The 144,179-nt window shown below is 44.8% G+C and overlaps 1 pseudogene; it reads left to right on the forward strand.

Annotated features, from left to right (window-relative positions):
* Window positions 1–7,743: 7,743 nt before the first annotated feature.
* On the forward strand, window positions 7,744–8,809 carry LOC138275436 (transmembrane 6 superfamily member 2 pseudogene; annotated as a pseudogene).
* Window positions 8,810–144,179: the final 135,370 nt, after the last annotated feature.

Consider the following 144,179-nt stretch of genomic DNA (forward strand, 5'->3'; position numbering starts at 1 on the left):
TGGTTTGGAAGGAAGCAAGGTGTATCGACTAAAATTGGGTTTTGTGTTTTTTTTTTTCCTTTCAAGGTTGCAAATTGGAGAGATGATGTGTCCCAAAGGCCAAAATGACTTTCCCGGAATCTCGGAGCTTGCTGAAGGAAGTTTGAATATGTTCTCAGCGTTCCAGTGATAGTGGGAATGAAGTAGATTTTGTGCTTGCACAGCTTATCCATATCGCAGGTGAATTGTGAAGTGTGTGAGGATTTTAGGCCAGATGATGATGTTTTAGTAGGAGTGGGCGTACTCTGCAGTATCAGAGTAGGGAAGTCGGCGAACTTCATGCGAGTGTGGCGCTTGGTGTTTAAAAAATTGTCCACATGGTTGTTGATGATGTACGGACCCTGCGTGGTCTAAGACTCTGGAGTATACTGATAAGTGTATGAGACACTTGGTTTATGTTGTAATTTGTGCGGTTTAATAGGTCGATAGTGAAGTCGACAAGTCGAGTATGAGTCAAGGTGAGTGAATGAAAACTTCGATGGAGATTTGGTGAGTTCTAAAGTGCACTAGAACAATAATACATTGACAAGTCGATAGTAAAATTTACGGGCAAATTTTGCTTGCGAGTACGGGATCTGAGAAGGAGAGAGTAGCGGCCGAGGCTAAACGAAATTTCTGTAAAGTTCTGAAGCGATTGTGTTACCCTTTCCTGTAGTAAACCTGCAAATTTAAGTTTTATTTGGTTGGTGCTCGCAATATATAGCATTAGTTTGTGTGAATCGAGAGTGGGGATACAAGCCGCAAGACTTTGTCAGCTGCAGTGTGTGTAAGTGTGACGTCATTGGAGCCGTGCTGGGATAGGTTGGTTAGTGAGAAGGGTCGCACACGGATTGGCAGCCGTCCGTGAGAGGCAATTGGTTGAGAAGGTAGGGAAAGAGAGTTCTGGGAATTAAAGTCACTTCCTGATTTGATTGTGAACAAAAAAAAGACGTAAAAATGATATTTTTCAAGGCTGTAAAGAGTGCTTTGAGGGAGGACGTATATATTACTGCGAGTGTAGGGGAGGTTACACCGCCAGAGGATACACCGGCTTATACTGTAATGGAGGAAAAGGGTGTTCCACCATGTCTTTGGCTAAAGCAAGGGTGCAAAGCTACAGAGAAAGAAGGGTGCTTAGCATTTCCGTAGCACGGAACGTTCAATTTGAGGATTTTTGAAAATTTGCGGAGGGTGCTAAATGAGTTAAAGCCACCTCCAAGGCCAGCACAGTTTGAGGCATTAGCAATTTGGGAACTGATGGCAATACGACAGCAGCAACAGAAATTTTAGAGGAGAATGAGGAAAGCAGAAAAGACACTAGCGGAGGCTAGGTGGGATAGTGCACAGAGAGTTTGGAGAAGAGAAACAATAGATGGAGTCAGGCTGTTTCCAGCAATAGCTCAAGAAGGTGAAAGCAAAGGGGGAAAAGCCACTTGTAAGACTGACAAAAGTCCTTCCAAAGACAGAGGCTAAGAAGCCCTGGTCAGAGGTAGATGACTCAGACGATGATGATTTCCTTAATCAGTTACTGAATGATCGACCTCCGCCATATGCGATAGATGACAATAGACCGAGTACTAGTACATGTCCTGCAGGTTCAACCCAAGAGAAGGTGACAACGAATCCGATACAGGAATCCGATACAGGTTAGTCCTGTCTCGACACCAGTCCCGATGCAGAGTAGTTTTAGCGTGTCCACTGCCCATGGTATGCAATCTCAGCTGCAACCACCACAGGTTCAGAGAATTTACCCCAATGTCCCAATTTTAGAGACTACCACAAATCTGATGATGCCGACAGAGCAAATATATGGAAGACCAAAGTTGATTCAGACTGAGCCTACTCCACCTTTACTGCCCCAGGTGCAACAGCATATGATTCCGAATTATATTTTGGTCACGGGCCGCAATCAACCATGGCACCAGTGTTGAACCAGAATATGGGAGTTAGTCCTCCACAGGTTTTGGGGAACAGGCAGACGCCAGACGCCATAACTTTGCCTATTACAGTTGGTCCACCAGTACCAACTGTAATAGGCAAAGCCTAGTGTATGCGTTCAAGGGGTAATGACTCAAGAGGTGACAAGAGGAGGGTTTGTAAGAAGCTCCCAAGGAACAACTCCAGTGGAACCAACATTTGAAAGATCTAGATCCCTGTTAGACTTCAGTCCGATTGGGGCTCCTCCAGAGGCTATGAGACACACAGGTTCGAGACTGTTAACTCCGCAGATCTCGAGTGTGAATATACCACAGACACCTTTAGCGCAGGCTGGGAATATCTCATTACAGGGTTTAACAGCACAACAGCTGACCAACTGGCTAGACAAGCTTAATACTCCACAGACTGCTCCTGTAGCCACAGGGAGAACAGAAGGAGAAGAACACCTGAACTTTGTGAGGTTGGGCATGGAGGCAAATGAACTTGTTGAAGGGAGCATAGGAATGAACAGGTTAGAGTCATACACGGAAGCAGAATTTAGATACTTGTGTCCAAAGATAACTAGAGAAGTGAGCAGGGTGCACCAGAGGTTGGCAAATTTGGAAGATAAGTGCGGCATAGATTTAGAAAATACCAAACATCTGAAGAGGAGTTATAGGTTAGATTTGGAGCCTACGGATTTTGAACACATGAGGTCTACTGGGATGAAGGCTCACCGCAAGGAGATACCGCAGAGTGCACAAGTTTGGGGAGCCTTAGAAAAGTGGGAAGGCAGATGGGCAAAGAAAATAGACAAGAGGAAGAGTGACTGCATGGAGCAGCCAGCAAAAGCGTTACTGGACACCGGTACAGTAAAAATGTTACAAATGAGAGAGACTGCCAGAGGGGTTCTCGTCCATGTACCGTGGACTAGGGGTGATATTCTATCATTTACAAATGATTTCCCCAGGCTGAGGGAGAAGCCAATAGAGTGGTATCAGCAGATGGACAGGTTTGTGAAACTTGTGAAATGCCTTTGGGAAGACCTGAATACTCTCTTTGAGATCATAGTCCCAGCTGATTTGGGGCTTGAGTGCAAGGGGAGCATGGATTGGCCGACAGAGGAACCAGCAAGGGACAGAATCACAAGAGCACTGTCTCCTGAGTTGATGAAGTATTACTATAAGGTGATTTTGTTTCTGAAATCGAGAGTTTCGCCGAAGAATATTGATTGGCAAAGGATTGATCGAACGGCTCAGGAAGCCAAGGAGTCGATACATGCCTACTATGAGAGGTTGTTGAAGGCGTTCAAGCACTACAGTGGTACAGCAGTTGTTGAGGCGAAGGATATGAATCACCTTGTGTTTAGATTTGTTGAAGGGTTGAGACCTGAGATTAGCCAGATGATTAAGAGTCACTTGATTTGCTGGCAAGCAAAGCCTATTGACGAGGTGTTGCAGTATGCGAAGTACTGTAGTGACGAAATTGAGTTAAAGCAGAGAAAGTTGAAGGTGATGCAAATTAAGGCAGCACAGTCAGGAATGCAGGGAGGCTGTCTGCAGCAGATGGTGCAACAGCCGCAAGGCAATGGGATGTTTCAGGCGCAAGTGAGAGGTAGAGGTCGAGGAGGTTTTGTGAACAGAAGCCCAGATTTGAACAGAACACTGTAGTGGTTCAAAACGATGTATAGGGAATAAAGAAGATGTTACCTTGTCATGCTTGTGGGGTTGTTGGACATTGGAAGCAGGAGTGCCCGATGATGGTGCAGGAGGGTGTTGTTCAACAAAGCAATGACGTCAGTTCATTCCAAAATGTGAAAGGATTGAGATTGAGGGGTCCGAATCCAAAATTTCCAGAATAATGTAAATCAAACGCAAGGGTTTCAATCCATGCAGCAGGTGCAGATGCTGCATATACAGCCGATGTAGTTCCAGCAAATGCAACAGCAGGTTCCCATGGTACCTAGACAGCAAATGCAAGTGCCTTTAGCGCCAATGAAATAGCAACCGGTGATGTTTCCTCAACAGGTCACAGGTCAAAGAATGAGTCAAAATAACACAGTGCAACAGTATCCATTGCGTGGTGAGAATGGAATAAACGATGAATGGTCGGATGAGAGTTCAGATAGTGAAGAGTGCAGGCTTGCAGCGTCCTTAGAGGTAGATCAGAAAGGACCCTATGTTCAGGGGGAGGTAATGGGTCACAAGGATTCATTCTTGGTTGACACAGGAGCTACACACTCTACAGTCAGAAGTGCAGAAGTTCCGAAAGTACCCCTTTCGGGACGGACAGTTAAGGTAGTGGGAGTAGCAAACCAACTCCTGACTAACCCGATCACAGATCTGGTTCAGGATGAGCTTGGCACTTTCCAAGGATTGCACAGATTTGTGGTTTGCGATTCAAGTCTCGTGTCCTTACTGGGAAGAGACTTACTGTGCATGACGAGGTGTTCCATCACGTGTTCCAATGAGGGAATTGAGGTCCAGACAAACAGTGATGATGAAGGGGAGGAACAGGCTTCAGAGCCTGAAACTGAGACCACAGACGAGGAGTATCCTCTGATTAATTTCCTCCCGATGTTCACAGTGGCTCATCTCCCGGCAGACCTGCTGGGAACAGTCAAAGGGAAGGTGTGGGACTTGACAGGGAAACAAGTAGGACTGATAAAAGGAGTAGAGCCAATTAAAGTCAGTGCGAAGCCAAATGCTGCATTCCCCCAGATACCGCAATATCATAAGGCACAAGACGTCCTTATAAAGGTTGCACAATTAATTGCAGACTTTGTTAAACAGGGAGTCTTGAAAGAAGTGATGAGCAGCCCATGTAATTCACCAATAATGGGACTGAGAAAGCCTTCTGGGAAGGTTCAGATTGTCCAAGATTTGAGGAAGGTCAATGACATAGGCGGTCATTCTGACTGCGGCGGTCGGCGGTCGCCGCTCGCCAAGCGGTTCCCGCCGAAAGACCGCTCCGCGATCAAAAGACCGCGGCGGCCATTCCGGCTTTCCCGCTGGGCCGGTGGGTGACCGCCAGAAGACCGCCGGCCGGCCCAGCGGGACAGCCCCTTCAACAATGAAGCCGGCTCGGAATGGAGCCGGCGGAGTTGAAGGGGTGCGACGAGTGCAGTGGCACCCGTCGCGATTTTCACTGTCTGCACAGCAGACAGTGAAAATCTTTGTGGGGCCCTGTTCGGGGGCCCCTGCACTGCCCATGCCAGTGGCGTGGGCAGTTCCGGGGCCCCCAGGGGCCCCACGGCACCCATTCCCACCATCCTGGTTCTGGCGGTGGACACCGCCAGAAACAGGCTGGCGGGAAGGGGGTCGGAATCCCCATGGCGGTGCTGCAAGCAGCACCGCCATGGCGGGTTCCCTGGGCCAGCGGGAAACCAGCGGGAAACCGCCGGCTCCCCTTTTCCGACCGCGGCTTTACCGCCGCGGTCAGAATCGCCCAGGAAGCACCGCCAGCCTGTTGGCGGTGCTTCCGCCGCACTCCGCCATGGCGGTCATGGACCGCCAAGGTCAGAATGACCCCCATAGTGATGAAATGCTGCCCAGAGGTGCCAAATCCAGCTGTGATTATGTTTCAGATTACATGCAATGCAGAATGGTTTATAGTTATTGATCTGTTCCAAGCGTTCTTTTCTGTGCCTCTTCATGAGGACAGCCAATTTCTCTTCAGTTTTAAATTCCTGGACAAGGTTTACAGTTGGTGTGGAATTCCTCAAGGGTTTTCGGAATCACGTTCCATATTCAATCAGATACTGAAGAAGGATTTGGAGTCATTGGAGCTGCCTTTCCAATCATTTCTAGTTCAGTACATTGATGATTTGTTGATCGCATCCAAAACAAGGGATGAGTGCAAGTATGATTTGATTGCCTTACTGAATCACTTGGGAAAGAACGGGCACAAGGTGTCCCCAAAGAAATTGCAATATTGCCAGAAAGAGGTGAAGTACTTGAGTCATCAAATTAAGAAAGGGTCGAGGAAGTTATCCAGGGAAAGAGTAACAGCACTATTACAGATGAATCCCCCAACAACACAGAGAGATGTTGGGATGTTTTTAGGAATGGTGGGTTACTGTCGTCACTGGATCCCAAACTTCTCAGTCATCTCCAAGCCATTGGTGAGACTGACGGTCAAAGAGGGGCCGGATGTGATAGTGTTGGGAGAGAAGGAAATGAAAGCGTTTACCGAGTTAAGGGAAAGCATGTGCTGGGCTCCAGCTTTAGATATGCCTGTTTACACGAAGCCTTTTGTTCTGTTTTGTCATGAACGTGATGCATGTTCTTTGTCTGTCTTGATACAGGTCCATGGAGGTGTAAACCGACCAGTAGCATATTTTTCAGCTACTTTGGACCCAGTTGCAGAAGCCTTACCGGGTTGTCTGCGTGCAGTAGCAGCAGTTGGACAAAGCCTCACACAGTGTGAAGGTATAGTGATGGTACATCCTATAACAGTCATGGTCCCTCACTCAGTTGAAATCCTGTTGACCTGTACGAAAACGCAGAACATGACAAATGCAAGATTGACTAAATATGAAATGATTATATTGGGGTCACCAAATGTAACATTGAAAAGATGTACAGTATTGAGCCCGGCAACTTTGTTTCCAAGTGAAAATACAGAAGTTGAAAATGTAGAAGATGTAGAACATGATTGTCTTGAGGTAACAGAAATGTGCACCAAACCGAGGCCTGATATTAAAGACACCCAATTGGAAGAAAATGACTAAATTATCTTTGTTGATGGCTCATGGTTGAGAGACTCAGTTGGAGTGCTGAGAGCCGGATATGCTGTATGCACGATTTCTGGTATCCTGGAAGCATTTTGGATTCAAGGAGTGTATTCTGCTCAAGTAGCTGAACTGGTTGCTCTTACTAGAGCTTGCCAGGCCTCTACCCTAGAGAGTGACTATCTATACTGGGAGTTGATACGTATTCAGAATTGTTCATGATTGTGGCCAATTGTGGGCACAGAGGGGTTATTTTACTTCTTCTGGTTTGCCAGTGAAAAATGGTGAGAGAATTAAGGAGTTGTTACATGCGATTCAGTTACCTCATGAAGTTGCTGTGGTGAAATGCAGCGCACACCTGAAGTCACAAGACTTTGTTTCAATGGGTAATGGATATGCGGATCAAGTCGCAAGGTTTTGCGCATTGAACTGCATATCGTTTAAGGATCAGTGGGAATTGTTCCTGAAAAAGAAAATTAGGTATGCACAGGTTACACCTTAAGGGTGATTGATACGTTGTTGCAGGGTTGTGCCAGCAAGGATGAGAAGCGTTCTTTGCACCAGAGCACAGAGATTCAGGAGAGGTTGACACATAGATGAAAGTAGGGGACAACCAAACACTTTACCAGATCTGCTGAATTTAGCCAAGCGATCAATGGGGGAATTAAGGATGTCACAACCAGATTCCCTCACATACCTGGTATCAGGTGCCCAGGTGTCGACACATGGCCCTCGGCAACCTTTGCATTGCCAGGCAGAGGCAGGGGCAGAATGGACGGACCGACCACCGGCTGGAACTTTTAAACTTTTTAAAGAGTTTCCCGGGACTACGTCATCTAAAAAAGAACTTAGCCATTTACTTGAGACAAAACTGGGCAAACCTGTCCCTCCAGGTCCCTGGAGCGGATAGTATTCATTGAAATATCCTGTTCGAAAGTCCAGCGGAGGAGGCGCTCTTCAACGTCTGAGATTCAAGCCGCTTGGTGGAGGCTTCAAGGCGCAGCAGAGATGGCGCCCTCTGGTCCGCTGCCCACTGGGGTCTTCCTCCTCTCCCTCACTGCCTTCCTGATCTGCTGCAGGGTCAACAGCATGGTGTCGCTCTCTGACCCCAGCGCCATCGCCCTGACGGGGGTAGCGGTCCTCCTAGGCCTGTTTGCAGCTGCATATGTCCAGTCACAGGGAACCGCCTCCCATGACCCCCTCTACTACGGCTTTGCTGTCTTCGCCTTCACCGGTGTGGTTGATCTGATCATCTGGTTGGAGCAGGACGGGTACATCTGCGGGTTCATGGAGTTCTACATGCGGGAGGGGGAGCCCTACCTTCGGACATCATACGGGATCATAGTCTGCCTCTGGGACGGCACTGTGCACTACCTACTGTACCTGGCAATAGCGTCCGCCATCATCGGGAGGAGGAGTTACCGAAGCCTGGACCTGTACTGGCTGGGGTGTCTCATGATGACCCTGCTGGTGCTGCTGCCAGGGAACGTCATAGGTAAATTCGGCACTGAGCTCCGTCTGTCGTTCCTGCTGAATGTTGCGTGTGTTCTGCTTCCGATCTGGGCTGGCATGAGGATGTTTAGGGAGCCGAGGACCACTGTATACAACTCTGCTGAAAAGGCGGCGGAGGAGCAGAGGCGTGGCCTCCTACTGCACCCTCTGGATTTGGCACTAATGTTGTACCTGGTGATCGCTGTGGGATTCCCACTTTTCAGAGGACTGGTGGTCTTGGACTGTCCCTCCGACTGCGGCTTTGACTACATTTACCAGTACGAGTCCTACCTGAAGGATCCTGTTGTGTATCCCAAAATGCAGATGTTGGTCTCCATGTTCTATGCACTCCCCGTCTTCTGTCTCTGCATGTACGGACTGGTCCAGCCCAGCTGCACCTGGATGCTCGACTGGACACTGGTCCTCACTGGGGCTATCGCGCAGGCCCAATTTTCGCATGTTGGCGCTTCTTTACATCGACGCACCCCCTACACTTACGGTGTCCCTGCTGAGAACTGGTGGCTGTTCCTCGTCGCCAATGTCCTGTATGCACTCGGCCCACATCTCCTGGCCTACCGCTGTCTCCGCCGTACAGGGTTCTTCGTCAGCACTGCGCCAGGGGTGCAGGACAGTGACAAAAAACAAAAATAAAACTGAGAGAAGGATGAGAAGCGTTCTTGAGTTAGGATGCAATGTGTACAAAGACCAGATGATTTCTGGGTCTCAGATGAAGGGAAAATGGTCTTGCTGAACAGTCTTTTGTAACAATTTGCAAGGTTTTACCATGGTCAAGCACATAATGGGAGGGATGCCATGATCTGGTTGTTCAAAATTGACTGGTTTAACCCCTTCGCTGCCAGGCCTTTTCCCCCTCCTGTGCCGAGCCTTTTTTTGGCTATTTGGAGCAGTTCGCGCTTAGGCCCTCATAACTTTTTGTTCACATAAACTACCCACGCCAAATTTGCGTCCTTTTTTTCAACCTCCAAGGGATTCTAGAGGTACCCAGACTTTGTGGGTTCCCCAGAAGGAGGCCAAGAAATTAGCTAAAATACAGTGAATATTTTGTTTTTTTCAAAAAACTCGGAAAAAGGGGCTGCAGAAGAAGGCTTGTGTTTTTTTCCCTGAAAAGGGCATCAAAAAAGGGTTTGCGGTGCTATAATCACCAGCTTCCCAGCTTTCAGGAACAGGCAGACTTGAATCAGAAAACCCAATTTTTCAACACAATTTTGGCATTTTACTGGAACATACCCAATTTTTACGATTTTTTGTGTTTTCAGCCTCCTTCCAGTCAGTGACAGAAATGGGCATGAAACCAATGCTGGATCCCAGAAACCGCAACATTTCTGAAAAGTAGACAAAATTCTGAATTCAGCAAGGGGTAATTTGTGTAGATCCTACAAGGTTTTCCTACAGAAAACAACAACTGAAAAAGAAAAATATTGAAATTGAGGTGAAAAAAACAGCAAATTTTCTCTACGTTTTACTCTGTAATTTTTTCCTGCAATGTCAGATTTTTGAAAGCAATATACCGTTACGTCTGCTGGACTCCTCTGGTTGCGGGGATATATAGGACTTGTAGGTTCATCAAGAACCCTAGGTACCCAGAGCCAATAAATGAGCTGCACCCTGCAGTGCGTTTTCATTCTATACAGGGTATACAGCAATTCATTTGCTGAAATGTAAAGAGTGAAAAAGAGCTATCAAGAAAACCTTTGTATTTCCGAAATGGGCACAAGATAAGATGTTGAGGAGCAGAGTTTATTTGCACATCTCTGAATTTCGGGGTGACCATACTAGCATGTGAATTACAGGGCATTTCTCAAATTGATGTCTTTTTTACACACTCTCTTATATTTGGAAGGAAAAAAATGTAGAGAAAGACATGGGGCAATAACACTTGTTTCGCTAATCTATGTTCCCCCAAGTCTCCCGATAAAAATGATACCTCACTTGTGTGGGTAGGCCTAGCGCCCGCGACAGGAAACGCCCTAAAACGCAACGTGGACACATCCCATTTTTTAAAAGAAAACAGAGGTGTTTTTTGCAAAGTGCCTACCTGTAGATTTTGGCCTCTAGCTCAGCCGGCACCTAGGGAAACCTACCAAACCTGTGCATTTTTTTAAACTAGAGACCTAGGGTAATCCAAGATGGGGTGACTTGTGGGGCTCTGACCAGGTTCTGTTACCCAGAATTCTTTGCAAACCTCCAAATTTGGCTAAATAAAACACATTTTCCTCACATTTCGGTGACAGAAAGTTCTGGAATCTGAGAGGAGCCACAAATTTCCTTCCACCCAGCGTCCCCCCAAGTCTCCCGATAAAAATTATACCTCACTTGTGTGGGTAGGCCTAGAGCCCGCGACAGGTAACGCCCCAAAACACAACAAGGACACATCCCATTTTTTGAAAGAAAACAGAGCTGTTTTTTGCAAAATGCCTACCTGTAGATTTTGGCCTCTAGCGCAGCCGGCACCTAGGGAAACCTACCAAACCTGTGCATTTTTTAAAACTAGAGACCTAGGGTAATCCAGGATGGGGTGACTTGTGGGGCTCTGACCAGGTTCTGTTACCCAGAATTCTTTGCAAACCTCAAAATTTGGCTAAATAAAACACATTTTCCTCACATTTCGGTGACAGAAAGTTCTGGAATCTGAGAGGAGCCACAAATTTCATTCCACCCAGCGTTCCCCCAAGTCTCCCGATTCAAAATGATACCTCACTTGTGTGGGTAGGCCTAGCGCCCGCGACAGGAAACGCCCCAAAACACAACGTGGACACATCCCATTTTTTTTTAAAAACAGAGCTGTTTTTTGCAAAGTGCCTACCTGTAGATTTTGGCCTCTAGCTCAGCCGGCACCTAGGGAAACCTACCAAACCTGTGCATTTTTTAAAACTAGAGACCTAGGGGAATCCAAGATGGGGTGACTTGTGGGGCTCTGACCAAGTTCTGTTACCCAGAATCCTTTGCAAACCTCACAATTTGGCTAAAAAAATACATTTTCCTCACATTTCGGTGACAGAAAGTTCTGGAATCTGAGAGGAGCCACAAATTTCCTTCCACCCAACGTTCCCGCCAGTCTGCCGATAAAAATGATACCTCACTTGTGTGGGTAGGCCTAGCGCCCGCGACAGGAAACGCCCCAAAACACAATGCAGACACGTCCCATTTTTTGAAAGAAAACAGAGGTGTTTTTTGCAAAGTGCCTACCTGTAGATTTTGGCCTCTAGCTCAGCCGGCACCTAGGGAAACCTACCAAACCTGTGCATTTTTTTAAACTAGAGACCTAGGGTAATCCAAGATGGGGTGACTTGTGGGGCTCTGACCAGGTTCTGTTACCCAGAATTCTTTGCAAACCTCCAAATTTGGCTAAATAAAACACATTTTCCTCACATTTCGGTGACAGAAAGTTCTGGAATCTGAGAGGAGCCACAAATTTCCTTCCACCCAGCGTTCCCCCAAGTCTTCCGATAAAAATGGTACCTCACTTGTGTGGGTAGGCCTAGCGCCCGCAACAGGAAATGGCCTAAAACACAGCGTGGGCACATCACATTTTTTCAATGAAAACAGTGCCTACCTGTAGGTTTTGGGCTCTAGCTCAGCCGGCACCTAGGGAAACCTACCAAACCTTTGCATTTTTGAAAACTAGAGACCTAGGGGAATCCAAGATGGGGTGACTTGTGGGGCTCTGACCAAGTTCTGTTACCCAGAATCCTTTGCAAACCTCACAATTTGGCTAAAAAAATACATTTTCCTCACATTTCGGTGACAGAAAGTTCTGGAATCTGAGAGGAGCCACAAATTTCCTTCCACCCAACGTTCCCGCAAGTCTGCCGATAAAAATGATACCTCACTTGTGTGGGTAGGCCTAGCGCCCGCGACAGGAAACGCCCCAAAACACAATGCAGACACGTCCCATTTTTTGAAAGAAAACAGAGGTGTTTTTTGCAAAGTGCCTACCTGTAGATTTTGGCCTCTAGCTCAGCCGGCACCTAGGGAAACCTACCAAACCTGTGCATTTTTTTAAACTAGAGACCTAGGGTAATCCAAGATGGGGTGACTTGTGGGGCTCTGACCAGGTTCTGTTACCCAGAATTCTTTGCAAACCTCCAAATTTGGCTAAATAAAACACATTTTCCTCACATTTCGGTGACAGAAAGTTCTGGAATCTGAGAGGAGCCACAAATTTCCTTCCACCCAGCGTTCCCCCAAGTCTTACGATAAAAATGGTACCTCACTTGTGTGGGTAGGCCTAGCGCCCGCAACAGGAAATGGCCTAAAACACAGCGTGGGCACATCACATTTTTTCAATGAAAACAGTGCCTACCTGTAGGTTTTGGGCTCTAGCTCAGCCGGCACCTAGGGAAACCTACCAAACCTTTGCATTTTTGAAAACTAGAGACCTAGGGGAATCCAAGATGGGGTGACTTGTGGGGCTCTGACCAGGTTCTGTTACCCAGAATCCTTTGCAAACCTCAAAATTTGGCTAAAGAAACACGTTTTCCTCACATTTCGGTGACAGAAAGTTCTGGAATCTGAGAGGAGGGACAAATTTCCTTCCACCCAGCGTTCCCCCAAGTCTCCCGGTAAAAATGATACCCCACTTGTGTGGGTGGGCCAGGTGCCTGCAACAGAATAAGGCCCAAAACCTGTAGAGATAGAGGGGATAGCACAGCAAGTTTATAAGGACATATTCTTTCATACATCTTTAGACTGACTCTGCTTTGGGGACCCACATAAGTGAGGTGTCATTTTAGTTGGGAGACTGAGGGGAACACTGGGGAGTAGGAATTTTGTGCTGGAACGGTGATCCTACAAAGAAAAGTCTGGAAAATATGCTTTTTTAAGCAAATTTTGAGGTTTACAGAGGAGTCTGGGTAAGAAAATGTTGGGGGATCCACGCAAGCCACACCTCCCTGGACTCCCTGAGGTGTCTAGTTTTAAAAAATGTCTGGGTTTGGTAGGTTTCCCTAGATGAAGGCCGCACCCAGGACCAAAAACATAGGTGCCCCCTCACCCCAAACACAGGTAGTGTTGTAATATATCATTTTGATGTGTCCACATACGTCCGTGATGTGCCAAACACTAACATTGTGAAAAGAAACGCACTTAGGTTATGTGAAAAAGACCCCTCACCCACCAACCAAGTTGGTGGCATGCTTCATCATCGGGGTCCCACCTGAGGCACCTAGGGGAATATTTATACTACGTTTGCGCCGAATTTGCGTCGTTTTTTTCGACGCAAATTCGACGCAAAACGAACTCCATATTTATACTTTGGCGTTAGACGCGTCTAGCGCCAAAGTTCATGGAGTTAGCGTCATTTTTTTGCGTAAACACCTTCCTTGCGTTAATGATATGCAAGGTAGGCGTTCCCGTCTTAAAAAATGACTCCGATGCATATGCGTCGTATTTATACTCCCGGGCAAAAATGACGCCCGGGAGTGGGCGGGTCTAAAAAACCTGCATTAGCGCCGGATTTTAGCGCCTGGGTCAGGGCAGGCGTTAAGGGACCTGTGGGCTCAGAATGAGCCCAGAGGTGCCCTCCCCTGCCCCCAGGGACACCCCCTGCCACCCTTGCCCACCCCAGGAGGACACCCAAGGATGGAGGGACCCACCCCAGGGACATTAAGGTAAGTCCAGGTAAGTATTTTTTTAAAAAAAAATTTGTGGCATAGGGGGGCCTGATTTGTGCCCCCCTACATGCCACTATGCCCAATGACCATGCCCAGGGGACAGAAGTCCCCTGGGCATGGCCATTGGGCAAGGGGGCATGACTCCTGTCTTTGCTAAGACAGGAATCATTTCAATGGGGGATGGGCATCGTAAAAAATTGGTGCAAATCGGGTTGTGGCGATTTTTTTGCCTCAGCCTGACTTGCACCATTTGTGGACGCTCATACGCCATTTTCCCCCTACGCCGGCGCTGCCTGGTGTACGTCGTTTTTTTTTAACGCACACCAGACAGCGCCGGCGGCTAACGCTGGCTAACGTCATTGAATAAATACGGCGCCCGCATGGCGCTTCAGAATGGTGTTAGCCGGCGCTAATTTTTTTGGCGCAAAACTGCGTTAGCGCAGTTTTGCGTCAAAAAGTATAAATATGGCCCCTAGCGTTTCACAGGTGTGCTGCGACGCCTGATTACAGCGGAGCAGGTTTTGTCATTTTTACCACACATACTGGTTGGATTTGGCACAAGGGTGAGTGATGGTTCAGTGGATCAAATTTTATTAACAAGAGCTTTCACAAAAATGAAATGCACTGTTAATAACTGAAAGGCAAAAAACTGAACCAAGGACTCACAGCCCGTGAGCTGTAAAGCCGCGACAAGGCACCAACCGCTTTACAGTCCATTCACACAACTTTCATACATGACACGCACAAGACCATTCACACCGCCAGCCACGGGCCCAGCACATTACAACACTCACATCGACAGACAGCGCCACTCAAGGGCCCATCACTTACATACGCCCACATGCCTGATACAACAATCACACCAGCTGATGGGAGTGTGTGGACTGGTGTTTGGCTGGCAGTGTGTTGCAGTAGCCAACAGCAAGTCAATATGTACACTCTCAGCCAAGCCCCACTCCACACACAATGGCATCATTTTTTATTCATTTTTAAACAGAGGAACCCCTAACTAAGTAGAAAGAATTACAAAACTACAAACACAAAAGCTCTAACTAAGTACATGACAGAAATGCTAACCATGAAACTGAACACATGAAAATACAAAACAGACATGAGTTTACACTCATGGTTGTTCCCAGAAATTCTTCTGGGTTTGGTAATTCTTAAAACAACCACCCACACACAGCCCAGGCTTTGAAGGACAATCTGGGCAGTACATTTGAGTCTCTACATTTCTTAGCTGGAAAGTCTTTTTTGGGTGTGGGAGGAATGTGCTCAGCAAAGTGTTGATCTTTCAATCTAGCCACATCCTCCACCACTGCTTCTCTAGGAACTCTGGCCTGTTCCACCACAATAAGGCTCCTTATCACTGACTCCTGAAATTTCACAAATGTCATCTTTGACTCTGGAGACCTATCCCTAAACACAATAAAAGCATTGAAGGTTGCTAAGTGGAAGAGGTGAATTGCTAACTTCTTATACCAAATGTAAGTCTTACGAATAGCAGTATAAGGTTCCAACCTTTGATCAACTCTATCTACACCTCCCATGTGCTTATTATAATCTAAAATACACACAGGTTTGCGCATTTCAGCAACCTGGCCCCAAACAGTCATGGGGGAAGTACTCTCATCATGGATGGTACTTAGCATGTAGACATCCCTCTTGTCTGAAAATTTCAAAGCTAGCAGCTCATCATTCCGCAAAGCACAGCACTGTCCCCTCTTTGGTTTTTTACAAACAAGCTCCCTTGGATAACCTTTCCGGTGACAACGAATTGTGCCACAAGCAACAGTGTCCACTTTAAACAATTCCTTGAACAACTGCACTCCAGTGTAGAAGTTATCTACATACAAATGGTGACCTTTGTTGAACAGTCGTCTACCAAGATCCCACACAATTTTCTCAGTAACTCCAAAAGTGGGAGGACAACCAGGGTGGTCAATATTGGAATCCCTACCAGTGTAGACACGGAAACTATACACATATCCTGTACTACTTTCAGACGGCATACATAATTTAATTCCATATTGTGCCCTTTTGCTAGGAATGTACTGCCTAAAAACCAAACGACCCTTGAAGCTGACCAAAGACTCGTCCACACTTATCTCTTTGCCTGGAACATAGACCTCCGAAAACCGATCTACAAAATGATCAAGGACAGGCCTAATCTTGAAAAGACGGTCAGAATTTGGGTGATCTCGTGGCAAGGCTAATGCATTGTCAACAAAATGCAGCATCCTAAGAAGAAGCAAATACCGATTACGACTCATGGTCGCAGGAAATATAGGTGTTGCCATCAAGGGACTAGTAGACCAATAAGAAGCCAATGACGGCTTCCTTATCAACCCCATCAAAAAAGTCAAACCCAAAAACTTTTTTATCGCCTCCAAATTTGTGGGAATCCACTGGGCAGCTCTAGAGTGTGGCCTAAGTCTAGCAGCGTTGTCCCTCAAATGCTGCTCCGCATACAAATTAGTCTGCTCAACAATCTCTTCCAAAAACACATCGTCCATGATTAATTCAAAGAAATTGATAGGCAAAAAGTTCTCTGTATTGGCGTTACACCCCGGGAGACCAGTAAAGGCAGGAAACTCTGGTTGCTCCATGTTTGGGGCAACCCAGACATCAGGTCTTATAACGGGAAACCTTTCAGCCCCAGGTTGCTGCACTAATGGCACATCAGTGTCCTCCTCTAAAACAGGCCCTTCATCTGCACTGAGTGTGGCTTCATCATCAGAAGATTCCCCTCCAACAGAAACATCACTGCCAGAATCTCTCACTTCCTCCTCTGCCTCAGATGCAGAGTCCGTCTCATAATCATGATCTGACAATGACTCACAAAGCATACCAACCACCTGCTGAGCGGTCATCCTGCGGCTAGCCATGATCTTTCCTACTAAAATTAACTGGACAAATTCACCACCAAAAACCAGCACTGTGTAAGACAAGTAACAAAGTGTAGCTTTGTTAGTAAGAGTTATAAACTCAAAAACTATACTGCTCACTTGCCTGAAAAAGGTTGATTCACCAGCAACTACTCTGCACAGGCACAGCAATCACCAATGATATCCCATTAAAAAGAAAGAAAGAAAGGCAAATTAGAAATAAGACAAAACAAATATCATTGTGCACAAATCTAAGGACAATTTCACACACAATCCTGCATTTAGTACACCCCCTACAAACATGTCATTCATGCATGGCAACAATACTCCTTTGGAGTAAATTGTTTTTACTTACCTAAAACATGCAACTGTGCAAACTGCAGGTCAACCACCGCCAAAACCGCAGGGAGCCACAGCAAATAAAGCAAAAGCTTTGAACTAGAACAAAAAGGAGGAAAACATTTTTTATCACAAATGCAAATACTTCATCAGTTGACAAACACCCCACCATCAAACATTTAGAAATTGGTGCCTAAGTGGATTCTGCCATAGGGGCAGATGGGCCTACTAAAAAAATAGGCCTATCTGCCCCAAGGAGGCCAGAAAATACCTTTAGAAGTGTGTCCCCATGGGGAGCGACCCTGCCAAAGGGGACAGCCCCCAAACACAAAAAAACACACACAACACTATCCCTGGTGCCTAAGTGGCTTCTGCCCCCCTTGGGGGCAGATGGGCCTAAACAAATAGGCCCATCTGCCCCCAAGGGGGCAGAAATGGCCAACAGGTCAATGCCCCCCTTGGAGGGGCGCCCCGTGCCCAAGGGGACGCCCCCCACAAAAATAACCTAATTAAAAAAAATCCCTGGCATTCTAGTGGTTTCTGCCCCTCTTGGGGGCAGATCAGCCTAAAAATAATAGGCCGATCTGTCTCCAAGGGGTGCAGAAATGGCCTCAGTACATGTGCTCCCAAAGTGGGGGGCGACCCTTGCCCAAGGCCCCCCCCCATCCGCTAACACACACACACTATCCCTGGTGTCTAAGTGGCTTCTGCCCCCCATGGGCCTATAAAAAAATAGGCCCATCTGCCCCCAGGGGGGCGCCCTGTGACCAAGGGGCAGAAATAGCCCTAAAAGACATGCCCCCCAAAGGGGTGCGACCCTTGCCCAAGGGGCCACAACCCCATCCACTACACACACAATCCCTGGTGCCTAAGTGGCTTCTGCCCCCCTTGGGGGCAGATGGACCTAAAATAAATAGGCCGATCTGCCCCCAAGGGGGGCAGAAAAGACCAACAGTTCTATGCCCCCTGGGGCACCCCCCACATAAACACACATATAAAACGACATCCCTGGTGATCCAGTGGTTTCTGCCCCCCTTGGGGGCAGATCTGCCTAAAATAGTATGCCAATCTGCCCCCAAGGGGGGCAGAAATGGCTGTAATTAGTTGCCCCCAAAAGGGGAGCGACCCTTGCCCAAGGGGCCGCTCCCCGCAAGTCACGAACAGTAAAGAACTAAAAAAAAAAAAATAATCCCTGGTGTCTAGTGGGCAATCCTGCTGTCCGATCTCAATGCGATCGGGCAGCAGGAATGCTCAAAGAGACACCGGGGGAAAGGAAAACCCTTTCCTTTCCCCCGGTGCCTCTTTCTGCAAAGCCCCCCCCCACGGGAAGAGAATCTTACCTCTTCCAAGGTCGCCGCACAGGAAGCAAATGGCTTCCTGTGCGGCAAGAACCCGATAATGAAGTCAGCGTGCGATCACGCGCTGACGTCATTATGGGGGGCTGGGGGGGGTTGGGGGTGGAATCCCTGCCTTTGGGGGGCTGGGGGGAAGCACACAGAGGGAGCGAGAGTGCACCCTCTGGGCTGTGTGCCGAGGACGTAGTGGTTACGTCCTCGGAACAGCAGCACTGTGCCGAAGGAAGTAACCACTACGTCCTCGGCACAGAAGGGGTTAACCCAAAATTCAGACAAGCTGCAGAAGTGATTTGCCATAAGTGTGTCATCTGTCAACAGATGAATGCGGGGAAAGGGACAGTGGTGAATCTGAGCCTCATTGGGAGAGCTGTAGGTCCATTTAGCAGAATGCAATTGGATTTTATTGAGATGCCCGTGTGTGAAGGCTTGAGGTATATGCTCGTGATTGTGTGTATCTTTAGCCATTGGATTGAAGCGTACCCTACACGCAGGAATGACAGCCTCACAGTAGCGAAGCTACTGCTTAGAGAATTGATACCATGTTTCAGTTTTCCGATCTCTTTAGAATCAGATAGGGGAAGTCACTTCAACAACGAGGTGGTTAAGTTGCTGTGTGCAGCACTGAACATTGAGCAGAAGTTGCATTGTAGTTACCGCCCTGAAGCATCAGGACTAGTGGAACAGATAAATGGTACCCTGAAGTCGAGAATGGCGAAAATGTGTGCAGCCACGAATTTGAAATGGCCCAATGCATTACCTTTGGTGTTAATGTCAATGAGAAATACACCTAACAAGAAAAGAGGACTGTCCCCTCATGAGATTCTCATGGGTCGAGCAATGAGATTGCCCGCAGTGCCTGCAAATGCTCTTGTTAATATCACGGATGATGTGGTGTTGGACTACTACAAGGGTCTGGCTGATGTGGTCTGCTCTTTTTCTCACCAGGTGGAAGCTACCACCCTGCCACCGATAAATGATCCAGGATACAACCTGAGAGCTGATGATTGGGTTGTCATCAAGAAACATGTAAGGAAGACGTGTTTGGAGACACGTTGGAAGGGACTATGGGGGTGATTCTCACCCTGGTGGGCGGCGGAGGCCGCCCGCCAGAGTTCCCCCCTCCAAAATACCGCTCCGCGGTCGAAAGACCGCTGAGGGTATTTCGGGATTTGCACTGGGCTGGCGGGCGACCGCCAAAAGGCCGCCCGCCAGCCCAGTGCAAATCATCCTTCCCACGTGGACGCCGGCTCAGAATTGAGCCGGCGGAGTGGGAAGGTGCGACGGGTGCAGTGGCACCCGTCGCGTATTTCAGTGTCTGCAAGGCAGACACTGAAATACTAAGTGGGGCCCTCTTACGGGGGCCCCTGCAGTGCCCATGCCATTGGCCCCCAGCCCAGGGGCCCCACGACACCCCATACCGCCATCCTGTTCCTGGCGGGCAAACCGCCATGGGGGATTTCCAGGGCAGCGGAAAACCGGCGGGAGACCGCCGGTTTTCCCTTTCTGGCCGCGGCTGAACCGCCGCGGTCAGAATACCCTGTGGAGCACCACCAGCCTGTTGGCGGTGCTCCCTCCAACCCTGGCCCCGGCGGTCCATGACCGCCAGGGTCAGAATGACCCCCTATATCCAGTGATACTAATGACTACTACTGCTGTGAAGTGCGCAGAGATCCCGAACTGGATCCACACCAGTCATACGGAAAAGGTGACATGTCCGACTGATGAGGAAGTTGAGTTGTTGAAAGAACCAACAACAGAAAAGGAAGACTCGGGGCCGGAGAGTGATCGAAGGGGAACTGAGACAGAAGGAGAGCCTGTTGAGGACGGCTTGGTCACTTCAGTAAGAGACGAAGGAGAAGAGATCCAGAGGGGTTACGGTGAGCCTATCTCAACTGAGGCAGCAGGAGAGCCTAGTCAGAGGGAGGTTCTCCCAGAAGCAGACGGTTATGGAAATTAATTAGAGCATTAGACAGACCCAGAAGGCGAAGGAGTTGAGGTGGAAGAGAGTCAGAGTGTCCAAACTCCTCCTGAGCAGATTGCAGGTCCATCAAGAGAAAACACCGTAGAGCAAAGAGAGGGTGAAGGGTTGCCACATGAATGATCGAGGACCAGAGAGATTCTGAAAGGAGACAAGTGGCCAGAATTGCAAGTGAAAAGGGGAGAAGTGGTTGTCGAAGATGCTATGGAGGAAGAAGTTGAAACAACAAGGATAGAAGATCTAAGTGAAGGAGAGTTGCAAGATGATCGCAAGTTGAAAAGAAAAAGAGTAGCAAACAGAAGATACGTGGGTCCTGAATGGCCGAATGCAACAACAGCTGAATGGCAACAAGAGTTCTTGGCATTTTGCTTTGACCGAAAAATTACAGGTCAATACTTTGGCACGTGATCCTGGCTGAAGAGACTAAATTGGTGTAAAGATCGAATTAAAGTTAAAAAAAAAAAAAAAAATGAGAAAAGAGCCTGAGAATTTACCGGATGTGACTTTGAAAACCTGAATTGACATTGAAACCCGATTTTGACAAGCTTCTAACCTGAATTGACAAGGATCCTGGGAGTGAAACTGAAGGCTGTAAATAATTGCTGAAGGAAGACTTTCGCTTGTTTGACTTTGCTGTAAGAAAGAAGAAAAAAAAAAAGGAGAAAAAATAAATTCTAACTATCCTCTGTTGTTGTTTGAATTAACCATCCTTCACTTTCTGATTCTTTACAGATCATGGCTAACACCAGGCAGGATAATAGAGGGAGTAGGCGTTGTAAATATGTGGGTGCTGGTTTAGGTGTTGTGTGTGTGATATTCATTATGGTTGTGGTTGTGGGTATGACACTAATGGATAAGAGTGGGGCTAACAATGCTACAATTCCTGAGACTACCACTGCACTAACAGCTTGGGAGAGGTTTGAGCTAGATACAAGATATATGCATGAGGGAACTAATGCAAAAGGGGAACTTTCCACTAACATTTTCTATCACTTGCTGAGCGATTATGTTGACACAATGGATGCAAAGGATTGCTTTGTGTGCACACAGATTCCTGCTTCGGTACAAGAGGGGGTTACCTATCATAGTTTGCCATTAACCTATGGGATAAGTTGTAGTCTGTTACTAACAAGATTCTATAACCAGGAAGAGATTCAATATTTCTAATCGAATTATGAACTTGTGTTTTCTTATGTGCCTATAATAGAGGATTTGAGTGGGGTAGCTAGACACTATAGTATAAAGTTAGTTGAAGGATTCTTTGTATCGACATTGATGATTAGTACATCTTATGCACACTGTAATAATTTGACATGCTTGCTTACACCTGTAGAGAAGAGCTTTCTAGATCACACGGAAGATAGAAGAAGGGCATTAAAGGGCAAATTAGAAAAAGGACAGCAGCAGCGGGCTTTTGCTAGTAGTGAAGGGTATGGTGCAATTAGAAAACAAGGGAAGCTAGCTTTAGATGCATTACATGTAGGGAAGCTTTGCATATCTAGGCCAAAATCATATTATGACAATGTGTTTGTGGGAATGAGTGAATATAAGCATGTGTTTTTGTTTCAGAGTAAATGGACGTTCATGTTAAATGGACAGGATCCAGCAATCCCAGGGATCTTTTACATATGTGGACTCAATGCTTATTACCGTCTTCCAAAGGGATGGTATGGGACATGTTATTTGGGAATAGTTTTACCAAAGATATATCAACTTAATGATTTGAAAAGGTTTCCGAAATTGTCTGAATTACATCGTACAAGACAGAAGAGAGAAACTGCTACTGGTTTAGTAGGAGACATATTTGGGGCGATAATTCCCTCAGTGGGAGTTATCTTGAACTCCATAAAGATTCGAAAGTTGTCCACTATTGTGGACGACATGCTGACAAGCTTTTCAGGGGCTATACTCCTGATGGATGCTGAACATGCTGCGGAGAGGGCTATGACTCTTCAAAACAGGCTTGCTTTAGACATTCTTTTAGCGAAAAATGGCAGAGTCTGTAGAATGCTTAATGAGCGTTATTGTTGCGCATATATACCAGATAATAGTAATGAGATTAGAAGTATGCTTACTAATTTGACTAGGGATAGTACAGACTTGAAGGAATTGAAAGAACCAGGTGTCTGGGAGAAGGTTGGGAAAGGATGTGCTTCAGTGGGAAATTGACTTAGTAACATTTGGCATGGGATATTGTCTGAAATAGTACAGGGAATATTGATTGTTACAGCCTGCCTATTTGGATTGTGGCTGGCATGTAAAATTAGCAAAAGAATAAAATTGAAGATGGCGAAAAATAATAAGAGGAGGGAAAAAAAACAAAGGGAAAAATTGTATAGGGAAAAATCAAAGGGGAAGCCAATAAGGGAGGAAATAGAGTTGAAAGAATTTTAGCTGATGACATTTTTTGTCTGTTTGCCTTTTCTTTCTAGGTACCAACTGCTATTTTAATAGAGGCCATAGTTTAGATGTTTTCGAAATTCGTGTTTGCTAAAATGTCCAGAGACACCAAACTTAAAATATCTGTATTTCCCAATTGGAAATTAAACTTATAAAATGTACCATGGTGTCAGAAAATGAGTCATTAGTTGTGTAGCCTACACAAGTAATGGGTCCATGTTTGTTCTTCAAACCAAACACCCTATTGGACAGCTTTACTCTCACAGGGTAGTGAAGCAGAGCAGTCCAAGGCCTACTTGATGGAGGTAATTTGGGCTAGTAATTACCATTCACAAGTACACAATAATAAACTCACTAAATTATTGTACAATCTGTGCCTTTTCTTTTGAAAAAGGAAAAAGTACATTTATTATACACACACACCACTCAATACTAATACAAATATATACAAGCTGGTGGAATAGTTATGGATGATATTGTGTAATTACTCTTGTCTCTCCTAAAGGGAGCTTTAGACCAACTTACCACGTCAAAACATTCACTTTTTGTCAAGATGCAGTATCTGAGCATAACCCATAGTGACAGCGCTGAATACAGGCAAGAAAGCTATCTACTTTGATCACAAGTGGCTGTCACTCTCATTATGTAAATAAAGCATTGCCAAGAGTAAAGGTCTAAGCATGACTGGGTGAGCTGGATATTCATCATATATTAACGCAATTTAATCACAACCGCTTGAGTGCATCACAGTCATAATTACAACACTATCCAATTATACTCATTTACCCCTAGAGGGTGCTTGCAGCCTAACCTTGGAATAACATTCACCATAAAATTCTGCCTTTTTGACATAGTCCCCAAAGGACATCATTTTTGGAATTAAACAAATATGAAGTTACCACCTTTCACCTCTAGAGGATGTATGTCAACCTTGAACCCACCTGCACTTTAGCCAGGCTCTCTGCCCCTAGAGAATGCAGCATTTCCAGCTGTAGAGCAAAAGGTCCAACCAAAGGAATGCTTAAAAAATTCATAAAACCCTTGAGGAGTTATCTGTTAGGAGTCCCCTGAAATGGAGTCACTTTTGGTGGGAGGCTGCGTTCCTTCCGCAGCTCACCACGCACTTTGTTAGCATTTTGGTGCTGACCACATCCTCCTGGTACCACCACACAACAAAAACAAGTGATTTTGCTTAAGTATGCGGGACGACCCTGCAGAGCATTATGAGGCTGTGCGTATTAGATGAGCGGCTCTTTTTCGGGGAGAGCCAATGTGGTGGTTTCCTTGATTGTGTTCTTTTCAATTTCATTTTTTTGTGTTTGAACGGCCTTGTGATGCAGGGTTGGGCTGGGTTGTGCTTGTGGCCTCTCAATGCAATTATAGGTGTCTGGCATCACACCACACTTTCCTTTTGGGATGGCCGGTCCCACCTGGGCATCCTGTTCTCCTTCATCTCTGGTGAAGGACAGCCTGAGGAGCCCACCCCTTCTGTTCTCGCCAGCTACCCGAGCGACTGGCATGTCCTCATTCTGCCACGGGATCCGGAAATAGCATGCGGGCCATCCAGCTCCTGCGGACCAACACATTGATTGCTTCTCTCCTTCCTGCTTCCTCTAGACATATGGATCGGGAAGGCAGACCACAGAGGGGAGTGCAGTGGCACTCCCCCCTCCTTTAGAACAGCATTGGGCCCAGGGATGAGGTACTGGGCACCCTCCTATCTCTGCCGGGGAGCTCATTGCTGCTCCTTCCACCCTTTTTTTACAGGGCCCAGGGATGAGGTACTTGGCCCCTTTCTCTTTATTTGCAGGGGGCCCAACAACCCAGCCCTCCCCAGTAGCTTCCTGGGGCCCAGGGATGGGGTCCTGGGCCCCCTCACTTGGTCAGGTGGAAAGTGCAATAGCGCTTTCCCTTTACTTTTTAAATCTTGGTGACAGCTCCTGGGCCCTGGCCCTCCCCAGGTGCACAGGTGAGATGGCAACAGAGCCCCACGTGCTAGGTAAAAGGTTGCAGGACTTCTTTCAGGCTTAACTTAGGCCCTTTTGGGCCACTTTTAATCCTGGTGTAGTTTTGCTTCTGGTGGTGAGCTCTTGCGACCTGGAACACGTCCTTAAGGAAGGTCTCTCGGCCTCAAAGATGGCAAACATTGTAGACACAGGTTTCACTGGCTTCCTGCACCAGCCCTTCACCTTACATTCATCTGGGCCTCCCTTCCTTGCACAGAGTCCAGTCTTTCCTCCACCTGGTCCTGAGGTCAATCAAAAGCAGAAGCCTCGATCCAGTAGACAGTCAGGGGGTTCTTCATTCCAATTTACCATGGCGCCAGCCTCCAGTTCTAATGTTCAGCCAAAAAGCACAACCAAGGGAGAGCTCTCTCCCCTGTGAAGGGCCTTTTAAGTGGGTGTGGGAGTTTGCAGCAGGGCTGCGCCTCTGGCCTATTCTGATGTGCCACATCACCTCTTCGCCCCATCCCGTCCCCCAACTTTGGTGGGGGGGCTGTGTTTAAAAGTATCTATTGATTCCAAGGCATATTGTGCTTCCAGCAGTTTCCAGGCAACAATAAAAATGTTAATGTTACTGTTAATTTTAACTAGTGGCAGTTTTGACTCATTCTAAAGTAGCACAGAGAGTTAATGTGCCTGCTGAAAAGAATGTGTACCATGCAGATCACAGAAATGAGTTTGAGTAAATAATTAGCAGCACTTACAAAAAAATGAAATGCATGTCACAGAGAGGCTATGGAGAGATATGGTGCACCACTGCAAAGTGGTAGTGAGGGAAGTTATGAAGAAGGAGGTCATGGAGGAGTGCCAAAAATGACTGGTAGACCTGGCATCACCAGAGCAAAAGCCAGACCTGAAGGTCTGTTTCTGTGCAGAGATAGGGGACATTGGCAGGTATGAAAAGGTAGAAAGGCTTAACTGAAGAAACATCAAAAGGATGATGTTGAGGCAGACATCTTCTGCATAGCTTGCAAATGCTCTTCTGTTCTTTGCTGTTGCATTACCAAAACTGCTTTATGTTGTTCTTCCAGTGTATTATGCAATTTGAGTCCAATGCAGGTGCTGCACCTTGCGTTACTGATTTTCTGGTGAGTGAAGCTCTGGAACTCAATACTATCTGGCTGTAATTAACATATTGCTTTGACCTGTTTTAACTAGTTGACCTCTGACTGCCGGCCTTAAGAAATTCAGGAAAAGCTGAATAAATATAGGCATGCACTTCATTAGACCTGGAGAAAGGTTTAGAAATGTTAAAAAAGGTACACTTTGGGTAGCCTTGGCTTTCTATCTGTCCCCAAAAATAGTATAAATACTGCACTTCTGGAGTCTGAGCTATAATTCATCTGGCGTTTTGCAGCCACTGCATGCCAGCGTACACAAGACATGTGCCAGGATTTCTGAAGGTGGCCCTTTTTTCTTGGAGTGAGGACAAGGCCCTGGACCCTGGAGCACCTTTCCGCTGTTATCTGACCAGGGAAATCCCATATAAACAGCCAGCTGGGGAGAAGAAATACTCACTAGGCTGTTCAGACACCTGACTTGTCTGAAAGGCCATAAAGAGGCCAACCTGTCTGTACATTTTAATAGTAAAAAATTGGAGCACTATATGAATGAGTAAGTCCCCACCACAAATAATAATCAAAATCCTTGTCAGAGTGAACTGCTAGAGTCACTAAATACATCTGAGCTCAATCCCCTGGTGGCTGTGGTACACAGAAGACTGGTTTAACTTAGAGGCAATGTGTGAAGTATCAAAACAGCCATAAAGGTAAAATACAACAGAAGAAAAATCCCAAACCAATCTAGAAACATAGGGCAAAGGTGCCTGTGATGCAGGGATGATTGTTTATATGCAGGAAGGGGCACCTTCCTGCACATAAACAATCATTAATGGTGTTTTCCTCTTTGTATGTGTGCTATAGAATACAGCAGACATAGAAAGAGGAATAAACTGAGAGAAATATGTTATTTCTCCCCTATTGAACCACTTTAACACCACCCCTAGGGTGGCATAGGAATCTGATGCATTCCCAGACATTTAAATCTGGAAATATATCAAATTCCGTCAGATTCCATGGGTGTTTCATGGGAACACCCACAGCAACACCCATGGAATGCCCCTTTCATGCAGAGTTATGCGTGAAAGGGGCCCATATTTTCAAGCCCATGAAAACTCCCATGGTGTTGTGGTCATTGTTTTTTTTATTTTCGAAAACAAAGTCCCATTTTGGGATTTCATTTTTGGAAATAAATAAAAAGTTGAAAGTCTGACGTATGTTGATGCATTTACAGGAACAGCTGTGACAGTGGGAGTAATCTATTCCATCATGGTGACTGCACATATTCCATCCGCTGGACTCTACATCAGGCCACTTTTAAGAGCTTGGATTCTTTAATGCGGGGCAAGGCTGCAAGATGTAGCCGGACAGGGCTCCACGAGGCCGGATACTTACTCTGCGAGTTCCCACTGAAATAAATTTGCTGCTGCAGAAAAGCTCAGAGCAGGGGAAACCTGAGACATCACCTCAGGGGAAGTGCCCCTTTATTGAATTCAGTTGGTTGACAGATGGGGAATCTTTGGAGCCAAAAAAGTCTCTGTTTCTTAGGACGTTAGGAAGAGAGTGCCTTAACAGCCCAGTGTTTGAAGACATCAGGAATAGCAATTGGAGGTCAAGACCTATTCCAGCAGAGGCTAGCAGCAGAGTAGAGGGCAGACCCAGGTGGGACTAATCAGCTGGGCAGTTGGAATAAGGGGATCTTACACCTTGTTGTATCCCTGTAGTTTGATCAAGAGGACATTTTATGACCCTTTCAGTCCACTCCACCTGTTTGTTCTAGGTACAAGAGGGATAGCAGACCCACTCCTTCAGGGCACTTCCCAAGTCTCAGACAGAAAATCTAGTCCTCTTCTAATCCTCCACAGGTCTAGCAAGTGTTCTGAGTAGGCCTGGATGGAATTGCAATGATTCCATAGTAGTCAGAGTAATTTCAGTGATTCTGTAATACACTTTGACATGGAATTACAGATAATATTGTGATTAGGCCCACTTGTATAATTAAGAGTAATTTGGAGGAAAAAATCCTACTGCAAGATCACATTTATCTTGCACTTGCTATTTGTGTTCTGTTGCAATAAGCACTATTTCTTAGAGCAAAATGCATCCTCACATTCATTTTGGATGCATGGGTGCATTTTGCGCTAGGAAAATAGCGTTAAATGCTGGGAGTCAGTTGGTGTGAAATCCTACCCCAAGTGCACATTTAGCAAACACAAAAAGCTCTCAATTCATGTTCTCTTCATGAATTTTATGAATTTTTTTAGCACAAAATGCATCCTCATGCCCATGTTCAAGCTAAGAAAATAGCATCAAATGAGGAATTGCTCTTCTAGCATAATCATGCGTAATCTTGCTAAATTTGTTGGTAATTCCACATGGTTACACTAATCGCAATAGTGCTAGTTATGCCCACCCCTAGTTCTGAGAAGGGTACTGTGTATGCCACACTTATGCCTGCGCCAGCCTGGGAGTGGATCCTGGCTCCTCCCTAATCAATGGGGTCAAATGATCCCAGCGGTTAACCAATCCATGTTAGTAGCATTTTCTGTGTGTGCTAATGCAAAGAACCCTGAAGTGTCCAGCTCTGCCTAAATTCAAGATGGCAGAATCTTTCGACCCCTGTTCAGAGCTTGTGTGCCTATCTCAAAGGTGGGGCCTTGTAAATGAGCAACTCTTCCTCTGTGGTCACTCTAATCCAGTTCTTAGGGCAATTCAACTTAAACTGGTATTAGTTAGTGCCTGTCTGGCTAGAGGGCAGCAGGAAGGGTCTGCGCAGGTGTCACCTCACATTTATTGTGACAGGCTAGGTAAGAGAACAAGAACACTTCCCACACCAAAAGCCATTGTCCTGCTCTGAGAGCAGTATTCAAACCTCATCAAGAATGCTATTTAGCTGCCAGGTGATTACATTCAGCGATCATGCAAGAAGGCGTCCAGAGCCCAGAGGATGTAGGCAGGGACAAGGTCACTTTCTAAAAGTACCTTACCCCTAATAGTTATTAAAAATGAGATTTTACCATTACCTCATTCATACACTGATTTATTGACTCATACATGCACTCAGAGGCTCATGCACCCACTCACACCCACTTAGACTCACACGCCCACTTTCAGACCCATTCACTGACTGAGACGGGCCCTGTGGCTAACCTGCACTGTCTACCTGAAAGAACTCTAACTATAATTGCTGAATTTCTGACCACACCCGTCGTCCCAGACTAATGGACCGGACCTCATTCCGCTTCTGTCCTAAATGTCATTTGAATTATCCTTAGACAGACCAACACCGGGTCTGTAATCTGTGTTTATCACCTGAACACAGGGAGGATACTTGCAAGGCTTGTCGAGCGTTTAGATCGAAAAAGACCTTGAGAGATTGGCGCGCAAGAAGACTGCAAATGGCGTCGACACCGAAAGAGCAACTCGATGTCGGAGAGGAGGAAAGCCTCTCCATCCAGGGGACGGACTCGGATGAATCCGAAAGTGAACGACCCTCGACGGTGCAGCGAACAGTGAGTAAACCTGCCCGGTCCAAACTCACACAAAGACATTAAAGGCCATGGGGACACCACCGCCATCAGGCCATGGCTTAACCCTCCGAAAAGAAGGTGACCAAACATCGGCACTGAAAAAGGCCAGAGAATTGCCAAAGACTGCCGACTCCAGTCGAGATTCCAGCACCGAACGATCTCGACACCGAGAGTTTGATTCACCCAAAGTGAGGAAAATATCTTCGGAACTGAAAAAAGACTATACCTGAAACCTCGGTACCGAAAAAAGCGGCTTTGGAGCCAAAAAGAAGCTCTTATACAGAAGAGCAAGGACTTTACAGCCAAATGAAGGAAAGACATAGATTTGAACAATAATTAAGTATGGAAGAACCAGACCATACACAAAGGAGGTTACATTTCCAGAAAGACTGGAAAAATACAAACTTTACCTCCACTCAAATCTAAAAGGAAACTTGCATTTCAGGAGACAGAAATGCAACCTAAGGCAAAGGTGGTTAGAGACAAATCCACACCACCAAGGGTATCACCACAACTGTCCCCACTGCACTCACCACAACTGTCGCCAGTGGGAACACCTACAATGCAGTCACCCACACATACTGGGATGACACAGGATGATGCTGATTCATGGGACTTATATGATGCACCAGTATCGGATAACAGTCCGGATTGTTATCCAACAAAGCCATCACCTCCAGAAGACAGTACTGCATATACGAGGTGACTGGAAAAATGATGACCCTCTGTGCATCTGGCCTGACGATCTCGGACCACCTCCTCAATTATCCAAGGAAGTTAAAAACCGTGGATTCCAAGTTAACTATGAATGCCCAAGTGGACAAATTAGCATGAACAAGCTTCATCACCTTGAAGACTTTACGACGCATCTTCCCCCACCTTGGATTTCCATACAAGGTGCAAGCTACTATCTCGCTGGTACTATCCAAACTGGATTATGCCAATGGCCTCTACCATGAATCATCTCTATCTATTATGAAAAAACGACAACGTATCCAGAATTCCGCAGCCAGGCTACTATTACATGTAAAGCTGCAAGCCCACATCTCCCCTGCCTTGAGAGCACTACACTGGTTACCCGTTGCCAGAAGATGCACTTTCAAGCTGCTTTGTATCACCCACAAAGCTATACATGGAACAGGACTGCTTTTTATCAGAAACAAAATTACCACATACATCCAACAAAGAAACCTCAGCTCAAGATTGGCACCCCGCCTTAGAACACCACCATACAAGAAAAAGACTATAGGTGGTACATCCTTCTCCGTTCAAGCAGCCAAACTATGGAATTCATTATCCCAACTATAAGAGCCACAGATAACTTTCTTGTCTTCAGAAAACTACTCAAGAGTTGGCTCTTTCCTTCATAACCACCATATTCAAACAACTATGAACTGCATATGCCTATGTTGATGAATATTTTTTTCAGATTATGTGTATATTTCTAGTTATTTGTAGTTTCCTTAGAAAATATGTATCGCTACTATGTCATAACAATAAAATACACACACTCTTTAAACCTGTTTGACTAAGTATATTTTACCCATGGTTCTAATTATGTATTGTATGTGCATATGTGTGTGTATTTCTGTGTGTGTGTGTGTGTGTATGTATATATATATGTATGTATGTGTATATGTTGTTTCTGTGCTTGGCATGTTCGTGGGTCATTGCATGGCTCCTGGGTGGGTCGTTATAGACTAGATATCTATGAATTCCTGCTCTCATCTTATCACACTTATCTACCCATCATAATATGTCATGTCTCTGTCAAACTATCCTCCATTCTCACTCTGACTCATCCCAAATCCTTTCTACTACTTTCATCTCCTAAATAATTCTGCCTAAGCTCTTCCCTCCGCTTCCACATCTAACTCACCAAACCTCACTCTACTACTGTGACCTCCCACACAACCCTACTAAATTCTCCTGCATTTATCTCACCCTGCTACTATGCTCTCTCTAACGCTTCCACATACTCTTCCCTCCTCCACCCCCCTTTACTCACCCCAAGCCTTTGTGTTGAGTAAATTTAAGGATATACTCCCAATTAACACTTCTAGATTTCTTTCCTCCTCCACCCCTCCGTCACTCCAGTCAATCTAACTAACAAACTCTCATATCCGTGGCTCAAATTAACTCATAATAATACTAAAACTGTACTCATTATTTCCCGATACTAATCCATCACTAATTCTTGTTGGGTTCCAGAGTAGCGTGCTACTCACCGAAAAGCGCTTTGAAGCCTCATCAGGGGTAGTAAGCGCTATATAAAAACGATTACAATACAATACAATACAATACAATACATTGGGCTTTGATTTTTAGAGTCTTTGAATTATATTCCTAGCTGTTTCCTAACCGAATGATTCATTATTACATGTAGTAACGTAACCCAGTGTTTTTCTATGGAAAGGGCTTGCTACAGTGAAAATAGCTTTTGGAGCTTTTTCACTGTAAGACTTTGGTTTAACTTTAAACCTTTAGATGTCCTACTCTTAAAAACCATACACCCTGTCTTATGGGCAATAAGGCCTACTTTGGAGTAACATAAATATTTGAAAGGGAGGTTTAAACCTATCAAAAGGTGTAATTCTGACATGTTGAATTTGCAGTTTAAAACTGTAATCGATGTTTGTACTGTCACTGTAGTGGTCTGCACAATGGGTGTCTCAGTCCACTTGTGACTTTACTTACAGGCTCTAACTACAGTTTGTACCATGTACTTGGGCATTATATGTAAGTTAAGTACACCAATTAGAGCTATGCCAATTTCATCATGTTGAAAGGGGGTGCACAGGCATTTCACCACTAGTTAGCAGGTGTAAAGTGCAGAGTCTACAGCCAGCAAAAACAGTGAAGCCAACATTGTGGGCATACACCACGCAAAAGATGGGTATTTCGTTCCAAGGTCATCGCTCCACACCACGTAGAAACTCAGAGAACCCCATAACTACCTTGAATGAACTGACCATGCAACAAAAGGCATCAAATCCTACAAACAACTTGGTCTTAGCTGTTGAGGCAAACTATTACGCCAGCAAAATTCAATGTGATCCCTCAAAGGAGACATTTGCTGTAGTTTGCCCCTTGTCTACTCCGATGTGTATCAGACAGATGTTCAATCACTCGCAAGAACTTTTTGAGAAAATCTAATTTTTTTGAGGAAAAATTAAAAAAGATCTGTGGCAGTTTTCCACAGGTATATTATAATATATATATCCAGAAGCTTTTATCGACATAGCCAATTCCATCACCTCAAGTCATCGCTATCACCAAACCTTCTGACGTTTTGGAAATAAATATCCTCCTCTTGTGGCAACTCATTTGCTGGACCTCTGAAATATATCTCTAAATGAAGCTGTGGTGCCTGAGAGTTGAAAAACAGCATTGTGAATGTCGTTAATGAAAAAAGCCTGGTCCAAATCCAGCTGTTTTGAGCAACTTCCACCTAATATTTTTATGGTCTTTTCCCAATATATTTATGCAAAAACATGTCAATAGGCAGGTGTTTGGTTATAGGTAAGGTTACCATCTTTTAGATCCAGTACAATCTGGTTTTCGTCCGGCCTATCAAACAGAAACTGTATTAGTCTCTTTTTTAAACTATCTGCGAATGCTAAAATATAAGAAGGATTTTGTTTCACTTATGTTACTTCACTTTTCTGCTGCATTCCATACGTTATCCCAGACCATCCTTCATTCTAGGATGGCTGAGGTGGACACTGAAGGGTCTGTCTTGCAATGGTTTAGATCATGGTTGTAGAGCAGGCAACAGACGCTACAACGTCCTCCTTTTGAGTCTCGGAGGAAATGGCTGTCCAGGAGGAGAATGGTGCAGTACTCTGTGACTGTGTCAATATAGATTTGAAAATAATTATCAAGCACAGAGCATGGTGATAACCCTGAATGTCTTAAGTGCTTTTGGCAAACCTCCAGGAGGGTGCAAACTGATTGAGGGGCACTATGGTGAACGAGGGAAATGGTAGCATATGGTCTCCTGTTGGTAGACCACAAGATTACCATAGGGGGTTTGTGTGCGTGTGCATCAGTGAAAAGACTTTGGCATGGATGAAAAACTATGGGATACAACTCCTTATTACCCTGGAAAGGTTAGGAAATTCACTGCAGCCCAGGGTTGAAGTTTATCCCCTTTCAGCAAGTGAAGGGGAGGGGAATGGATCATCCCCAGATTTGGTTGGGTTGTAGGGAGAGGGATTGTTTCTCAATTTAAAGAGAGAAGAATAAAATGTGTATTTTCGCAGTGGTCTCCATTTCCCTAGTGCTTACATCTATGCTATGTGTTTTTTTTGTGTAGAGGACTAGGATCTTATAGAGCATGTCACCGAACAGTGCTTGTAGGATGTCTGGAAACCTGCAATTGGCGTGGCATTCCAGCAGTACTCTTCTAACGTTTGTGGATTGGAAAAACATATAAAAGTATGTTCAGACAGAAATGTAAATCTCAGTTTTTTCTCTTTTTGTTTTGTTTTTCTTGGGCTACTGTGTGCTCGGATTATACAGGAGGGCTCCTGCTCTTTGGGTGAATTCTCATCCAGGAGGGTGAATTCTGACAAAGCTATAGGCATATAGTGAAAACGTTCTACTTATTGGTTTGTGTCAGATAGGTGACTCATTGACCCTCAAGGATGTCCTGCATGGTAGGGCACAGATATTATATTATCGTCTTTGGTAAGACTGTATCGTGTAAGTTATGTCGGACAGTAATGCCTTCTTGCTTTAAATTTGTTGGTTGAATACCTGAATGGACAGTTAACTATTAAGTGCGCACCTGCTATTCAGGCTTGCTTTATAGTCCAGTACCATGTGATGGTAAAGCCTCAATGTCGTCTGCTCTTGTGTCAAGTGGTGACAGAGTTTATTTTCCTTGGAGATATTGATACATTTTACCTAGGTTTGGTTTCAAGAAAATGTATGTTATGGTGTTTGTTGAACCTCTTCACCTTCAGCTGTCAGGGCAGAAACGGGGCACAGGGTGAAATCAGGGGCTGTGTATGGCACTCTGGTCACTGTAGTGTTCTCTTAGATTACAAGCTGTGTTTAGGGAATTCACTTTATGTAAATCCATAAATCAATCTTTTTGTCACAATTTGCTCAGGAAGGATTTTGCGCCAAATGTACCAAGCTATTTTGTGGTTGCAAATGGTGAAATGTGCCTTTTGCGACTGCAATATGACCTTGTATCATGCACCATCCCTATTTTGCGAGTCAGTAACCTGTTACTGACTCGCAAAATAGGGATTGTGACTTGCTATCAGGAAGGGGCGTTCCAAGAGTGTCCCTTCCTAATATCAATTAGCTGGCCCATGTATGATTGATTATTTTGTGACTGCGAATGCGGTCACAAAACAATCACAGTCACCACCAGTTTCAAATTGGTGGTAACTCATTTGCAAACGGGCCCCTTCCCCTTTATGAATGGGACCACCAATATTTTTTCAGAGAAGGGAGTGGTCCCACGGAACACTGCCTACTCTGAAAAAATGAAACTGAAACACTTAGGCCCTCATTATGACCCTGGTGCTGAGTGTTAAAGTGGTGGTCATACCGCCAACAGGCTGGCGGTAATTACCGTCAAATTATGACCATGGCGGAGAAAACTCCCATAGACAGCCAATCTACCACACCAACAGCCAGGGCATCAACACCACTGACCATGGCGGTAGCCAACAACAGCCAGACGGAAGACAAAGTACCACCCACCATATTTTAACCCTGCAATCCGCCAGGATTTCCAGGGAGGTACCAATGCCATCAAAATCCTGGCAGAAACAGAACACAGAAGAGCAAAGTCTCACCATCGGAGACACAGGGAAGAACAACTCCACCATTGAGCTGTAACTGCAAATCTTCCCGATGCTCATCTACATGATGCTCCACCTGGAACACCAATGCCGACGAAGACGGTGACAATAAGTACAGCCACCTAGCACACAAGGGAGGGAGGGAGGAAAATGAGAGTAACACACACACGCATGATACACACTCAACAGACACACACCATACACACAACCAGCTGCAAATAAAAAACAATGGCACACGATACACAGCAGAATAATGCAAGGACAACAAGATTGCAGTAATGAGAATGTATTGATATAGACAGCTACCAAATGAACCAATTGTACAAAAAACAGAAATGTACACAAAGGGGCAATGCCCAGTCCAAAGTACTGAGGGCCCACATGGCCACAGGACACAGTCCAAGGCCCCACTCAAATCCTGACTTCATCCATATAGAACTCTGCAAGGGCATCAGTTTGCAAGTGGGCAGGCAACTCAGGGGGATGGAGGCTGGTGGGATACTCAGCCCAGTATGAGAACAAGCCCACTGGTTCTGGAGGGGGTTCCATGACCATTTCTCTTTGCTTGGGGGTGCAAGGCCAGTCTCTGGTGTGGGTGACTTTCCCGCTGGTTCTGGAGAGTGTTCCATGTCCATTTCTCTCTGCTGGGGAGTGCAAGGCCACAGTCTCTGGAGCGGGTAACTTTCCCACTGGTTCTGGACAGGGCTCTATGTCCATTTCGCTCTGCTGGGGAGTGCAAGGCCACGGTCTATGGAGTGGCTGACTTTCTCACTGGTTCTGGAGGGGGCTCCATGCCCATTTCTGTTTGCTGGGGAGTGCAAGGCCACAGTCTCTCAGGTGGGTGAATTTCCCACTGGTTCTGGAGAGGGCTCCATGCCCATTTCTCTGTGCTGGGGAGTGCAAGGTCACAGTGCCTCAGGTGGGGAACATGCCCACTGCTTCTGGAGGGGGCCCTTTGTACAACAGTCCCTGGAGGGTGGCCTATATGGCTTCCACTGGTGGTAATGGCTGCACTGTGTCATCTGGAAGTGAGGGCTGCACTGTGTCAGCAGGTGAAGGTGCCTCCTGGGCAGCCTCTGCTGGAGGTGAGGGCTGCACTTCCTCAGCTGGTAGTGAGGGCCCCCGTGACCATTGGTGGTGGTGGTGGCGGTGGTGGTGTCATCCTGACAGCCTCTGCTGGAGGTGAGGGCTGCACTGTGTTGGCAGGTGGAGGTGCCTCCTGGGCAGCCTCTGCTGAAGGTGAGGGCTGCACTGTGTTGGCAGGTGAAGGTATGGGGGTGGCAGCTGTACCTGCAACTAGGGTGGACACACAGGTGTCTGCTACCATCAGGGAGCTTCCATCTGAGGAGGTATCTGAGTCTGTGTTGTCGCCTCCTGTCTCCGCAGTGGGGCTCCCCTCACCCTCCATCACACTGGTTCCCTCAATGTTGGTGGACTCTGCCTCCAGGGTCCTGTGGGATGCAGCTCCCTCTGTCGCCAGTGCCCCTGCTCCTCCGCCACTTGATGCTAATGCACACCTGGACATGATGAGAGAAGGAAAAAGGGGGGAGAGAAAGAAAGAAAACACTGGGTCAATTACTGCACCAACACCACAGTTGGCATACACAGCAGCGTCACACAAGGATCAGGTTTAAGCACTATGCATTGCACTGTCAGTGATTTGGCTAGATTCCATGGCAAGATGAGGGCCACACACTGCCAACTGCACCCCTCTTGGGTCACACAAACCACTGACTGCCATGGAATGCTAACAAGCTAGGTTACCTGCATTTGCCATACACCCATTACCCTTGAGCTGGATCACGCTGCAATGTCTGGCCTGGCATTAGGGGAACCCACTAACTCAAACTCACAACCCGTATCCAATGCCACCTGCCAATTATTGTAGTAATACCCACTGTATTCACCCTCTTGTGGCTGCTGTGATGCCCTGAAGTGCCCATCCACCTCTGGGTACGCCACTGCCAGTATGTGGGCCATTCATGGGGGTCAGGTTCCTACGGGCACCCCTTCCTTGTTGGGAGGCCATTCCCAGCTGGGCTTCCGCAGTCTTCCGTGCCCAGCATCTCAAGTCCTCCCACCGTTTCTGATGTGCTCTGCCTGCCATAGACCCCCAGGGTCCGCACATCCTGCGCGATGGCATGCCATAATCCCTTCTTTTGATGGGCAGAGATAATACAGACAGGAGGACACCATTACACATACAATCCAGCCTGTCACACATATTGCCCACCAATCCCGTTTCCGTCACCATTGGTACACCTCGGCCGGCGCACACTATGTACACCACCACAAGACATTCCCCCCTGATGACACAATGCTTTCACACACATCACCATGCATCCTTCCCACCTGCATTGATCCCAAGGTGTACTCACTTGTTGGTCTGGAGGCCCATACAGCAGTCCGTACTGGGGTAGGACCCCATCCACCAAACATTCCAACTCCTCTGAAGTGAAGGCAGGGGTCCTTTCCCCGGTCACACGAGCCATGGCAGGTTCCAGGCACAGGTCACAGCAGCACACTCAGTGTAGGTGTTATCCTGTTGAAGGTCAGGAAACAAGTGAGGAATCACATATAAAATAGCAGTCACGTCCACGGTGGTATACACTGTCACCGCCGGCGCTGATCCCCATTGGCCACTGTACTGCATAGAGCCCCATATTATCCAATGAGGAATTGCACGGCGGTGCAAGACCGCTTTCCACCACAACGCCCTACGCTGGCAGAGTTACCTCACTTCCACCTGTCCCTACATACAGGACAGGTAGTCGCCATTTCATGGTGGTGGACAACGATCAGATTATTCATAACTGCGTCATTGCCTAGAATTGCACATACATTACCATTCCCACTGTCCCATCACATAAATGCACTATGTACACTGGTTGGGGTTCCATTGTTCAAACTGTGACAGCCTACTCACCATTGTGTCCCTTAGATACCTATTGATAAGTAGGAGGTGGAGACATACCCCCGTGTACAGACCCCTTGCGGACTTGGTTACACTGGAGGAAAGGTACATTATACTAACCTATAGACTTGGACAGGGCCACAATCACAGAGCTGTGTGCCTAATTGGAGCCTGACCTGATATCTGCTATCCGTCATCCCACTGGCATCCTCCCTCTTGTGCAAGTGCTATCAGTGCTCCATTTCCTGGCAACTGGTTCTTTCCAAGTGACAGTGGGCTTGGCAGCAGGAATGTCAGAGCCAATGTTCTCAATCGTGCTGGCAAGAGTTTTGTCTGTCTTGGTGAAACACATGTCCTGCTACATAGCTTTCCCCCAGGTGGAAGATTTGGCCACTGTTAAGGCTGGATTCAATGCAATGGGACATATACCCGATATTGTTGGGACCATTGACCAGACACAAATAGTGTTAGTTCCCTCCCCTGCCAGAATGAACAGGTTTTTCGGAATTGGAAGAGTTTTTACTCACTGAATGTGCAAATGGTGTCTGGTGGACCGGTGCATCTCCCACGTTAATGCTAAGTATCCTGGGTCGGTGCATGACGCCTTTGTGCTGAGGAATAGCAGCATCCCAAATGTGATGACCCAACTACAGAGGCACAGGGTGTGGCTAATAGGTGAGCCATGGTCTCCACTCACTGTATGTTAGTGTATGCCTTCAGGTTTCATTCCCATTTTTTTATTTTGCAAACCGTTTTTCGCCGGCTCCCCTTTTCCGACCGCGGCTTTACCGCCGCAGTCAGAATCGCCCAGAATCGCCCAGGAAGCACCGCCAGCCTGTTGGCGGTGCTTCCGCCGCACTCCGCCATGGCGGTCATGGACCGCCAAGGTCAGAATGACCCCCTTAGTCTCTTTTTCTGAGATTTTCTGTACCGGGACGAACCAGCAAATCAGGCCGGGTTGCGGTTGAGGCAAGCCGGCTAGAGTTGCCGCGGCGGGTCGGTCCCTCTATGGAGCTTTTTTTCAAAAGTTCTCCAAACTTCTCCAAACTTTTGGGGCTTCTCCCAGATGTCCTTTTAAGGTTCTTTTGAGGTCCACAGCTCACCCCAAGGGTCCAGAAGTTTTGAGATGGTCCTTGGAGGTGCAGACTACAACTTCCAGAATGCACCTGGCGCAAACTCCTTTTTGGCCACTGGGCAGTGGTCAGCTGGTTGATTTCTTCAGGAGTTGGTGCAGGGGACTCTGGTTAGCAATTTTTCAGCTGTAGCAAACAGGGAGACCCTCCTTGAATCAGTTGAAGGCAGGCAAAGTCCTTCTTGCGGTGAAGCCCAAGTGTACAGCTGGTGCAGTCCTTCTGAGTGCAGGTTCCAGGTGCAAGCCAGGGGTCCAGCAGGGCAGTCCTTCTTCTCCTTGGTTCTTCCTTGTTGGAATCTGATGGGGATCTGAGGTGTGGGTGCAGGTCTGCCAGTTTTATCCTTGCTCCTGGGTGAACAGCAGGAGGGTCGTGGCTCTCCAATCAGGTGCAGGGTCCTTCCCCCTGTGATGACCACTCCCTGGGAAGTGTGGCAACAATCAATCCCAGGAGGCAACATTCTCCAAAAATCCATCATGGGTGAATCTGATTTTTGGAGGTTACATCTGGCTGAGCCCACCCACTTGTGTGGCTAAAAATCATAAACACACCCCTCTTCTGCCCTCTCCTAATCTAATGAAGGGGGCACCTAGTTGTCTGGGGTTGCAGGATGTGGGGGTGTTGCTCGTTGCTCCAAATGTCCTTCTCTGCCTTTGAAGACCAGTTTGGCAGCCCTCCCCCTTCCTGCCTCACCATCTGCTGAGGGGAGATTCCCTCCCACAGGCACATTCCTTTGAGTGAAGCCAGGCCACTTCACACCTCATCAACGCTGCCTGGCCAGGCTGCTAGAGGCTGGCAAATCAGAGCACAGCAGCAAAAACAATGCAGTTCTGAAATTGGAAACTTTTCAGGTAAAGTTTAAAACTCTTTACCTGAACAAGTTATATTAAATCCAACAACTGGAACTTGTGGGATTTATGATAACAATTAATTTGATACCAAACTCTTGGTATCCACCATTTAAGGGGACTTTAAAATTAAAATAAAGTCTCCCCATTCTAGCCTATGAAGGCCATTTACTACAATGAGGGAAAAACGAATTTGGCTGTTTTTACCTCACCAGGGCTTATACAACTATTTTTATAAGGTCCCTGCTTATAGTTACATGGCATCCAGCCCTGGTGGGGGCATATAGGGCAGACCTTAGGGGTGACTTATATGTAAAGATAAGTTAGTTTAAGACTTTGGAACTACTTTTAATTCCAAAGTCGAATTTGCATATAACTTTAATTTAAAAGCAGCCAGCAAGGCAGGCCTGCCTTTAAAATGACACTGGGCACCTCACCTATGGGTGCACTACCTATGCTGTGGTCCCTAAACCTACATGCCCTACCATATACTAGGGACTTATAGGTAGGTTAACTTAGCCAATTATAATTAGCCTAATTTGCATATCAATTTTACACAGAGCACTGGCCCTGGGACTGGTAAGCAGTACCCAGGGCACAGCCAAGAGTCAGTAACCACCAGTACCTGTCCATAAAGTGTGGGGGTGACCAGGGCAAAAAGGAGGACTTTCCTACATACTCACTCTGGAAGATTCTGCCAGATAGTAGTGCTGTGCTGCATGTTGCACAACCTGGCCTTCATACGGCATATACCTTTTCTGCAGGAGAAGGAGACTGGAGATGCCCCTGTGGCAGCAGTGGACCCGGAGGACAGTGAGGATGAGGAGGCAGAGGATGAGGATGAGGAAAACTGAACATCAGTTATATCTCAATACTTCCAATGACACACAGGTGAGACAGTGCAACTGACCATTCCTCTGACTATTGGTGTCTGCTGTGTGGCCAACGCATGATGGCATTAACTTCCATTGCATCTCAACTTACTGTCACCTGTGGCTTGTCATTTTACAGATGTTGGGGATATAACAATGGTGTACTGATGTGGTGGGTACAGACAGCTACCGGTCATTATTCCTAGGCTCTCACAGTGTTCAGATCATTTGCACTAGATGTGATTGTTTCCATAAATGCACTTTTTCAACACATACAATACTAGTAGCCAAGTTGTGTTCAAGGGCATTTAGTGTAGTGCTATGAAATTGAGGGAAAAGTGCAATGGAATGTGGTGATGATGGACGAAAGTCCGGGGTATTGTTCCAGTCTGTTTGTAGCACAGGCGCAGTATCCCAGGGGCCATAGGAAGGGGAGCAAAGGCAGTTCAAAGTGGACAAGGTGACAATGTGGGACACAAGGGAAACAATCAGGTGAGTCTCATTTACTGGCGGTGATCTTGGCAAGTGTCTTTGGCTTCTGTCTGGGTCACAGGGAACATTTGAGGAGTGGTTCACCTTCTGCAGGTGGAGGGGTGCTGGTGGCCTGTGGGTCCTGTGGCAGGGCCTCCTCCCCACTAGCTGCAGCGGAAGTGGGAGGCTGGTCAAAGGACTTGCTAGTGGTAGAGGTCCACTGGTGTGCTGTTTCTTCCCTCATGATGTTGCCCATGTCTTCCAGCACCCATGCTATGGGGATCAAGGTGGTGTTGATGGCCTGCGAGTCCTTCTTGATACTGTTCCTCCTACAGCCTTCTGTTCTCCTGCACGTTGTCAAGGATCTGACCCATCATGTCCTGGGAATGTTGGTATGCTCCTGGGATCTTGGTGAGTGCCTTCTGGAGAGTCGGTTCCCTGGGTCTGTCCTCCCTCTGGTGCACAGCGGTCCTCCCAGTATCCCTGTTGGCCTGTGCCTCTGTCCCTTGAACAGTGTGCCCACTGCCCAAAGGTCCCTGATTGTCTTGGGGATGAGGTGTGAAATGGGGTCTCTGTACAGTTGGAATACTGCTGATTGACGTGTCCTGGGGACAGAGGTGTGGGTATGCTGTGTGGGTGCTGTGGTGTTGGATACTGATAGGGGAGACTCTGTGGTGGATTGTGAGTGGGCATGGGTGAGAGACTGCCCAGTGGTCCCTGATGGACCAGGTTGTTGGTCCAGATCCCGAAGTCCAGAGTTACCTCTCATCACTGGGGGCATCTTCTGTTGGCGGACTGGATAGTTGTGGCACCTCCTCTCTACTGTAATTGGCTGGGGCATTTGTGGGGATGTAAGTGATGTATTATGCTTCATGTCTGTGACATGTTGTACATCCCTGGCTTCCCCTCTATTGTTGCTGTTGCCCTGCCACCTTTGTTTGTGTGTGATGATGTATTGTGTGATTGTTAGTTTCTCTATGCTGTCATGATTAGTGTCCATGCAGGGCTGGGAGGGCTGTCCATGCATTGGTATTGCATATATGACTAGGCATTTGGGTTAGTCTTATGTGTGTAGGTGTAGTGTGTTGGATGGAGTGGAGTGATAAGAGTGAGGGTGAGGGGGTGTGATGGCATGCAGGTATGGGGGTGATAAGTAGTAAATGTTGACTCACCAGTCCCTCAGGTTGCAGTAATGCCAAGACTTGCTCCTCTCATGCTGTGAGCTGTGGGGGAGAAGGCGGGGTCCACCACCAGTCCTCTGTATGGCGAGATGATGCCTGTTGCCAGGGAAGGTACCTTCCCCGCTAGGTCATTCCACCTCTTCCTGATGTCGTCCCTTGTTCTTGGGTGCTGTCCCACAGCGTTCACCCTGTCTATGATTCTCCGCTGTAGCTCCATCTTCCTGGCAATGGATATTTTCTGTACCTGTGCTCCAAACAGCTGTTGCTCTACACTGACAATTTCCTCCACCATGACCCTTAACTCCTCATCAGTGAAACAGTGAAACAGGGATGCCTTTGTGGAGACATGGGTGTTGTGTGGAGTGTGTTGGTGAGAGTGTGTTGAGTACTGTGGTGGGGTGTGTAGTGTGGGATGCATGAGGGATGGATGGGTGTATGTGGTGTGTGTGTCTACTTGTCTTTGTGCTGTTCGTGCCAATCTCCTGGCTCTAATTGTTGTTTGTAAAGAGTTGTGGGTAATGTGGGTATCTGTTTTATGGTGCTGTGGGTGGGTGGGTGTGGTGTGTGCCTAAGTGTCAATTGTGTGTTTTTAGGATTGGCCAATGTAGTGTTGTTTTGTATGTGGGTGTGCATTCTGAGCACAGAGGTATGTGCCGCCAATGGTTTACCGCCATTGAATGTCTGGCGTGGTGATTCGTGGGTGATAATGTGGTTGGCGTTGCTCTGTTGGCGTTACGTTATGGGTGTTTGTTCCACCACTTTAGCACTGACCTTTGGGCTGGCAGATTTGTGTATGTGGCTGTATTCTGTCGGACTGATGTGCGTGTGTCATAATATGGGGACCGGATATTCATCAACGCGCGGTATGTTGGCGGCCATCATTGTGGCGGTAAACGGAATTTACCTCCAATGTTATAATGAGGGCCTACATTTTTTAGGAAAATGCGGGCTGCATTTAAAAAATAAACTGCTTTATGTAAGAAGCAGTCACAGACATGGTGGTCTGCTGACCCTTTCAGGCCACCATCCCTGTAATATTCATGAGGCAAGTCCATTGCAACCCATTTGGAATTGCTAACAGTGTCAGAGACACTGTTGTACATCAGGTTTTATGACTCTCGAATTATGAGTTGCTAAATCTCTCAATTTGTGAGTCACCAAACCTGACCTTTGTGCATATGGCCCCTTGTGAATTGATGGGGAGCACGAAAACGATAAAGTTGGCAGTGGTGGCTCCCCCCGCCAGTAGCAGAAGCTTTAAAACTTTTTTAAAAAAATGATGATAAACTATGTTTATTATCATTTTATTTTTAAAGGGCAGGGCAATTTGCATGATGAACATGGACAGGGAGTGCACAGCACTCCCCTCAGTGCACATGTGTGTTTGGCTGGCTGTCTCGGGCTGGCCAAACACACGAGCACTGAGCTCTCTCCAACCCAGCATTTGTTGACAGCAGGCAGAGGCTCCCAGTCTGCCTCGGAGTGCCAAGCCAGGGTGCTCTGGCCAATACTGACACTGCTTTCATGCTGCCAGCAGCATGAAAGCTGCGTTTGGATTGGCCATATAACAGGCTGGGAACCTGTCCTTGCTGTGACGAGGACCCAGGATCAGAGCAGCGGAGGTGGCGAGTAAGGTGAGTTTAAAAAAAAAAAAAAAAAATTGTATTTGTCTTTCCCCCGCCATGCGCTGCGCTGCCCTGCCCCTTTTCCGTGCCAAGAGCCAGGACTGATAGTTGGCACTTCTTTCGACCAAAGGTTTGTAAATCCTAAAAGGGAGATGCCTGTTCCTATTACCTAGTGGACAGACAATGTGTCTGAGATTAGGTGGAGTAACTCTCATATTCCTCAGGGTAAATATAGTCTGGCTACGGAAAATTACAGCACTTCCTTTCTCTCTGAGCAGCTCCCCGACCAGTGAGCCATGACTGGTTTCTTCCTGGTAGAGACTCCTTCAGAGGGGACACCTTCAGTACCCACCCTCTCTCAACACCAAGGCAGGCTCTTTATCGAGAGCACATTCTAACCTCTGTAGCAGAAAGTTGCAGACCACTGAAGATGTCCCTTCACTTGACTGGGCAGTTTATTATCTAGAAGACCAGATCTTTGTCCAACACCTGCTGGGTTTCACCTACTGCAGCCAGTGAGATGTCCTGGAATTCTGACCTGGGGCTTTAAATTAAAACAAAACTCACATGTGATCCCCATATTCTTGTTGAGAATCTTCGCCATTGTCAAATACGTGTCATGTTTATGGCGGTTGACCCTTAGCTATTTTATGTTTTGTGTACGATCCTAAACACAAATAGTGGATTTTATTGTTTTTTAAATATTTGGGCCTCAAACATAGCTCATTTTTTCACAGTTTTTTGATGAATGTCTCTGTTAGTCCTGTGATGTGCCACTGTTTTCTTCTCTGTTTGAGCATTTGATAAGGAGCCACCTTCACTTGTAACCTCCGTTGCACTGACGTTATGTCAAGAAACGTCTACATCAAGATCCACAAACAAAGGAACAACAACAGATGTCATTGCACCACCCTTCGCCTGAAAGCTCATTATGTTGAAATGAAACTCAGTGAAAATGATGTATAATTTGTAGTCCTCGAGCATTATAAGAAGGTTTGCAGCAACAGGTCTATTCAAAGATTACTTATGATTGAGGAACAGAAGAGGGTGTACTGGTTACACACCTGCACCACAGGCCTCAATGACGAGATCACATGGTTACAAGGAGGGGCTGTAAAACCTCTACACACCGAAACCATTTTCACCAGCTTTCATTATTGGAAATCACCACCAAAGTTTTTATTTTCCAATCGGATCCCACCTAGGTTTCGGCACACACTCTCTCATCCTCTGTGTCTTGAATACAGAAAGAAATACCCCATGAGTATACACATCCACATCAGCAATGTGATTTTAATTATTAAACCAAATTCCACTTAGGATCCAGTCACATGCTCACTGATATTTTGATTGCCTTTTACACAACTAGGACTACCCATTGTGTAAATATTTACATCATGTTAGCCTCAGCACTTGTACCTTCCATAACGTGAACATCTAAGGTTTCACTCCTAAATATGGCCCGCCATTCATGCGTTTAGTTTGAATGCTCACCCTGACTTTAAGATCAGACTTATCCTTAAATCACAAAGGTAGCAGCACTTTTGACACTCCAAACCTCCACAGTGCACGTTTTAAGGACGGTCTCATTGAGATACGTTTTAGCATTTGCACAGAGCCATGATGTGATTGCACTTCGGACACAGCCATGCATCTTTCATCAGCACGTTTTTGACGTTTCCCCAAATGCCACACCCACAGCAAACAAGCATCAGGCATGATTCCTTAAAATAAAGCAAGCTCACACCAGGAGCCAACATTAATTGAAAGCACACCAAGTGGGTTGTTTACGAGTACCTTTGGTGACGTGAGCATGTTTCCAATGACAAGAGTTCTTTACAAAAAAAATACCTTTGACTCTGATGCTCTAATTTATCCATGTGTCTCTCTCCATTACCAATTAGTTTTTGACTCCAGGAGTCTCCCAGTGCTCCACTCTCCATGGGGTCCAAATTCTAGTGAATCAGGGTAACAGTGATGGTGTGTGAAAAATGAGTGCTGATGTTGACTATGTATGCGAAAGTGATCCTTGTAAATTTTGCATTTATGGTAGGGCTTTTAACTTCAGTGATATCACTTCCTGTGATCTCATCAGGAAAAAAGGTCATATAACATCAATTCTGATAATACCAGTTCAAAATGTCATGTGATGTGACTTCCTGTGATGTCAATCAGAGGTGTCAAAGGAGGTGGCATGCCAATCCGCTTCCACACACATTTTGGTGAAAACACACCCATAATGGTTCCTTGGGTTATGATTCAGTACCAGTTCCCCTTGTTTGAACTCGATATCCAGATGTTAACAAAAATAAACTGTATCCTCAGGATTGGGGCTGAAGATCTGCTCCTGATCTTAAAAAATCTTCAAATGCCCCAAACCTTACTACTAGTAAAACTGAATATATTACAAAATGCAGTCTGTGAGTAGGCCCTCTAGAGTTTAGCTTTGCACCGCATAATACAGTTAGCTAGCTTTACCCACAGGGGAAACAAAAATGTAACTCATTTTCTGCTCACAACAAAATCTAACACAATCACACATTACATAAACTGTTAGTACAAACCAGAAAGCCTGAATCCAGAAATTGTGGTGTAAGTCCTGGATCATATTTCCTGTGCCTCTACACAAAAATAAAAATCTTTTACAAACAAAATCACTTATTGTAAAACTAATAGATATAAACTAAGCAGTCCCAAAATATGAACCTCATTTAAATGAAGGGGCATATTTGAGAAAAGTGACAGTGCACTGTGTGCAGTGCCACTTTTCTTGCGCCCTTTACCGCCCCACTAACGCCACCATGTGTGCACCGTATTTAAAAATCATTGCACCATGGCGCCAGGTAGGGGGTAATAGTGTAATTTTTCATAACACTATTGATGTACTCTGCAGGATTAGAGCCAAAATATTGGCACTACTCCTGCAGAGTACATAGGGGCCCATTATAAATAATGGAAGCCCCCTTTTAACGCCTGTTAAAAGTGCCGTACAAAATAACGCCTTTTTTTTACCCCTCCCCCTAACAGGGGAATGCCCCCTTTGCTTACATTACGCCTGGTGCAGGCACAATGTAGCGCATAGGGTTACTTAGTTGCTGCGATGCATGCATTGTGCCACTTTGTAAATGTGGCACGAGGATTTGGTCCTCGTTGCGCCACATTAGCATTAAAAAAAATGACGTTAATGTGGCGCAAGGAGGCACCTGGGGATTATAAATATGCTGGTAATCTGATATGTTGATTTGAACGATTTGAATTGGATATTTTTAACATTGTCCTCCGTTAAGCTAATACTAGGTTTCGTTTCTTTTTTTTTCTCTCATTATCAGCCTACATTATGGGCCTGATTACAACTTTGGAGGAGGTGTTAATCCGTCCCAAAAGTGACTGTAAAGTGATGGATATACCACCAGCCGTATTACGAGTCCATTATATCCTATGGAACTCGTAACACGGCTGGTGGTATATCCGTCACATTTGGGACGGATTAACACCTCCTCCAAAGTCGTGATCAGGCCCTAAATGTTGGTTTAATTAGGGAAAGAATACAGTTCATTCCGTATGAATTTGGAAGATTAATGCTTTGGCCCCAATCATCATATGGGTATTTCCATAAAGAATAAATATGACTCACAAGAACTTGAACACATTTTCAACGAAATACTGCAGCAACCTTGAGCTTCTAGATTCTACCTCTCCTTGAACACAACAAAATGTCGTTAGAACCTCTCTAGTGAGATATTTCGTTATGATTTATTGGCACTTTAAAGGCATTCTGCCATTCAGAGCTTAATCAACCTTGACCACAGAATCTACACTGCATACGACTCACATGCGACTCACAGACTTAAGTTCACGGCCTCCTGCAAAGTAAAATCCGTCAGAGATATGTCTTCTAATTTACTGTGAAGGTTTTGTATTTGGTGAATTTTTAGTACGAGTACAGGTCAAGATTATAAAATCAAGGCAGGGGTACAAGATCGCATTTTTAGAAAAGCGTGGGTCCAGTGCAAATCAGCTGAATTGTGGCTTTGTTTGAGACACTGATCCCAGATTTTGGCATACAGATCAATATATCCAAAATGTAAAGAGTCTGAACAAGTTGCGGTATTTCGCTTGTTCAGCAGCACTCTTAAATAGATCTTTATTTACAAAACTGTCTGTTTCAGGCCTTTAAATTCTAATAGTTTGCAGCTGTGGTGCACCGGCGTAATTTTAGAAGTCAGACATGCCTATGGTACCCATGCAGAAACTAACAAGCATTTGCAATGAAACCGGTCTCGTGTTTGCTTGAGCTAGAGCAATTAGCATTGTAAACTCCTAACCGGACTTTTCTTGCCACATAAATTGAAAAAAAAAAAAAAAAAAACAGTTTCACATAACTAACTGGACTTGTCTTGCCATATAAACTGAAAAGTAAAAGTTTCACATAAGCGAGATGAGGGCAACCATCAGTGCAAGGCAGACACACAAAGGAAACTAAGGGCCAGATGTATCATCTAACCCTTTTGCGAATCGGTAATAGCGATTTTTAAGAAATCGCTATTTCTGATTCGCAAAATGGTATGTATCAGATTTGCGATTTGGTAATAGCGATTTCTTAAAAATCGCAAATGCTATTAACGAATCGGAAATTGCGATACAGACCCCACTCGCAGCCATGGGCCTGTAGGCCCATATTTGCGATTTTTTGCATTTCCCAAATTGCGAATTCCTAACTGGAATTCGCAGTTTAGGAAATTGTAATTGTAATTGTAATTGTAATCGTATTTATATAGCGCTTACTACCCCTGACGAGGCGTCGAAGCGCTTTTCGATGAGTAGCACGCTACTCCGGTACCCAACAAGAATTAGTGATGGATTAGTATAATTTAATAAGGAGTACAGTTTTAGTATTATTATGAGTTAATTTGAGTTGCGGATATGAGAGTTTGTTAGTTAGATTGACTGGAGTAATGGAGGGGTGGAGGAGGAAAGAAATCCAGAAGTGTTAATTGGGAGTTTATCCTTCATTTGCTCAATCCAAAGGCTTGAGATGAATAAAAGGGGGGCGGAGGGGAAAGAGGATGTGGAAGGGTTAGGGAGAGCATAGTAGCAGGGTGAGATGAATGCAGGAGAATTTAGTAGGGTTGTGTGGGAGGTCACAGAGGTAGAGTGAGGTTTGGTGAGTTAGATGTGGGGGTGGAGGGATGAGCTTAGGCAGAGATATTTAGGAGATGGAAGTGGTCGAAGGGATTTGGGATGAGTCCGAGTGAGAATGGAGGATAGTTTGATAGAGACATGACATAAGAGCGATGAGTAGATAAGTGTGATAAAAAGAGAGCAGAAATTCATAGAAACATGCCAGGCACAGAAACAACATATACACATATATATATATATTTATACACACACACACACATGACTATACACACACATCTGCACATACAATACATAATTAGAAACATGGGTAAAAAATACTTAGTCGTCCATCCATCATCCTGGTAAAAAGGCGGGAACTCCCTCACCTACCTCGAGGGTGGACGGGGCGTGGCCCAGCGGGCGGAGCCCACAGGTGCTCCACAAAGGGAGAAACCCTCCACTCTGTGTCTCCAGCAGAGGAAGACAGAAACCGCGCGTCCCAGTCAGACACAGACCACGCTCCAGCACATCATCAGCTCACCTCCAGGAAGGATTCCAGATCCCCTCCGCCATGGGATCTCTGAGCGCACAGCCCCGCCCCGCCCCATCCCTGCTAAGCCCAAGAGCCAGGGTGGGCCGTCCTTTTCAGAAGGTGAGCTTCAACCGCGGCATCTGCCGCGTCCACATTGTACACTAGGGTACGTGATGGGCCACGGGGGCAAAACGTCTTCAGCAACCTTGTGTGCCCCCGGCAATGTCATTGCCACTAGTACGTCCCCGCGGAGATGTCCTCGCGCCCCTGCGCATCAACGACGCACCACGCGAGTCGGCGGCAAACGCAGTGGGGTCGCCTTGGAAAGCTGTCCATCATTCTGGCAAGAGGTGGGAATTCCCCTACCTACTTCGAGGGTTGACGGGGCGTGGCTCAGCGGGCGGAGCTTACAGGTGCTTCATAAAGGGAGAACCTTCTACTCTGTGTCTCCAGGAGAGGAAGATAGAAACCGCGCGTCACAGTCAGATACAGATTACGCTCCAGTACATCATTAGTTCACCTCCAGGAAGGATTCTGGATCTTCCTCTGCTATGGGATCTCTGAGCGCACAGCCTTGCTTTATCTTTGCCAAGCCCGAGAGTTAGGGTGGCTTGTCCTTTCCAGAAGCTGAGCTTCGACTGCGGCACCTGCTACGTTTATATTGGTAAGTGCTTCCTTTGAGGTTTAGTTTCTGTAAAATGAGCATCGTGGCCTACACAACCGGAGTATTTTCTACGAGTATGTCAGTAAGCGTTACCTAGCATGTTTTATATACCCTGTTTATATTGTACACTAGGGGTACGTGATGGGCCACGGGGTAAACGTCTCCAGCAACCTTGTGTGCCTTTGGCAATGTTATTGTTACTAGTGCGTCTTTGTGGAGATGTCCTCGTGCTTCTGCGCATCAACAACACACCACCGGAATCGGAGGTAAAACGCAGTGGGGTCGTTTTGGAAAGCTGTCCGTCATCCTGGCAAGAGGCGGGAATTCCCTACCTACTTCGAGGGTGGACGGGGCGTGGCTCAGCGGGCGGAGCTTACAGGTGCTTCATAAAGGGAGAACCTTCGACTCTGTGTCTCCAGGAGAGGAAGATAGAACCCGCGCGTCACAGTCAGATACAGACCACGCTCCAGCACACCATCAGTTCACCTCCAGGAAGGAATCCAGATCTTCCTCTGCTATGGGATCTCTGAGCGCACAGCCGTGCTTCATCCTTGCCAAGCCCAAGAGCCAGGGTGGCTTGTCCTTTCCAGAGGCTGAGCTTCGACTGCGGCACCTGCTACGTTTATATTGGTAAGTGCTTCCTGTTGAGGTTTAGTTTCTGTAAAATGAGCATCGTGGCCTACACAACCGGAGTATTTTCTACGAGTATGTCAGTAAGCGTTACCTAGCATGTTTTATACACCCTGTTTATATTGTACACTAGGGGTACGTGATGGGCCACGGGGTGAACGTCTCCAGCAACCTTGTGTGCCTTTGGCAATGTTATTGTTACTAGTGCGTCTTTGTGGAGATGTCCTTGTGCTTCGGCGCATCAACAACGCACCACCGTAAAACGGCGGTAAACGCAGGGGGTCGTTTTGGAAAGCTGTCCATCATCCTGGTAAAAGACGGGAATTCCTTTACCTACTTCGAGGGTGGACGGAGCGTGGCTCAGCGGGCGGAGCTTACAGGTGCTTCATAAAGGGAGAACCTTCTACTCTGTGCCTCCAGGAGAGGAAGATAGAACCCGCGCGTCACAGTCAGATACAGATTACGCTCTAGTACATCATCAGTTCACCTCCAGGAAGGATTCTGGATCTTTTTTTGCTATGGGATCTCTGAGCGCACAGCCTTGCTTTATCTTTGCCAAGCCCGAGAGTTAGGGTGGCTTGTCCTTTCCAGAAGCTGAGCTTCAACTGGGGCACCTGCTACGTTTATATTGATAAGTGTTTCCTGTTGAGGTTTAGTTTCTGTAAAAATGAGCATCGTGACCGAACCAACCGGAGTATTTTCTACGAGTATGTCAGTAAGCGTTACCTAGCATGTTTTATACGCCCCGTTTATATTGTACACTAGGGGTACCTGACGGGCCACGGGGTAAACGTCTCCAGCAACCTTGTGTGCCTTTGGCAATGTTATTGTTACTAGTGTGTCTCTGTGGAGATGTCCTCGTGCTTCTGTGCATCAACAACGCACCACCGGAATCGGCGGTAAACGCAGTGGGGTCGTTTTGGAAAGCTGTCCGTCATCCTGGTAAAAAGCGGGAATTCCTTTACCTACATTCGAGGGTGGACGGGGTGTGGCTCAGCGGGCGGAGCTTACAGGTGCTTCATAAAGGGAGACCTTCTACTCTGTGTCTCCAGGAGAGGAAGATAGAACCTGCGCGTCACAGTCAGATACAGATTACGCTCTAGTACATCATCAGTTCACCTCCAGGAAGGATTCTGGATCTTTTTTTGCTATGGGATCTCTGAGCGCACAGCCTTGCTTTATCTTTGCCAAGCCCGAGAGTTAGGGTGGCTTGTCCTTTCCAGAAGCTGAGCTTCAACTGGGGCACCTGCTACGTTTATATTGGTAAGTGTTTCCTGTTGAGGTTTAGTTTCTGTAAAAATGAGCATCGTGACCGAACCAACCGGAGTATTTTCTACGAGTATGTCAGTAAGCGTTACCTAGCATGTTTTATACGCCCCGTTTATATTGTACACTAGGGGTACCTGATGGGCCACGGGGTAAACGTCTCCAGCAACCTTGTGTGCCTTTGGCAATGTTATTGTTACTAGTGTGTCTCTGTGGAGATGTCCTCGTGCTTCTGTGCATCAACAACGCACCACCGGAATCGGCGGTAAACGCAGTGGGGTCGTTTTGGAAAGCTGTCCGTCATCCTGGTAAAAAGCGGGAATTCCTTTACCTACATTCGAGGGTGGACGGGGCGTGGCTCAGCGGGCGGAGCTTACAGGTGCTTCATAAAGGGAGAACCTTCTACTCTGTGTCTCCAGGAGAGGAAGATAGAACCCGCGCGTCACAGTCAGATACAGATTACGCTCTAGTACATCATCAGTTCACCTCCAGGAAGGATTCTGGATCTTTTTTTGCTATGGGATCTCTGAGCGCACAGCCTTGCTTTATCTTTGCCAAGCCCGAGAGTTAGGGTGGCTTGTCCTTTCCAGAAGCTGAGCTTCAACTGGGGCACCTGCTACGTTTATATTGGTAAGTGTTTCCTGTTGAGGTTTAGTTTCTGTAGAAATGAGCATCGTGACCGAACCAACCGGAGTATTTTCTACGAGTATGTCAGTAAGCGTTACCTAGCATGTTTTATACGCCCCGTTTATATTGTACACTAGGGGTACCTGATGGGCCACTGGGTAAACGTCTCCAGCAACCTTGTGTGCCATTGGCAATGTTATTGTTACTAGTGTGTCTCTGTGGAGATGTCCTCGTGCTTCTGTGCATCAACAACGCACCACCGGAATCGGCGGTAAACGCAGTGGGGTCGTTTTGGAAAGCTGTCCGTCATCCTGGTAAAAGGCAGGAATTCCTTTACCTACTTCGAGGGTGGACGGGGCGTGGCTCAGCGGGCGGAGCTTACAGGTGCTTCATAAAGGGAGAACCTTCTACTCTGTGCCTCCAGGAGAGGAAGATAGAAGCCGCGCGTCACAGTCAGATACAGATTACGCTCTAGTACATCATCAGTTCACCTCCAGGAAGGATTCTGGATCTTTTTTGCTATGGGATCTCTGAGCGCACAGCCTTGCTTTATCTTTGCCAAGCCCGAGAGTTAGGGTGGCTTGTCCTTTCCAGAAGCTGAGCTTCAACTGGGGCACCTGCTACGTTTATATTGGTAAGTGTTTCCTGTTGAGGTTTAGTTTCTGTAAAAATGAGCATCGTGACCGAACCAACCGGAGTATTTTCTACGAGTATGTCAGTAAGCGTTACCTAGCATGTTTTATACGCCCTGTTTATATTGTACACTAGGGGTACCTGATGGGCCACGGGGTAAACGTCTCCAGCAACCATGTGTGCCTTTGGCAATGTTATTGTTACTAGTGTGTCTCTGTGGAGATGTCGTCGTGCTTCTGTGCATCAACAACGCACCACCGGAATCGGCGGTAAACGCAGTGGGGTCGTTTTGGAAAGCTGTCCGTCATCCTGGTAAAAGGCGGGAATTCCTTTACCTACTTCGAGGGTGGACGGGGCGTGGCTCAGCGGGCGGAGCTTACAGGTGCTTCATAAAGGGAGACCTTCTACTCTGTGTCTCCAGGAGAGGAAGATAGAACCCGCGCGTCACAGTCAGATACAGATTACGCTCTAGTACATCATCAGTTCACCTCCAGGAAGGATTCTGGATCTTTTTTTGCTATGGGATCTCTGAGCGCACAGCCTTGCTTTATCTTTGCCAAGCCCAAGAGTTAGGGTGCTTGTCCTTTCCAGAAGCTGAGCTTCAACTGGGGCACCTGCTACGTTTATATTGGTAAGTGTTTCCTGTTGAGGTTTAGTTTCTGTAAAAATGAGCATCGTGACCGAACCAACCGGAGTATTTTCTACGAGTATGTCAGTAAGCGTTACCTAGCATGTTTTATACGCCCCGTTTATATTGTACACTAGGGGTACCTGATGGGCCACGGGGTAAACGTCTCCAGCAACCTTGTGTGCCTTTGGCAATGTTATTGTTACTAGTGTGTCTCTGTGGAGATGTCCTCGTGCTTCTGTGCATCAACAACGCACCACCGGAATCGGCGGTAAACGCAGTGGGGTCGTTTTGGAAAGCTGTCCGTCATCCTGGTAAAAGGCGGGAATTCCTTTACCTACTTCGAGGGTGGACGGGGCGTGGCTCAGCGGGCGGAGCTTACATGTGCTTCATAAAGGGAGAACCTTCTACTCTGTGTCTCCAGGAGAGGGAGATAGAACCTGCGCGTCACAGTCAGATACAGATTACGCTCTAGTACATCATCAGTTCACCTCCAGGAAAGATTCTAGATCTTTTTCTGCTATGGGATCTCTGGGCGCACAGCCTTGCTTTAGTTTCCAAAGAAACTATAAATCAATAGAAATATACATATAATCTGAAAAAAATAATTATCCCCATAGGCATATGCAGTTCATAGTTGTTTGAAAAAGGTGGTTATGAAGGAAAGAGCCAACTCTTGAGTAGTTTCCTGAAAACAAGAAAGTTATCTGTGGCTCTTATAGTTGGGGGTAATGAATTCCATAGTTTGGCTGCTTGGACAGAGAAGGATGTACCACCTACAGTCTTTTTCTTCTATGGTGGAGTTCTAAGGCGGGGTGCCAGTCTTGAGCGGAGGGTTCTTTGTTGGATGTATTTTGTAATTTTCTTTCTGATGAAAAGCGGTCCTGTTCCATGTATAGCTTTGTGGGTGATACAAAGCAGCTTGAAAGTGCATCTTCTGGCAACTGGTAGCCAGTGTAGTGCTCTCAAGGCAGGGGAGATGTGGGCTTGCGGCTTTATATGTAGTAGTAGCCTGGCTGCGGAATTCTGGATACGTTGTAGTTTTTTCATAACAGATAGAGATGATCCATGGTAGAGGCTATTGGCATAATCCAGTTTGGATAATACAAGTCAGATAGTAGCTTGCACCTTGTGTGGAAATCCGAGGTGAGGGAAAATGCGTCGTAAAGTCTTTAAGGTGATGAAGCTTGTGCGTGCTAATTTGTCTACTTGGGCATTCAAAGTTAGTTTGGAATCCATGGTGATTCCTAGGTTTTTCACTTCCTTTGATAATTGAGGAGGTGGTCCGAGATCGTCAGGCCAGCCGCACAGAGGGTCATAATGTTTCCAGTCACCACATGTGAGTATTTCAGTTTTGGAGGTATTTAGTTTGAGATGGCTCCACGTCATCCACTGATCAACGGCTCTGAGGCAACTGAAGATTTGAGAGTTTTCAATGTTTTTGGGGTCTTCTAATTGAAGTAGTATTTGTGTGTCATCTGCATAGTTGTAGCATGTGAGATGGAAATCATTGATCAGTTCTGGTAAAGATATCATGTAGATGTTAAAAAGCAAAGGTGAGATGATTGACCCTTGGGGGACCCCTGTTTTTGTGAGGTAGGGTTCGGATGAGAAGGGGGGTGAGTGGATGATATTTGTTCTTTTTTGGAGATAGGAAGTAATCCAGTCGAGCGCAATCCCTTGTATGCCGGCTTCGTGGAGTCTTTGAGTTAGGTTGTCATGGTCAACTGTATCAAAGGCAGCTGAGAGGTCCAAGAGAAGTAGTGCAGCAACTCCATTTCGGTCAACTGTGTTTTTAAGATCGTCCCAGATTGCCATGAGTGCCGATTCAGTGCTTCTTCCTGGGCGGAATCCAGTTTGGAAGTCTGAAAGTATAGAGTTGTCTTCAATGAATTGTGACATCTGGGCGAATGCTGCTCTTTCTATCAATTTGCCCAGGAAAGGTCCATTTGTGATAGGTCTGTAGTTGTTTGGGTCTTGCGGGTCTAGATTTGTTTTCTTTAATAATGGTCGTATGTATGCCTTTTTCAGGTCTGTAGGAAAAGTTCCTGAAGTTAAAGAGTTGTTGATGATTCTTCTTACAGGTGTGGCAGCGGAAGTAGATAGCAGGATGTTCTTGAAGATCTGTGGTGGGCAAGGGTCAGAAGGGCAACCAGAAGGTCTGCTTGCTTTGACCAAATCCATAAATTCATCCTGGGATATTTGTTTGAAGGACTGTAGAGGTTGGGATGGTTTATTCTTAAAGGGTATTTTAGTAAAGGGGTTGGTGCTGATGGTTTTCTTCTGTTTTAAATAGGAGTCCAGTGTGTCTGCCTTGGTTGTGTAGTGAGTTGCCAATTTGTTTGTGAAATCTTGAGTGGTGGGATGACTTCCTTCCATGCATGTGGGTTTTCGAAATTCATTGAGAATTTTGTAAAATTCCTTGGTTGTAGATTGAGCATTTAGAATTCTGTCTGAGTAGTATCTTTTTGTAGCTTTTTTGATTGATGATTTGTATATCCTGTTAAGTTTGTGTAGCTGCAGTTTGTCTTGACTGTTGTTTGTTTTGAGCCAGGTCCGCTGCAACTTTCTGATTTGTTTTTTAATCTTTTTAAGTTCTGTGTTTCTCCAAGGTGTTGGTTTTCTTTTGTCATGTTTAGTTTTTCTGAGTGGTATTAGGACATCAAAAGCTTCCTGTAGCCACTCATAAAGTTTAGGTACAGAATTGATTGTATCTAGATCTGTCTTTGCTGTTAGTTGTGTTTCTAAGTGATCCAAATTGAGTTTTCTCCATGGTCGATAGGTGTATGTATGTAGGTGGTTGTGGGGTGTGTTGATTTGTGGAGTTGTCTGTCGGAAAGTTATCAGATGGTGGTCTGACCAGGTGGTTGGTGTGATGCTATGAATAGTAACAAGTTCAGGCTTAGCAAAAATGACATCTAGGATGTGACCAGCGATGTGTGTGGGATTGTGTACAATCTGATGTAGATTCAATGTGAGTAGGCCAGTGGTGATAGCTTTTGGATGGGGCATATTGGGTTTGTCAAACCAAATGTTTAGATCCCCAAGAATGCATAGATTGGAGTATAGTGTAATAAGGTTTGAGACTATGTCAAGAAAGGCATCTGGGAAAGTGGAGTTGTTAGGTGGAGGTCTGTAAAGGAGGAGAAAGTTACAGGTGGAAGTTGGAGTAGGGTGGCATCTGGTAAGGAGGGCTTCACAACCTTGTATGGAGATGTTGTCTGTTTTACTGAGGTTTATTGCCTGTTTGAATATAATAGCTAGTCCACCTCCTCTCATGCCTATACGGTTTTGTGTGATGGTTTGATAGCCTGTAGGAAGGGCTTCGTGCAATACTGGTGCCATGTCATCTCCCAACCAGGTTTCCGTAATGAATAGTAAGTCAGGTTGTGTGTCTGTGAGCAGGTCGTAGATGTGGTGCTTGTTTTTTGAGAGTGATCGACCATTTATGAGCTGGCAGTTTAGATAGGGTGTGTTAGTGGTAGTGTTGTTTTGTTTAGTAGAAGGGTAAGTAGTATAATGTGAGCTTGAAGCAGGAGTGTTGCTAGTTGTGTTGACTGTTTGAGGCTCACAATAGTCTTGCTTTTCAACATAGTGTTCCTCTTACAGCAGGTTAAGGAGGCATTTTGTTGGGTCTGTGTGTGTGGGTGGTGAACTTGGTGGCTGAGAGAGCCATGAGGAGTGTAGTGTTTTTTGTAGGGTAGTTTTATTATGAAACAAACAAGGGGATGCGAGGTTGCTATGAGTGGCATGTTTTTTATTATGTTTGCGTTTGTTTAGTGTGGAAGGAGTATGGATTAGGGGTGGGGGAGGAGCATGTGGATCATGATGTAAGGCTCTAAATTGTGCAATGGAGGAGAGGCGACTGAATGAAGGTTGCTGGGATGGGGTGCTTGTGGTAGGTGTTTGTGAAGAGTGGGGGGGTAGGGGTGGAGATAGGGTGGAATTTGTATCCTGTGTGTAGTCTTGGGGGTGAGAGTGGGTATGATGAAGAGTGTAATGTAAGTTTGTGTTGCTTTGATGTGCTGATGTTTGTGGTTGGTATTGTTTTTGTGGAATAATGAGAGGGGTTATTGGTGTAGTTGTTTTTGGTGAGGGACTTGTATGCGAGTTAGTGCTGTTAAGTGGAATTTGAGTGTTAGATGGGGTGTTGATGTGTTTTGGAGATGAATGTATGAGGTGTATATGAGGTGATGGATGTGTGTCAGGGAGATAAGTATTAGTTGAGATGACTGGAAGAGGTAATATGTGTGGTGGAGTGAAATGTGGGAATTGTATGGTTGTGTGTAATTGGTGAGCAGAGGGGAAGAGTGTGTGTAGATGATGTGTTTGAAGGCAGGGTTTGGGCATTGTTATGAGTTCAGGCGGTCTGTGTGAAGCGAACAGCGGATAGTGTTTTTGGTTATGGTTATTTTTGGAAATGCAAAACCCCAGGGTGCTGGAGGGCCTAAGGCCCGATCTGCTGCAACCCAAAAAATATTTTAGGACATGTAAGGTGCACAAATGCCAAAGGGGCACGTGTGCGTTACATGTCAATTTTAAAAATGCATTTCTAATGCATTTTTTTTATTTGCACAAGGTTACCACCAAGTTTCACTTGGTGATAATTGCGACTCCTTAATGCCCAATTCGCATTAAGGAAAAGCGTCATACATGTGCTTAAGAAATCGCAAATAAGGATTTCTTATTTGCGATTTCTTATTTAGAGAATCACAATTCGCGATTCACGGGCTCACAATTTTAAGTAATCGCTATTTTAGCGATTCCTTAAAATTGTATTGCCAATGCCTTTCATACACACTGGAAGGCACTTTTGCATTCGCAAACGGGCTTTCGCACCATTTGCGAATGTAAAAAGGCTTGATACATGTGGCTCTAAAAGTTCACTCATAGTGAAACCTATCAGGAAAAGTGCAATTATCCATGTAACCGGCAAAAGTGCAATTATCTACGTAAGTTCAATTACCTATGTAATAGGATCGATTTCATGCACAGGGCTCGACTTCTGCCCAGTGAGATCGCACTACGGAAAAAAGAGAAAAAGTTGTCCAGAAACCAGAGGGAAAACGTGAAGCCTTGTAGGTTTTCAGTACTAGGTTGCTGCGCTCGAGGAGGGTTAACACCGGAAAAGGCATGACTTAAGCATGCCTTTCACTAATGAAAGTAAGCAGATTTTAAAAGGCAAGCTCATGAACCAATGAAAGAAACGGACGTGACATGGGTGTGGTTTGAAGCCCAAAGAGAGATTACAGCATGGGATGGAGCGCTTTGCGCTCGCCCTTAAAAATGGTCTTATTTGCAGTGTGTTTAGCTATTTCATAATTTATTGAGCCATGTACTGTCCTGGGAGACCCGAAAGGTGTAAACGTGAAGAGATAGACTCTCCGATGAGTTTTCAGGGACATACTTTGAACTTTTTGTGAATGCCTGCGAGCAGTGCACATCAGAGGCAATCACAGACATATTGCAGTGCATTTGCTGTATTCAAGAAAACACGTAGGTGACACTTAATCGGACCGGTCATGAATAAACTGGAATATGGGTTAAAGTGAACTAACAAGTCAACGAGCTTGACGAGAAAATATATGCATGGGGAAACTAGTTTGGCAGGAGAAAAGAAGAAAATTGTTTGTAACCATACACAGGCACATGCTTAGATAATGTAGACATGGGGAAAAGGTTAGCACAAGTCATCTTCTTTCTTTGTCATTACCAATGGTTTCAGCAGTATAACTCTCAATGTGTCAGCTCAGAGATGAGGTGACTATGAAAATGTCAATGAATTAACAAATATTGTTGCAATTATAAAAACTAGTGCGCAGCAAAGAATTTTGGAAACCAGAAACCCATTTTTAAGCTTTTTCCAGCTTCTTCTTTTTTGATGGAGATCAAATTTCACTAATATATTAGTGGCATAGAAGTTAAGCATATGGTTACTTATAAACCTTAATGTGAAAGCCTAATTGAGAAATTAACATGAAATGTAAAATGTGCACATTTGAATTATGGCGGACAAGGTGGCCTCCATTTGTACTTGATATCGCATTTTGCCATGAAAGATGTTGTGCATACATAGTTGAGTGAGGTACTGAAATGAATTAACATCAAACTTATTATTAGATAAGTATTGGAAATGAAATATGTTATGAACATGAATTAATCATACTTATATTGATTTTAAATGTTTTTATTAAGGTGGGTTACATATTTAAATTGTGTTCTAATATGCTGTCTAATGTGTTGTGAATAATGTTTGCAAATAAATAATTTGTTTTGCATATTTGATTCAAATTGTAAGGTGCACAATAGGATGTATGTTTATTAACTGTGTTGATGTGAATTTAAGCTTTCTTAGCTAGACCAGGCCTGAAGATTCATTTTGTAGCAGTAGAGGAAAAATACATATTCTTTGTGTTTCCCTCTGACCTTAATTAATTTTTAGGTTGCTGACGTGTTGTTGAATGAGCTAGTGTTTTAAAGGCCGAGAAAATGTTTTGATGTTAACAATTGTAACAATTGTAATATGGTTATGGATCCTTTTATTGATTGTATATCCAATTCTAGATTTGTACCATCCACATATTTTCACAGTTTACTTCTATGATTAAACAGAGAGCATTAACGGATCTTTGGAGACTGTGTCACCCCACATTACAGGAAGTTTCCTTTTTTCCCCAGTACATTCTTCCCAATCGAGGACTGATTATTCATTTGTCTTCCAGCATCTCGTACAGCACGCTTTGAGTTGGGAAATTGGTTCCATACAAATCTCGGATCATGCTCCTGTGAGTATGGATCTTGATCTTATCGCACATGATCAGCCAAGTAATAGATGGAGATTTAATAATTCATTATTTCTTCATAATAATTTTACTCAGCTTTTTGAGAAGTTTGCCACACAATTCTTTGGAGAAAACGGCACCCCTCAGCTGTCTGTTCATATTATTTGGGATGCTTTCAACGTGGCCTCTAGGGATTTTATCATTTCTTATGTTACCAATAAAAGGAAAATGGCTAGTAAAAAATTACATAATTTAATGGATCGTATCAAACAGTTAGAAAATCTATATTACTCTTCCAAGTCTACAACTTGTCTTAATGAATTACTTCGAGCTAAATTTGCTTTCAAGAACAATTCAACTGATATTGCTAATTCTAATCTTCTTAAGTACAATGCTACGTATTACAAGGGCCAAAATAAATCAGGAAAACTTTTAGCAAATTATCTTAAAATTAAAAAAGATAGAACAAAGATAGAATCTATTTGTAACTCTTCCAATTTTTTATTACATAAGAATGAATACATTTTGGATGAATGTGTTTATTTCTGCACACAGTTATATACTCCTGATTCTGTTCCCACACAGGATTTTATTGATCTATATTTATCTACCATTAATCCACCTGTACTTCCCTCTTCTGAATTTTCTTCTCTTGATAATGTTATTTCCATTAAAGACTTTCTCAATGCACTAAATCTTATTAAAAAAGGTAGAGTTCCAGGTCCGGATGGCTTTACTATTGAATTCTATTTATGTTTTTCTAAATTATTAGTTCCAAGATTATTTAAACTTTGTACCTATTTTGTTAAGACAAAATCCTCTGAAGTATGTTTTTAAGAGTCTACATAGTGTAGTGTAGCCATTTTTAATGTAGCCTTTGCACGTTTGCTTAAAGCATTAGGCCTCTGTGCACTTTGTTCTAGATGCATTTTATTCAGCCTCGTACTGTTATTTTTCAATAACCAGTTTCACGGTCTTGTTTTATTTTCTTCTATCACACTGTTTAGCTTACTTCAGCACCGGAGTTCTCAAACAATACATTCTTGCTCGCTCTGTGCTTCAGTCAAGGATACAGTCTGGTACATTGCTGATAGATGTGGTAGGAGTTTAGTCTTTAGGGTTCGTAGAAAGTACACATTCTTACGTAGGGACGTTTCTCAGAACATCGGCTTGTTGATTATAAAAACACTTCCTAGTACTAGTACACGTAAGAGGGAGATTCCGACCATGGAATCACAACTAGACGCTGACTGCCCTGTTGCAGACGCTGATCCAGATCACAGGCCTTTGCTCAGGTATGAGGGATGATGTCCTCCTGGGGAACCTGAAAGGCAAGCTTAGAGCTTAATATGCTGTGCTCAAAATAGAACTTAGAAAAGAGAACGTAATCTGATAGCACTATGATAGCGTTGTTCTTATGTTTTACTTTCCTCGTTACTATTTCAATTCTACTGTGTTGTATGGTTCTGGTTATTGCGGCTCACGCCTTGTTAAATAAAATGCAGTAGTTTTATTAAATCAATCTGTAAAACTTAAACTGCCTCTGTCATTTGTATATGAGACCACACTTGGTATGAGAGAACTGGTTGGGATCTGAGTGACCACAACTTCCCTGAGAAGCTCTAAGATGTCATGCGCTCGGCTGCCCAATCATCCCTTCCCTTTGGGAGAGATGAGGCACTGCTAGTTAGCCGGAGCAAAACCGGATTAAGGGCGGCAAGGGTCCTTCTCCGTGGGATAGACTTAGTCCCCCGCACTGAGAACGACCCTGTCCCCCCAAAATCCAGAAGTCTCATTAGGATAATGAGAGCCAATGCGACATGGCGCCACCAACGATTGGTCTGGCTCTAATTTTCGGGTCCACCAGTCTCTCTCGGTCTCATATATTATAATGATCCCTCGGTTCCTTTAACGGAGATGTCCGTGGCATTGAGGATTTCCACCACCACGATATAGGTAATCCTTGATATAGCGGGTCGTTGTTCAAGCTTGAACCTTAAAAGGAAAGACCCTGTTATTTTGGTGTGCCTTCACTGAACCATCGCTGTTTTTTAATGGCGAATCCCCAGGTAATACAAATAGCTCTTAATATGAGACAACCGCTCACAGCGCATTTGCTTGCACATGGTCTTACAAACCAGGGGGGTCCAGTCACATTTGTGGTGGCCGCCCATGCAGCCTATAGAACAGAACGTTTTTACTCTTGGGTCACATTTCCAGCATTTGATGGGAATACAAATACATTTCATACATATACGATTGCGAACGTGCCTGGCCAATACAGGGCGTACGCATATTTGGAGATACCTCTATCTTATCAAGAACATAATAACTGGCTTGATGGCACCCTACCCCATACAATACTACCGGTGAGGTTAGGTCCACTGAGTAATGATGGTCCGACCTGGCCTTACTGGCAACATCTGCACCACATCCTGCGGTTTGCAAACATGCCGGTGGCTGAAGTTCGTTGTTTATATACAGACTTAACGGCTACATATAGATGCTTTGTACAATTTGTGATGCAGACATTAAACACAAACCCAGCGCGTGCTGCTCCAGCTCAACAACATGCAGTGGCTCCAGGTATAAACCCGGCGACTGTACACTCTATCATGGGTAAGGTTCCAGCCAAACGGGAAGAGACTCCATTTTGGCTGGCACAAAAAATTAATACGCTGGAGGCGGTATTTCCCCATACGGGACCTCAGGATAAACATAGGATATTAACAATGTGTTTACCGTTTGGAATGGTTCCCACAGTGGAACATTGTAATACATGGGGCACGGTGTTTGCCGCGCTCTATACAGCGGCACACGGTACACCAACATTGGCAAACCTACTGGAAGTGCTTAAACAGATTCAGGATTAATACGGGGCTGCCACAGCCTTAGATTTGGGAATGCAACTGATGGGCAATTTTGCCATGGTTTCTTCTGTAATACTCAGTAATCTTAAAGGGGAGGCAGTTGCATTAGCGGTGCGCATGTGCCTCCGCGACGTCCCGCAACTAGATCAGGAGCGGGAACTGCCCAAAATAATAGCGGAAACATATTCCAGTATCGGTCGAGATAGCCTAGGGGCTAGACCAGAAAAACCACAGTTTCAAGGAAAAATTAGTAAAGATAATACTAAACAGAAACCTGAGGGTAATAAGAAGCACTGGGAAAAGAAACAACAAACACCTAAAAAAGAAAGGGGAGAATCTCCGAGGGCTGAGACCCTGCAGAGTAGGTATAATCTCAGAAATAGGGATATCTTGAAAACGCCTGATAGATATCAGTACACTGATACACACCAATCTCGTTCCTTTCAGGACTCATCGTAAAAGAGAAATGAGAGAGGTGGGCGGTCAGAGTGAAGAACAGAGTACGTGAAACCAAGCCAGGAATCAGAACGCTCTTCAGAGGTTTCTGTCAAGAAGGAAGAGAAACCGATACAACAAAAACAACAGTTTAAGAAGAAGAAGGTGGCGGCAGTCTCAATTAGACATGCCACACAGGAAGAGAGTTCTCTTGAAGAACAAGACGTGGGCGCTAGCACTGTTAGACAGCGCGGCAGAGGTCACAATAGTTCGCCGGAATCTTCTAGAGCATCTAGAGGTGAAAGCAACTGATGACTTCATACAGGTTGCAATAGCAGATATGCGTGTCTCTGATCCCGATAGGGTATATACAGTGACTTTATAATTGGAAGGAGACATTGAACGCACTATAAACGCAATCTTTTGGGATCGTGTAGTCAAGATATATGACATTTTGCTGGCTGAACAGGATTGGCGGCCTGACTTTGTCCGCACATGCCCAGTTGGGGAGGAGGTTATTCAACCTTCGTTCTCCCCACTTGTTCCAGGGGAACTTGCAGAATCATATAGATTCAAATGGGCTCTAGAATAGGCACCTGCCTGATATAGAAATCACGTAGGGTGGGATAGGAATTCTCCATATCACGTAATTCCGATTAAAGGCGAACCTCAGCCACAACCGCAATATCCAATCAAACATGAAGCAAGGGCACCGGTGAGAGAAATACTTACACAATTAGAGTACCAGGGAATAATTGAACCCTGTGTCTCGCCAATGAATAATCCCTTATTCCCTGTAGCTAAACCAGACCATTCATATAGAATAGTCTTAGACTACAGACATTTGAACGGACATACACGTACATATGCTATACAAAATTCACATAGCGCGGCACTGATGAACAACATTGTGCGGAAGAAGTACAAAACAACCTTAGATATCTTGAATGGTTTCTTCTGCCAGAATATAGCACCCAAAAGTAGGGACCTCACAAGTTTTAGTGCGTTAGGCTCCCAGAAAAATTTTTGTTTGTCTCAGGGGTATAAGAATAGCCCAGGACTGTTTTCGGATCGTGTGACTGAAATTTTGCACCAGTTGGACCCTGAAGCATTGTCATATGTAGATGATATATATCTTACAGATGACGAATTGCTGCAACATTTAAGACAAGTAGCCCGCATTGTTGTAGGGTTTGCCAGAATTGGCTACAAATTTAACTTCAAAAAGTCAAAAATTGCCTTCCTCAGTGTCATATTTCTGGGATAAGAGCTGTCAAACGAAGGTAAGAGCCTAGTGCCACAATTTTTAGAAAAATGTGCACAATTGCAACCTCCTAATACAATTAGGAAACTCCAATCATTGTTGGGATTTCTAAATTTTGGCAGAACGTACATTCCTGATTATGCTACACGCATAAAACCATTATATGAATTAATACGTCCTAATTTTTCAAGTACATTTTGGACGATTGAGCATACACATACTCTTCGACAGTTGCAAGCAGATCTACTAGCTGCAAAACATCTACATACATGAGACAATAAGACACATTTGCTCATCAGGGTAATAGCTGGGGCCATTGGGTTTACATATGTCACCTTTAATGAAGGTGAGACAGTCCCGATAGGATACAAGTCTCATTTGTATCCGACTGCTGAACAATGATTCGCACAAACAGAGAAAATTCTCACTGCTGTACAGAGGGCTGTTCTTAAAGAACGACCTCTTGCCCAGGGCAAACGCATTATAGTCGTTTCACCTATTCCGGCCCTAGAGACTGTTACGAAAGCATTACACCCGCAATGGATACTATGGGCTACATCTTTAACAGCCACTGATGTAGATAACATTTTTGACCCAAAGCTACAGACACAGGAATTTCTGCAATATGAGCTTGAATATCCAGTCCCCGCCGACATGTTGCCTATTGATCACTATCAAGTAGTCATGTACACCGATGGCTCTGCGCAACCGGCGGTGGGGAAAAAACACCAATATTCAGCTGCATGTGCAGTAGTGAGCGGACATATAGAGGGGGAGAAATTCTGCCCCCAACATACTTATACACAAACATTAGGGGACTGTACGGCACAGTTGGCTGAGCTAAAAGCTCTGTTGCTGGCACTGGAACATACGGTTCGGTACAGTTTACACTAATAGTTTGTGATTCATATTACTGTGTCCAGTCTTTTAATGAATGCCTACATTACTGGCCATTGAATAGGTTCAGAGACTCAAAGGGCAACACCATAAAGCACAGACTACTGTGGGGGACGGTAGCGGACCTGAAAGAGACGCTACCTAAAGTCCATGTTGTACATACTCGTGGACACCAGCGCATTGGAATACACGTTGCTGGGAAGGCTTTGGCTGATGAAGTCGTAAAGTCGGCAGTGGCGGTTGCCACTGTGGCCGCAGTTACTCGTTCGAGTTCCAAACCAGACACAGAAATTCTGGCTGCCATAAAAGCTACGGTTGATGGCACGCCTTATCCTAAAGGATTTGCTACCAAATATCAATACTTTATGGGAAGTATGCTGAATGCTGAGATTAAGATTCCAGGCGTAGGCGTACGCGAGATCCCCAAGAAAGTTGTAAGACCTCAATTGATTAATGCAGCGCATGAGGGGGTGGCATCTGCACATGCTGGCGTGGTGGTCACAATTTCGCTATTACAGGCCCGTTACTGGTGGCCTGGTCTCTATAAGGAGACTAAGCAGCATGTCCTTTGTTGTGACATCTGTCAACAAATTAAAGTTTCTACGGCTAAGCGCCCGCCGCAGACGCCCCTCTTAATATCAAACAGACCATTACAATGTGTGTACTTGGATCATTGCGGTCCATTGACACCGGACAGTGCATACAAATATATCCTGGTGGCTGTAGATTCTTGCTCCAGATTTGTGTGGGTATGGCCACAACGCTCGGCTGACGCTCGGACTGTTATTAAAGATTTACGTATCTTTGTCGATACATATGCAGTTGCGGTGTTCCATTCGGACCAGGGCCCTGCTTTCGCCTCAAGGGCATTCAGGGACGCCATGGCTTCGTTGGTGGTCCAGCTCCAGTTCTCGTCTCCATTTCATCCCGAGGGAAATTCTGTCGTGGAGCGTTTAAATCTCGATTTAAAGCAATCCTTATTGGCTAGAGTCTTAGGTACAGGTCGTAGTTGGCTAACCCACCTGTTTGGAGAAACAGAGAGCACTGAATAACTTGCCTAGAAGGTCCCTGGGGGTCGTACCTCATATGAGTGCCTGTTCGGAACATGCATGTTTGCTCCAGATCTAGATGGTCCTGGTGTGGAGGCAGCGGAAACGCCTTTTGACATAAATGATCGTGTCACTGTTTTGCAGGAATTACAACAGTTCAGTGAAGATAACTCTTCCAAAAGTGCTGCCTCCACAGGAATTAAGGATGTGCCAGTAACGCCTACTGGTTGGATTCCCAAAGTTGGGGATCTTGTGCGTGGAAAGGTCGCAGTGAGATAAGAATTTGGCCCTTCATATCGAGCACCAGTCCCTGTTTTGGGGATACATGGAACAAGAACTGTTATTTTACCGCAGTTGCCCGGTGCCCAGTTGCCCGGTGCCAAAGAAAATCGCTTTGTCTCCATCGACAATCTCAAGTTACAACATGTGGCCGATTCTGCACAGCAGACCAAGAGGAACATCCAGTAGTTCCCGAATCCCTCTCACTACTGGGGAAGATGTTCCGCTCCAAGTCATATACACCAACACTGTTGCCTCTCCGAGCCTGGGGAGGGTGGAAGATGATCTTGCGATAGTTCCACTGACAACAAATAATTTGGAAACATTTGATCGAGTCACACTGACTTCTGATGTTGCGGGTGGTGTTATCTACAGTGTACCACCACGAGAGACACCTACTCCTCCATTGAATACGGCGGCAACTTTTGCAAGAACTGGCTCTGGGTACTTTGCCAACAACGACGACGGACTCGTTTGCCTCTTCAACACCTGACCCAGGTCCACGTAAGCTGATTTATTGGCTTAAAGATACGTATTTTGTTTTTCCTTGGAACTATCTGTGGCTCTTACTGACTATGATAGCATTTCTTCTGTGGACAGGGTTTGTCATTACCTTTTTTCTATTGATACATGGTCATTTTCTTCCTGAGAGATCAGCAGTTGAACAGGTGGAGGAGGTGTTGAAGCCACATTTTTCATCACATAAAGTTCGAAGATACTTGTCCTTTGTGAACATTTCTGCAGTGCCAATTCCGGATTTGATTGTGTGGGATAAAGTAATGTTTGATATATACGGTCCCACTGAGATAATTCAAATACCATACATTCTAAAGTTATCCATGAATGATATTGTAATACCAGGCATTGTATCTGATGATTGGCACGTGAAGACAGTTGATTCCATGATCACTGAGTTACAATATTATACTGTCTATGCGAATGAGATGTTTACGAGTTTAAAGACAATTATGGTGACATGTTTTGTTATAATTAATATTGGCACCACTTTATACATAAAGCCAGTAGTCCAAAAACAATATTTGACTACACGCAATGGGAGCATTGCCCAACTCCCCCGTGAGGGAGTTCTAAAACATATTCTGACAAATTTGCAGGTTTTTCTGGGCATCATCAAATGAATGTTAAGTCATATTATTTTAAGCTAACTCCGTATAAAGATAAACAAATGTTATTGACCAATACGAAATTCATATACTCAGATTTTTTTGTTTCCCGACTGTCAATTGAAGGCTATGAATATTGGTCAAACAATGTTGATTTGGAAAGTGTTTGGGAAAACAAAACATTGGCAGACACAGGGCAGAGAAACATTGTTTAGAGCAAGTCTCATTCCTGTCCAGATGATTTTTTTAAATGAAACTGTGCAACAGACTGGCTCTTTGGACTTAGCAACGATTAGAGAATTGAATATGCCTGTTATACCTGTCCCTACTAAAATGAAGGATTGGCAGAAATATATCAATGCCACCTTTAGTGAGCTTACAGACTGGGTCCAGAATGGTACATTTAACACTTCATTGTCACATTCGGGCGGGTGGTTATTGTGGCCCATAGACACCAACTTTCCGAATCACTTTGGTGAACTCGTGGGACGTATATTTAATGCGTCCAGCACAGCTGGATTGGCACATTTCTTTAAAGCTGTGGGTGCCAGTTTCGTTCACACCTTCTCTTCCATATTCGGTTTGATACCTTCGGCTATTCATTCAATTTTCGGAAGCATTTTTGGGGGTTTTCCGATCACTTTGGCCTTATTAGCCGGCGTTTTGCTGTTGCTGTTGTTTTTCCGCAATGGCTGTCCCGCCGCAACAAGAACAAATGTGGGTGCTCCCAACAGCGCAGCTGGGTCGTGAACGCATGATGCAGCACTTCGGAGCAACACTCCTGGAACATTTGGGGTGTGACTGGTCTCTGTCCTTTAGACCGGTTTTGGATTGTTTGCAGCCCGTGTTTCGGTGCAGTTGGTGCTCATTTGAACATGCACTTGTCGTCTGTCTCTCACGGCAACGCCCCCCAGTGGTTGATGCTGATCTGTTGATGTTCCCGATGAGGGCTCATTCCCAGACATGCGCGCTGCGGCTGCGTTTGCTTCGAGAGGCTGATTACGAATTACCCTACCTGGAGGAAGTTGATATCAATTCGTTCATAGGCCCTGCACGGGATGCCGCCTTGGTTGATTCTGAGGCTGTGGAACACACCTGCTCCTTAATAGTCTTTGGTGTGGATTTTCCGGTCTTGTCATCTGCCGAAGTGGAGAACCTCCTGCTTTCACTGACCACTGTTTAAATTGGATTTGGTCTAAATTTACACTGTTATATAAATATGGCTCTAAGCCGCATGCTTATTTTTAGATTTAGGATTATTGTGCTTTAATGTTCTCTTAACTTGTTGAAATTATATAAGGTTTTAGTAGTTTTTTTTTTAACATAGGGCATTTTTTGAAATTCGATTAGAACCACTTTCTACCGACAAGGGGAGGGTGTAGTGTAGCCATTTTTAATGTAGCCTTTGCGCGTTTGCTTAAAGCATTAGGCCTCTGTGCACTTTGTTCTAGATGCATTTTATTCAGCCTCGTACTGTTATTTTTCAATAACCAGTTTCACGGTCTTGTTTTATTTTCTTCTATCACACTGTTTAGCTTACTTCAGCACCGGAGTTCTCAAACAATACATTCTTGCTCGCTCTGTGCTTCAGTCAAGGATACAGTCTGGTACATTGCTGATAGACATGGTAGGAGTTTAGTCTTTAGGGTTTGTAGAAAGTACACATTCTTACGTAGGGACGTTTCTCAGAAAACCCGCGTGTTGATTATAAAAACACTTCCTAGTCCTAGTACACGTAAGAGGGAGATTCCAACCAGGGAACCACAACTAGACGCTGACTGCCCTGTTGCAGACCCTGATCCAGATCACAGGCCTTTGCTCAGGTTTGAGGGTTGATGTCCTCCCGGGGAAACTGAAAGGCAAGCTTAAAGCTTAATATGCTGTGCTCAAAATAGAATTTAGAAGAGAGAACGTAATCTGATAGCACTATGATAGCGTTGTTCTTATGTTTTACTCTCCTCGTTACTATTTCAATCCTATTGTGTTGTATGGTTCTGGTTATTGGGGCTCACGCCTTGTTAACTAAAATGCAGTTGTTTTATTAAATCAATCTGTAAAACTTAAACTGCCTCTGCCATTTGTATATGAGACCACACTTGGTATGAGAGAACTGGTTGGGATCTGAGTGACCACGACTTCCCTGAGAAGCTCTAAGATGTCATGCGCTCGGCTGCCCAATCATCCCTTCCCTTTGGGAGAGATGAGGCACTGCTAGTTAGCCGGAGCAAAACCGGATTAAGGGCGGCAAGGGTCCTTCTCCGTGGGATAGACTTAGTCCCCCGCACTGAGAACGACCCTGTCCCCCCAAAATCCAGAAGTCTCATTAGGATAATGAGAGCCAACGAGACAGTAGTTCTTATACCAAAATGTAACAAAGATCCAAAGTTTTGTAAGAATTATAGACCTATATCTCTAGTAAATTTGGACTATAACATTTTTGCTAAAATTATTGCTATAAGTTTAGAATTGATTATCCCTAAATTAATTTATAAAGAGCAGTCTGGCTTTATTAAAGGATGCTTATTATCTGACAACACATGATTATTTTTAAATATTTGAATAAAGTCTGTGACGTGCAATTGCTCTAGATGCTAAAAAAGCTTTTGATCGTGTTAATTGATTATTTATTTTCTCAGTGCTTTCATGGGTTGGCTTTGGGACTAAATTCATAAATCTTAGCTTATTATTGTATTCTTCTCCTATGGCTGCTATTTTTCAAAATGGTCTCATCTCTCCCTCATTTTCACTCCATAGAGGAATTAGTCAGGGATGTCCGTTGTCACCGATTTTGTTTGTTCTTGCCTTGGAACTCTTTTTCATTGAAACTTAGGGCTAATCCAAATTTACATGGTTTCCGGTATGGGGAAGGACAGATAAAACGTTAGGCTTATGCTGATGATATCTTACTTTTTATCCCAAATCCGAAATCTTCACTTCCCTCTTTTCTTTTCGAAGTACAGAATTTTGCTTCTATTTCAGGGTATAAGGTAAATAAAGATAAGTGTGAAATACTCCCTTTAAATAAATGTTACCTTCCCAAAGATTTTAAATCTTTGAATTTTCACTGGAACAATGATAAAATTAAATACTTAGGTCTTTGGTTTAAACCTTCTTTTAAAGATACAGGGGGTCATTCTAAGTCTGGCGGGCGGCAGAGGCCGCCCGCCAGACTTCCCCCCTCCAAAATACCGCTCCGCGGTCGAAAGACCGCAGAGGGTATTTTGGCTGTTGCACTGGGCTGGCGGGCGACCGCCAAAAGGCCGCCCGCCAGCCCAGTGCAAAAGACCCTTCCCACGAGGACGCCGGCTCAGAATTGAGCCGGCGGAGTGGGAAGGTGCGACGGATGCAGTGGCACCCGTCGCGTATTTCAGTGTCTGCAATGCAGACACTGAAATACAAAGTGGGGCCCTCTTACGGGTGCCCCTGCAGTGCCCATGCCATTGGCATGGGCACTGCAGGGGCCCCCAGGGGCCCCACGACAACCCATACCGCCATCCTGTTCCTGGCGGGAGAACCGCCAGGAACAGGATGGCGGTATGGGCTGTCAGAATCCCCATGGCGGCGCAGCGAGCTGCGCCGCCATGGAGGATTCAGCAGGGCAGCGGAAAACCGGCGGGAGACCGCCTGTTTTCCCTTTCTGACCGCGGCCGAACCGCCGCGGTCAGAATGCCCTGCGGGGCACCGCCAGCCTCTTGGCGGTGCTCCCGCCGACCCTGGCCCCGGAGGTCCGTGACCGCCGGGGTCAGAATCACCCCCACAATTTCTTGTATTTTTTTGCAACTAGTTTCTATTCTTGATTCTCTGATACCTAAATGGAACCCTTTATTTGTATCCTGGTGGCGTAGATTAGATTATTTTACGATTATGTTACTTCCTGTAATTCTCTTTTATTTATCAAACAGTCCAATTATCATCCCAAATAGTTACTTTAAGAGGCTGAACTCTATTCTAACCAAATTCTTGTGGAATATTAAGAAACCCAGAATGTCCCTCCAAAAATTGATGAGACATAAAATCTGCGGGGGTTAATTTTCCGAATCTTCGCTCTTATCATATGACTTTTTCTCTTAAGCATGCTTCTTGTTTATTGAAGGAAGATGATTCTGCTTTTTTACCTTTATGGTTTGAAGTTGAAAACTCAATCGCTGTTCACTTTACATTTCCGGAGGTATGAACTCTGTCAAATAAACCAACATCTATCTCCCTCCCGATTTGGAAAAACTCATGCAGAATTCTGCACCCTATTTTTGCTTCATACAATAAAGATAAAGTACAGTTTCTAAATTCATCAATTTTGTACAATAAGCACATCAAGTTGAATAATAGAACCATCTATTGGAAATCGTGGCATTTGAAGGGGTTAAGATGTGTGCATCGTTTATTTGAAAATGATTCCCCTCTTTCTTTTGTACAGGCACAACTTATTTTTTTGTTTCCAACCTCTTTTAATAAAAAATATGACGCTTGAATACATGTTGTAAACAGTTCATATAAATCTTTTCCAGTTCAGCAAGCACCTTTGGTCCTCCTTCTCCAATTAAGAATCTGCTACTACAGTCAACATCACCCTCTTGTATTTATCAAACAATTACAGCTCTTCCTGAGGATAGACCTAAATCAGTAATAGAAATACAATGGGAGAAAGATTTGGATATTTCACTTTCACCTTCTTCATGGAATAAACTGTGGGTTAAAATATGAAAATCCTCAAGAGCAGCTGATGCAATTCAAACTTTATCTTTTATATATAATGGTTTATTAATTACACTTTCATCTTTACATATAATTAGTTCTAACATTTTGTCCTCTTGTTGGTCCTGTAATAAGCTGGTCTCAGATCTTAAACATATGTTTTATAAATGTCCATATACATTTCAATATTGGGTTAAAATATGGCGTCAAATTAATACCATTTTCAAACTCAAATTACCTTAAGCTTTGCAAATATATTTTTAGGTAGCCTTGCCACTGACTGATCTCGTCTTTCAAAAAGTTCTATCATAGCCTTAGATTAACTATTGGCTGCTGCTTTTCAATAAATTATGAAAACTTGGAAGGACTCTTCTCAATTATCCTTTCAAGCTTGGTGGTATGATATAATCATAGGTTGGATAGAGCTGATGTTTCCCCAATATCTCTTCTATTAAAAGAGACATGCTATTGTTACCTATTACGAATTACCTTAACTCTTTGGCTTGTTCTTCGTGTAATCATTTTCCTAGAAATAAGGAGGTTTCTAAACAGTCATGAATTGTTTATCTTTACCTTTTTATTGTTCTTACTTACATTCTTCATAACTTTCTCTCCTAATATATGTAATATATGCACATATACTTATGTTTTAAATTATTATTATTTTTCTTGTGTTCTCAATAAGCACTTCTCATGAACTTGAACTGTTATTGTATTATTTCACTCCTGTCATCAAATGTATTTATATCTTATAAATACATATTGTAGTAATGGTCAATAAACTTTCTCTTTAAACTTAAAACAAATGTAACAGTATTTGTTCTAGTTGTCACACAAGACAGGAAGCCTTATTAACTCTGTATAAGAACTGTTCAACCCATCATGTGTACAGTAGGAAAGGATCCCAAAGTTGCAACCAACTAATAAGTATCTTATTTTAGCAGAACTGTATGAATTCATTAGGATGACCATACATTTTCCCTGAGAAAATGTGGAATAGTTGCAAACTTGATGGTGTCAGCGGTTCCCATTGGATGTTGGTTATTGTGTGCAAGATGACCACATAGAAACTCGTTAACACTTTTAGTTACTGAGAGACTTTTGAAACTAGAAGATAGTTCCTCTTGGTGTTCATGCTGTCACCTCCTGTCCCTCTCCCAGGCTGCTGCCATATTTAGGGTCAGATATATGAAAAGTAACGCTGCACCTAGTGCAGCGCCACTTTTCTTGCACGCCTAAGTGCCCCTCCAATGCCACTATGTGTGTGCTGTATTTAAAATCCGGCACCATGGCTGTAGTCAGGGGGACTAGCATCATCATTTTTGATGCTAGTCGGGCGCTTTGCAGGATTAGTGTCAAAACTGTTGACACTAATCCTGCAAACCACCCAGAGTCCCAATGAAAACAATGGGAGCCTCTTTTTAATGCCTGCTCTTGGCGTAAAAAAATGCTGATAAAAATGACGCAATGAAATCTCTTTGATTTCTTTGCATCATTTTTTCTGCCTCCCTAGCGCCTTAACGCCCCCTTGCATTCATTATGCCTGGCCCATGCATAATGTGGCGCAAGGGGTTACAAAGTGGCGCAATGCAAGCATTGCACCACTTTGTAAATATGACGTGGCTTTTATACCTTTTCAACACCACATTATTGTAAAAAATGATGCTAATGTGGCGTTGGAATGGCACTAGGCCCTCATAAATCTGGGCTTTAGTCTTTATGTTTTGAGTTTCATTTTACTCCTATATGTCCCACTTGCTTATACTGTTCAGTGCTAATATGCCCAATGAATTCTCAACTGCTAACCTGCCCTATGTGCAGCCCGTGGTCTGCACTGTCCTGATGCTGCTGTCTACTGATGCTGGGAAACTGTGAACGCTCTACTTGATGAAACTTTCCTGTCTGCTGTCCCATGAGGAGAGGTATAATTCATAATGTAGTTTCTTGTTTCCTTTTCAGCTTAGATAATTACACCAGTGTATTTTTTTGTCAGTTTCTTTAGTTAGATGATTTTTCCAAATTATTTTTGTCTTTCCTTTTGTTTTGCTTGCATGTGTTAGCTCGTCCGCACACATGCAAGTCCAAATTCGTATTAGAGATATGGATGGCCCAGCTATGAAAACTGATTGTTATTAGCTGAATTGTGATGATTTACTGATGTCAAGATCATCTGCTTTCAAATCTGAATTTAATGTGCATATTATAGTTCTGTTTATTTGTGTTATTCTCTTGGAGTGCTTAACAGTATCAATGCCGAGTAGGCTTAATCTTTTTAGACGTTTTGGTCAGCCTATGGTTTTCATATATGTTAACAACTTAGTCTTGCGCACCTTTTGCGTTACATTAGCTCTGTGGTTTTAATAAAACTTTGAAATGTTATTTTGTTTGGAGTTTTGTTTTATGGTTAAATTGGTCATGGTGTTTAAAAGAGTTTATGTATCTCACACTGTTAGTTTCAATTGAATGAATCCATTTACCACACTCCTCACTGAGTCCAATGATCAGGTTGACTTCTAATAGGTGGGATAAGGTATGGTGCCCAACTGGAGTGCTTGCGGTTTCTGAACCCGAAACGGGAAGAAGACCTCTGCGGGTGCTCCAGCATTTGCAATAGAAATATTACAAGATCAACTTCTACTGAAGACTCTCAGTGCCAGCTGCTGAACTGAAATCTTAGGCTGAGGCAAAATAGGTTAATGAACAAAAGCAAACATGAACACTAATGACCTTTTTTAATGGATGGTAATAAAAAAACCTGATGTCTGGAAAAAGTGATTGTGGGGATAATCCATCATTGGAATCACTTCACAAGACAGTCTACGTGGATAGGTCCATGGCACCCCATGACCATTTTGCACTGCATTACTTGTAGCACCTGAAACTGAGAGTGTCCTTCCAGGTCATGGCATTGAGTGCAGTGATCTTCGAGTGACAGACTCTTCATGCTACACCCTTAAGCCCTATACTTTTAAACATTTTGGGGCATAGTTACAAGGGGATTTGCTTAGCTCTTACAGCAGGCAACATGGTGCAAGCATCACACAAGCCCAAATTGAAATTTATGAAGACACGCAAGGCAATTTTGCATGGTGCTGGGTGGCTTCATAAATCTGGAGTAAAGCAAAACAGCCAAGGGCTAGAATTGAGGAAAAGTGGCGGAGCGCAGTGCTGCACCAAAATTGGCAGTGCCACGCTGCGTCACTTTAGAAACGCAGGGATGAGACGTATTTAAGGGAATGTGGCGCACCCCTGTGTTTCCCCCTGCACTCGTGCTAAATTTAGCTGCCAGTGCCAACGCAGACATCCTTGCACCATCCTACGAGGATGTCTGTGTTGACGGGTCTGATTGTTTATGAGCGGGAAGGTTTCACTTCCTGCACATAAACAATCACTAATGGCACTTTGGCACTTCTGTGTGTGCTGCACAATGCAGCATATACAGAAGTGCCAAAGCATCATTTTCAAATGATTGTTTAAGTCACAAAGAAAGAGGAACTAGGCAGTCGAAACAGGACCAACACAGGGACAAAGACAGGAATGCACTGTATTCTTTTAAATATGGTGTATTCCTGCACTTTCCCTGTGACGCAGTGGAACCCTGAGTCCTGGTAGATTAGAAACATTTACTGAGACACTGCCATTTAATATCATAAAGTATGATTCAACTAACGCCCATAAATAGCTTTTCTTATGCTCCTAAAATTCAGAGCCGAGTTGTGAATAAGCCACTTCATGTCACTTAAAAGAAGTGTCACATCTTGGCTATTTCCAATGTAAAATGTCTTTTTAGCTGTGGTCATAGTAAAATGTGCTGATATGCTAGTAATTTAGTTAAAAAATCTCACTAATGGCCAATCAAAGAATCAATATCTTGAACTACTTATGAAAAAATGTATGTCTTAGAATGCTCAGGTAAAAAGCTGTATGTAGAGAGCATTGTTTATCAGCTTACAGAAAAGATGAGTATATCAGAAGGATTGAAAGACAAGATTTAAAATGAAAATTATTTGACATTTTTTTACCAGGAATTGATTTGGGATTCAATTAACATGAGGAGACAAAGCACTGTTAGTTCGCCAGAGCAAAGAAAGGTGAGCTTAATAGATTATCATCACTAAATAGAAAAGCAATAAATAGGGATCCATATTCTCTTATGCGCTTAGAATAACTAACTTGTTACAAAACTAAAATGTGATGTACACTGTATAAATCTTTCTGGATTGATTTATCTTGCCATGATTTAACAATGAAGAGAGCAGAAATGAAAACATGGGCCTCATTCACAAAGGTATTTTTTGATGGAGCATATGTTTATGTCCAAACTTATATCATTTTTATAATTGGCCAGATCGTAGAAAGGAATTGTTGGCGGGTGTAAATGGATTTACCAATGCTGCCTCCCATCTGAGTACTAGGAAATCTGAATTTGTGAACCCCACTCCGGGGAACAGAAAGAGTTGTTTGAAGATGTGGTTAGTCTTGGCCTTGGATATAGACAAGACGGAAGTCCTCATCTTCGTCTCCACCCCCTCCGCAATGGATGACTCCTGGTGGCCTTCCACTCTCAGAATCACTCTGACTCCCACCGACCACGCACACAACCTAGGATTCATCTTTGACCCATCACTATTCATGACCCAGCAAGTCAACACCATCTTCTCCTCCTGCTTCAACCCCTTCAGCATGCTCCGAAAGATCTACAGTTGGATACTCACCGAAACCAGAAGAACAGTCACCCAAGCTCACGTAAGCAGCAAGCTGGACTACGGCAATGTCCTCTATGCAGGAACTACGGCCAAACTCCAGAAGAGGCTGCAACGCATCCAGAACACCTCTGCACGCCTCACCCTGGACATCCCCTGCCACTGCCACATCACAGACCACCTGAAAAACCTGCACTGGCTCCCAGTCAACAAGAGAATCACTTTCAAACTCCTCACCACACTCACAAAGCACTACACAACACCGGACAGGAATACCTCAACAGACAACTCTCCTTCTACAACCCGACCCGGCATCTCCGCCCTGCGACCTCGCCCTCGCAACTGTCCCACGCGTCCACAGAACTACAACTGGAGGTAGATCATTCTTGCACCTCGCCACCAAATTTGAAACACTCTTCCCACCCACCTGCACCAGACCAAAGACCTCCTTACCTTCAGGAAACTTCTCAAGACCTGGCTGTTCGAGCAGTAGCAACACCCCCCACCCCCTTCTCCCCACTCCCCTCCTCAGTGCCTTGAGACCCTCATCGGTGAGTAGTGTGCTTTACAAATTCCTGATTGATTGATTGGAGCATTGTGAATGCCCACAATCTTAGACATTTGTTGCCATTCCAAAAATCTCATCAGACCCTTTCCACTCTGGAAATTGCTTTACTCTAGCCAAATGCTAAAATGACTATCACCACAAGATTTACTGGAGATGAAGAAGAAGTGCCTTTACCACAAGGAAAATATTTTTCCCACCTAGAAAAGGTGCACAGATAGCCCCATTCCCCCATGTGGATTTCTACACTACATGTGGAAATCTCATAATTGGAGTGGCACAGTGCTCCATAGAGGAGATTAAGAAAAGGTGGTACGACCTGCGCTCCCGGGCAAAGGAGAAGGTGGCAAGGACACTTGCGGAGGCCAGGGGTACAGGTGGCGGACCACCAACAGAAACAGCATCCAGACCACTGGAGGACCTGGTGGAATCCACACTCCTCCCTGAAGCTGTGACAGGGGTCACAGATATCGACACCTCTGGTCAACCGAGTACCAGCCAAGGTAAGTGCAATGTTGCTTGTGAACCCAATATGTGTATGCACAAAAGCCCCTTAGGAATTAGCATGTAATGTGAAGTAGTGTGTGAAGAAGTCCAGTCCACCTCTTAGAAGCAGCACAACAATGCATTATGGGAGTTGCGGTCCACAAACTAGTACAGACAGTAGCATAACAATGTAATGAAGCATAGTGACACCCAAGGTAACACAACACACTCAACACCATGTAGAGCAGTACCTTTACCTTCATTGCCATTTTCAGACAGATAATGTAACATACAGAACTGACATGCTGCATATTGTTGTTGCAGGTGGGCCAGGCCCAGCAGCCACACACAGTCCATGTATAGAGGAGACGGACAACCAGCAGCCCTCTGACACCAACACCAGTGGGTCCCTCCACATCTCCACTGTGCGCCGCAGGCCCAGGGCACTACCACTGCCAGACTTCAGCGGCAATTCAGATGTGCAGCAGGAGGGGCCAAGCACACCGTCTGCACCAGACAGGTGCATCCAGATACTGGAGGGCAGGGGTCAGCCAGCACAACGCAGGGGTTCAACAGTGTCCCCGCAGCAACCTCATGAGGCAGGTGAGTGTCCGTATTTGTACGGGGGCCTTGAGGCTGCTATGTTGCAGCAACAGCGCCTGCAAAACAAGCGCATACTTAGTTTGGACCGGAAGCTGCAAGTCCACAATAGACACATGATGGGCCTGCATCAGCAACTGTACACACTGAACAGCAACATCACACAGCTGCGTGAGGGACAGGTGCAGGCTTCTGAGGACACTAGGAACCTTACTAGTGCAGTGCGTGACCTCTGCCTGGAGCTGCGCCATGAAAGGGTTAGCCGGCGCAGACAGGAACACCGATTCAGGACAATGTTTGGCATGTACTGCAGGTCCTCCAACAGGATGGCGTACTCCACAGCACTCGTCGTCCTTCGCACTGTGGCGGCACAACTGGAGGCTGCGCAAACCAGCAGGGACGTGGTCCAGGGCCTTGTGCACATCACTAATGTGATAGAACATGTCATGGGACAGAGATCTGCCACTCCCAGTGAGGTAGCCTTGGGGGACACTGAGGACAGGTCTAGCCTCAGTAGTGTGGCCATACCTGTAGCAGACACCAGACGGCGCAGTGCCAGGAGCAGCACTGCCACTGAAGGAGACATTCAAGGTGCCAGTGAGTTAACTGGGCACCCGAGTGGTGTGCGTGGGAGGAGGAAGTGACTCTTGCCGCATTTACACTGGTGTTACCACTGTGACGTAATAGTGCGTGACTCAGTTCTTTTGTTAATTTTAGTTTTTTACATCACCTGTTTACTTTATTTGTCACTCATTCATTACGTGACGTAAGGTAATACATTTTTATCACTACAGGTACAGTTGTCAGTGGATTTTTGTCATTCATACTCACATCTGAAATGGTTGTGTGTGATGTCGGCATGCCTTTGCTTTCCCTCTGCTGCACTGGTCCTGTCTGCTGGCTGTAGAGGTGGTATGGGATCGTCATCCTCATCTGATTCAGTGTCACTGATTTCTATAGGTATGGCCCTAGTTGTAGCTATATTGTGCAAGATTGCACAAGTAGCCACTATTCTACATGTGGTTTTTGGACTGTACTGTAGTGCCCCTCCACTTTTGTGGAGGCAACGGAAGCGACTCTTCAGCAGGCCAAATGTGCGCTCCACCACGTTGCGGGTTGCCATGTGTGCTGCATTGTATCTCCATTCTGCTGGTGTTGCGTGATTGAGGTAAGGTGTCATCATGTAGGTGCGCACTGTGTAGGCACTGTGTCATGGAAGGGCCAGAAGGTGTGATGAGTAACTCAGCCATCTGACATGGGTTTGTCATCTATGTGCCAGTGTACAGAGTGACATTACCTAGTAGATATCCTTCACCAAACTCCCCAGCTAGCAGACTTGTGTGAATGCCGCTGTGGCGAAAGATGTAAGAATCATGTGTGCTCCCTGGGTACCTAGCCACGATCAGTTATGATATAGGAGGCATTGCATAGCACCTGTATATTAATGGAATGTTGGTATTTATGGTTGCGGTATACATACTCTGTGACTACTGGTGGACATATTGCCACATGTGTGCCATCTATGGCACCTAGGACGTGGGGGAACTGTGCTATCTGGTAGAAATCAATTTTTGTCTGCTGTATTTCCTGTGGGGTGTGGGGGAATCTGATGTACTGTTGGAGTTTGCTTACCATGGTGTTGATAAATGCATTGAAAAATCTGGAGAGGGTACTCTGTGACACCCCCCCAGCCGCTGCTATGACCCCTTGATAGCTCCCAGAGGCAAGTAGGTGTAGGGAGCATAAAACCTGCACATGGGTGGGTATGCTGTAAGTCCTTAGTGTTCTGCGCCGCAATATGGGTTGTAGCTCAGCTATCAGATCAAGTATCATGGCTGAGTTCAACCTATACCTCTCAAATATTTCCTCCTCTGTCAGGTCAAATAGTGTAATGCGCACTCTGAAAAAGCGCTTCTGTCTCCTCCTCCCTCTCCTCCTTTTTTATGCATCTATTTGTGATTTGGATTTTGCGATACACATTTTGCGCCTCGCAATTTCCTACTGGAAATACCGAATTGCAAAATGCGACTCGCAAAACCAAGTTGCACCGCCAAAAATTTCAAATTTAGCGATTTCTTGTTTTTGGTCTGCGAATGCCTTTCATGCATTACAGACCACGTTTTTGCACTCGCAAACGGCAGATTTTTGCCATTCGCACCGTTTGCGAGTGCAAAAACTTTTCATACATCTGGTCCATAGTCACAAAATACCATATTTGTTGGCCATGCTTTGCTTCGAGGAATGAATGTAAGGATGCACTTTATGCAAAAAAATATCATATGTCCTGATGAGTCTACTATTGGCATTGCTTTTGCACTTTTCTTCAGAGTTAATTTTTTATGTTTTAATGTTTATTTGCCACCCTCCTTTCAAGTCATCATGGAAGGAGTTAGGAGATTTTTCATGAAGTAAACTTTTTTTTCAGATGAGGACGAGGAAGCAGTAATTATTTTTAAAGGCTACAATGCCCCCCGCCCACCATGAAGGCAACATGCATGGCAAGGTTTACAGAAGAATTGGGAAGACTTTCTTTGTGGGAGCAGGCTATTCTGGACTACCTCTGCATAGAGCTGTAGACAGGTAAGTAATTTGGTAGTAACAATTTGTATTTTTTGCCACTAGGTAATGTTCTTTAAATATTGCAAATGCTGTTATTCACTGCTGTTCCATCACAACACTGAAAAAAAAATGTTTTACTTCACAGGTATGACATCGGAAAGGAACATGCTCGCTTCCCCAGTCTTCTAGCACCTTTCTCAGGTCTTGAAAGACTGAGAAAAGCTCCTGAGTAATATCAGTCCTTGAGCACAGATGCTTGTTCTAGTTAAGAGCAGAAAATATTGCAGTGGTATGGGAAGGGCTAGTCCAGACTGGTGCTTGTGCATGTGTTTCTGGGGTGATGCCCTTCTTCAACAGAAAGAAGCAGGTCTATTTCAGGGGCTTTATATGTTGCTTGTATTTCATCAGGTCAGTACCACTCCAAAGCATGCTGGTGCATTCCAAGGCTCAACAGCTGAATCAAAGTGGCAGATGTTTTAACACTGAAGTGGGGGGTTGGAGGGGTGAGGGAGACAGCACTTCTAGTAAATGAAGGTCATGATCATTTTAATGACTCACCAGAAAGTGTTCACATTCAGTTGGTGCATCCAGTACTGGTATGTTTGTGCATTTCTGGATAAGAGTTTCTGTGTGATTGCCTTTTAGTGGGAAGTGGCAGGACTATTAAGTGGTACTTGAAATACTGCTTGTATTTAATCAGGTCAGTACCCCTTAAGAGTGCAGGTGTATCCCAATCCTTGCCATCCTAGTCTCTCCAGGAGGAGCTTGAACAGTGCACAAGTGAAGGAGAGTACTACTGACATCTTCTTCTTGCAAACTTTGTGGGAAAATGTATGAAGTGGAGGAAGAGAATAAATACTTTTTTACATGTATTTCTGGAACATGGAACTCTTAAAGGCAGCCATTGCAGTCACAATCAGCACAGTCAGTGCTCTTTATTTCCCCCCAGGTCAGACAGCTGCACCCCTCCAGACACACTAATTGATGTTTTCCTGTGGTGAGTTTTAGAGGATCTTAAGATCTAGACTAAAGACAAGAAAGAAATTTAAATAATTTCAGTTTTAGAGGGTTACTTTTTTGGTTCTTTTGTAGGAATGGTTAGGGGTGGATTTTGTGGGTGGAATGAGTTTGGGAAGGTAGACTGGTTAGGGTGTGTTTTGTTGTGTGTAGGGACGGGGTTGGCATATTGTCAGTAATGTGAGTGGGGTTTGTTTGGGAAGGTGTTTTGTTCTGCTTAGGGCTTGGGTGTATTTTGGGTAGAAATGTATTTTTGTTGGTCTTACTAGAATTAAATATACTTTCTTTTACATAATGGTCTCTTCCTTTATAATTTGTATTAGAAATGCTTGATGATAGAGTTTGTTAATCAGTAGCATATGGGGTAAACTAGGAAAAGGCCACTAACTGGCAGAGTCTAAAATCTTAAACATCTCAGAGGAAGTTCCCTCGTCCTCTTGTCTTCAAACCCTAAGTCACCATCAAGATCCTCTTTACGAGCAGCAGGGAGCTGTATTCAGGGGCCCCCTTGGGTAACTTTTGTGTTTCAGGGCTCAGAATCATCCTGTGTGCAAATACTGAGTCAAGCAATTCTGGGTCCACAAATTCTGTTTTCTGAGATTCCAGGACCAGTTACACTGAGTCTGGCTTCACTGGGTTTGATTTATTACCTGGTGAAACAGTATGAGAGGTGGTGACAAAGCAGGACACAGCATTGCCCACCCGATCCCTGAGTACCACAAGGGTATATTCTCAGTACAGTCCCTATCCCCTGGACATGATCCAACCATGTCTCCTGGCAATAGCCATAGTCATTGACTCGGTCTGGGGCTTATGAGTAGCTTAGTCCCTCATCCCCCTGCAACAAAACCCCTCAGTATTGGCTGCACCTAGGACTGACAGGTGGCTTCTCTGCCGCACCCTGCACTCTACCCCAACAAATGAGCAGTAATGGCCCAATGCCATGTAGAGTGTCTTTAGACAAACAGGATGCTCCTGACAGGTAGGATAGGATGACAAAGCAGATACTGTCACCTGAGCTGAACCAAGTGCTGCCCTCCATCACCACCATCTTACCCTCCCACCATTCCCACTAAGGGGGTCATTAGGACCTCAGCGGTCTTTTCAAAAGACCGCCGAGGCCGCGGGAGACAGAATACCGCCATGGACGGCGGTATTTCTGTCTCCCTATTATGACATTTCCGCTGGGCCAGCGGACGGTAACAGTGTTACCGTCCGCTGGCCCAGCGGAAATGTCACATCAACATTGCAGCCGGCTCGTTATCGAGCCGGCGGCAATGCTGATGTGCAGCGGGTGCAGTAGCACCCGTCACGCATTTCACTGCCCGAAATTCGGGCAGTGAAATGCGCAACGGGGCTATGCCTGGGGGCCCCTGCACTGCCCATGCCAAGTGCATGGGCAGTGCAGGGGCCCCCAGGGGCACCCCAAGTCCCCTAACCGCCAGCCTTTCCATGGCAGTGGGTACCGCCATGGACAGGCTGGCGGTCGGGGACTCATAATCCCCAGGGCAGCGGTGCATGCACCGCTGCCCTGGGGATTATGACCGCCAGGCGGAATCCTGGCGGCAAAGTGGAGGGGCCGGCAGTATGGCCGTGGCTTTTCCGCCACGGTCATAATTGCTGGAGGAACATGGCCAGCCTGTTGGCGGTGTTACCGCCAACATACCGCCGGCCGCCTGGGTCGTAATGACCCCCTAAGTGTTTGACCCAAGAGGAGAAAATCCATGCAGACTCGGACTTGACGTTTTCAGGTTCACATGTTATTTCCAATTCCAAGATCACTGGCTTTTGTTGGTGAGAATTGGAGATTGTGGCCCATGGGTATGCCTGCACTTAAAACTGGGGATCTCATAATGAGGCATTACTAGTAGTAAGCAGCCATAAATAATATGCAACATTCCATACATAGCCACTCCTTGAACAAAAATCTCTCCAGGCATGTCAGCCTTCTTTAATAATCCCTGTGATTAGTCATTGTTGCATGAATCATTATCAAATTTTCTGTCAAAGTCCAACAGGGCCTGTATTAGTGATATGGTGCACTGTATTTGTTTGCGCCATGCTCACTTTTAAACAGGTGTGTCTGTCACAAACAGGGACAGTGAGCCCTATTACAATGAATGTGCTGTCCCCAGTACAGCTGCAAAGTTGCACTGGCCTGGGGACAGCTCATTCTGTGAAATATGGAGTTGCTGCTTCAAAGCTGCACCATGTTTCACAGTGCAAGCCACCTGTACTTTGAAGAGGGGAGAGAAACCCCATGCAGGTAGGAGCAATGAAGAACTACACCCACCTGCAAGTGGTTGCCTGTTAAGTGCATGGGACCCATTTTCTCCCTTCCAAGTGGCTACCCTCAGGGGGTGAACCACGTGTGTGCCACATTTTTGTGGCACACTGTTGGAGTGCCTCCTAACGGTATGTTTGCCTCTACACCTGCATCCATAAGACGGCGCGGGCACAGAGTCAAAGTGATTCCCTCATTTGCAAGGGGCCACATTTGCATACAAATGAGGAAACACCCTCTAGAAATATTGCTGGCACTACATTTGTGCTAGATAGATAACTAATACAGAAGGAGCCCCATAAACATCTGTGGCTCACCGTGTAATACTGCACTGCCAAGGGTGTTGTGTAAGCTATGCCTCTAGCATAGTTCTACAAGATTTGCTTTCCCATCCGCGGTTGACACAGGAGAAATGAAATCAATGCACCAGCTCTGAGTGTAAAAGCGAGGTTTATTGTAGCCACACAGAACCCCAGTCAAAACCTTGTTGGAGTAGAGTTATTGCTTTTGGATTATTCATAATCCCTGCAATGGAATCAGGAGCATTGTGGTAACAGAACCAAACCTATTATGTAATGCACAATATCACACACACACACACACTGCACTAAGAAAAATATACAATCTTAACTAAAGATATTTACTGCAACAGAGAAAGCCTGTTTCTCAGCATATCTAAATCAACTACACAAGATATTATAATAACAAAAAGAAGGCACATTGCGAACAACAAGAAATAAATTAATATTTCTAACATGTTTAAAATGTTATTTAAAACTTTACACCATAAAACATACCTCTAAGTTGTACAGGTAGAAGGCATGGAAAGTTGAGCAACTTGCATTCTAGAGTTTCTTAGAGAGAAGATATGCACTGTACATCTTGTTGGCAAGAGCTGTCGACAGAGGCATGAAGACAAGTGAAGGCAGTGTTCCCTTTAAAGAGCAAACAAGGGTTGTGATAGCTGCTTTCCTCCTGGACTCGGCTTTATTCACAGAAGGTGAGACATAGCACCTTCGAACTACATTGGCAGTAGGTGAAACTCTTTCTGGCAGAATCTTGTGTGATAATCTGGGTGAAGGATCACTACTGATAAGTGATCAAGTGGCAGCCTTTATGTACTATGGCACCATATTTATGAGAGTCTTGTGCTGGTATTGTGCAAAAACATTTGATGCAATGGTGGTGCAAGCAGTACTCCATACCTATAAGATGATGCATTTGCCCAAATGTGTTGTTTTTGAAGGCATGCGTGGGGCAAAGGCTGTGCCTAAACCAGCTGTGCCACACACCAGTTAAAATGTGCAAGATAGGCTTACCCCCACAAAATATCACACATATCTAATGCAGTGATATTTATGGGTTTGGCGGTGTGTAACGCATCATTTGGATATGGCGTGCAAAGCCTGAGATGCACCACAAATCTATGTAGTAATAACCCAGGTTTAGGAAATGACGAAGTAGCCGTGTTATAAAAACCTGAACATCCAAAAACACTTTGGCAAGCTCAGCAACGCCATGGAAGTTGTGAACATGCAGCTCGAAGTTGCAAGGAGACCACCACATATGCGGCGAAGGAGGTGGGATTGTGAGTTCCGGCAGCACATCTCCCTCATCGACCTCAGACGAGATGAAGTCATTTAATTCTACAGAGGCAGGAAGAAGTCTATCATAGAGTAGCTCCACAAGATTGGGCCACATCTCCTACCACCAACTGCCATGCCCCCTAACATTCCTCCACAGGTCAAACTGATTGCTATGCTCCACATATTTTCATCTTTTTCCTTCCAGGTCACAACAACCACAGTGACAGGAATGTCACAGACATCGTTCTCTTTTTTCTACCTTTCTACCCTCTGTCCTGGATGCCATCATCCAGCTTACACCCCAGTACCTCCTCTTCTCCAATACCCACCATCAACAGCTGGAGACAAAGCAAAGCTTCTATGCCATTGTGAGATTTCCCCATGTGTTAGGTGCCATGGATTGAACATGTGCAATTGGTCCCTCCAGCTAAAACATCCCTCCTGTGCAGGAACAGGAAGCACACCTATTTTATCAACATCCAGACCATCCTTGACCATCTGGGGATGTTCACCAATGTGCTGGCCAAATACTCTGAAAGTGTGCATGATGCCTACATCTTCTAGCACAGTATCATCAATAGGTGCTTCCAGAATGGCTGATATGGGAATGGCCTACTTGTTGGTAAGTAAATCTGAAGTATGCAACATGCCAATAAAAATGTTGAAATGTATGAAGTAATATCCATCTCTGTGTCTGTCGATGGAGCTAGGGGCATATGTATGAGAGGTGTGCATCACATTTGTACCATACATTTTGGTGCATGTGTGATGAAAACCTCTAAGTCAGAGATTTGAAGACATGCACAGCCACTTTGTGTGGCATGGGATGGTGACCGAAATCAGGAGTAATGCTTCAAAGCACCAAATGCTGTGCTGCATTACTATGTGTAAGAGAGGTGTTCCATGAGTGTTGTGTGGGTGTATCCATCCAACTCCAATGGTTGATGATGCATGTCATGTATAAATGGTAAACCTGACAATGCGTAAAATAATTATGCCTTCCCAGGTGATTTGAAACAAGGATAAATGATGTAAGTGGTCCAAGTCACTTTCGCTTCTTATGTGTGCTTCATTCCTTGGCACAAATAGATAGAGGAGTGTGCATCTAAGTATTGTTTATGTGCTGGAGGCTGACCCTTCCTGCACTAAAACAATGATGCATGCAACGCAGGCACATTTGCTCCATGGTGCAAGGGTGCCTGTGTTTGTGCTAGGCAGCACATTGTGTGCCACTGCAGGGTGAAAGGAAAGAAATGTACCATATGGCTTACATACTGTGCATTCCTGCCCTTTCTCAGTGCACGGTGCAGCATAGCAGGGTCACTTGTTGTTCTGTACTGTGCCACTTTGCCAAATATTTGGCCCCTAGTGTCATGTGCACATAGTGTGAACACCTTACTGCAATGTGTAAACAATGATTTCCCATTCTGTCATACAGTACCCAATCATGTAATAGAAGTAGAAACAGAAATTCTGTGTGCAGTATTGTCTCATCTCACACTGTCTGAATGGACTGAACCACACTATCTGCACTGGATAACAAATCAAGATAATAATCATGCAGTATACAATACAACCTAATATTAGAACAACGTCCTCAAGATGTCTTATTGTGGAATGAGTGTTTCTTCAATGGTGTACCGTGTCTCAGTATCAGTAAAACGTCAGAAAAATTAATTGTGTGTGAACTAACCCTGTGTTCATTGAGTAAGTGTGTCAGACATCCCATAACACTGACATGTTGACAATAGTTTATGGAGCAACTCTGTAATAAGTAGTTGTAAATTCCATTTCTGTCATGAAATTTAAGTGTAGGCCTATTTCATGTGTAAAAGTCAATTTAGTGTACCAATGTGAGATCCACATTACAAAGCATACAATTGTCTTAGCCATACTGAAAGTCCAGGTATACGCATATACATGTTTTGAGCCACATTAACATGTTTAACCAATGTGATAGAATACCAGTATTGTTTTGTAACTAGGCCTAATTGCCTTCATATGAAGCCATCATTGTTAAACTCACAAACTTAAACACAATGCTGTCAAACATGTCATACACCAGTAACTAACACAGAATGGATTGCAACCAGTGCATGGTATCACAGTGTACCAAGGACCCCAGTCTCAACATTCTCAAGCCACATCAATGGTGACAGAATCAAGGCATAGAAGAACAGAATCCCCTACAAGCTAGAATCATATACATATATGTGAAAAGCTAAAGTATTGTGTCCAGGTCTGCAGTAGAAAACTACTTGTATCTACATCAGTGTGTCCTACATAATAATGGCTCACATGCCATATGTATTTATCCATCTAAGGTCAGCATAGCTTGTCTGACAACAAGCATTAGCTGAGGGCAACAAAATGTATAACTATCCCTGTCACATGTTGCAATGTTGCAAATGCAATACATATATGCAATAATTCCCCATGCTAAAGAAAGTAAACAAATCAAAGGCTGGATCAATGTCCTGTAGGCAAGCAACAATATTGAGATGTTTCAAAAGGACAGGCAAACAGGTTGCTACTGTCCAAGCCTATCAAGTGCTGAATATATGCCACAAAATATGATCACTACTTTGTCATTTTACACATGTAGGGAGTGCACATAAGATGGAGTTGTCCTCAACTGTTGGCAATACATTTCACTGTACTCTACTGCCTGAACACGGATGTCAGTAAGTAGAAGTGTCCAAAGTATTACGACATGGTAAATATTAGCATTGACACAGAGATCTGCAAGAGACGTGTCAAACCATGGTCAACTGTGTACATATAGCCCAGTCCAAAACTGTAAGTAATATCTATGAGTTGGTCAGTTTACAGAACACACATGGACATTTATGTTCTGTAACAATGTGCATAGTCATTAACAGTTGGTTTTTTTCTACTTTCAGTTGACCAAGGATATGGCCCACAGCCATGGGTCATGACCCCATTCCCCCCTCCCCAAATGGTTCAACCAGGCACTGACGAGGACTAAGAACATGGTTGAAAGGACATTCAGTGTTCTGAAGTCCAGGTTTAGATGTCTGGATATGTTGGGGAAGATTGTTATACTCCCTCCCTATGGTGTGCAAGATAATTCTGGTGTGTGCAATCGTGCACAACATATGTGTTAGAACAAATGTCGCAGGGGTCTTAAGTCCAGAAGAGAGTGACCAAATGGAGGAGGAGGATGACAATGGTAGAGACATCCAGCACACAATGACTGGTCGGTGGTGACGCAACATTTTTTTCAGAATTTATTTAAATGATGGACAAGTTCTCAGAAATGTTCTTAAATGTTCAACATAAGAATAAATGTTTGAACTCATTCATTGTTTTGTCTTTATGTCGGTCATTATAAACATCAAGTCAATATCATCTTCACAACTAGGAGTAGGCTTAAACATGTATCAATCAGGGGTCTGACTTGTTGAGCAACATGGCAGTGCATTGCATGTAAGGGACAGGTCAGGTTTGCCGCATATCCACATCTAAATAGTACATTTCTGTCCTCACACTCATAAGCAGAGCAATGCTGGACACCTACAAGTCTTGCTGTGTTCTGCAGCAGCAAAGTGTGTTTCTTATGGTACTCAGTGAGTGTTGCAACACAAATCACCAAATATGTCCATACCTGAGCATATCTTGTAACACCTTCCAACACAGATCATGAGTGACATTTGTCATTAACAAAGGACAAGTATTATGTGTTCAAGCTAACATTTTGTTTGTACAGAAGGCATACATGTATTTGTGCGGATCCTCAGAACACGACACATGTGAGTCAATACCTGACCATATTGTCATATATACCACTTCAGGCCACAGTTGTCAAAATAGCAATTTAATAGCATTGCACAGCAATGTGATGAGACTCAAAGTCCTGTAACACAACAATATGAACAGATGACTTTGCAATATGTTCACTGAACTAGATATATGTGGATGAGTGAAATAGTGTTCTTGGCGCACATGCCTCACAGGCCGCATTTTTAGCAGGATAGGCATTAGCGTGTTTAGTAAGGGCTTTTCACTGTGTGCCATCAAGTAACTGAAGCTTATTGTCACACTGTGATGTCCCATTGGGAGACAATACTTTCTGCTTAAAGCATTGCATTGCATGTACTTGATGTTTGTGCATATACAAAGAGAGCAGGTGATATTGACTTTAGCCTACCCTCCTTGAGATTCGAAGAAGTGGGGTTTGTGAAAACATATTCACCATACTATAAGTAGTCTTTTAGCAGCAGACATACAGCACTCTGGTTTATAAGAGTGAATTTATATTCAAATGTGTGTTGGCAAACATTAACATTTATACAGTGTTTGTGGCAATGACACCAACCTTGATTGAGAGCAAAGGATGTCCAAACAGAGTCCATTTGGAAGAAATGTCATGAGACATGCAGAAGTGAGGAGATACAAATTGCCATTAGGGAAGGTATGAGTGCTTCAAAGTCCAAAAGTGGTTAAACTCAACATGTGCCCAAACAAAGAGTACACTACTGAGTAACAAAAGAAGTGACCTTATGTCAAACAGAGGATCACTATGAAACTTACCTGGATGCATTGATGATTGCTCGCTGCCAAAAACTGGTGAAGTCCACATCTTTATTCTCTGATGGGTGTTGTCCATCTCCTGCATTTGATGTTGTTTGTATAGGAGGCATCTGAGGCACACACACATTATGAGCTAAAGGTATGGCTCCCCTGTCCTCACAAGCATTTATCACTGTCAGTAAGGCAGTCTGGAATTCCCTGCCAAGGGTCTGGAAGCTTCCAGCAAAACAAAAATGTTGCTATTGAGTTCACCCCTTTTTTTTATGTCCAACTTGTGCACCCTGGACTTCATGATGTTACAGATAGCTCCCAACTATGTGGCAACTTCACTTGTATCAGAAGTAGAGGGTAGATGTTGTTCCCTCTGCCTCATAAAACCAGCAATGTCACATAGGGACTTATCAATTGAATTGAGCCAAGTGTACATGTATGTATAGCCTTAGCCATGCCCTTATTAGGACCCAGGCACCAACAGACTCCTTCTAAGGGTTTCCTCTTTGGTCTCAACCCCCCCCCAACATCTCATCAAGCACTCGCTGCTGGACTCCTCCTACTCACTGTTGAAATTAAACTTGGGGGTCCACGGAGTCTTCAACTTCGATTGCAAAACAAGATGGAGCCTGTCCTGTGGATGGTGGATCTTCTGGAGACCCTGCATCATCATCCTCACTTGACAAGACAGGAGGAGTAGATTCAATAGAGTCCAGGAGTTGTTGGAAGGTGTCATCGTCCATGAGAGGCAGGATGGTGTCCTCAAAAGGTTGGTCATCAAGGACAGGCTGCTCCACAGAAGGTGTTGTTTGTTCCCCTGGGAACAGATAGGAATATATTAATATTGATTCAGAATATTTGTAGAGATAAGTATTTTTACTGACATTCATACTGGTTATTTTCAGTTGTCACTTACACATATATGTGCAGCACATATGTTACAAAAAGTAGTTTAAGACATGTTGGACTATTGTATCCTTACACATAGCAGAACCTTACTCATGTTCAGACTAGCTCTGTATGAACAAGGGGTACCATCAGTTTAATGACACAGAATGCAACTCAGCTTGGCAGCTTGCTGGCCAGGCCTGCAAGAAAGAGTAAGTGCAGGTAATGGACACTTTTTACATATACCATGATTCCTGTGGTTAATGCAGACACTGATGATACATGAGGTTCTCAACCCCACTTCTGTGACCATTGCAACATGTCACCAGGGTACCAGCATTCCTTCTACCAATGTGTTAATATCATAGCAGTGCCCAAGTCATGTTATTTTGTTATGTTTAGATAATTATACTGCACTATGCCTTGCACACACTTTACCACAAAAACTTGCCTTTCTGTACTGTCTTGCAAGCAATTGTTAAAAATTTGGACTTGGCATAGGAGTCATGTGTCACACATCCATGTAAGTCTACATAGCAAGCAAATTTCGTACATTGTAGGATTGGGTACAGAACGGTATATATAATACTTCAATTTAATCTTGATATCCAGTAGTTTTCAAGCATACACATTCATCTCCAGAGTACAGCACAGTAAACACTGACTCCCATCTCTGAATGGAATTTGCAACATCTCAAGCTCAGTTCATTGAATCTGGACTCAATATAAACATTTGCAGAGTCCCACTAATCTCTTTACTCAGCCACACTCAGTTGTACTTGTACAAGACTCCTCAGGCAATCATCATTCAGACCCAGACACAGTACTTAGGGGCATATATATAGGCCCCTAGTGCCACCTTGCACCACATTAATTTAATTTATTTTGTCGTTAATGTGGCCCAAAGAGGCCAAAATCCCCACGCCGTATTTACAGAGTGGACTCTGTAACCCTTTGCGTTACATTATACCTGCGCCAGGCATAATGTATGCAAAGGGGGCGTTCCACCGTTAGGTGAGCTGGAAAAATGTATGCGATTTCCTTCAGCCATTTTTACGGCACTTTTATCGCCTGCTCAAGAGCAGGCGATAAAATAGCAGGCGTTAAAAGAGGCCTTGCATTCTTTATAACGGGCCCTCTGTATTCTTCAGGAGTAGGACCAATACTTTGGCGCTACTCCTGCAGAGTACATCAATAGCATCATGAAGGATGACGCTATTGCCCCCTACCCTGCTCCATGGTGTGCTGTATTTTAAATATGGCGCACACATGGTAGTGGTAGGAGGGTGCTGAGGGGCGCTGGGCAAGTGGTGCTGCTCTCGGAGCAGAGCCACTTTCCATAAATCTGCCCTTTAATGACCTACAATGATGGCACCCATATCATATGATCACTCTCAGAAGACACAAACACCATCCAAATTTGTTACATTACGCTATTGTCCAGCATGCCTACCTGTATATGAGAATAATGGGTCATACTGAACCTCAGTAAGGATGATCGGCAACATGTATCTATCCTGGTTGCCCACACTACTAGTCCCAAACCCCTCACTCTCCAACCATTCTAATAACCTGACCATCAACTGGAACACCTAGATCACCTAGACACTTCACAAATCCCTGTTTCACCTCCACCTGCTTTCACATATGTTGCATAGTCAGACTTCTCCTCCTTTTTCCCCTCTTGCTACCTCTGACACCCCCCATGGGCTATAATCACATGTAGACTGTAGTACACCAATTCCCTCTCCCACAGCATCTCTGCACAGCTGCAACATGAGTATTAAGCTATCATACACAGCAGTGCCAGACCATTACTCAGCCTACCTTTACTGTACACATTTCACACATTGCCTACTTGAGATAGAGTAATGTGTCCTCATTCAGATACCTTGCTGGTTCAATCTGCTCTACCACCACTTACAAGGCAATTCACTACCCGAGTCCCACCTAGCACACACACCATCTATGCTCACAACAAATAATAATGGGCCTCTGCTGTGAATCAATTGCATTAACTTCCAACCCCAAACTCTATATGAACAAGAAAGAATGTTGGGTGATCTCTCACATGGCAGTCAACACATGTAACAACCTAATCCAGCCCATCAGGATAGCCTGGTGCAAAATGGTATAGTTCAAATGACTGTCTGGCTCTTCAGGTGACTCTAGTTGTTGAGCTGGAACAAACTCAGCACCTGAATACACTCTTGGACGAGAAGTTAGCACTCTAGCAAAGCACAGTACTTGACATTCCATTCCAATACACTTTTGTCTGTGCAGGCCAAAGACAAGGACACTTGCTACATGGTACAAGGGAACACCCATGATTCTGACAAAGCTGCACAGTTTCCAAAAACCATGCATTATGGTCTGCTCCAGTCAGAATCTTTTGCTTTGGATTGTGGGGTTTGTAGTCTGGGTCGATCATGTCGTAGATTAGACCACAAGTCCCTTAATTAATTAAACAACCTGTACTGTAGAAACACAATAGGCATAGACAAGTAAAAGGTGGCAGAGCTGGTGATGAACACATATGACAGGGCAACTATTTCAGTGTTAGTTGATGCATGAATTAATATGTGAGACATCCCTGCCCCTCACATGCACACAGTGCAGCACAGCAAAGGGACTTGTTGGGCTGCATGTGTAACAAATCACTTAAATATGCCCCATGGTCCCTAGTTTTTTCTTACCCTGTAATTGTTCCTGATCCTTAACCGTAACACCTTCTTGTCCTTCAACTCCTGCCACCAACTCTGTTGGGATGAGTGACGCCACCTGGTCCTCAGGTGGGTCCATCTCCTCCACAAGATCAGGTCTTCCTCTTGTCCTCCTGGCTGCCCTGAGAGCCTTGCCCTGTTTCTCTTTGGGCCTGCACTTATTGTCATGCCAGCTTTTTTCCACTCCAGCACTGACCTCTTTGTTTGCCATACACTGTTGATTATGTCCAGTATGGATTTCCAACTGGCTTCCTTCTTCTCCAATCACAATTTGGAGATGAGAAAGACAAGGTGTTAATTTTTTGCCACTTCAGCTATTAATATTTGGGTCTCTACCTCACTTCTTCTTCGCCCTCACCTGGCATGCTGTCTGGTTATCTTGACTGGGGTTCGCATGGTTGCCCTCCAGACTTTTAGACACTGCTCCCTCCATGTTGTGCATTGTTTTGCTCTGCAGTTCAGATTTTTGTAATTCGTAGTTTTTTTTTTTACTCTCCCATGATGCAATGCACCCTTAAGTGACGCAATGCTGATTTGCAGAACTTACAAGTGCTTTATGACACGCAAATCAGCTTTGTGTATCACGTAGGAGCTAGTTGCCTGATGTCTTGTTGTGTCATTTTCTTTTAGTATGCATCAGAAGTTTTGATGCACCTGAAGACCTTACAACATGGGTTGCCCTTCCATAAATCTGATGCAAGGAAATGCCACTCCACAGAGCAATTGTTTTTGACACAACTCTGCCGCAATGCAACATTGGATCACTTCCCATAAATCTGGGCATAAATCTTATGAGAGATTGGGAGTCCTGTTTGACCTAGAATATGTGCATCAAAGTGTGCATCCCATATGTTTGCTTATAAACGAATAAATTGAAGGGATGCCATATCAGACTACACTACTTTGGTTACATGTCTGTATTTGTTCTTATTTGACCTTGTTATGGTGATATGTAGACAATTGTCTTGAAATGATGTTGCATCAGGTGTTATATCTACATCATTAGTCAAATGACTTGAAACCTTTGTCGTTCTTAAAAGGTATGGTCAGATGACATCTGCATCAATGGCAAACATGACAGTGAGTCTGAATAAAATAAAATAAATGTTGACTTCCATTACATAAGATTGAGAAGATGGTGACCTTCAGTATTTAAGAAGGAATCTGCTTAAAAGGGAGTCATATCTTAGGACTTTATGTCATTCCATACATCTGAATGTGTGTCAAAGGAATGTATTTAGCATGTAGGGATTTGGCTAATATGAATGGAAAACCATGCTCTTAAATTACTAAGGTGCAAAACACCTAAACCCTGATAAATATCTAAAACTCAATAGATGATATGTGTCATCGCCTAGAAAATGAAGCAATAGAAGTTATACAGAGGGTTCAGAAACATATGTATTTTTGTTACAACTGTCTACAAATCGGATTTTTCAGCAAGTAGTTTTTCTGGGTTATTTGAATTATAAAAGGAAAAATACACAATCAAGGATCATTTCAGAAGTCATTAGTGATGTCATAGAACTTGGGTAGTGTCATTTGTGAGGTCATAAGCAATTCATGGCGGTGGGCAAGTTCCAATTAGTGCTGCTAACTAAAACTATTGAATTTCTGTGTTTTTTTATTTGAAAACTTTAACGTTGTCACTAGAAAATTCACCTAACTAAAATGTTACATTAACCTTTGTTTTTTTTCAGTGAATTTCTAAGATTTTTTAAAAATGAAAACACATATTTTTATCACACCTAACTATAAAGTTAAGTTATCCTTTCACCTTTAACAGTTGTTTTTTCCAGTGAATTTGTTGCATTTTTGAACGTAAACTAATTATTAATTACATACTTAACAACAAACCCCCACCTCACCCTAGGGCACATGTGGTGAGGGGTTGGATGTGGCTGCAGTGAACAACCCCATACAGTCAACCCCCCATCCCTTGGCTGATTTTGGCCCAGGGGATCCCATCCTCCATGGTCCGGGACTGCATTCAATGTGGAGGGGGCATGCAGCCCCCCTTCTCAGGCTGATCTTGGCCCCAGGTACCCCATTTCCTGGGGCCTGGCTTTAAATTAAAATGGAGAAGGGGCACTCGGCCCAACTTCCTTGGCCAATTTTGGCCCTGAGGACCCCATCTTCTGGGTATCAACCATATTTTAAGGGGGAAGGGAGCACACAGCCCACCTCTGAGCACACAGCCCAACTCTTTGGGCCTATTTTAGCCTGTGCACCCATTTCCTAGGGCTTGGCAAAGTACACAAGAGGAGGAGCACACAGCCCCCTCTCAGGATGTTTTCAGCTACAGGGACCCCATCTCCCAGCACTTATTTGAATAAGGAGAGGGGCTCACGGCCCCACTCCCTGGGCTGTTTTTGGCCCTGGGCACCCCATCAACTAGAGCTTAAAACCTATGTAAATGGGACAGGGGGCCACATTGCGCCCTCACCCATGGTTTGTTTATAGCCCCATGACCCCATTCCCCAAGGCCCAGCAACTATATAAATTTGGAGGGGGCACACAGCCCCCCTCACCGGGCTGATTTTGACCCTGGGGACCACATCCCCCAGGGCCTGGCCCACAAAGTGTGGGTGCCCTGGTGTCCACCCAGGGCACCCACCTCATCCTGGTTGGGGACTGTGGTGGAGCCCCGAAGCCCCTGGGGCCCAGCCGGGTCCCACATCCAGCAGGAGATGTCATTGCTCCCACCCACAGGGAGCAGCTAACAAATGCTGCTCCCTGTGTGCAGGAGCAATATTCACATCTGTTTCCCTGCCCTCGTCACTTCAAGCAGTGAAACAGATAAGTCTGCTCTCAGCTGTCAGGGGCATTTTTAAAATTACCTGCAGCTGGGAGCGGGCTTTGTCTTTGCTCTCACTTGGCGGGAGATTTTAAATTAATCCCACCAAGTGACAGCAACTACAGGTTTCCCTAACTGTGCTAGAGAAGGCAGGGGAAACTGCTATGTCCCCAGGGTGGTTACCCAGGGACATAGCCTGTGAGATGGTCCTGGGTGTATGCTCCCCAGGACCTTTCAAGGCAATGGTAGGGGGGTCCTAATGGTCCCCTCTCCATATTATATATTTTTGACCCTTTGGATGTGCTCCTCTGGGCCATTAGTGGCTCCAGGAGGGGATCTTTGTGGCCCACCATCCCTTAAAATAATCTCCTTTGGGGGTGGGCTCCCTGGGGATTTTTGTGGGCTTTAGGGAGCATGGACCATGGCCACTTTCCTGTTATATATTTTTAGCCCTGATGGGTGAGGAGGCTTGGGCTTGGGGAGGGGGTTCCATTGCTTGTGTTTGTTAGGCCATTCTGGTGGGCCAGGTCCCAGAATGGAGACAAACATTTATCTTTTGGGGGAGAAGGCACTCTTGGCCGTCCTCCCCAGGCAGATTTTGGTACTGCTGACCCAATCCCCATGGGCCAAACACTAGTTTCTGGGGGAGGGGGCTACACAGCCCCATCCTAGGGCGGTTTTTGAATCTGGGGACCAAATCCCCCTGGACCTAGCCACGTTGTAAAGAGGAAGGCATGGCCCTCCTTCCGGGCTGTATTCAGCCAAGGGAGGCCATCCACCAGAGCCTGGCAAAGTAGTAAAGGGGTAGGGAAGCATGTGGCTTGCCCCGGGGACCCCATCCCTTAGGGTACAGCTATATTTGAAAAAAGAGAGGACAAACAAGTAGTCCTGCCTCCCCAGGCAAGGTTGGCCCGAGGGACTCCATCCAATGGGGCCCAGATGAATGTGCAGAGAGGGAGTGGGCCATGCAGACCCCCACACCAGGGCCAATTTCAGCCCTGGGGACCTCACCTCTGGGGCCTGCCTGTATGTGGGAAGAAGAGGGCCCGAGCCATTAATGGCTCAGGGGACCCTATTCCACAGGGCCAGCTCATATGCTTTGACCTGAGGTGCCCACACCCACGTATTTATAAGGTGGCATTGCGTGCAAGGGATGTGCAATGGGTGTTGCAGTTGCTGTGCCACAGCAACATCCATTGCATTTTGATGCTGCCTTAGATTTATGAGTTTTTGTAAATCTGAGGCAGCGTCAAAATCCAACGCCACCCCAGGGGTGACATTTGCATTATGAAACAAGGAGAAATGCTTTTATTTTTCCTCGTTTTTTAATCTATGTTCGCTGTATTCTGCAGCACGCATAGAAAGAGGAAATCGCCATTTAAGATTGTTTATGTGTAGGAAGGTTCACGACTGCGCAAGGGTGGCTGCACTGGCACTCAGCTGCAAATTTAGCGCTGCCACAGAGGACAACACAGGAGTGCACCATATTCAATTAAATACAGTGCCTCCCTGCATTGTGAAAATGGCAGAGCGCGGCGCTGCCAATTTTAGTGAAGCATTACGCTCCGTAATTTTCTGTTAGATATGTGCCTAAGGGCCTAATTTAGAAATTGGCTGATGGGCTACTCCACAACAATGGTGATGGATATCCCATCCACCGAAATCTAAATCCCAATATTTCCTATTAGATTTAGGTTTTGGCAGAGAAAAACACTGGGCCCGAGGAGAATGAGATCCCTAGTTCCAAAAACGGCTCAGGGAGGGGGCTAAATGCCCCATACTTCAAAAAAATTTAAGGTTTTTTCTGTGTTTTAGATTGATGGACTCAGTGAGGTTTGTGGATGAAGAAGGATATTGTTATTAGTGTGGATATATATGGGTGAGTGAGTTTAATGTGAGGCATTACCCAAGTATTGAAGTAAAATGTATGGAGATTGATTTATAAAATTGGTTTATTTGTAGGCTCCCCTAGCTATCAGTCCTGATGAAGACCCATATGGAGCTGATATCTGGCCCAAGAGCTTGAGGGGGTTGAAACGTCGATGATATTGCTCATGCCTGGATTGCTTGGATTTCTTGGAGAGAATGTGAAATTGCAAGATATAATTCTGTCTTGAAGAAATGATAGGATGATTTTATGTGGTTAAAAGATTAACCAACAGGCGTTATTTTACAATGTATATATTTTTATGAATGCTTTGAGGGATTATTTCTCTTTCTTTACTATAAAACACGAGCACTTTATATCTTTTCCACTGTTTTCTCTTTTCTTTTGTGATACGATGGGGGAGTTACAAATTGTATGTAAAGGATGATATTTATTTGGTATTTGTAATTAATTGTTTTTTAGATAAATACAGGGCAACGGTGTGTGTATGTAGATGAGGTCTGTATGGTGGGAAATTATTGTACCGAGGGGTTGTTATTTTTTGTAAATATTTTAAATACAGCACAAACATGGTGGCGTTACAGGGGTGCTAAGGGGCACAAGAAAAGTGGCGCTGCAACAGGTGCAGCACTACATTTCATAAATCTGCTCTTAAGTGATTAATCAAAACTATGATAGTGTATTTAGTAAGGAGCAATGCGTCCAGCAGTTTCAACCTGAACAATATGTTTTGGCAGCCATTCCAAGACTCAGAGACTTTGTCCCTGTATCCTGTAAATGAATTAAAAAGAATATGTAAGGAGGCAGGGTTAGCACACCCAGACCCCAAAGTGCATTTGGGGGGGATGCCAAAAGGACCCCTCCTTTATTTGCTGTCCAAAACATGGACAACATGCTGTGGCAGCACTTATAGGACTCTGGGGCATGACCACCATTGACATGCATTGCAATGAATGGTTAGTTTTGAGGGTCAGAAAAAGGAACACTTATAAAGGGTAATAACAGATTGTATTTACACTGTAGATCTTTCATTGGTGGTACCATACTAATTTTAAGAATTATGGTGTGCTCTAAGGTGAGTTTACCCTGTGAAAAATGTTGACTCTCTGATGGGATTTCATGAATCAGGTCTGAGAGAAATCTGTTTTCTCTTATTATTTTCTCATAGAGGTTATGGAAGGTGCTCAAGAAGATAAAATTAACCAGGTATGGTGTCAGATGCAACTTCTCTGCCGCTAGCACACCCACGGCCCTTGCCCTGGAAGCACACACAGCTAGGTTGCTCGCAGATGAACACCATGGAACATCACCTGATTGGGAGTTGGTAGTAATGAGGGAGGCTGCAGCATGGCTCGAGGCTAACTGGGCAACTCCTTTCTTTCACACACAGCCAGATGAGGAATCTCAGCGGCAGCAGTGAGATGGGATTCCCTACTTAACAAATCATCAAAAATGTGAGCACCTGGAACGTTGATGTGAGTGTGGGCTACCACAAGGGTGGGCTGTGACTCATCCCCCCGGTAGATCACAACCAGGGACGCAGGGAAGCAAGTGCCATTCTTCTACTAGAGTACGATAGTGTTAACTGTACTGTACTGCACTACATGGCACTGTAATGGAGAGCTTTGGTCTAGCTATATATAAGACTGCAGTATGGAAGGGATGCTCAGGGGGGAATTCTAATGTCTGACAGTTCTATGCATATAGTTTGGAGAAGACGATAACAAGCCAAGGTCTTGAGCCAAAAGACAGTCGCTTGTGTTCCTTGTACTCTGAGTGGGAAGTTTGCATAGCAATAATTAAGCTTTTGATACAAACCTAAAGACCGTTCAGAATTAGCATAATTTGTGCTTTTGAGACATTGACCTAGTCAGGAGAATCAATTAGCCTAGCATGAGAACACTTCAATGGAAAACAGAGAACTCAACTGCGATAGCACTAAGTCAATTTACCCCAGGTCAGAAACCCGACACGTAAAGGAGGCAAAGTGAAATCGATCACTACACTCACAAGCCGTAACGCGCAACAAATGATGGAGCCTCAAGTCAGAGAGCTTCTCGAGGCAAAGAAGGCCATGGCTTCCAGTAATCAAACAGGGTACAAGAGGGGGTCTGAAATTGAGAGTGGGGGTGATTTTTTAGACCTCCAACTCTTGGATTATTCATCAGGTTTGGAAAGTACTGATATTATACTGTGATAGGAAATTAATCTGTCACAACCATAATGGGAGCTTCTCCAAAACCAGCAGAAGCCAGAATTTCAGATCTGGAGGGCAAGGTTGAGACCATGCACCAAGCAGTTATCCAGCTGGAAATGAACAGACACTTGTTCAAAGATGAATTGCAGGACTTAGAGAACTACAATAGGCGGTCAAACCCTAGAATCTTTGGGGTCCCAGATGGGAGTGAAGGTCAGCAGGTACCCTAATGGGTTGACGCTCTATTGAAGAAGGCAATGCCTGAGTTAGCAGGCAATTTGCCTATCACTAGGGCCCACAGAGTGCCTGCTCAATGCCTTATGAATGCTAAACACCCTCGTATAATTTTGGTGAAGTTTGCTAATTATCGAGTCAAAGATCGTATTCTGTCAAGAGCCATAGAAAAGAGAACTTTTTCAACCTCCAAGGAGTCTCAGTTTAAAAGCTTTTCAGACATGTCAGCACTCAAGGCACAGAGATGGAGGGACTTGGTCAGGATGGCTGATTCATTTAAAGCCAATGGTGTTCAGGCAATGATTGTTCAGCAGGCAAGGCTTAAGGTCGTGGTGAAGGGCCAATTTCATCTTTGAGTGGACACTTGGGAGGCCCCGGAGCTTCTCCAGAATCTATGTAATCATGCAGCAAACTAGTCAATTAGACTTTGTTTATAATCGCCTCTCCCTCTTAGGGATAGCAGACATGTACATTGATTCATGATGATTGATTATTTTTACTCTTGTAAGAGTGACTTTGTGTAAATTAATAGATATAGAGAATGCAGTCAAGAAACGGATGGTGCTTGTATGTTTTTGTTGGAATGTCCAGAAATGCATTTAGGGGAGATGAGAGGGGGTTCTCAGGGATTCCTGGGTTATGAGTGCAGAGAGGTGCAGTGCCAGGATGTTTTAGGGTGAGAGGGAGGATATGCAGGAAAAATTCTCCCCCAGGGGTGCACGAGGTGGGTGTTGGGGAACGGGAGGTGGTCTTTGGGTTTTTGCATTAGAACATATGGAAGAGTTCACAACTAATTTCTTAGCATCGGATGAGATTATTGGACTTGAGAATACTATGGCCTTTGCAGGAATGGCTAGTGGGGGCAGGAATGCTAAGAAGTACTCTAAAATCAATGATGCAACAATCAGAGTCCATACAGGGACATTATAGGGTTCACATAGGGTACACATAGGATGGGAAACATGGTGATCACTTGGTCTAACAAGTTATCTAATGATGCATTTGAAACTTTTGTATGTTTTAGTATTGCTTTTCTCTGATGGGGCTAAATTAAGGTCATGGATGATAGTACATTATTTTAGCAAATGTACTTCGTCAGTTTTTGGTGCTGTGGGGGCTCCTCCAGTTGTTATATAATGCACTCATTCACTTTATTTATGACGCAAACTGTTTTGCACGTGTAGGAAATGGAACACATTTATAATGATTGTGTCCAGGCTCTTTGTCCCTCAGTGGCATAGCTATAGCACTATTCTTATTCTGCTTTTCATCTATTTTTAGCACTGGGAAGGTACCTCTAAGCACATAGCACAGATGTAAAAAAAATATCCTAGCACTTTACTGGGGAAACAACATAGTGGAATGGCTAGCTGGGTGGTCAGTGAGCCACAGTAAGGTAAATTTGCACTTGTGCTTTCTTTCTTCTCAGTATAGGAGATCGATTACTGTTAACTAAGCCCTTTTTCTTCCTGTAAGGACTGATTGTACCCAGATGAAGGTATACAAAGAAGGTGTCCAAAATGCCAATGGCTTAAGGGCACTCACCAGATATTGTGCTTATTCAAGAGACACATTTAAATGACAAAAAATAACTAAAATATGAAATGTTTAATCAATGGGAAGTCCATCAATGTATCTTGTGTGCAAGTCATACCCATAGGGAAGTGGCAATACATATAAACAGATATATAAACGGATATTTTATGTTGTAAGTCACGTTCTCTTAAACAGACAAGGATGGTAGATGGGCTCTTATCAGCGGACTACTCAATGATTCCAGAATAACTATAGTACAATCTACACTCCCATCCTCAATACCCAACCCGATGGCCAAGCCTTACAAGGCAATGTTAATTATCCCTGTGCTAGTGATTATAGGGGGGACTTTCCTTTTCTTTTAAATCCAGTGCCATGAGTGACAAAAGTCATGTTAGACTGCATGGTCAAGTATGAGCTTGATCAATCTTTGGTGAGAAAAATATGTGAAAATTGGGACTATTCCAGTTTCTATGGGGAATATAAATCTGCTGATAGATTGGATTTTTTCCTACCCTCCCGAAACTTGAAGGTACGCATTTATGCACATATCCCAAACACTTTTATGCTGAGGAAGCAGCTATTAGTCCGCAGGTCGGGGTTAGAATCAGTGCTTCACCAGGCAAGCTTGGCATATTCCCGCAATAGAACCATTCACAATAAACTGGTGCTTAGACAGGTGGGAGCATGCATACAAGACTATTACTGTGAGCGAGGACTTATTGTTAACCCTGCTTATCTTTAAAAGACTTATGAGGAAAGTTAATATGCAGGCAAATTCTTAGCATGGCAGATTTGAGAACGTCAAGCACAGAACACTGTCACATCTCTTTTCAATGTGGAAACTAAAACACATATTGTAGATCTCTCTCTGATTCAAGAGAACTTCCTTATACATCATGAAGAGGTATATAGTGTGCAACAGCAGATTGATATTGCTCGATTCAGGTGTTTTTTAACCTAGTTTGCCATTTCAAAGTTATGATTTAGTCAAATGTAAGCCTTGCTAGCCAAAATCACCCTTGAGGAACTCGAGGAGGTTGTGAAATCATTGGCTAATGGGAAGGCTTGTGGTGAAGATGACCTACCAGCTGAGTTTTTAAAGAAATGTGCACCTGTTTTAAATCCAGAGTTATTAGAACTTGCCAGTTATATCATGGAAGGCAGTGATGTTCAAGCATCAATCTGCACTGCAATAGTGTCAGATTTTTGAACAATTATAAGAATTACGAAAATGTTACTTCATATAGGCTTAGTTGTCTTTCAATGTGGATTATAAGATTATTACAAAATTGCTGGCCAATCATACGAGTAGAATCTTAGGCTCAATTATCCATCTGGACCAATGTGGTTTTATTCCTGGTAGGCAGCTATTTTCCAATATGAATGTGTTGATGGAAGCATTAAGACTTTTAAAAGAGTTGCCACCCAGGTTCTTCTATTAAATGCAGAAAAGGCATTCAACCTAGTGTGTTGTGAAATCCTCTCTCGACTTTACAACGAGGCAACAGTCTAAATAATTAATAATTCTCGTAATATAGGGGCCTGCAAGAGTTTAAGGGGCTCAAGACAAAGATGTTTCCTGTCACCCATTCTTTTTGCGCTATTTATAAAGACCTTAGCAATAACAGTTTGGAGTGACCTGGGCATAAAGGTGTCAGTAAGCGGCAGGAACGACATTTATTTATATGTCAATGATATAGCTCTAATTTTAAAACCTGATAAAGTGAATCTAAAGAGGTTTTTTAACGTATTCCAAGTTTTCAAATAACTGGGCAGGTATGGGATTAATAAACTGTAAACTAAGATTTTACTAAGTCATTGCACACTCAACACTTTACATAGAAAACGTCACCCCTTAGTTAATCCAAGACCTAAATGATATTCAGGGGCACATGTTGCAGAGAATGTTAATGACCTATATGGATTGAATTATTCCCCTCTGATTTGCAAGAGGAAGGAACTTTGTGGAAAATGGACCAATCTACCTCTCTCAATAAGGGGCCGTAATACTCTGAGCCAAATGTCAATCTTACCTTTGTTTATTTTTTGTTTGCTGCTATTCCATGGGCTCTTCAGATTAAGTTTTTAAGGAATTGGAGAAAATGTTCTTCACCTTTATCTAGGACAATAAGATGCCTAGATTGGTGATAGATTCATTATGTAGGCCATTGAAAGAAGGGGGCCTTGCTTTGTCTAATTTAGGAGTATTTTATTTAGCTGATTTTGCACATGGTTCACACAGGTTTTTTCAAAACACCAAGCCTGATTGGGATAGATAATATTTTTTCTCAACTTGATCTTTCACCAGTATAAAATTGTTGACTTTCTGCACCTCAAAAGATTGCCTAAAAAGGTTAGATATAAGGTTTTAGAATGGTCCCTAAATCATGAAGAACAACTGTGCAAGTATTACAATATCCCAGCCATCAATGGAGCCACCCACATGGTAGATATTTACATTGGGAATTAAACCCTATTGGATAAGAGGGCCGCTAATAGGTGGGAGTGTAAAGGGTATGATAACGTTTTGGATTTCCTAAACTCTGATACTGGGAAGTTTTGAACTGAAATAGAACCCTCTATTCGGCACTTTAAAACAATGATGCACTGGTCTTACATTATCATAAAACAGTTTTTCAATAATCTAGATTTTAGGCCATCCTGGATTTGGTCAAAGACTGCATAGAAACCAAACCCAAAGACCTATTAGCAGTTGAATTTGAATTCTTAGACTAAAGAAGGCCAATGCGTTATACTTGAAGGCTCGGGACATGTGGCACTCTAAGGAAGGTCTTCAGATTACGGAGGAGACCTGGAATAAGATAAATGTGTTGAACTTGTCTGTAATGAGAGGAGCATATTTCCATAGAATGCAATTCTATGCTAAGTGGCTACTTGATAGAAACCCCAGTTTTTTGCATGAAATGAATTCTCAGGTACCCGATAGGTGTCTCAGGTGCTTTACTGAGGGGAGGTAATTGGACACATATTATTTGGAGCTGTCCCAAAACAACCCCATTCTGGACAAAGATCCAGGTGTACTGTTTTCACATTTTAGGGATGGATCAGTCACTAGAGGCCACAGCATTTCTGGGGTACTCTCCCAATGTTAATTTTGCACCTTTGCAGAAAAAATGATTGTTTATATCAGCTCTAATTGCTAGATCAATAATTCTTGAAAACTGGTGATCAGAAGTGATCCTGACATACCAACAATGGTGGTTCAAAATGCAAAAAATTAAGAAGTTAGCGTTTTTTTATATGCACTGAAAACAGGATCTTATAACAAATTTCAGAGCTTATGGGAGGCATTGGAATGAGGGGGCGATAGAGGCAGGTCATCTCATGCTCATAGAGATAAAATTGTGTAATATCAAGGAAGACATTTGAGATTTTGGAAAATGTGCAGTAAAAAATTATTTATTGCTTGCATTTGTATTTCATGGGATTTTAACATTGTTTTATGTCATGACGAGTTGGCTCTTTGAATGTGCCATTGGAATGATGTATGAACTGTTCCAAACATATATATAAGAAAAGAACCTAAAAAGAAGGCAGACTTTCTGTTAATTCACGCTATCTTCCTCGGCCACGTGTGGGTAAAGTCTGACATTCTCAGTTAAACATGTATTTTCAACAGCAGCATTCTGTCAGTTGGGTCCCCTGTGTTCTGGTACAGCCTCTGAGAGTGTTCTTGATTAAATCAATATGGTAAAATTTAAAATAAAAACACATGGGGGGTTCATTTTGCTGTAGAAAGCAAAATTAGGGCACATTTTCAATAAGTTCTCAAATACCTTCCTTCTCTATTTAATTAAATACTCGGACATGCAGACTGAAACAAGCACTTACAGCCCTAGTGGCAGTCTACCACTTAACTCCCTGGTGATCAACTGCAGCTTTACCACAAAGTGGGGCACCTGAATGCCACCTTGATGGGATCAAAATGGAAAATTAAAAGCATTTTTTATTACCGATAATGCAGTAAATGAAGAATCTAGGCAACTTCATAACAAAACAGTCTCCCAAGATGGGCACTAGAGAAAAAAGCCCCAATCTAGCCCAAATACTACCCAAACATAGCTCTAGTATAGCCCAATGACAGAAGTGTGCAAAATGCTTAATTTTTTTTTTTTTTCATTTTCATATAGCGTGGACATTATCCAAAGTTATTGGAATGCTTTACATGAGAACACATTCATTTTGGTTCTAAGCATGGGGAGATTAATTGCCTGATTCAGATTTCGATAGAGGGATTACTCTGTCACAACGGTAACGGATATCCCATTTGCCGAAATCTAAATCCCATTGTTTTCTTATGGGATTTAGATTTCGGCAGATGAGATATACATTACTGTTTTGACAGAGTAACCCCTCTGCCATAATCTAAATCAGGCTCAAGTGACTTTCTTAGAATGGCAGGATGTCAACCAGATGCTCAAAGTTAACTGGTTTCCCAGTTACTGTCTGCACCACTGACTGTAACACTATATTCTCCCACTAAGTGCCACAAATATTCTAGTGATCAACTGATAAAATAAAGATAGCAAATATTTTAATAGAGCATTGATGCTACCTGAGAACTCAGACAATGTGTCCTAATTTTAGATTTTTACAGCATTCAACATAATTTCTAGGGGAACAGACCCCCTCATTTTCATAAATTCTAAAGGGAATGCTTTAGGTTTCATAGTTTTGATTACATCAAGAAAAATTCAGTTGGGTCACAATTTTGTAGTACAGAATGCTAGCGTTCTAGTTGTTCATTGGAACACTATGTAGAGGCAGAGGTCAGGGTCATGAACTCAGAAAATATAGAGCAGAGGGAAGGGCAGTTGCAGCACAACAGACCATGGACAGCAGGGGAAAGGTAGGCAGGGGCAGCAAACCAAACTATGCAGGACAGGAAAGAAAGGCTGCAGCAATACAATGTACCATTGAAGGCAGAAAGGAGAGGCAGTGGCAGCAGAGCCATACATGCCAACAGGTATATTCCTGAATTTTGTAAGCCCAAAAGTGCTTTCTTTTAGCTGCCTCCCACCTGAATTATCGTCTCTTTCAATATAATTTAATGAGGAAGAGCAATTCCCTGATTCCGTTTTCAAAATCACACTTTTTACCAAGTTTGAAATGTTAGCTTGGATAGAACAGTAGACCAGGAAGGGCAGGATGAATAGGATACGGACAAGGGCTCAGACAATAAAGGGCAGGAGGAAGGTGGCAGGGGCACCAAACTGACCTTACAGGGAAAGCACCAGAGATTGTGGAAACACAAAACACTACACAGGGCAAGTGGGAGGGTATTGCAGCACAAAGGACGATAGAAAACAATAGGAATGGGACAGGTCCATGGACATGGCCGACAGAGGTCGGGGGACGAAAGCAAGGGCAGCAAGCTGACCATACAGAACAGGCAGGAGGGGCAGTTGCAGCGTAATGGTCTATGCGGGCCAGAGAAAGGAGGCATGGGCACACTTAAGGGACCATGGAAGGCAGGAGGGAGGGGATAGGAGTTCGCAGATGGACAAAAGAGGCCAGGGGGAAGGAGGGAAGGGTGGGAACAGCAAGCTGACCAAGTAGGAAAGGCAGGATGGGCACTGAAAGCACAACACACCATGGAGGACAACAGGGAGCCTATAAGGACATACATATGGACAACGGAGGGAAGGTGGGAGGGGATCAGGGGCAGCAAGATAACCACACTGAGTAGGTGGGGGGCAGTGGCAGAACAAAAGACCATGCATGGCAGGCGGAAGGGTTAGTGGTAGCACAATGGTCATGATGGACTGGAGGTAGGGGCATGTACAAAGGACCATGGAGAGCAGAGCAGAGGGGTAAGGGCTGGACACAGACAACAGAGGATAGGGCAAGTGGATGAGGGTTTCATAGACCACAAAGTGTGGGCAGTAGGAGCAGTTGCAACATAACAGACCATGGAGGGCAGAAACGAGTGGCAGCAAAATGGACCATGTAGTTCAGGAGGTCAGACATAGCTGTATGAAACTCGGACACTGAAAGGCAGGGTGGAGGGGACAGGGACAGGTGGCAGCCTTCTGACCATGCCAGGTAGGCTGTAGAGGCAGTGGCAGCCCAACAGAATACTCAGAGTAGACAGGAGGGGTAGTTGCAGCTCCATTGAACATGGTGGGAAAAAGGAGGTAGAAGGGGCATGCACTCAGATATCGGAGGACAGGGGAAAGAAGTGTAGGTGCAACAAGCTAAGTACAGAGGCTTAGCAGGAGGATAATGACATGTGAATAGATTCAGGCAGCGGATAGCAGGAGGAGTGGGCAGGTATTGGTAGCTAAGTTGAGGGCAGTGGCAGCTCAGCAGTCCATGTAGGGCAGGAGGGAGGCGGCAAGTGCATGGACTTAGACAAAAGAGGATGGGGGAGATGAGTACAGGCAGTAAGCTAACTGTGCATGGCAGGCAGGAAGAGCAGTTTCAGAATAGTGCCCAAAGAGGCCTGGAATGAGAGGGTAGGGGCATGGACATGGGCAATGCAAGGTGAGGAGAAGGGGAGCAGGGGCAGCAAGCTTTGGCAAGGATGGCACTATGGACAATACCAGTCCAGGGCTTGCGTTCAACTCCCCCAACGTGCATTGACATCTTACTATACATTAAATACTTAGAAATTCACTAAAAAAAGGTTAAGGGGATGTCATAGTTAGGTGTATATTGTTACTCAAAACATACCATTATAGTTATCTGAAGTAAATGTAGCTTGTGCCCTAGAGTTATGATGGTATTTCAGATGTGATTAGGGGTGCTATAAATATAGTCAGTGAGCATGTCATGAGTGATTTAATATGCAAGGGTAAAAACAGGGGGATTGGGTCCCTAGGACCAATTAAGGGTCAGGGCGGGGCTGCACGCCCCCCTCCCTTTAGTATATATGTTTTATCCAAAGGGGGATAGGATCCTTAGGGTCGAAGGCCAGCCCTATGCTGAGTATGCAAAAGGCTGTGTGCGGTGTAGGAAAGACAGCCACTGGGAGGTAGAAGCAGGGAACTGCTGCAAAACAGGCCCTGTGAATTACCCCACTCCACGTATGACCAAAGCCCATGCGCGGTGTGGGGTTTGCTGCCTCCGGGTGGCTGCCTGCAGTGAACTCATGCTAAGTGAGACTAAAGGCCATGAGTAGTACAGGGTTGGCTGCCTGCAGTGGTGTTGACTGCCTCTGAGCAGGCCATGTTGGTAATGCCCTGCCTTTGGCCGTGCACATCATGGGGTTGTCTGGCTGTGGGGGTTTGCAACAGGGCCTGGTCGCAGGCCAGGCCCTGTAACCAACCCCATGTCATGCAAGGCCAAAGGCAGTTTGCGACTGGGGGTTGGCTTTACTTATGGTGATAAAATATTACTTCACATAAAAAAAACTAGAAGTTCACTGATAAAAACAAAGGTGAAAGTAAGAATGTAGTTAGTGTGATGAAAAGATCTGTTTCTGTTTTTAAAAAAAGCCTTCAAAATTCATTGAAAAAACAAAGGATAAAATAACATTATAGTTAGGTCAATACATCAGTAACAGCATTAACATTGTGAATTCAAAACATCAATGACATTCACCTGTTAAAGATAGGAGAGCTAACTATAACTTGTGTGCCAACCATGCACTGCTTATGACCTCACGTATGACATCACTCATAGCAAGTTATATGTCATAACTTATGATATCACTGATGACATCTAAAATGGCCATCCTCATTGACCATGTTCTCAAGCTCCCAGAATTTCCCATCCTGGTAACAATCCCTCACTGTCTGAATCCCAGCTTCTGTCTATGCTCTCAGTCACCCAGCAGTGAAATACCCTCCCTGTGCTTTGGGAATGCCTGCCAGTGGAAATGTGCATACAGTGGACGATGCACAGTCTTAAGGAAAGCTCTTCTAAAAAAGTGCAGCACAATTTGAAGCAGTTTTGGATGTCCATGCTCCCGAGATTTGGTGTCCATTAGCAGACTGTTCTGCTTTCCTTCTTATCTCGTAATCAGAGCTTACAGAACATATCAAGAATGCACTTCTGAGTTCAAAGAAGACCTTTATTGTTGTTAATTCTTCCCCACCCACAAGTTCGTGAGAGACAAATTAATAGATTTCAAGCACACGTTCAATGAAAACAAAATATATCACAGTACTTCTCAGTTGCAATGTACACAGCAGGTTATATTTATAAGATATTGATAAGATATTGAATGCAAAGCAAAACAAATACTTCACCGTGTGAGAAACTATTTACAGCTTCATCTTTCTGGGGTCTGCAAGTTGATGACTCCGGTCAACTGCGAGAAAGAGATTATCTACCCACACGGGAGACTGGCAACTGGCACCAAGTTCCAGTCTGAAGTCAGGCAGAAAAGCATCTAATTCCCTGAAGCCCGAGTCATCCGTTACAAAAGCGTGCCCCCTCCTCTCAGACTCGGGAAAAACTACGCAAGCCTTTGGAGACTGGCCAGATCTCCTAGACTGCTCCTCTTCCCAGGCCTGAGCAGAAAGGAAAACACCAAATGTACTCTCTCTTATCATGTCTAGTCTGGTGTGAGAAAAACATCTTGGTTCATCTTGTGCAAAAACATAGCTTGGAAAAATACAGCTTGGATTCTCAACTGCAACGTCTAACTCCACGTTAAAGGCAATAGGCAGCTAACCTAAATATCAAATGTAATGTCTAATGTCATGTCAAAGCCAATAGGCAGTTAAGCTGAATACAAAATGCAATGTCTAATATCATGTCAAAGCCAATAAGCAGCTGAGCTGAATACAAAATGTAATGTCTAATATCATGTCAACGCCAATAGGCAGCTGAGCTGAATACAAAATGTAATGTCTATTATCATGTCAAAGCCAATAGGCAGCTAAACTGAATACAGCATGTCAAAGCCAATAGGCAGAATACAGAATGTAATGGCTAATGCAATGTCAAAGCCAATAGGCGGCTAAACTGAATACAGAAGGTAATGGCTAATGCCATGTCAAAGCCAATAGGCGGCTAGGCTGAACAAAACATACAATGTGCTACCGATGAACATTGAGCAACTAATATGCGCAGTGGTGAAACACAAAGTCATTGGTCAAACAAAATTAATCGCATCACACAGACCTACAAAAGCTCCCTTCTGATACCTCTGCCAACGGGTGTCTAACCATCTAGTTATCCATTGGTTTTGTACCACTTGGTAGTACAGTTCTTAATCAGGGGCATCATTGTCCCCTCTCACAGTGGGTGCCCAGTACACTCAGCAACACCCTATGTCACCTGCCATACCATAGTAATGTACTGAGTGCACTATACTAGGGTTTGAGGATCTAAACCAGGAGGTTTGTGAAGTGGTATATAATTTGTGGTAGCATAACCATTTTAGATATTTCTACTAGTGCCATTATGGTCAATTGGTTGGAGTGCCAGAATTCAATGTTACCCTTCATGTTACAAAAGATGGTTATTACTGTAGTAAATTTTAAATCCAAGATATCTAAAGATTGATGATCGCATTTGATACCCAACTGGTTCGGCAACGTCTAGAGCCAGCTGTATGGCTGGGAAGACTGGAAAAGTGCAGGTGTTAAACCAGTTGGTTCAAAGTCTAGCAATTCTATCCAGGTCACTGAAGAGCTGCACACTCAATGCTAGGCCCTCCTCAGCACTGTGCAAGTACAGGAGCCTGTTGTCTGCAGTGGAATGCCGGCCCTTTGGCCCACTGACTGTACTATGCTGGTGAACAGTTCAACCACCAGTGAAAAGAGCATAGGAGGGAGTGGGCATCCTCACCTCATTCCCCTGTAGATTGTTAACACTCCAGAGATGCAGGAGCCTGTCCAGCCTCCTACTGACAAACACATATATAAATGTGACCCAGGGCAATAGGCCACATTAGGCTTTGGTCCTCGTTGGGTCCCTGATGGATATTTTGATCTCTGCAGTGTTTCCTGGCCCTAACAGCACCTCCTTCGCATCAGCCATTGTGAACAATAACACTGCCCTGTCCAGAATTACCTCCATTCCCCCCATGTCATCTGATAGTGCCACTGATACAGGCTCTGAAAATATTGTATAAATTGTCATGTATAGTGAGCTGTGCATTTACCTCCACTCGACCTGAGTTCTAATCCGGTTGATAGTTGCTTCCCTACCCTCAAACCACACTAGCCAAGCAGGCAGTCTGGCCATCCTGCCTCCCTCTGCCTGATTTTGTGTAATGCATCTACTATGTGTGAGGGTGTGCAGGTGCACCATGACTTCTGCATATTTGTCCCGGGCTTTTAGAAGGGCCATATCTGGTAGGGTAATGGGTAATCTCCATTCTAGGTTGCAGATAGTGCCTTCCAAAGTAGTGAGATTCTATTCTATAGTATTCCTATTTCCAATGGCCTAGTTCAAACAGTGACCCTGAACCACCACCATAAAGTCCTATCCCTCGGCAGTCACAGCAGTAGTGGTGTTATGGTTAACCTGAATATACTCCTGTATAAGGTTCCCCAGCAGATATGTGACAATATGGTCTTGTAGAAATTGCACCAGCAGTTTCAAAATGGGGATCGGGTTAATCTTGGGCCCCACTGCAATGTGATTAAGTAAGGCTTATGGTCTGAAAGTGTATGACATAGGTATTCTGCACTGGTTTCGGCACCAGTTGAGTTTGTGATGGCACAGCAATTTGCCCTGCAATACCTATCGGTTGCAGACTGGGTAATAAAAGGAGTATCCCTTGCGACTGGTATTCATCATATATTTACCAGCCCAGAAGACAAAGTCATTAGTAAGCCTGTGTATGGGAGACCTCACCAGCAGTGAAGTAAAGCGGTCTAAGTGCACAACCGCTACACCATTAAAATATTCACTCACTAACCACAGCACTTGTGTGTTTCTCAAAAGTGTAGGTGTCAGTGATGGGAGAAACTGGTCATGCCCCATTTTTGGGACATACAGTACAGTAATATTTCAGCCCAATTTGGGGTTCCTATGAGTAGCACATATTGTCCCTCCCCATCTTTGTATGCAGTGTCCTTTTCAAATGGGATCGCAGGAAGAATCCAAATTAAAGAGCCACTTGCAAAAGATGTGGCATAGAGTTAGCCCCTCCAGATTCTCCCCAGCTTAAACACTTTCCAGGTTACTAAGGCCCTGATTTATACTTTTTGGTGCAAAACTGCACTAACACAGTTTTGCACCAAAAAGTATAGCACCAGCTTGCACCATTTCTGAGCACCAGCCCGGCACCATATTTATGGAATGCAGCATGCCGGTGCAAAGGGTAGGCTAGTGTAAAAAAATAATTACGTTAGCCGGGTGGGGCTGGTGGTATGGGAGAAGGGGGTTTTGCACCAAAAAATTATGTTAGGCAGGTTAGAGTTAAAAAAAGGACTCTAACCAGCCTAGTGTCATTTTCTGACGCAAAACCATCCTTACCACATCATTCCTGTCTTAGAAAAGTTACTGATCATGGCTATAGTACGGATCTGTTTATTATGAAACATTACAAAAAAAAGTAGTAGAACGAACAATTGTTGGAAATTTTGGCCCTTCTTGCAGGGTCACCTGAGATTTTGTTTGCCTTTTTGCTGAACCCAATTTTGACGGCTATAGAACACTTTGCACTTTATCTCTGCTAACCAGTGTTAAATTACTAGTGCTCCTTCTTTAGACAAGGTACAATTGGTATACACCTATACACTACAAACTCTTTGTGCATTCACCATCTTCTTGCTGAAAACTCCCCTTTGGTTCTTCCAGATTTCAGTCTGAGGTTGTTGTGGGCACAGAGCCTGCCATTAACTGGATCTTACTGTCGGTGTGGAAGAACACTAGGATTATCATAGTACACCACCCCCTTCAGTGCTCAAAGCACATAGTGAGAGTGACCGAGGACTTCAGCTTTCTAGAAAATACTGAAAGTGGCTAGAGGTAGTCCTGAAAACCTTTACCCCATTGGTTGGGGCATTCCTAGGGGTCATTCTCAATCACTATCTTGTGCCAGGCATAGAAGTGGCATATCCAGGAACCCACTTAAAAAATCTAGTGGATCTGAGGAGGATCAAAAGAGGACTGAACCCGATGTGCAACCTGAGAAGAGCTCTGGAGGACAGGACCTAATGCTGAGAAATATAGGGAAAGTTCTTAAAACCAATATTTAAGGCTCTTGAAGAACCCTGTCCTTCAGGGATCTGTTCCTAAAACTTTCTAAAATGCCAGAGTGGTTCATCTTTTATTAAAAACAAGTGGAGTACCCTAAGGTATTCAAACAATATTAACCCATCTCTCTCCTTCCTTATTTAGCAAAACTGTTGGAGGCAAAGGTCAAACACGGACTCTGTGGCCACTTGCAAAAATCACATTGCTTGATGCCACAGCAAGCAGATTTTCAGCCAGGCCACAGTACTGAACCAGTGATAATGGCTGCTATGGATGATATCAGGCTTAATTGGGATGTTTGTGAGACATCTGCTTTGGCACTATTAGATCTATCAGCTGCCATTGATATGGTCACCCATGAGATTCTTGTTGACCACTTGGAGGCAGTAAGGATATTGCTTGAATTGGATGAAATCCTTCCTGCAAGAACATACTCAATCAGTGATTCTGGGTGAGATGGGCTTACAGGGGTTCATATGTTCAGTTGCCTCCCCGACCTGTTCCTGTGTAGAACTCCCCATTCAGTGCATACCACTTTGTGATTCACAACAGGATTCCTCCATTTGCCATGCAAAGCATCAGTCAATGTTCCCCATGCCCCCCTGCAGGAGTCCGTGCTATCCTGGGATACCCATGATATGCCTCAAATTCTGGATCGTGTGCCCATGCACTGAACTTGTTTGCTGTTACCAAGGCCTTCAGGCGTCACTGTGCAGCTTGTATTTTGCATTGTCTTCCATCCTGGGTCTGTCACACTGTCTGTGTCTTCTGCATTTGGGGGGTGGTAGTCTATGCAATCCCGTAACATCCAAGCCTGATTTATACTGTTTATGCCAGCATCGGGCACCAGGAGAATCATCCAAAAAAGAAACAGATCATCAACCAATGTTTTATGTTCCGCAAGAAATATAAACATGCATTTGAGGCTGGTATTGTGCAGCTCCTTTTTAAGTGCCAACAATGATGCTTGCTTCTATTGCACTGCAACCGTGTAATCCGGCGTGCAGCAGTTGTCTACTTCCAGTGGGTTCATGCCGTCTGCCTACTACCTAATCACATTGCAGTGGGGCCCAGTGGCTGCCTGGCGGGTACCCTGTGTGTGTGCTCCAGTGTGAAAAAGGGTGGCAGATGCTGCAGTGCCACCTCTGCCACAGTTCAATTTTTCCAGGTGGCCAACCATGTCGCAGTCCTCCACTCTCTAAGGCAGCCCAAATGCTTGGATGTTGTTTCTCCTGTTGCAACCCTCCAAAACCTCCAGCCTGTAATTTAGGGTCTCCAGTCTCTCCAGGAGGATGGATTGCTGTGTTTAGACGGTGTCCTCTTGGCATTTGACCTTGCTGGTCAGACATTTGTGATGCTCCTGCTTATCGTGGCTTCCCCCACTGTGCTGCTGAAAGTCCAAGACAGAGGCTTCCCATTTAAGTTGACCAGCAGTACATAAATGCCAAGTGTTCCGCAGCAGGGTTGCATGGAGTGCAGGATGTTGTGTCATACAAGAAGATGTCCTGGAAAATGTTAGCTCCTGCTGTACCCTCTAGCCTGTACTTACTGGCTTTTCTTCCAGTGATGGGAGTGTGGGTCCCACTAGTCTCTGGTCACTGTTAGTTCTGACTTCTCACGAGCCCCTGCAGATTAGCTTCTTCAGGGGATGCACTCTTAGTACTGTACCCACAATTCCACAGTCATCAGATCAGCTTCACATCATTGATTTCTCCAGGGTTCCTCATTCTCCATGCCCTGCTCAGGGGACTCAATCACCTCTAGCCGTCTCACTCAGACATTCCCTGGACTCCCACCTGGCATAATCCTTCCATAGGCAGCATACTTTCAGGGTTTTGGATCTCCCTCCTGGTCACCACAGTCATTGGCCAGGGCCACAACTCTTCCTCCAGCTGCCAGGCTACACAGCGTTTGGTGGTTATTTCAGATTCATCTGCTCCGCGACAGCATTATGGGACAGGCAGAGAGTGCTCCTCGCTGTCCCCCCTCCTCACTGTTTGCCCCACCAGGGAGCTGCCTTGTTTTCCAGGCTGCCTCAGCCAGGCCATCTTGGTAGTTGAAAGAGGAGCCCCCCTTCAGCAAATGTCACAGCATCCATGCCGCCGGTAGCCACAGTCAACTTCTCAAGTGTCACAAATGATTGCTAGACAGATGAGGGCACTTTGGTCAAGCTGCAGATCCCATAATACATCAAGATGTTGAGGGGTTCTGGGCAGTGGCTTGGGAGCTCATAAGAATGCCGTTATCTTGTTCATAGCTCAACACAACTCTTACTTCAATCAGCAATTTAAAACAGTCTAGAATAAAATATAAACTGCAGGATAAAAAATAAAAAAAACACTTAACCAGTATATAATTTGGGAATGCTATCCAGTGAGTGAAAATAACAAAAGCCTTATGCTGGGCCTTTAAAGAGGGAATAAAAGAGTTCCTACTAGATGATGAATTCAACAAAACAAATAATTTTTCCCACTTGAAGTGTGAATGAATGCATACAAGACAGTAAATGTCTCCTGTTTTTGAGATCTCTGAATTGACTCCTGTTGGATACAAAATATATTCTTTAACTTGCTTGTACCACAAACAAGGTCCTCTGTGAGAACACACGTTTCCAATGAGGCCTCCCTGAAACTATTTAATGGCTGTGGATCGTGATCGTGCAACGATCCAAAGCCAGGAAACCCCCATAGGCCACAAGTGTTTGAGGAGTCAGCTCTCGTTGTAAATGAGTTAACCCACCAGGGGACAATATTTGTTAAAAAAAAAAAATAATCCCCTGGAGGCATGAATGTGCCCTAGGGGAAGTTAAAAAAAGTATTGAAAAAATAAAAATGAAAATGTCAGGGGGTTTGCCCTCCTGACATACACCCACTCCTCCCGGGGGGAAAACATACATGTAAAAAAAAAAAGCCATATCACATGTGACAATATTTTAAAACAGGAAGTTGGGAGATCTTATTAGAAAAATACATGTCAAAAGTTATTAAGATGTGGCAATGTGTTTGTATGCTGTGGAAAGTACTGCACAAAGGTAGACTGTTCATTTTCAGTTGCTTATTGCTGTATTTGCGTGCAATACTGATGGGAGGTTACATCTTTGCCCAGGTAGCATTATTATGTCTTCTAATCTAAAAATAATGATGTAATACAATCAGAAAATGTGCTGCTTTATACAGCATAATTTGCCTTGCCATGGCACATAATTTAGTCAACCCTATTCTATAATTGCATGCTGTCCAGCTGCATGATTCCACTGACCCTGGTGATAGTATTGTGTGTTTTCACAAGGAGCACACCTGCGCACAAAGTTGTAGGGGCTTCTATATGAATGAGTGCTTCTTAGGATCAGAGGTTGATTTGTGGCTTCGGGAAATTAGTTATATACTGGCAAATGCTCACAGTTCCCTCAACAATTAAGTTTTTCATAAGGCATAGCCCCCTCAAAAATGAAGTTTTGCATAAGCCATGACAAACGTATGCTGCGATATGTTGCTGTATGCTGTATGTGACAAGGTGAATGAAGTAATACTGTATCTTTTTCTGTCTCATTTTAGCACCTTTGGAGAACTTGCAGATTCACAAAAAAGTAAGTTATTGTTTATTTACTGTTGCACACATCTCACAGATGCACACACACACCCACACTGAATAATTTAGAAGAATATTCCTGCCTTCGAAGTAGGACATAGATTTTGAAGGGAGTTTTCAGCCAGCCAGCAGAGATGGTTTCTTAGTGGATGACTGCTGCCCAGACACTAACACAGGTTATGGAGAACAGCTCTGAGGCAGGATCAGAGACTGAGACAGCAGATATTGAGACTGCATATGAGGGAGTGGACAATGGAGCAGAATCTGGAGGTGACTTTTCTGTCACTGGAGTTCCATCTGACGCCTCGTCTACCAGCGATTCAGAGGGATATGATGATGGCAATCATGCTGTCCCTTTGCAAACACAGTCCGTAGAGCAGAGCAACTGTACCAGCTTAGATCAACCCAGAGAGCAGATAAGTACTGCGGCAAGCACAGGCAGAGTGTTCTGTTGGCAGACCCCTAATTTACTTAATCCACAAATTCCATCTTTCACTGGCGACACTGGATGTAAAGTTGATATGCCCAAATTTTTGTCAATTGACCATGCCCATCTCTTTTAGGATGTTTACTTCCTTGACAAATTGGGTAGCTAACACATTTCCATGCCAAAAAAATTCTGAAGGAGCATGGGCCTTGCACTCAAAATGGGGTTAGTACACAAACCAAGCTTGCAGTCCTACTGGTCTACTCACATGGTTTGGGTAACCCCATCTTTGCAACGTACATGAGCAGCGATTGTTTTTTGCTTTTGCAGTGTATGCTGCATTTCAATAACAATTCTGCTGCATTTCCCCAGGACCATCCAGACCATGATTGGTTGTTCAAAATTTGCCCTGTCCTACCAAGTTTCCAGAGGTTTACACTCCTGGAAAGAATATAGCAAATGATGAGTTCCTGATCCTGTTCAAAGGACGGCTGGTATTTGGACAGTACATTGTGAGCAAAAGAGCTCGCTATGACGTCAAGTTGTTCATACTGTAGGGGAGCTTTACTGGCTATGTGTATATCTTGAGAATGTATACATGCAAGTACTCTACTCGAAACCCTGTAGGTTGTCCTCCCATGCTAGGAGTCACAGGAAAGATTGTATAGGTGATTTACCAGCCACTCCATCACAAAGGTTATAACCTTTATGTGGACAACTTCTATATGGGAGCAGAGTTGTTCAGTGAGGTGTACAAAGCTGGCACTGTGGCACGAGGTGCAGTTTGTTGTTCCTGCAAAGGATTCCTATAAGAGATTGTTTGTAAGAAGCTTCAAAACCTCTAGAGCACTGTGTTGTGTTCAAATGAATTTCTCTAAGTCAAGTTCTTTGATAGGCATTATGTGTACATGCTCACTACAATTCATGATGAGAGAACTTTCTCTGTCACATGTGGGGTAGGATGGCTCAGATTCACAAGTTCAAATGTATACTTGATTACAACAAGTACATGGGCAGAGTGGATAAGAATGACCAGGTTCTTCAGCCACACAATACGAGTCGCACAACTCACACTTGGTATAAGAAGTGTTTACCCACCTGATCCAGATGACAAGTTACAATGCATATATTGTATATCGATAGACCACCATGAGTAGACTCATGGGTTTCCTTGACTTTCAGTTGACCGTCATTAAAGCTTGCTAAGTTTCCCTACGAATGGGTGAGCTAGGGCCCAAAATCAACTACCACACACTTTGCAAAAAAGGGTCAGTTTTGAGTGGTGAAATGTGATGTATCCATGTTGCGTTTTTGGCTGATTTGTATTGTGGGCACTAGGCCTATCCACACAAGTGACGTAACATTGGGAGACTTGGAGGCATGGCAGGTGGAAGGATGTTTTTGGGTCCCCTTAGATTCAATAACTTTCCATCACAGAAATCTGTGCAAAATATATATTTTAGTGAAAATTTGCGGTTTTAAGGAGATTCTGGGTACAAAAACTTGCTGAGAAAAACGTAAGACATACCACAGTGGATTCCCTCACATGTCAAATTTTCAGAAATGTGAAAGTTTGCTAGGTTTCTCAAGGTGCCAGCTGAGCTAGGGCCCAACAGACATCGCTCCCCACTTAGCAAAAATTAAACGTCCATGTTGCGTTTTGGGCCATTTCCTGTTGCGGGAACTAGGCCAACCCACACAAGTGAGGTGTCATTTCTTTATCAGGAGACTTGGGGGAATGGCAAGTAGAAGGATGGTTGTGGCTCCCCTCAGATTCAAGAACTTTCCATCACAAAAATAAAAGGAAAATGTGTTTTCTGTCAAAGATTGAGGTTTGCAAGTGATACTGAGCAAAAAAAACCTGGTGACAGCAGGGTAACTCGCCTCCCTGTATACCTCTACATGTCTAGATTCTAAAAATCTGTAAGCTTGCTGGGTGTCTCTGGGTGCTTCCTGAGCAAGTTCCCAAAATCCACTGCTACCCAGTTTGAAAAAAAGGGTTAGTTTTGCTTGGAAAAATGTGATGCATCCGTGTTGCATTTTGGGTCTATTCCTGTCACAGGCACTAGGCTGACCACCAAAAGTGAGGTATCATTTTTATTGAGAGACGTGGGGGAGTGACAGTGGAAGGAAGATTGTGTCTTCTCACAGATTCCAGAACTTTCCATCACAGAAATGTAATGCAAATGTGTTTTTTAGTAAATGTTTGCAAGTGATTCTGGGTGACAAATGTGGTGAGAGTCATGCAAGTCACACCAACATGGATACCCTAGATATCTAGTTTTCAGAAATGTACAGGTTGTCTAGATTTCTATAGGTGCCAGGTGAGCTGAGGTCCAAAATCTACAGCTACCCACATTGGAAAAAAAGGTCAGTTTTCAGAGAAAAAAGGTGATGTGCTCATGTCGTCTTTTGGCCCATTTCCTGTCATGGGCACTGGCTCTATCCAGCAAAGTGAGGTACAGTTTTCTTTAAATACCTTTGGGAGCATAGAGTAGTAGAACATTTGTAATTACCAATAAGATTTCACTGCATTTGTGCCTTTCAAATGTAGGCCAGTGTATAAGAAAGCCTATTTTTGAAAAAAGTACCCTCTAAATCATATGCTAGTCTGGGTATTCACAAATGAAGAGATGTACAAATAACCACTGCTCCAAAACCCCATATCGTGTGCTAATTTCAGAAATGCATAGGTTTACTTGATACACATTTTACACTTTACATATTTCACCTTATGAATTGGCCTATATGCAGTATATTATGAAAAGCCATTACACGGTGCAGCTCAGTTGCTAGCTCTTTGTCACTTGGGTTCTTGGAGAACCTACAAACCAAATATCTCCCTGCACCCACAGGGGTCTAGTGGACATAACAGTATATTGCTTTTGTAAATTGGCCATCGTGACAAAAATGTACAAATGAAAGCGTTGTCACAAAGTCACAAATGGCCATTTTTTTAAACTCATTTTTTATATTTCTTAGTTCAACAGTTATTTTCTTTGGGAAAACTTTGAGGTACCTACACAGATGACCCTTTGCTTTAGAATTGGGTCTTCATTTTAGAAATCCATATCTTTCCTGGATCACCCCTGGGTTTCACACTTGTTTCCACCACAAACTGGAAATAGGTAGAGAGCACAACAAAATAGGAAAAATGGGCTACCTATTTTAAAAATGGCAAAGCTGGGGAATATAATTCGTTTTTTACTGAAACTCTCCATGTCACTGAAAGCTGGGAAGATGGTGACTTTTAGCACAGGAAATTGTTTGTTAGTGCCATTTTTAAGGGTAAAACAGACACTTTTATCTGGAGCACCTTATTCCTATTTTTCTCAAAAACCTCAAAATGTTACAATATTTTGCCTATTTTCGCTGTCCCTTTTAGGGCAATCCACAAACCCTGGGTACCTTTAGAATCCCAGGATGTTGGATAAAAGAATGCAAATTTGACATGCACACCTTATGTGGAAAAACTTTGTAGACCCCCGGTCATGGCTCCCCTAAACGGCCAAAAGGGCTAAGCACGGGTCTGGGGGGAGTTGGGTAGAGGCCCAGCAGTTAAGAGTTAACCTGACCATTAAAATTTTAAGTAACTATTTTTATGGTGCTCGCATTACTCTGTGTATTATATGAAGAAACCAGCTCATTATGAGTCGTGATTGTGAGCATGCTAAACTCTTTCTTTTTAAAGAACTCTGGGCCATGTGTACGAAAGCTTTTTCCCATAGACACAGAATGGGTAAAATCCTTTCGTACATCTGGCCCTCTGTTATTGTGAACAATGCGGACTGTGGTATTAAAAATGGGATGGTGCTCTGCTGTTCTTTGCCCCAATCCACGTGTTTGAAGCCATCAGTGGGAATCACAAAATGCTGCTTACCTAATTAATAATAATTTTGGCAGGTCGCACATTGGACCTTGCGCTGTTAAGATGCACTGTAATAGCATACAGGTCACTTTGCAAATTTAAAGGCTGGCAACCAAAAGGTGCTCAATTAGTGTTTACTTTTAGCGACCAATCTTGAAGTGCATCAGGTTTCTATCTTCTATAGCGTTATTTAAACTTTAAAATCACTACATTTATAAGAACAAAAAATGAAAAAAACACTTTTAAGCATTGAGCTATATGCATACTGTTCCTAGTGATTTTATAAACTTATACTTATGGCAATGTTTGCTATCGACTTACAGGAAATGTGTCCTATTCGCTTACGAATATGCTATTGATACTTGCATGTGCATGCACACCCCTAATCGCATGGTTATCACCCAGTTATGATGAGGTCACAGCAGATACATTTTCATGTATGCTTCCGTCTCGTTCCGTGAAAGTGATCAACTATCTAGATAAATCCTCTCCTCCCATATATGCTTGTCACTGATTTAGAGCTTTTGAAGATGGAACTTACAAAGATAATAATATATGTTGGTTAGACAGGGACATGGAATACAAAATTTTAAATAAAAAAAATCACATATTTTTGAGCCATCGTATTACATTATGCATGAGGCAGTTAACAATTTGAAAATGTCGGTACTTTTGAGAATTTCCATTTTATTACTTATAAGAACATATTCTTCGGGCTGCAGTTGATAGGCAATAAATGTAAATTTTCATTTTGTAAAAATACACCTGTGAAGCCTTCTGGAACTGCATGGCCGGTTTTACAAAGGTATATAGTTAAATTCACTGAAAAAAATAAAGTTTACAGAAACGTTACAATTAGGTTCTGAATTTACTGGTACAAAACCATAGAAATTCAGCAGTTAAAGTTAGATTAATTTCAAGTAACTTTAACTCGCTCCCTAAAGTAACTAATACTTGCATCCTCGCCATGCTCAGTTTTCTCATCAATAATTTTATTGCAAATGTTGCAGTGATGATATCAAAGATGCCATGGAAGGTGCCATCAATGATATTATATGAAGAGTAATAACTAAGAATAATAAATAACTGCTCAATTTCTATGGTTTTGTATGAGTACATTTAGAACCTAAGTATAACACTCCTGTTAACTTTGTTTTTTTTAAATTGAATTTATATATTTTTTTAACCTGAGATTCTGAGTGGCTCTGTGAGTGAGTGCCTCAGTGTGTGAGTGGGTCTCTGAGTTGGTGCATCAGTGTCTGAATGGGTCTGTGAATAGGTGCGAGAGGGTCTCAGTGGGTCTGTGATTGGGTCTGTGAGTCTCTGACTGGGTGAGTGAATGGGTGCACAAATTTCTGACTACATCTATGAGCGAATGAATTAGAGTATCAATAAGTCAATAGTTTTTTTGCTGTTGCCTATATTCATGAATTTGTTGCGCTGAGCTGCAAGATATATACATGAATGTTGCGTGTCGTCAAATAAAACCAGTGTGAGGTCATAATTTGACCTACAAAGACTCTTACATTACCCCCTGAGTTCATATGACACTTTTCATTAAAATTTTCTGCCCCGAGTACCAAGTCCTGTTCCCTAAAATGGTGGCAGCAATTTTCTAGTCAGGTTGCGGTAAGCCAATTATAGTATTCCTGTTCACACATGTATTCACTAATATGCTGTGATCGTTGCAAAAACAACTCGAACTTAGATATACCAACTTGTGTTCTCTTTAAAATCTTAAAAAGTACTGTACAGATTTACACCAAATAACCAAAAGCACAATCTGCTTACTGACAGCAAACATTTTGCCAAATTTGCTGTAATTCCATCCAGTGGTTCTGGCTGTAGTCAAACTCCTATGAGAATTAACATGGGAACCACACTTTTTTTATCCCCCCTTTTTCTCAGCCCCCTCTTGTCGGATCACCCCAAAACTTTCCATGTGCAAAAAATCACCAGTACACTTTACCTGGAAAGTTTCATGAAGATTTGTCAAATGGTGGCAAAGATATAGGCAAGTCAAAGACGCTTTTACTATGGAAACATGGTCCTAACTATAATTACTTACTGTCGACTCCTGTAGGTAATATGCATGAATAGGTAAATGTTAAGGTGCACGTAAAACATACACATTTTTTAAACATTTTTTATATTCATATGCATTAGAGAGACAGAAACTGCAATAAGAAACTAGCTTGAAAAAAAAAAAATGCGATAACATGGTATGACAGGTCATGCCATGATACAATATTAAACACATTCACTTGGGACTCATGTAAATATGTCTGGTTTAATGTGTGCATGATATGAAGGACACAAGTCAGTTTTCTGCTCCTTTGAATGCATAATGTACCATGTTCAACCTGTCACCCTTGTTGTGGTCTTCCCTCAAACATTTTGCCTTCACTCTGTGCACTTTAACACATATAACCAGTGCTAAAGTGACTGCGCTCTGTCTCTCAAACATGGCAAAATTAGCCTACACCCAATTAGGCACATTTAGCTTACTTGTAAGTCCCTAGTATAGTAGTATTTTTATGTATCCAAGGCCTGTAGTTTAAATGCTTGTAGTGGGCTTGCAGCAATCACTGTGCCACCCACTGAAGTACCACTGAAGTGCAGCCTGTAGTGCAGTTTTTAAACTGGCATTTCAACCTGGCAAACTAAACCATTTGCCAGGCCTAAGCCTCCACTTCAAGCTTTTTCCCACCATCATCGACAGCTTCACTGAGACCTCACCTAGCAGCTCCCTGATGATGCTGCCACATTGGATATAGTCTGCTGCCTTTCCCCAAAGAACTCTACCTTCTCCTTAACTTTTCTTCTGAAATTGTTCAAAGTCCAAAGGTAAGCAAGACCAGGTCCAATCCACCTTGTGTATCCCACTCGCTCTCTAATGTGGCCAGCCTTAATTTTGACCTAGTGAAAGTCTCCCTTGACCACAGAGCTGCGGATGGTGCTTTGATCCTTTATGCAGTATTTTACACTAAAACCTTTAAAAATCCATAGGTTCCAGATCTACTGATTCAGTTTAATTTGTTTCTATGTCATTATATTTGTTAAAATTTGCTTACATTTTTTAACTTGGTGTGGGATTTTTTTTGTGGTGTGTTTTTACTTTATTTCTGTTTGTGTGCTGCATAAATAATTTAAACATTGCCTCTAAGTTAAGCCATGTTGCTTTTATGCTAAGCTATCAGAGGGCTAAGCATAGATCATTTAGTGACTTTTGTGGTTTGCCCTCAAAAGGATTCTTGTGTGTGCCTGAGTGGGGTTCCCCGTAACCATTAACACATGTTTTTATATTGGTGTTCACTGGTGGGATATAGTAATTGTATTCATGCAGTGTCACTCAGTCATTTTGTTTAACACCAAAATCCCCAAAATAATCTGACATCAAATGTATTTATTTTTATTAAATTACCCTTAATTTTTTTTATTTGGCTATATTTTCCTTTTTCAAATTTTAAGTTGTGCCTCACACACCTTTTGTTTCAATTGAGTTGGATCTGACCAATAGTGACACTCTCAGCAAGATTATGCTACAAAGGCACTGCAAAGAGAGGTGACTGAATGTGGGGAGAAAGACCACCGAAGTGGATCTCCAGGTAGCCCTCATAGCCTATGAGGAGGTAGGAATGAAGCATGCTATATCAGAGGAGCAAGAGGAAGATAGTGCTGAGAATGAGGAGGTGGAGGAAGAGGATGAAGGCCTGGATATGTGTCTTAGGCTGCAGCACCCTGATTAGAAAGAGGACCACTTGGTCACAGAAGTACAATCCCCTAACAGGGCAGGCAGCAGTGTGTCCTCCCACAACCTGTTAATTTAGGAACTGAAAGACAGGAAGGCTGAGAGGGAGCTCAAGATACAGTTGACCAAACGGAAACTAGAGGCTGTCAAGGAGGAGGAAGCTGCATGAAGGGCCTTGGTGGAGAGGAGATTGGCTCTAGAGGAGAAAAATGCTGAGGCAGAGAGAACCTAGGCAAATAAGAACGCTAGGATAGAAAGCTGTGGCAGAGAAGAAACTATTTGCTGGCTAATGAGATGAGTCTTAAGGAGCTGGACCCAAAAGCAACAAAGCTCAAAGAGTCCAGCAGCAAAGGTGGCAGCAATAACCAGTACCCAGTGGAGACAGGATGGTCTACATTCTCAAATATCTGGGCCCATGTTTATACTTTTTGACGCAAAACTGCGCCAACGCAGTTTTACGTCCAAAAAATTAGCGCCGGCTAACGCCATTCTGAAGCGCCATGCGGGCGCCGTATTTATTGAATGACGTTATCCGGTGTTAGCCGCCGGCGCCGTCCGGTGTGCGTTAAAAAAATGACGTACACCAGGCAGCGCCGGCGTAGGGGGATATGGGGCTTGGGCGTCAAGAAATGGGGCAAGTCAGGTTGAGGCAATTTTTTCGCCTCCACCCGATTTGCGCCATTTTTTTTCACTCCCAACCCCCATAGAAATGACTCCTGTCTTTGCAAAGACAGGAGTCATGCCCCCTTGCCCAATGGCCATGCCCAGGGGACTTCTGTCCCCTGGGCATGGTCATTGGGCATAGTGGCATGTAGGGGGGCACAAATCAGGCCCCGCTATGCCACAAAAAAAAACAAAAAAAAACACTTACCTGAACTTACCTAAATGTCCCTGGGATGGGTCCCTCCAGCCTTGGGTGTCCTCCTGGGGTGGTCAAGGGTGACAGGGGGTGTCCCTGGGGGCATGGGAGGGCACCTCTGGGCTTTAGCGCCTTTTGCAGGCGCTAAAAAACGGCGCAAAAGCGGCCGTACGTCATTTTTTTTGACCCGCCCACTCCCGGGCGTGATTTTTGCCCGGGAGTATAAATCCGCCGCACATGCCTCGGAGTCGATTTTTTAGACGGGAACGCCTACCTTGCATATCATTAACGCAAAGTAGGTGTCCACGCTAAAAAATGACACGTCTAACGCCAAAGTATAAATATGGAGATAGTTTTGCGTCGAAATTGCGTAAAAAAAACCGACGCAATTCCGGCGCAAACGGAGTATAAATATGCCCCCTGGTGTCTAACTTTGTTGTGGGGAATGATATTGACAACTGTTTGAAGCCTATGAAGTTGGTTAGAGATGCACAGGGTCCTTGAAAAGAAATGGGGAGCCAGTCTCTGGAGGCAGATTTCCACTTAAGGAAGGGATGCATTAACATCCCAAAATAAGTATGAGTTTACTAAAAAAGAAGATCTGAGTACTCCCCAAATGTTGTGATTGCTATAGGTATTGGCAGATCAAAGGAGACTCTAATTGCCCCAAGAGAGCACAGCTCTCCACTTCCCTCCATCTTGGGCCGACACCAGGGGTGGCTAGTGTAGTGCTTAAGCATGAGGTTGTCCCAGTTAGCATGGGAGAAGTGCAGAGGTTACCCTATTGCCCCTGGGGACAAGAAGATGGTACCAAAAGCCCACATGCCTTCCGATACTTCCAGGTATAGGCAGTGGGCCACCATCAATGGGCAGCAGGCGGAGGCTCTGAGAGACAAAAGAGCTAGTATGACTTCTATCAGGTGATATCTTGTATCCTCAAAGCAGGTAACCCCTTATGTGTTCCACCAGGTTTTTGTAGCATTTAACCTTGAGATTCACTATCCTGTGCTTCTGGTTCCTTTTGAGCAGGGAAGTGGGCTCAGGTTCCTTGAGAGTAGCAGTGAGCCCTGCCATGCTTGCAGATTGTCAGCTTCATAATGACTTAGAGCATATCATCTGAAAGGAGGTGCACTCAGGTTCCGCCCCAGAACTTACAGGTTTCAACTTTGTTGCCCTGGGGCATATGTGAGCTGTCTAGTTGGCAACATGAGGGAAGGCCCACTAGGGAGGAATTATGCAAGGCTCAGAATGAATTCCCTACTCTGGAAGGCCTCAGGCAGCATGCCAAGGTCCAGGCAGCTCGTGATACCTCTGGAGATCATCTGATCTATTGGGTGAATGACTTCCTTCATGGTAAGCCTAAGTCCTGAGTCTGGGGCAACCAACATGTTGGTGGTCCACAGCGCTACTGTTGTTTCCTACTGGGTCTGGCTCATGAGGTATGCATGACTGGACATCTGGGGCAATACAAGACCTTTGTCAGTGTTGCTACCAACTTTTAGCTGCCCTGGATGAGAGTGATATCAAATGCATTCTGCATGTCCTGTCCTACATGCCAGGCCAATGGGAAATCAGGGGAAGGCTCCCCTGCCTCCCCTAGATGTCATTGGCATCCCCATTGAAAGGGTGTGCATTGGCATTGCTGGACTCTTGGAGCTCAAGACTGCCTTAGGCAACTGTTTCATCCTGGTCTTGATGGGCCATACCACTATGTACCAGAGACCATACCTTCGAGGACTGTGACAGTATCAGCAGTGGCCACGGCCTGATGGGGATTTTTACCTGGGCAGGATTCCTCAAAGAAGTATTCTCTGACAGGGGCCCCACTTTCATGTCAGTCTACATGACATCTTTGTGGATTGAGTGTGGAGTAACTTATAAATTCTCCATACCTTATTACACCCAGACCAATAGGCTTAATGAGAGGTTCAACTAGACCTTTGAAGGCATGATTATGGGCCTGTCAGAGCCCAAGAGTTGAAAGTGGGATACAGTATTGCCATGCCTTTTTTTGCCTATAGGAAAGCACCATGGAAAGATGTTGGTTTCAGTCCCTTGGATCTCCTATGAGAGCTCCTCCCTGCCTGCTGAAGGAGGGGTGGAAGCAAGATCCCCCCAGAACAGCAGAGAGACTGTTGCCACTTGCTGGGGCATTTTCCCTCTCAATTCTCACTCACCCCTGTATTTGGTTACCCATGACATAGATACTGGGGACAGCACACCTGTCAAAAATCAAATGTATAGGTTGTCTGACAAGATGAGAGCCAGCATCAAGAAGGAGGTGTCCAAGATGCTGGAACTAGGGATGATCTAACACTCCATCAGTCGTCCTTGGTCTAGCCCCGTGGTGCTAGTACCCAAAGTAACCCCATGGGCGCTTCCTCAGAACTCCAGTTCTGTGTGGACTCTAAATGGCTTAACTCGGTCACCAATACCGATGCAAACCCAATTCCCCGAGCTGATGAGCTCATAGATAGGTTGGGAACCAACAAGTTCCTAAGTACCATACTTCAGCATTTGCAGATTGCCCTAATGATGGGGCCTAAGGAGATGTCTCCATTCTCCACTCCAGAGGGACAGATTCAGTTTAGGGGTATTCCTTTTGTGTTAAAGAACTACCCTGTTTCCTTCCAGAGGTTGGTCAACAGAGTCCTGGATGGGATGGAGGCTTCTAGTGCAGCATACTAGATGCAACTGCAGGCTTCAGTTCCAGCTGGGAGGACCACCTATTCCACCTGCAGGAAGTGCTTCAGGTCCTGAAACTGGCAGGTCTGAATATCAGGTCCAGTAAGTGACATAGAGGGCAGGAATCTGTGCACTTCTTGGGACATCAGTTGGGTGTGGGCAAGGTGCAGCCCTCCAAGCCAAGATTCAGACAATGCTTGCTTGGAAATCCCCCAAGACTTAGACTGAGATGCGGGTCTTTTTTGACCTCACTGGATATCACAGGAGGTTTGTCAAGGGCTATGGCACCATTATTGATCCCTTCTAAAAAGCAGACCAAGGATGTTATCTGGACACAGGCCTGCCAAAAAGTCTTTGACATCTTGAAGGAAGCCATGTATGCAGCACCAGGTGACTGCCTAAGTGTGGCAATACTTCCAATCTTATAGATGTATGTGGAACATATGAATGCATCAATTGCGGCTTTATCTTGCAGCCTAGCTTAGGGTGGGTCTACGTTGTTGGGTGAAAGGGAAATTGTGAAAGGGCACCCTAAGCCAATGAATTTGAAATAAATAAAGGGAGCTCTGAATTAAAAGCCAGACTAATTAATTTCAGATCTCGCCCTCACATAAACTGGAGCTGTGGTGCCTTCTAAATGGTAATGCCTGGAATAATATATTCTTTCTGGAAAGATGGCTAAACAGTAGTTCCAGACCTTTTATAGCCCCTGCAATTGCAGATAGCCTCTCCATTTCCCATATGGACCTAGATGATGGAGCAGATGGTAGGATGGCAAAAAAACATTGCTGTGAGAAATTGGGTTCGTGGTTGACTGGGGTGTATGAACTGGTCAAGCAACAGCCACAATCAGTCAATCAATCAATGAATAGATTTGTGGAGCGCTACTTGTCACGCATGAGGGTATCCATGCACTGACAGGGTCCAGTTGATTAGCCAAATAGCCAGGTATTCAGGGACTTTCAAAACTCAAGAAGAGATAGGGTGGTCTGTATAGGTAAGGGTAGCTCATTCCATGTCTTCGCCTAAAACATCAAAGAGCCAACCACAGACATCTAGTCACACTAGGCCTAGTCAAAATAGAAAATATGGGTAACAGTGATAGAGTGTGGGTCGAATATATGAAGTGGATTGGGCCAGGTCAGCCCTTACCTTCGGATTTAGAAAATTGGTCTGAGAAGGTAAAGTTCAGCCGTGCAAGGCTGCAGGCAGTGTCTGAGGAGGGAGCATCATCGTCAGAGAGCCTTGGGGCAAAGCCATGAATATTTCAATGGTCAGACTTAGGCCCAGGTTTACAAGAATTTGGTGCCTCAGAACTGATGCGCCAGATTTCTTGCACCCCTCCCCACGCCACATAATGACACCATGGGTATGCTGTATTTACAATACAGCGCACCAAGGCGCACATTAGGCAAATTGTGGTGCTTTGCTGTACTAGCATCACATATTTGGGTGTGTCCTTTTAATGCCCGTTTTGTGCAGGCTTTTAAAATGATGATGAGAATGACACAATGAAATCTTGCAGATTTCATTGTGCCGTTTTTGTGGGCCTCCTAATGCCGGAAAGCCCCCCTGCATACATTATGCTTGGGGCAGGCATAATGTGGCGCAATCGGTCGCAAAGTGACTCAATGAATGCGTTCAGCTACTTTGTAAATGTGGTGTGGCAATTTTTGCCTTGTTGAGCCACATTAACATAAAAATGACGATAATGTTGCACAATGTGGTTCTAGGGCCTTGCAATTCTGACCCTTAGTCTCTTTTTTGGAAGTCTAATATCTCCAGAAGAATGAGGAAGGACACTGTAGCTGAAGACAGTTTCAGGAGCTTTGGTGACCCTTTGGTGAAGGACTGCTGAACAGGATTTGCTGCTGTGAGCACTGCAAAGTGAGAGCAACCGGCAATGCACCTTGAACGGATAGGCAATCTGGTTAATCCTAGTCTTCTCTTGGTTCTCAGAGCAGTTTTAAGCCAAAAAAGCTTTAATTCCCAAGTTTTGGACATTAGCTATATGGGCACTTCAGCACCACAACCAATGGTCCAGGACAGGTGGGATACCTCTTGGGTGTTCAGGAATTACACTGAATGGGTCCTGGTGCAGATTCAGATGGTGGGAGTCACTTATACCCCTGTGTCTCTGATCAGGATTCCAGCAAACTAGCCCTTGGAGTCACTTTGATAGTACTGGGTCAGTTGAAGATGCAGGGCTCAAATAGCAGGGCTGACTTCAGAGTACTCAAGTCAGGCTCCAGGCAGCAAAACAGTCCTTCCAGGTACAGGAAAGCAGTCTGGCAGAGTGCACAGCATGTCACAGCAGCAGGCAGTCCTTTGTGATGTCCTTCTGCAGGTCTACAAGTGAACTGAAGAGTGGGTCTGAGGGCTCTATGTTTATAGCAGTACCTCCTTTGGAGTTGGGAGAGGTTTCTCTTAGATGTGCTTGGAATTTCCTGATTCCCCTGATCTGGCTCCAGGCTGGCTGCAATGACATTGTACAGGTGATAAGCCCATTGTATGAAGGCAGAGCACAGCCTTTTAATTTGTAAGTGGGGTTCTGCCCCCCCATTCTGCTAGGAGATTGCCTATTCAGGCGCACCTAATCCCCCTACTGTGTGACTGTCTGGGAGGAATTCACAAGGTCTAAGGGCCATATTTATACTTTTTGAGGCAAAACTGCGCCAGTGCAGTTTTGCGTCAAAATGATTACCGCCAGCTAACGCCATTTCGGTACGCCGTGCGGGAGGCAAATTTATACTTTGACGCACGGCGGTGCAAACCACAGGTGTAAGTCATTTTTTTTATGCACACTGCAGCGTCAAGTCGTAAAGCAAAATGACGTTAATGCAGCAGAAATGACTGTGGGTTGATTTACGACACCGCACACCGGATATGCAGCGTTTTTTGACGCAGTAGCGTCAAAATTCCCCGAGAACACAGCCATTTCAGCAGAGGAGAGCCAAAATGGATCCCATATGCCTGTACAGACCCCAGGAAGATGACAACAGACCAGGAACCAGTCAGGAGGACCCACACAAGAACCAGGACGCGTTTAAGAAGAAAAGAAAGTGTTGCTTCAGTGCAGAGGAGCAGGAAATTCTGGTTAAAGAGGTGACAGAACACCAGCACCAACTGTTTGTCACCTTAAAGTTGCCAGTCAGTAGGAGAGAGGCAATATGGCAACAAATTGTTGACAAGATTAACAGTGTGGCAGAAGTACGCAGAACAGTCATTGAGTGCAAGAAACGCTGGCATGACTGCAAGCGCAGGGCCAAGGAAAAGATGGCCAGGAACAGTAAGGCAGCACTGCAGACTGGAGGTGGGAGTCCAGCACACCAGGAGGCCCTGGACCACATGGAGGAGATGGTCGCAGCCGTAATCCCTGAGGAGGTCATCACAGGGATTCAAGGACAGGACAGCGCAGTCTACCAGGAGACAACACACATGCACAGTAAGTCGCATGGAGAATTATAATGCACTAATGTCTACTGTAAGCAGGGGGGGATACGGACCACAAAATGCATGGAAGTCATCACATACATGGAGTGGCATGGGCAAAGGGGTGTGGCATGGGGGCATGGCCTGCACAGAGAGAAGCTGGGGCACACCATGACACTACACCAACAACAGTCCCATGGGGGCATGCTGGCATGCCAACGATGGAGCAAAGGTAAAGCCACGCCAGGAGGGAAGGGCACAACGTCAAACTGACATCCTGGCACACGTCAGCCACTATACCCCCTACAATAACTAGGGCCCAATTAACAACCTCTAGTCATGCTGACAACTGGAATGTAACAGTGACAACAGTTGCCACTACCACCTTCGCTCTGTGTGCAGCTCAAGTAGCCAATGGCAGTAACATCCCCATGGATCATACACACCTAAATTAGATGGTTGAGGATGACAACTTCAATAATCCCCTGAAACAAGACAAAGGCTCCAGTCCTGTCAAATGTGAATGCCAATAGTTGTCACAAACATCAGCCAATGTCATCCACATTAGGAGCTACACATCACTAAGGTCACAGCCATGCTGCATATGTCAGGGTCCATCCTGTGCCTGGATCACAATGCAACATCCCAAATGTCATACTGCTCAGACAACAGCATTGAGGGAGAGGACACATGTAACTGGTCACTTACATACACCTGCACAGTCAGAGGAGGGAATAGGACACTGCTACAACTATCAGGGCAATCCAATGTACCACACATTCCCTAACATCAGACGTACACATTACCAATGCCAACATCCATATCGTGCCATGACAATGCTATGCATAGGATGTGCTACATGTCAACTACATATAAGTGGATGTTAAAAAGATCAGAGACTGGGGCAGGTCCAGATTGTTAAGTGTGGTGCCAGTGCCATCAGAGCACCCACAGCCAGTGAAAGGTCTCACCATGAGAATGGATGTAGACGGAGGCCTGAGTAGGACAAGAAGGTGGCAATTCACTATTTGGCCTAAAACAACACTAGAGGAGATGATGCTAACAAGTCCAATAACTTAATACTATACATGTGACATGCAGGTGGGCCATAGGCCTGGGAGAATGCCCATCTGAAAGACTGGAGCAATGAACAGGAAACAAGATCACAATGTGAAATCATCACAAGGCAGGCATGTCACATCACAAATGCCACAACACACACACACTAATTGTACCCCATTTCATTTCAGAGAATGATGGATCTGCTGCAGATATGCCTGTCCCGGAATACCATGATGACATGGATGAAGAGCTGACAAACGTTCCCCCGCAGACCATCCAAGATGTCCTTGGAACCCTCCAGACCCCACCTTCAGTCACAAGGAGGAGCACAGAACAAGCAGTGATCGCAGAGGATCCACCCACCACCCCAATTGTAAGACCTGCCAGCTCCAATACAGCTGAAGACTCAGACGACACAGGCACCATCTTTGAGAGAACTGTTGTTGGACTACAGCGGGAGCTGGCCAAGAAGGTGCGGGTGGGGATGCAAACTATGGCAGCCAGCCTAGAGGGGTTGCGTTCGTGCATGATGTCATCTGCAGATCAGGCAGCAGCTATGCAAGCCCTAACATCCATCCTGCAAGGACTACAAGAAACTGTCAAGGAATTCACCACTGCAGTAAGGGAGTTGCCACAAAACCTCTCACCCCAAACCTTCCACTGCATGCACAAATGCAATCATGACCCCCTCAGGGCCGACCTGGCTGCCTACCAACGTGATATGGCTGCTATTCTTAAGAATCAGCAGATCCTCCTTGCAGCAGTACTGCCCTTAAGACCTTCACAGGTAGCAGTGACCGGGATGTCTGACTCCACGTCTTCTAACACTGAGGTGTGTGTTGCCCCTTCACAACCACCATCACCAAGAACAGAGGAGGCAACACACACATCAGAAGAAGAAGACACGAAACAGATGACCTTCACACGGAGAAGGATCCGGAAGCACTAGTCCCTGCCACATGGCCAACTATTACCAAGGTCTAGCACTTTGTAACATGCCAGTCTTACCACAACTGTACTCAATGACTGTTCTGCAAACCACTATTAATCTTGTCATCCTGCCCAGTGATTGTCTCTCACTTACTCATTGGCAAATACTGTCCCTCTGCACTGTCTGACACATCACCCCAGCATGTCAAAAGCATTTTTCTTTACCACTTGTGTAGGATCACAATGGAAGACGTCACTATAATGGACTCACAATCATGGACAATGAACATATAGCACTACAGCACTTTTCAATAAATAGCACTTACACAACAACTTTCTCTCTGTGTACTGTGACACATCAGCTGTGCAGTAGATAACTGAAATGTGACTCCTAACAAATTACATAGCTTGACAATACAACTGTCCTGAAATTATGTAGTCAGATACATTTGCACACTGGCCAGGATTGCATCATACTCTGCCCTTCCTGAGGGTAATATCTGATGAAGTGAGAAACCATACACCATCATGCTGTGTTGGACAGAATAATGCTTCCTCAAGGGATATCTAAGTCATCAAATAGTGGCAGAAATGTTGTCACCATGCAATACTAACTCATATAACAGTGCACACAAATCTAAGCAAACACTCCAAAAACTGCATGAATGAAGGTGTCTGAGTTTACATCCAAATAAGTAATCATGCTGAACAGTGTCACAAATGATGTCTGTGAGTCATGAAGACGATACTACAAGAGTGCTTGCGACAACTCACCTTATAAGGTTGTCCTTGAACATCACACTGCAATCACACCTAAAACAGTTCCCCCAAAACCAAATCTGGGAGCACTGTTTGTGACTTTGAAAATATACTTATTGACAAAAACACTTTGGGATCCATATTAACTATGATTGGTGGTTGCAATGAATGGTGGAATCTTTGCAAGATAGCTCTGGGGTAGCTGCCAATCTTACAGCTCAGTTGGAATTTGTTTGTAGCATAGGACACAAATGTAATAGAACAAAATTAATGTACACTAATGCCAAGGCCCTGATTAAGAAGCATTTAACACATACTGTAAAGGGTTCACTATATATTTATTAAACGGTAATCACAGAAAAGGAAACTCGGGGAAAAGTCTTACCTACCCTAATCTACCCTAACTACTCATTACCCACAACTGTCCCTAACTAACCTAACCTAAACTTACTTATCACATGTAACGTAACGTTCAAACATCAACCCCCGCCCCCCTTATGAGACGGGACACATGGAGGACAGCAGATACTAACCTAAACACATATTATACTATCCTAAACAAATATATATATATATATATATATATTTTTTTTATATATATTTTTTTGTAAACACACAAGAAACCCGACATAGCCCGACACACTTAAAAACGAAAAATAGAAAGAATCAGGCCCCCCACCCACTAACACTAACTAAACTAACAGCCTATACTAACATAACACTAAGCCCCCTAAGCCCACTAATTATAGGAACAAGGAAAGAGGAGGGAGGGGAGGGAATCATGTTCATATCAAAAGTCTAGAGGTTGGCCCTCCGGAGGGTCCACTTTATGGACTGCACACACCTGTTCATATATCGAACATCCTGCTGCAGGTGACTGATTTTCCGTAGCACACGGTCCATTTTTCTTTCCATTGCCTGAAACGCTGCAGGGTCAACGGTAGCAGCTGGGACAGTCTGGGTACCGGTGGAGGATGTGTGTGGGCGTGTGGGGTCAATGCCTGTGGGCTGCCCTGAAGGTGTTCCACTGCTGGGGCCTGGAGCAACTGCAGACGTTGGGACAACAGTCCCAGCTGTGGGTGGTGCCACCTGGGTAGAAGTGATGGCTGTGGTGGGCAAAGTAGGGCCACCCTGTGGGAAAGCCCTCCATGCTCCGGAGGCACGTTCATTCCGGTATATTCGGGCCATCCGTCTGAACCCCGACTCTACCAGCAGGATATGTTAGTACTACATAGCCCCCCCTCTGGAACTCACAGACCTGGATGGGTGTCATGTTCGCAGCTGTGAAGACAAAGGCAAACAATTTACATTAGGAACTGCATTATGTAAAATGGCACAAAAAGTAAATCAGACAGTACATCTACTGAACTTGTAACAGCTCATATCATCATAAAGATCATTGAATGTCCCTGAGGAAGTACATGGCAGGGCAGCCTACAATGGTCATATCACACATAGCACATCCAAACCCTACAAGTAGGGTAACAACTGGCATTAATTTGGCATCTGAGTTCTGCCAGTTGTCAGCTAACAATCATGCTGCACATCCTCCGCCAATGCCAGGGCTACAGATGTCAGTGTACGGGATGGAAATCTAAAGCCACATTATCTGCAAGTTGTAATTGGACTTGCTGGTATAGAGCTCATGTGCCATACCTGAGTGTGTATACTAGGTTCCGACCAAACATTCACTTATTCACATGTCTGTGTCACACACTGGTAGCATCAGTCCTAGGTACCCTATTCACAAACCCATGCCTGTGTTTGAGGGTGGGGGGGTGGAGAAACAACGAACAATTCCAAACAACATGGCCACCCAGGAGTCTATAGAAAGCTGGACATGTGTTTGGCTCTACACACACACCACAGGTAAGGTCTATCAACAAATAGGAGACAGCAAACCCTTGACCAATCCTAGCGCCACACATGTCAGGAAATGCAGACCTTTGTCCACATCATATACTTCCAGTAAGGCATGATTTACAACAGACACAGAGTTGCAAGAACACCCATGATCATGATTTGTATGCACCCCTAGGCCATTGCACTCAAGTACCACATACTTGTAGCACTACATGTGGAACTACATGCTGCTAGGAAGTTCTACCTACATTTTAATAAGTACTTTGGTGAATAGGGAAGCAGAAGTCTGTTGGAAAGCAATTTGCAGTCCCAATCTGGGAGAATGTGGGTCTGACAGGCAGACTAAGGCGGTCATTACAACATTGTTGGTAAAAACCACTTATCGCCATGCAGAAGACCGCCAACACACCGCTGCAGAAATCCGCCACAGCTATTATGACCCACAGCACGGAATCCACCAAAATTCAGACACCCACAAAAGTCCGCCACACCAAAGGTCAGTGATAAACTGGCGATAACAAAACCTCCACCATCACGCCAACAGAAATACGACCACACTATCACGACCCACGAATCCACGCGGCGGTCTTTCAACCGTGGTAACCATTGGCGGTACACACCGCCACGCTCAAAATACACACACATATACAAAACACAGCCACATTGGACAATTCCAAATACACACACCTGATACACATACACACACTACTCCCACACATCCAATACAATATAAAACACACACCCACATCATCCACAAACCCTTAAGACCACAAATCCCGAACGAAAGCCAGAGAGAGACACCACCAGCAACAACACTAGCATCCACAGGCACACAACACCATCACCCACATAACTTCCACGCACCTAACACAACACCCCACTACATACCAGCACACTTATCACCACACACACCACCCCACACATCACCTACACCACCCCATGGCATGGCAAAGACACCCCAGGTTCTCGGAGGAGGAACTCAGGGTCATGGTGGAGGAAATCGTCCGGGTAGAGCCACAGCTATTCAGAGCACAGGTGCAGCACACCTCCATTGCAAGGAAGATGGAGCCATGGCGAAGAATAGTGGACAGGGTCAAAGCAGTGGGACAACACCCAAGAAATCGGTAGGACATCAGGAAGAGGTGGAACGACCTACAGGGGAAGGTGCGTTCCGTGGTCTCCAGACACCACCTGGCGGTTCAGCGGACTGGCGGCGGACCCCCTCCTCCTCCCCCCGAACTAACAACATGGGAGGAGCAGGTCTTGGCGATTCTGCATCCTGAGGGCCTCGAAGGAGTAGGTGGAGGAATGGACTCTGGTAAGTCAAAGCTTTAATACTACATCCCCCACCCTACCTGCATGCTATCACATACCCCCACCATCGCCCTCACCCCATCACTCCTACTCCTCACAAATGTCCCAACATCACAAACCACACATCCCAACACCAAACCCTGCATGCAACAACAAAGCATGGACACCCATCACTAAAGCATGCCCACTGCACATACCCATACAACCCCCTAAACCATCATCACACAATGTCCCACACAGGAATGCAAGCACTGGGGTACACGGTCACCCACCCATTGCACACCTTGACACACACAGATGCAATAATCATGCATTTATACCCATGCAGGACCCCTACCCAATGTCACCGGACAGAAGGGTCCACACATGTCCACACCACCAACAGAAGAGGCCCACAGTGATGACAGCTCCTCTGTCCAACTGGATCTAGATGACCAGCCCGGCCCATCGGGGACCTCAGGACAGTCAGTTCCCCACACCCAGTCAAAGGCCACTACAGAGCTTCCTCCCTCTGGAAACACCAGCACAGCACCCTCCCAGCGGGCTCATACCTCCGTCCCCAGGACACGTCAATCAGCAGTGTGTCCACCACTACAGGGAACCAAGGCTAACCCACCACCCCAATAACAACAGGGACCTGGGGGCAGTGGCAGTGGGCACACGGTCCAGGGGACGGAGGCCCAGGAACACAGGGGAACTGGGAGGGCTGCTGTGCGACAGGGGACGGACAGGCCCAGGGAACCCACTCTCCACGAGGCCCTCTCCACCATCATGGGAGCCTACCACCACTCCCAGGAGACGATGGCAACGGTACTGGCCAAGTTTCAGGAGATCCAGCCCCTGCAGAAGGAATAGTATATGGGCTTCAGGGAGGAACTCAGAACCATCAATTCCATCCTGGGCACCATTGTAGGGGTGCTGAAGGAAGTACTCAACACCAGGAGGGACACTGTGGCACAACGAGGGGCCCCTGACACTAGCCTGGACGATGAACTGCCCACCACCTCCGCCGGTGCTAGTGGACAGGACGCCCCGCCACAGGACCACCACAGCAGCACCCCACCCCCTTCATAGAGAGCACCACCTCGCAAACGGTCCCTGAGATCCAGGAACAAGACAGAGAACGATGCTAAGACCCCCGCCAAGAAATGAGACCACCCTGATTGTCATCCTACTGTCCCACTTTGTCACCCTGTCCATACTTAAACTGCCCCAGCTCCACTTCCTATGCCCATATGGGCAAGGCACCTGTGAGACTAGTAGACTGGACTCTGCCATGGACATTCCTCCGCCATCACCCCTCACCATTTTGCTACCCCCTCCAATTTTGAGCACTAAAATAAACACCCTTAAAGCACAAAACAATCTGGAGTCTGTCTGTGATTTCGCAAAACTGTTTTAGCAATAACTGTGGCAAAAAGCTCTTTCATTTGTAATGTCAACATACCTATTTCACACAGCTCTAGTAAATGAGGAATCAAAGCAGATGTGACACTGTGGGACCCAGATCTCTGAAATCGTAAGGGAAAGTGACAACTCAGTGACCATACACTGGGTGAAAAAGACAGACAGTAGAGAGGCAGTAGTGTTTAAGTACATGTAGTACGCAGGTTTGTATCCTTACCTGTGTTTCACTGGAAATATTTCTGGATCACTGAGTCCCTGTTGTCCATGTCTTCTTCCTCTGCTTCCTCGTCTTCACTGTCCACAGGCTCCACAGCTGCAACAACACCGCCATCTGGACCATCCTCCTGCAGAAAGGGCACCTGTCGTCGCAAAGCCAAGTTGTGAAGCATACAGCAGGCCACAATGATCTGGCACACTTTCTTTGGTGGTCCACCTGTCATATGGAGGCACCTGAACCTGGCCTTCAGGAGGCCGAAGGTCCGCTCGATCACCCTCCTAGTTCGCCCATGGGCCTCATTGTAGCGTTCCTCTGCCCTTGTCCTGGGACTCCTCACTGGGGTCAGTAGCTATGACAGGTTGGGGTAACCAGAGTCACCTGCAAATGGCGAGGGACAACTGTTAGACACACACTAACCTGGAGGGAAATCCCCAGACCCAGACAACCATTCACAATGTCTTCCTTCCAGGTGCTCACCTAATAGCCACACATGGTGCCTCTGGAGTTGACCCATCACATAAGGGATGCTGCTATTCCGCAGGATGTAAGCGTCATGCACTGAGCCAGGGAACATGGCATTCACATGGGAGATGTACTGGTCTGCCAAACATACCATCTGTACATTCATCAAATGATAGCTCTTCCGGTTTCTGTATGCCTGTTCACTCCTGTGCGGGGGACCAAAGCCACATGGGTCCCATCAATGGCACCTATGATGTTGGGGATATGTTCCAGGGCATAGAAATCACCTTTCACTGTAGGAAAATCCTCCACCTGAGGGAAAACGATGTAGCTCTGCATGTGTTTCAGCAGGGCAGACAACACTCTGTACTACACGTTGGAAAACATAGGCTGGGACATCCCTGATGCTATGGCCACTGTTGTTTGAAATGACCCACTTGCAAGGAAATGGAGCACTGACAGCACCTGCACTTGAGGGGGGATTCCTGTGGGATGGCGGATAGCTGACATCAGGTCTGGCTCCAGTTGGGTACACAGTTCCTGGATTGTGGCACAGTCAAGCCTGTATGTGATTATAACATGTCTTTCCTCCATTGTTGACAGGTCCACCAATGGTCGGTACACCGGAGGATGCCGCCATCTCCTCACATGTCCCAGCGGACGGTGCCTATGAAGGACAACAGTGAGCACAGAGTCAAACAACTCAGAGGTAAGTACCCACAGCTTACACAGAACACCATTCATACTCAAAAAGTGGCCTGTATGTGTGTTGAGTCTAGGCCTAGGTATGTGTCACGCAGTTGAAAATGAAGCCATGTGGGCCCCTGAAATGGCGGCTGCCTGACTTCTAAAGTGGGACAATGGGATGTGAGGTAACTGCGCTGGCGTTGTACACCGTCGTGGTAGGCGGTCGAAGACCGCAGCGCAATGCTGCATTGGTTAACATTGGACCCTATGGGTCCCAGGAGCCAATGACGATTTACGCCGGCGGTGACGGTACGCACCGCTGCAGATGTTACCGCCATTTTCTATATGTTCAATCACTCGATACCTGATCTTCGACAGGAGAGGACCTACACTGCAAGTGCTGCTGTGACCTCAGTCTGGAAGAGACAAT

This window comes from Pleurodeles waltl, chromosome 2_2 (assembly GCF_031143425.1).
Source record: "Pleurodeles waltl isolate 20211129_DDA chromosome 2_2, aPleWal1.hap1.20221129, whole genome shotgun sequence".
Classification (NCBI taxonomy): Eukaryota; Metazoa; Chordata; class Amphibia; order Caudata; family Salamandridae; genus Pleurodeles; species Pleurodeles waltl.